We start from the raw sequence: 109,377 nt of genomic DNA on the forward strand, positions 1-109,377 counted from the left end.
CACATACGTTAGAAAGTTAAAATAGTGCACATCTCAGAGATGCTGCTCAAATCCCAGATCTCCAGACCATGACCCTTAAGCAGGTACCAAAGAGACTGCCAAATTTACAATTTGTCAGTATGACTTATTCCAAACTGCTGTAGCATATCAGATGAAGTAACACTGAATAAGTAACAGGGTCAAACACTTGTTCATCAGGGTTGAGTTTTACTCTTCCTTTTTAATATGCAAAACTTTCTCTTGAAATAAAGGAATTACATATTTACTTCTTGTAACTGACCTGGCTTTCTACTCTCTAGTTGCCTGAGTAGGGATCTATGGAAAACTCTTCCAGCTATAGCCTCTTTTGAAGAAGGAAGCCTCTGTGCTTCTTTCCTGGGTCATGTAGATATTTAACACTAAACCAGTTTCAGCAGTAGTTTTACAAAAACTTATCCTTCATTCCCCACCAAATATTAATGAACAGACACTGATTTTCTACCTGGAATAACATAGCTTCATGCGATATTGTAGGAACAGAACTTCTGGCCTCAAACATGCATATTCAAAGAACCAGCAGTATTTTCTACTCAAGGTATAGGAGGAAACAGTTCCTTTTCTTAAAATTTCAGCCTGCAAAGTTCTTAATACCTACAATTGCCACTGTCCCATCTTCTGGTTGCACTCCACATGTGGACAGAACTCATGTCAGATCCAAGGGTAGTTCTGCTTGAGTAACAATTAAATAAGGATCTCAACATGTATCTCAGTGATTTAAATCACAATTGACACAATGAGGTCTTTTTTCCCCATCATTGCTGAGTTGTAACTACCCTTTCATCAAAAGAGATTTTCATTCAGCAGAGTGATATTAGTGATTACCAGCATACTGTCTGCAGGTTATGTATGATAAAAATTGTCAGTGCTAGTAAATATTTGATCTTTCATAGCAGAGTTCTGTCCCTATTAGATGATAAAATATTTAAACAGAAATCCCCAGAATCCCATATAGCAATTAAAAAAGATTGTGTGTGACTACGAAGAACTTTGTTCTCATCATTTCCTCCTTTCCCAGTGGAGTGTGTGTGTGCACGTGCTTTGCTGTCTTTTATCTTTCCTTATCTCCCTTCCTTCTTCTCTTTCCTCTTTTTTTCTCATATATAACAGAACTATCATCTACAAGTCCACATTCATCTATTAAGCAGTGGTTCCCAGACAGCATACAAGTGTTCCTTCTTACAAACCAAAGGAACAAAAGTAGATATCTGTGAGCCTTGAGGCTGACCCAAAGGGGGTTGTGGGTTTGTTTAAAGACAGCAAGGTGAAAAGGAGAAATGCACGGTTTCTGTCTGACTGGCATGATTACATCAAAATGCAAGTCTTACTTTAGTTGGCAGGTTCAAGCTATAAATTAGATAGGAGGGGATTCTGTGTTCTTTTACTGCCTTTGGACTCTCATCATTATGGGCATTAACAGAAGTGACAAGGAAAGAAGAATGCAAAAAGCTTAAAAGCTTAACACACAATTTTTAGAGAGAATTCTTAAAAGGAAAGACATAGCACTGTGAACTGTCAGCCAGATTAAAAATTCAGACCTACTAAAACTTCTGTGAGCAATAAAAGCAAGCTGCAAGGAAGGATGAAATTTTAAATGGTCCTTTTACTGCTTTACTTACCAGAGGATGAGGGCATATGAGGGTCAGAACTGGTTTACATGACTTTTTAGCTTGCATTTTCTTCTGGAGAAGCCAGAATGCTTTCCGTGAAAGCCCTTACCAATCTAATTCTTATTCCAGACCTCTCACTTCCTGAACACCTCTCAAATGTCAGCAGGTTCACATGGCTGGAGACTTAATTAAAGGAAGAAAGACTTTTCTGATTGCAATGACTGTTTCTTCTACTGCTGATGCAATGTTTTCACCCCAATATGTACAGCAAGCCCAGTACTACAAAACAGCATGTGTCTCCTGGAATATGCTTACTGCAGTCATTCCCACTGGGATCAGTAGTAGGAGGTCAACACCGTTCCAAACGAACTTACCCTGCTGTAGGACGAGGCACAGAGTTAGGTGATAGTAGATGTTACAGAAAATATCCTTGCCTCTTAATTGCCCTGTTTACTTCAGCATCATGCAGCATATGATATAAACAGACTAGAGGTTCAGCTAAGTGTCTTTGGTCCAGCTCAGAAAAGAAAGGTTTCAGCTTTTAATTGCAAGAGACAAAGGCTGTGCACAGCTGCACGGAGAGAGGGAACACTGAATGACAAGGGGGTCCCAATCATCCTTCTCTCTCAGACAAGGCAGAATATGTTGCTCAGTTACACAAGCAGACACCAACTGTGGCCTTTGCAGCAAAGAACCACTTGGGCTCATCGCAGAACGCATACCCGACAATTTTGCACATAAGTACCTAGCCGTGAGCAGGTTTCATTGGCTTCACTGGAGTTGCAGCAGATCTACATTTGTTTCCCAGAACAGAATTTGACCTCAGGTTTTGCCCTTTAGCCAGCAATATATTGTGTTTTGCATCTTGAGAAGGTAGAGTTGTTGACCTGCATAGTACTCCTGAAAATTAGTTTTCCTTTTTGATTTGATGGGACTTTTTGGAGTGAAGTGATTTTTTTGTATAAAGTTGTTGGACTAGAGAACACAAGAGCATTGCTTGGCAATATGCTTAAATGCTTCTAGACACGTTAACCTTTTCTTTCTTTCTTTGTAATTGTTTCTTCCCACAATAAACTCCTTTAGACCTTCTATAGAAGAGCCCACTTCTGTGAACCTTGTAATAGGAAAACAAATTCATCTTTAGTCTGAATTTGAGCCAGACCAAGAATGACTAACAATCAACAACATTGCAAGGTTGTTTCTTAGACAGTATGAAATGAGAAAGATGATGATCGGTCTCCTACTAGACGAATGTCTGCAAGAAAATAAACAGCAGAACCACTGGCTGTGGATATTTCGGCACTGCAAAATGCAGTGCAAGACGGAGATGTCTGAGATGCCATATTCTCACACAGTTAAACGTGCCCACAGTTGAATACCATGCAGAGATGTCACTTTGGGCTCAGTGTAGTTATGTTAGCACAATCCACACCAAAGCTGTTGTGACTATGCCACTCCCAGTTCTGGAGCTATACAGCTAAGCTGGGTGTCTCCAAATGGTGCTCTGTTGCCTTGGGTAAATATGTCCTGAATGGACTAAGAGAATCCTTGAGTTAATTAACTCCCAGTAGTTGATACGTGTTGGCAGTGGATTGGAGAAACAATTTACATTGCCAAAGATTACTGAGATAAACAATAAACAGTGCAGAGCTACTCATGGATAACACACATGATCTACCATGTTTAATTTCAAGAGATGTATTAAATAATTGCCTTATTTATGCACATTTTCCTCTAACTCACATGTGTTCCCAGCTGTTTCAACAAATTCTGTTTATTGTACACTCTCCCGGAGTGACCAGCTACCACTAACAAATTTTCATTCGGGAGGGGGAAAAAAAAGATGGTAAAAGCTCTCCTAATTGAAATAGAATGAAACTGTGAAAATTACATGCCTCTGGCTATTTCAATTGCCTGACTGCTTTTAATGATTCACCATAGGTGCTTGATAATTCTTTCCCTTCAAATACGCAAGTCTCAGGCCAGCCAGTCTACCAGTATCATGGGTGGCCTAAGAGATAACTAACAGGATTTCAAATAGTGTCCACTCTAAGATAGCTCTTCAGCTTCGGTACTGAAGAAGTAGCATTGTATTAAGGTAGGAGATAGAAGAGCTGGAAGTAAAACAACTTCCCTGCTTCTAACAATACCAAGGACCAGATGATTAGACATTGTTAGCCACTGAGGCTGTATTTCCTTCCATAGCGTTTTGTCAATTCACATTTATCAGAGGGAGCAAAAGGAAACAGAAATATTCCTTGCATCATGTAAACCTCAAGGTTGACTGAAAAATAATGTTAACCAAAGTGTGTCCCCTCTGTTGAATGAGCTCTATGTTTCTGAGTCAGTTTAAATGGATGAGCTGTTTGGGGCAGGGACTGTGTCTTTGTTCCATGTTTGCATAGCACCTCACATAGTGAAGTGGGATCCACATCTGAGTCTAATTGCTGCCATCAGTAAAGCTGCAACAAGGTGGAGGCAAGATTGGTTCCCATTCCAGGGGTTCCTGTGAAGATGCTGCCAACTGGGGGTAAATGTAATGACAGAATTGGGGGACAAGAGGGTCATCAAGTTGGCAGCTTGCTCTGGGAAGGAAATATTTTGCTTCTGCCTTGGCTACCACAAATAAATAATAACATTTAAAGGCCAAATTTGCAGCAGATGGCTTGCAGATGACTTACAGGAACATTTTTAGCAACCTTCCTTCTTCAGTTACTAGGATTCAAGATCCCTGAATGGTCTTTTTCCAGTCAGCCCTGTCTCATTATAAACACTTGTTGAGCTCATTCTGTCACTATAGTTCATCACATTATGGCTGTCCACTGGTGCAAAACTTATTAGCTACTCATGTTGGATGTACAGCTGAGTTGCATTTTGTGGAAAAACTCAAAGCAACCAAAATCAGAGCAGTGGCATTTTTGTCTCTGTCTGATCTCATATCACAGCTCCTCAGTGACCTCCAGCATACTTCTCCATGAAGATCCCTGCAGATCTCTGCAACATCTAATGGAGGGATAGCTTGTCTCTTCTGTTTGAAATATGCACGTGCATGCACACATATATTTCAGTACTTTCTGACTTTTGGCAATTTAAGAGTTTTACTTTAATACTTAGAATTTATTTTGATCTGTCTTAAGTGAGCTTGAGTGTCTTGAGTCTCACCAGGATTTTTTTTTCTCATTAGAGTGTTTATTTAGATTAAATTTAACATGCAGCATATTTTCCTTTTGCAGGGCACACACATGTTTCAACCGTTTGGATCTTCCACCTTATCCCTCATATTCTATGCTATATGAAAAGCTGTTGACAGCTGTTGAAGAAACTAGTACCTTTGGACTTGAATGAGGGAGTTCAGGCACTTCTGGTGTTTTTCTGGCTGATGATGTCACCTTTCCTTTCTGCCATCATTTGATCTTGGTTTCCCATGTTTTTATTTTTGAAAACAAAAAAAAAATCAAGATTGACAAAAGCTGTGCATGAAGAACTGCCGCTAAGATCTAACCTTCATGCTTTCATCCTCTGTTTCCAATGGACTGCTAGTCTGTATGCAATAGAAAAACAACTGTCTCAAGGTTTCTGTATATCTCTACATACCTCCATTAATAACAATGAAAATACAAATGCAAGTTATGCTACACTTGGCCAAATGTTAATAAATGTTTACTTCCACCTACATTGATTAAAAAATAAAAAAAAMCCCTCATCAAGCATTCCAAGCTTTTATATGCCCACATCTTCTAAATCAATCCACAGTCCATCTTACTTCTTAACAGACGAATCCAGTACTAGGAGCTGGTCAAATATATCTTTCATCCATCCTTGTTTTCCCTGTATATATTGTCCATCTGAGAGACAACTATGAGCAAAACTGAAATTTTTATATATGAACTTATGATCCACATCAGTTGCATCAGCTGGAACTGGCCCAGATACATGGTGCAGATAAGACCTTCAAAAACTAAAAAAACAACCTGTAATGCAATGCAAAGCATAACAGCAGTTGTTATGATTATTTCTTGCAAGTACTGGAGAGAACTTGCACTTCAGAGATATTGGGAGGGGCATCTCTATTGTAATGTTTACCACACAAGCACAAGGTTGTGCACACTCAAAAAGGATGTGTTATTATGTAGCATAAAGGACAAGGCTCCCTTACCTTAGTACTGTATGTGATAAGGAAAAGGGGAAACAAGAAGAATGTTCTACTCTTATGAAAAGCCTTGAGTTCTGTTTACCAGATCTTCGTTTTCTGATGTTTAAAATGCTCCTTTCCAAATGGGAAGTTTAGACAATCCCATCCCCTGTATCAGAAGTCATTTACTTTCTGTCAGGCTGGGCTAATCCATGGTTCCTTTTTTTTTTTTTTCTGGTTATGTCATTTTCCTTTTCTTGTTCAGTGCAAATCTCCATAACCTCAAGAATGGTTGTATACAGAAGGTTTTAGTCTAGGGGCTATGAGAAGCTGCAGTGAATGAGGGTGCTTGTCAAGGATGAAGGGGATTGTAACTCTCTTTGGGTTAAGAATTTGTTGTAATTCCTCTTGGAGTAAGCCCAAAGACCCTCCAGTCATATTAGGTACAACTAAATTAAAGATCTAGCTCTTGTTACTTCAGACATAACCCTCTTCAATTTGGTGTACTTTGCATTCCAGCTCTGAAGCCAGGAAATGAAATGAAAACAGCAGTAAACTTGTCTTTGGATGGATTTTGCTGAGGCTCAACCTCACAGCTCTGATTGTGTTCTATTTTTAAACTTTGCTGCCCTTGTTTTCCAAGACCCATCTCAGATTGAAAGTGTTTGTCTTAACTGGGAAAAGGAAGTATGAAGTATCTTTTTACTTCTGATGATAAGAGTGTTAAAGGTGCATAAAATACAAAGCAAGAGACTTGTGAAGTAGGATTGAAGGTAAGTGAGAAGGTAACATAGTGTCTAGCAGCTCACATGAAATATCACATCTCCTTGGGGGCTTGTTACTGTTAGTCATTCGTTAGCTGTGCTTCAGAAAACCGTCAAACCAGGAGATCAGTTCAGTGTCAGACACATCTTATTCCCATAAATTTTCCCTCTGGAGAAAATATCCGGGCCCAGCTTTCTCATGTATTTGTACGGTGTATAGAAACTCATCATACTCGCTTGACTACATTGAGTTTTAAATCATTTTCTTGATTGATTCTTAGGTCAATAGATGTTTGAATGGTGATGGACCCAAAGACATGTTTCTAGGCAGAAATAGTAGCTTTTTGTTAATGATATAAAATATTTGGGATATTTAAATTGCCCCATTCATTCTGTTTCTGAAACATTTCAGCCACTTTTATACTAATTTATTGTATGACTTTTACTGAGGATCTATTTTATATAGTACATGTTATTTTTCATATTGAGTACTCATATTACAGTTGCCTACGGAGGCCTCAGCTACAGGCTAGCTCCATTGGACTAGTCACTGTAAATGATGCTTAGTACTTCCACAGAGTAGCTCTGAGTCATCTATTGCACATGCCCAGCCCCTCTGCACAGTAGTGATGAAACTCTTTTTGTCTTTTTGTCTTTTTTCTGAGAGCATCTGTCACATGCACGTGAATTACATCAGAGCGAGTCACACCAGGAGAGACCGAACAACTCAGTCATCAATGTATGTAATTTCTGCCTCCTTCACCACTGGGCCCCAAAATCCAGTGATTCATGTATGGGTCCTGTTTTATTCCTGGTAGTGTTACAAAGTTACCTGCACTATGTCAAAAGTTGGATGTCTTCCAACAATAAAAGAAAAGAAGTATCCAACTGGTTGGTCCCAGTTCGGCCAAAGAAAATAGTGCATCAAGAGCTGTCTCATTAACATAGTAAAAAAATAAAAAGTTCCAATCTTTACAATATTGTATAGTTAGATTTTTTTAAGTATTTAAAAGCTATATTTTATTATGAAAAAATGAAACTATTTTTTGTAGCATAATAAAAGATATTTGTATTTCAGAGACAGCATCAAACCCCACTGAYTGAAACAAGAAAGGCTTTCTCCTGAAATTCTTCTTCACATCATGTTCTGGCACTCACCATACACTAAGAGCTAGATTAGGTGGCATACATCTCCATATTTAGCAAATGCCATCTCAGGCAGCTTGTGTGGTCCTGATTTAGGAAACAAACAGCATTAGCCAGCTACTTCCCATCAGAATCTTTGGCAAAAGCTGTCTTTCAAGTGCAGAGTCTAGAATATTTTTTAAAGGCTGTTTTCTTAGGTGACTGTGATGACATCAAGTAACAAAATCCTTGTTACTTTGCAGGTTTTTCCTCACAGGGTTTTTTTTCTTATTTTTGGGGGTAGGGGGGGATCTAAAGCCAAGAATGGGGAAAGACAGCTGACTCTCCATAAAACAAAGAGAAAGAAAATGCCATACTACTGTTTTTCTTGCTTTCTACTGTTCCAGTTCTCTTCCCAAATGACCTACCTCAATAGGTTTTCAAACACCGACATAGGATACCAGGATCAACATCTCACAGTGCATTTCTCCGTTCATTATATCATGCCAAGGCTGAATGCAGTGCCAGTCTGGTGCGAAGGGGAAGCTGTGCATCTAAGTGGTACGGTAATGTTAGAGTAAGTGAGGCAGTGAATGGTGCTAACAGGAGAGGGGGAGGAACCCATCTCCCTTGCCCTGTTATTTAACCTGCCCATTATGCAATTAATTGCCTTTGTTGTTGTTATTACTGCATATACAAGGCAAATACCCTTCCTTGTTCACCTTTCAATTCAAATGCTGTTACTCACATACAGGATCATTTGTGCTCTCCCCAGGTCTGCATCTTCATTGCTGAAGTATTGTTCATTACAGAATTTCTGGTTTCATTTTTTTCCTGCAGGAAAGACTTGTAAGATTTTCTGTAGAGTAGATTTCTGGTGAAATACATCAGCAATGAAAGTCAAAAAACCGTAATCTGTTCAGTTCTTTCACCTCCATTCCCTTGAAACCTGTGTTGGCTTATTATTCTAACAGAAGACATCAACATCAGTAGATTTTAAAATGCAAGTGAAAGAATAGGAAATCTGAAAGATTTTGTGAATTGCAATTGTCAACAGGAGCAATGAAAATGAATAATTTGTAGATTTGGTTGCAGAGGGGTGTTATCTTTCTGAAAGTGACTGTTGTGATGATATTGATGGTAGAGGGAAGGAAAAGGAAGATTTCTGTTCATGAAATCCTGATGCTATACTAGCATTAAGCTGAAGTTACATGAGTGAAAATAGATATTCTAAATCATCAGTAGGTCTTCCACCTCAAAATATTCTTACTGACTGCTCAAATGAATAAGCTATGCAGGATTTAATCCAGTACAAAGATAACTTCACCATTGATTGCATTAGGTCTAAATTTACAAATGTTGTCACTTCAGTTTGGAGTACATTGCATGAGCATTCAGTTTCAATCATGTGGTTGTGCATATCCTGAACTTGACTTTTATGTTCTAGGGAGCTCCATGGCTATCACAAGCCAAAAGTAAGTGGTCCAAACTAAACCACAAAAGTGGTCCAAACAGAGAAATCATGAGTTTTGTACAGGTCTGACACAGGACTTTTTTCACCCATTTTGCTCAAGTGCCCACGAACTTTTCAATGAGCTGTAGCTGAGGTTTGAGTTTTTAGTCTAGCCTGAGAGACAGCTTGGGGGGAAGGGGTGTTTGTTGGTTTTGTGTTTTGCTGGTTTGTTCTAGTTTTACTGTAACAAATAGCTGACATACTTCTAGTTGAAAACAGTAGGACACAGAATTTGGACATGGAAACAAGATATAAGCTAAAATATACCACACAGAGGATGAGCTAAATTCATCCTTTGCTATTAATTCTGTGACAGTCTATGGAATTACAGAAGGATGAATTTGACTGCAGATTTATTTAATTTCTGTTGAAATAGTAATTATTCACCCTGTCTCCATACATTAATAGGGCTTCCCAGTAAAGATTGAACACTTTCAGTCAAATGCAGACCAACAGATCTTTCTATAACAAATGCGGTGCTTTTATATTCTTATTCTTGCTGTACCTCAGTGTTCGTTATTAAAAAAAATGACTGCAATATACTAAATCTGGGTTTTCCAGTTATCACAAGGTCCAAAAGATTGGATTGTTACTTTCTCTCTAGTGAGTCATGTAGTTCCTTTGTTCTAGTAGAAAAACAGATGCCTGTAGATAGTAGATACTAGGTATAGTAAATATTGTACCATTAGCCAAATTCCCTGCAGCTTCCAATTTATCTAACAGAATTGTCTGTTATGGTTTTTGTTAAAGACTACATAAAGTCAATGGCAGGAAAGGTCCTCATTATTGGACTGATTTTGCATATATTGACAGAACAATGTCACATGATACTCAGGCTGTGCTTTCTATTCAATCATATCACTATAGAGGAATGTCAATAAACTCACTTTGTTATGGCATTGTGTGTACTGTCTATTACAAGTAATTTATTTTGTAGAGGATGTATCTTACTAGAGTGGGGGGATACTGGCACTAGTGGAAGTCCATTGACTTAAGGAATTGCACTTCCTCTGTCAGGGCACGATCCTATCCTTTCTCACCATTGCATTCAGGCCATTCCAATGCTTTTGTTCAGTCTCTCGGGGTTACATGTCTAAAACCTGAGGTTCTCCACATAAATGTGTATAACTGAAGCCCCTGTGCTCTCCTAGACTATCCTAAGTTCAGGCCTGCCTTGAAAGCATGTAAGCTTGTTCCTTGTTATAGAATATGCCCAGACAGATAGATGGACAAAAGAGATATATGCTACTTGTGTGTACCTCATTTCTAAGTATAATTACTTCATTGCAGGTAAGAAATGCAAGTGCAAGGATGATTTCTTAACAGCACATGCTGGGTCTGCATTAAGTTTTGACAGCAAATAAATAGCAGATGCTCTGGCATTCTTAGTATGTCACACCCATTCCTCTACTGCTCGTCACTGGAGTATCTCAGGCATGTTTCATTAGCACATTCCAGGATAGATTAACACGCCTTAGATACGGTCAGCAGACACCTTGCTGACCATACCTGTTTTCTTACATAAATGGCATTTCATGAAGGATGACGGTACCAAATGAACTATGGGGAAGCTTAAATCAAATATGAGGAACAGTTTTTGTATGGAAAAATAAAAAACAATAGAAGAGGCTCCAAGGAAAATGGTAAGTGTATCTTACATGAGGCAAACAAATTGGTACCAAATGTGAAACGATGTGACTGTGACAACTCTTAAGAGGCCTTCTGGAGTTGGTGCTGCATTTCSGGTCATGTGTGGAGCTCAGGTCCACAAGCTCAAGGCCAGCACTGGCTCTCCCGCGGCAGGAACACCAGTGGCAGCAGCGGCACGACCCAGCCTGCACGGCCCAGTCTCTGTTCAGGACACATCTGTGCACGTGTGTGTGTGTATGTGCAGAGGCAGGGGGAGGGGGAGAAGAAGGGCATTTGTGATACTAAGCTACATTTCTGAACTCTTCACCAATAAAGGAAGGAAGAAGCAGTGTTTACTAAAAAGCAGTGAGTTGAACTACTGATCATGAGAATACAATAGAGGTGTATGTTTCTGTAACACTGATCCATTTATGTGGCTGGAACAATGCAGAATCCATTACCAGAATCCATTCTATGGTATACATTACTGAATTTCCATTAAAATATAACTATAGCCTGCCTGAAGCCTCAATACCTACATCAGATGTCTGTCTTGGCATGCTAACAAAACTCCATAAACCTATAGGATATTACAAATACAGTCATTTCACATAAGTATCACAACTAATAGTCACTTCCACTCTGTGGTAGCAAAGTCATAGTTACTTGCTAAAATAGATAATAAATCAGCTTGTGGCCTGATGCTCATTCTTGTATAAGAGAACATATTGGACAATAGCTGTTTTTTCTCGATAATAATAGAGAACAAATCCATAAAGGATCTGCTATATCTCCTCTAAACATAAATCCTCCTTGAGTTGCAAAGCTGCATTCTCTTTTATTAATTTTTAATTTAATTCTGGTAACCTTCAAAATGAATTTTACCAGTTTTGCCTGAAAATATCCGTCACGGAGTGTGTAGTTTTGTTTGTTTAGTCCCTGCCCTCTTGGAATTAAGTTTTGAAGCCAAAAAAATGACACATTATTCTGTCTGAAACACAAGCCAATAAGGCTTTGGTGTAAGGCGCATTCACATTGTTCTAACTCTAGTGCAAATGGAGATCATCCCTACAGTGCTATGTTGCTGCTCTTCTAGGGTGAATAGAAGTCACTGGAGAACACATGAAGACTGCAACTAAGGATTTTTTTCCTGAATTGCTAACATGCAGGATTTCAAATAATAAACTTCTATGGTATAAAAATATTGGAGCTCTGTGAGAAAGCTTTCAGTAGCAACAGTAATAGTAAGGTCACTTGCCTTCCCTTTTGTTAAGAGTAATATACTTTACGGACATACCTTTATCTTTGAAAAATTTTGACCTGAAAATAAAAGACTACTATAGGTTATTTTCTTTCCCAGTTTTGAAGCGAATCAATTGTGAAAAATACCATAAATACTCTGCAGTATGATCCATTCAGTCTGTTTCAGGAATGGATCACAGACAGCAGCTGAAGGATTATTGTTGTGAATGATTTATTAATGCTGCTTTTCCAGAATCAGAAGAGCACACAAAAATAAACTACACATGCTCTGATTTTTCTGTTTCCAGCACTTCATATGCTTCAGTTTGTAGAAAAAACAGTATAAGTACCTAAGCAGCATGCTTCATGGAGTCATCATATTTAGATAACAACTTTTCAGGAATGCAGCTGGGGCAGCACTGGAATCTGCTTGGGAATTTTGGAACAAGCTGTGATTTGACTTCAGTACCTCTTACATATTTCTTAGTATTTGTGTTTCTGAAGCAAGTCTGCTTCAGAATCACAAATCTGATTTTTTGAATGATTGAAATTATTAATACACATTACTATAAGATGATACTTACAATGTGTGAGGATATGTTTACTGACAGCTTTGGCATCTTTGACAATTGAACATAAGCCTTCCTGCTTTTGGCATATAAGTAGACAGCTCTAGTGATTCATGCATTAATTAATATAACTGTGCTCTTAGAATGTAACCCCCACTGCTATGGTATGTAAAGCACACAACGCAGCTTATGAACATCTTAACTGTGCTTCAGATACATATTTAAGTTCTCCTACTATACAAACTGAAACAGATTATCTTTATGCTCTGAACATAGACATAAAAAAATAGCATTCCATCCTGGATTTTGTAAAATACAAAATCTACCTTATCTGGGAAAGATGAATCAGTCTGTGGGACAACGTGTGCACTGAAGAAGCTGTGAAACTGATCTGAGGAACACCTGATATAATGAGTGGGGACCCATATTATGTGTTTTTCTACTGGTAAATTAATGTTATTATAATGTATGTAAAACATATTCAAGTGGAAATTTTTGCAAACAGGTTTCTGTGAACCTGTGTTCACATGGGAAAGTGTCTTGGAAAGAATATTCTTAGATTCTCCAACAGCGAGTACATTCATCTGTTCTGAAAATCATTAAATCAAGAACTGCAAGCAAAAAATAGACCTATAGTATTGCCAGGTGGGTAGCAGTTTATATTTAATCTTTCACATATGTAAAACAATAATTCAAGGAAGCTGGCAAAACTGATGCCTAGTGCTGCCACTTAGTGGATCTGTGCTTTCCTTCCTGAAATTGGAAAAGTGAAGATTAATAACACTTTTCTGTTGTAGCTCATGAGAAACCTCAGTTCTCAAATATTTATGTTGTACAAAAAGCATAACATGAGACTGTTTCTCAGTGGTGCTGGGTACTCAGAGCTCTTTTGTAAGTTGCTTTACATGATGACAAGACAAATTTGAGGAATACATGGGTGAAGCAACTCAGGTGAGGAAAGTGTACCTCTGCTTTTCCTGCTGCCTCATATATAAAACAATCACATCAAGAAATAAGCAGCTCATCAATGCAAAATAAATAAATTCATATGGGACTTCAGCAGCCTGCAGAAATTCCAGCCACAGAAGATCATGCTTTTCTATCACAAGAAAATTTTAAAGGATGAATTTTAACACCTGAAAAACAATCTTAAGTGTACTGAGCTAAGGATGCTTAGATTTCATGCTTCTGTTATAAATTGACCAACATGCTGATCATAAAGGGAATTGTTACTTCATGTACAAGTTGCCTGAATATATTTATGTTGGGAAGAGGAAGGTCCTGTAAGACCTTTGAGCTAGAGTCAGACTGATATAATCGAGCAAATCTTATGTCCCTAAGCAACATGTTTGATCCAGCTCTTCAGGGCAGAACTGAAAATACTCTTTCACTTCAGTGCATGCTGACATAAATCGAAAAGGACATTCTTTTAAACAGAGTACCAGTGATGTTGTCTTCCACCTCACCTCCTACTTCATAGCTTGCAGGCCAAACACAGCTCATAAGAATGAATTCCTTGGACACTACTGGCAGAAAAGAAAAAAAAGATTGAAATATATAAAACAGTTGATATTACCTATTCAAGGAAAAATCAATGTTTGTTATGCCAGCTGAGTGCAGTTGAGCATACAGGAGCTAATATTTCAGTGACTGAAGCCAAAGACACAAACAGCAAAAAAAAAAAAAAAAAAAGCACATATATTTTCTCATAATAAATGAGAGTAACCAGCCTAGATATGTCTGTTTGCTTATCTCTAAATAAATCAAGCATTGTTCATATATGCATGTTTCTCCCTATGCAGATAGCCCATATAAGCTTATGCTGCAGTATTTAAGACTTAGATAAGCACTGTTTTAATACATAGGTGAAACTACAGTGAGTCATAAAGCTTATGTTTCTTCTTTCCACAGGGAAAATTTAAATGAATACAGCATATATCAGCTCCATAGTATTTTGGTATGGCTGAGCCAATCCTAGTTTATTCTACAGTTAGTGTGTAGTAAAGTGGGATAAAAAATTAATTCAGTCAGTTTTTAAGTTTATAAGTTTAAGAAGTTTTTAAATTTACAACTGTAGGGAGTAAAAAGTTCAGTAAAATATGAGTTTTACTTAATGTTTACCCAGATAGGAAGAGGCAATATGATCAGAATTTTCCATAATTTAGATGCAGATATATTTTAAATTTATCTAAATAAAATGACTGTATGCATAAAAAATGTGAGCCCATGTTTTGTTTGTGTTTTGTTTTATACAGAACCAATGGGCTAGATTTTTTAAGGTATTTAAGTATCTAAAACCCATGATTTCTTTTAAAATTTGGCCAGAGGACCTTAAAGATCCCAAAGTATTTCAAGGAAGTTCTGTTCCATGTTCCAGAATCAGTAATTGCAGTCATTTCCATAAATTTCCTTTGCAGTTTCTTTTTTTCTCGAGGAAAACGTAAATGTGAAAATAAGTAAAGTAGAAATATCACAAGAATGAAGTATCTGAAGCATTCATTTAGAATTAACATGCTTTTAAGATACAGAACTATTTTTCAAGAAACAATCTCTTTTCCCAGATACTAGTAAATGTCTCTGATACGCACTTCCAGATGTAACAATTTTTAAAATACTATTTAATCCAAGTTTTATTGTTCAGCAGTAATAATATGGCCTTGCTACAATTTAAACAACATTCTGAGTGGAAAACACATTGATATTGTAACTCTTGAACTTTCCATTATTCTACATACTGGTTCTGGAATTTATCCCTAAATTATTTATTTCAGCAAATCTGATTTGGCATTAAGTAAATGGTGGAATTTGAGAAAAATGCCTTGTCAGCAGTTGTACTCACATACATTTGAATCATCCTTGATCAATGACTGGGGTTTGGCCTGAATCCTTTCCCGTACGTTGGCTTATTTCCTTATTATTTTCTCCTTCATGCTCTGCATATTGGCAGGCAGTGGCAGCAATTCTGTGCCTTTAATGGAGATAAATTCTGCAGCATTGTCTTTATAAATGAGTGCCCCACAGAACAGTTCTCCTAAAAATGCTCATTTAAGTAAGCCATACAGTGAGAAACTTGTGAAATGAGGTAAAAACAGCCATTTCCGAAACCTCTTCCAGTTATACTTATCAACTGAACAACCACAGAAACAAACTCCATCCACAGTAAAACTATACAGTACAATAGGTCTGCCCTGCCAGATCTGAATGCGCTTAGAGACGCAAAAATTCTCACACCAGATCGATCCTATCCTCTTTTTAGTCTGTTATTTTGTCCATTATTTTATGATATATTATATAGTGACCAAAACTAGAAGCTTCACAGGAATACAAAATTAACTTCTAACTATGGACTATGTACATCACTATATATAACTATAAGCAGGGCAAAACTTTGCAATTGATTCATGAGGCTAAGTTTTACATCCCAATTTTTTAATCTTGCTAATGTAAGGATATATGTTAATACTCATTAATATATAATCCCTTTAAAAATATATTAGATTTGTTTACTACTGTATCTTGTGGTAAGCTGTTAAAGTACATTATTCATTATAAAAGAAAAGGGATTTGCAATTATTTTTGTATTGCTTTTCAGCTTATTAGATGCATCCTTGCTCAAATATTATAAAATGTTAAAACAGTAGCCCTTCATAGTGAACTTGTTTATGCTAGTCATTGTTAAGTTTTGTTTCCTGAAGAAATAAGGCCTAGCCTCTGTGACTATGTGGGTTTCTCAAAGAACTTCTAAATCCATGAGATTTCAACCAAACTGGGCAAACTGCGAGGCAGCTCCTACACATCTCATAAAAAGAGGGGGCTGTCCAGAGGAGAAAGCCCTAGTATTGAGCTCAAGCATGCATGAAGGAGAGCAGTTTTAGGTATACCCCAGCTGTGAGAAAGGCTTTAGTTGGAGCTTGTACCTTGGGCACCACAGAACCCGTGTACAGGCACAGGCCCCTAGGAAGCAAGATTTCATTCAACGGGCTTAGATATATCTGTCCCTTTCAGAGCTGCCCCTATGCCTGTGAGCAGCACTAAGGCAGCTGTCCTTTAGTCCTCGCCTTTCTTCAGCCTTGCATTCCAGTGCTGCCACTACAGGTTTGAACATTTTCCCCACAAGGGCAGGTGCTTTGTGACCAGGTCTTGCGGTTTTACCTCAGGCTTCGCCTTCTTCCTGTGTCTTCCCTCAGAAAACACGTGAGCGCTTAAAAATTGAGCTCCTCAGTTAAGCAGATACGAAGAAAACTCTAAACAGTGCTGCCTCCCCAGCCAAAAACCCAGAAGTCAAATACTTATCTCAACTTCATTAGTATTTAAATCTCGTGACTTTTTGGCAGGGGTTTATTTCGCTCCCGTGTTGGAGTCGGGGGCCGCCTTCCAACCTTTGGGCTCCAAAATCTTTGGGCTCTCGCCTCACCACGACCGCTCCCTGCACAGGTGCGCGAGACGCTTGACCAGCGCGAGGCGAAAAGCACCGAGGAAACGGTGGCCCGAAAACCTCAGCCCTCGGCTTTTACTTGCTAAACGGCGCCCGCCGCCGCCGTCGCCGTCGCCGTCGCCGTCCTCCTCCCTTCCAACCGTCACAGCCGCGCGGCGCGGCGCGGGCGCCGCCCCAGCAGGTGGCGCTGCCCAACCGTCCCTTCGGGCGCCGCGCGGCGCCCCGCCCCCTCCCCCCTCTCCCACCCACCAAGGTGCGGGCTAAGGGGCGGGGCCGGCGCGCGAGGCCCCGCCCCTCCGCCTGCTCGGTGCGGCGCGTGCTGCCTGCCGCCTTCCTCGAGCAGCGGCGGCCGCTGGCGGCAGGGAGCTCGTGCCGGAGCGGAGCGGGGCTCGGGCGGCGGCGGCAGCGCAGGAGGAGGAGGGAGAAGGAAGACTAGGGGAAGCTGTCCCACCACGAAAGGGGGAAAGCTCCGCGCCATGAGCCCCGAGGAGAAGCCGCCGCCGAGCCGCTCCCGCGATGAGCGGCCGCAGCGGCCGCCGCCGCTACCCCAGCCCCAGCCCGCTCCCGGCCGCGGCCGGCGGCGAGGCGGCCTCCTGACCGAGATCCGCACGCCCATCCGCACCGAGCCCTTCCAGGAGCGCTACAGCCTCAGCCCCGGCCGGGAGCTCGGCAGGTGAGTGTGCTGCGACCCCGCTGTTGGGGTGGAGCGCATGTGGGGAAGGGGGCTGGGGGGAGGTGGCCGCCGCCGGCTCCATCCCCTCTGCCCACGCCTGCTCTGAGTCCCGGTGTCTGCGCCGTGAGTGCCGCCGGCCGTGCCGCGGCGTGTGGAGCAGTGCCGCCCCAAGCCTGCCGCCCAGCTGAGGGGGGGAGTTGGCGCCGAAGTTGGTGCCTCCGCTCCGCTCTGCCCTGCCCTGCGTTTCTTTCCCTTTCTCTGCCCGCTCCGGCTGCCGCTCTACAGCGGACGCGCACCGCCTGCCGCGGTAAGTTGCGAGGCAGGCCGTCACCAAGCGCTTTCACCTGCTTCCCCTTCCTCCCCTGCCCAGCTTGAGTCACCGTAGCCTTGAGCAGAACTCGATGGTAGTGGGAGGGGGGGAGGAGAAGTGTCCCTGCCGTGCTAGGGCCATGGTTAGCGGCGTCCTCTCCTGGCCTCGCCCTGCTGTGGGTCAGCTCCAGGGAAATGCCCGTCGCGCTGGCTGGGCAGTAGTTGGCTTAGCTAGACGGGGTGCTGGGTGCCAGCTGTCAGCACGGCTGTACTCCTGTGGGCCGCGGCCGAGTGCCCTTACTTCTACTGAGCAAGTCATTGTCAGCCTTGTTAAGCTAGCTGGGAAGGGACTGCACCCTTTCCCCGGAGCGAGTGTGGAGTACAGCATACTGCTCGAGATTTGGATTGGAGGTGGAGACCTGCCAGGTTTTTTCATGAACTTTGTAAACTCTGACATGGGGAAAAACAAGTATATGAGAGATTAGTTCGTGGTCATRTATGCTTGAAGCTTAATTTAATGGTGGAACTTCTCAAAGAATTAAAAAGTTAGTTAAGGAATTCTAATTCTGAAAGTCAATTCTGCAATGCCTCACGGCTAAGGTTTGATCAGTGTGCAATTTTAAAAAGACACCTCACAGATAGCAAGCAAGGTTTGAGGCAGAAAGTCTCATTAAAAGATTTTGCATCTCAGAAACTATGTACATGGAATTTCAGCACCACTAAACCAATATTTTTTTTGAAAGTCTCACTTCTCACAATAATGACAGTACTCTTACTCAGGTTCTCATATCCTTTAGATAAAGAGCATTCAGATCAAAAAGATGAGGTGATATACCTCAAGATATACTGCAAGATATACTCTTTAATCTACATTCTTTGGCAGGTTAAGGTAGCTGTATAGCTGAGTTTATGCGGCAGCAAAAATAACCTTTTGGAGAGAAAGAGGAGAGTTTCAGAGCAAGTGTAGTTGCTATAAGTACCTCTAACAAATTTCTGGGGTGTCTAGGTGTCAACCTAATGCTCGCTTTAGTAACTCTGCTATACTAAGAGAATAATACTTGGTTAAACATAGTAGCCTAGAGCATTCACATTGAGAAACAGGTGGGAGAAAGAACCCATAGAGTGAGAAAGCTTTCTTTAGTATGATGTAACCCCAATGTCCAGGGCCTGCAAACTGAAGCTAGATAAATGCAAGCTAGAGAACACCGTAAATTCTAAGCAACAGTTAAGTAAGCACTGGAGCAATGTAACACAGGATGTGCTAGCATTGCTGCTGCTCAGTGGTGGTGTGCGTGTTTTTTTTATTATTTCTTTCTTTTTTTTTTTTTTTTAATTCAAAGCTCAGGTGACTTTTCAAAAAATACTTTGTAGCTCTGCCATGGAGTGAGAGCTTATATTACAAGCTGGGTGTTATTTTTTGACTAGGCCAATGAATATCAGATGAAGGTAGCGGTCCCTTTGGGTGCACAAAACTACAACCAAAATGATTGCTTCTACACTGTGAACAGCAATTTGTACTACAGCAAATCTCATTTTGTAGGTTGAACAAGGAAATCTTAATATGGCTTTCTGTATGGAGTTGTTCTTGACCAAAACTGTATATGAAGGTGATCTTCACATGATGGTTACAATTCTGTACCTACAGTTATGTTAAAATAAGTTTTCTGTTCTAAATGTTTGCCTTGTGTTTTGCAAGCATTGCGTATATTTTGGTTCGGACTGCCTTTTTCTCTCTCAACTTCACATGTTTTTCAGTATCTTCTCTTAAATATAGAAAATTATACATTTGAATGTATGTGCTTGTTTTTAGCTCAATAATTTGGAATATTTAGGAGTTCTTACTACACTTCTGTAATGAACAGTGGATTTTTCAGCACAAGCACTTCCATGAAAGAAGTTTCTTGCTAGCTCATTGTGACAAAGCAAAGGTGGTGAAATGGAAAGTCTCTCTAACACTTCTAAGTGTCTTGTTGTATCATGTTTTATTGAGAAAGTACACTTAGAAATTGTTTTGTTTTTATCTGTTCGTAAAGTGCGTAAGTTTTTACTTATGAGTAGAGTTTGTCTTTACAAAGGACTTGGACAGATTGTCAACCAGATATGACACTTTTGTTAGGTCTTAGACAAAAAGCAGCTCTTGTGCACACAACATACTCTATTTTAGTTCCTATTTGGTAGCCTGGTTTGCTGAGGAAATAGTTTATACAGTCTCTAGTAGTCCATCCCTTTTCTCAGAATTGAGGAAATAATTTAAAAGTTGAACTTTGGGTAGTAATTTTGTTCCTATAAATTGTGCTTAAAATTGGTAGCTGGGAGAGAAAAGAAAGCAGATTTAGTACTGTTGCTGAGAGCAAGGCAGTTGCATGAACTCAGCAGGTATGTGCTCTTTGGCCTCCAGTTCAGTCAGTCAACACCTATGTATGTTGGAACTGGCCATGGCAGTTGGAGCCTTTGTCCCGTGTTCCCTTGTCACTTACGTGTGGAAGAGGTGGGAAGAGGGAGGGAATGAGGGCAGACATTGAGGGCATTGTAGCCCTAGAAGTGTGGGGAAGGAAGGTACTGGGGCTACTGGCCAATGAAGGCATACTGAGGTGAAAGTCATGGGGAAGGACTGCTGAAAGAGTCACAGGTTAGCATGGGAGCAACCTAGTCATAATGGTCAGTGGAGAGACTTGCATGCAAAGCCATAGGAGATCAGGCTTCATTCATTTTGCTCACAGGAAAAAATTGTTTTGAGAATGTAAAGCTTTATGTGCTTCATGTGCTTCAAAAGACTGCAGCCTGATTCTGTAGCTGAACAGACATCTGTAAGTCTATCCAAATACAACTGCTAGGCAAAAACAGATTAATTCAGGAAAAATACTAAAACCTTGGTTACAATGGCTACTCTGGAAAAAATTATTTTAAGCTGCTTAAACTAACATGGAAATAGCTTTTTTAATTAAATGTTTTAGTAAATTAAGTTTTGAGCTAGTCTTCACAGCCTTACTAACTTTATTGTCCAGAAATTGGAATGTTCCCACACAGATCTTCATTTCAGGTTGCATGGTGTTTAAAATCAAACTTATGTCTGATGGGCATTTTAGGGATGCCGCTGCTGGTCAACTCATTCTGGCTTCTGTGTTTTTTCTACAGAAGTGCTAGCTTGAGCAACGTTAGATTGAAGTAGTATAACCTTTGCAGAGGACAAGGCAGGCATTGATTGGTTGACTGTTCCCCTTACCATCTGCATTCAAACAAAAGTTTTACTGTAAAATGAGAAACAATATTTCTAATATTTTTGTGGTGACAGAGTTGAAGGATACTTGTGAGTATACTTATGGGACCTTCTGTATGCCTAAGCTCCATCTTCCAGAAACACAACCCCAATGAAAATTTTTCATCACTGATTTATATTACCTAAAGCTTATATAAAGTGTCTAGTGTAATTGTATTTATTGTATTGATGGAGTATTGCTGTATAGAGTGTTGATGTAAACAAGCTGTGTCCAGATTGGTGCTCATAATTTGTGTACAGAAAATAATAAATGGCAGACATAAATGATCAGCTCTGAATGCAGCAATCTACTCCTGGCAAAATGTACAAGCTCTACAAAGTGCAATTCTGTTCATTGTCATCTTTTTTTTTGGTTATAACAGACAATCTCATTCTTTATTCAGAGCTATAAACTAGAAGTATTTAAATCAGCTGAGGAACTGAACAGAGTATTAAGGAAGTTTTTCAACTACTGATCTGACTGTAGCTTCATGTGCAGATAACTCATGCGGAGTGTTTTTTTTTTTTTTTTTGCCAACTCTATAATGAACTTGCTTATTCCTCAAGTAGTTTTCTAACTTGCATCTTATTTGCTATTAGATACTTGTACAATTTTGTGCAACACTAAGAGTGTATACGCTATCCCATTTTTATTCTAAGCTGTTCTTTGCAGTAGCACAGCTAGGGTAAAACAGAGTTGTGGAATAAAGTGAAAGTAAATGCATAGAGTTGGAAATGAAGAGAGCTGCAAGTAGTTGGTTCCAGCATTTGAGACTAAATTTGTGCGAGTAAATTACAGATGATCAGAAGCAATCTCAATTTGTAGAAATCGAAGACATCATACTTTAGACAAAATGTCCAATATGAATTATGTCATAAATTGTGTGTAGTTCTGTGGATCTCAGAAAAGCCTTCTAAGCTTTCTAAAAAGTAAATATCTTCACAGGAGTTGATGTTATTTCTGTACTTGCTATGGTTACAAAATGCTTTGTAGGTCACTTTAATCATTAAAGTAAGGTTAATTCTCTGTCCTTCTGAGCCTATGACAACCAAAATTAACTGGTATGATATAAATGTTCTTGCTTATCTGACTCAATATTTGATTGGATTGAGATTTTTTTCTCTAAGCTGTGTTGTATGCCAGATGAATTGATGCTGATTCTATTGACAATCTAAAAAGATGACACTGAGCTTCTTCATAATCCCGTATGATTTATCTTAAATCATAATTCTTGAACAAGACTGCTGTGAAGACTGAGAACTACTTCTGGTTTCCTATTCATGCCTGTCTGAAAGCATTTTGTTTGTGTTGTTTGGGTGTCCGGTAATCAGTTTTTAACTTTGGGAACGAACATTAAATATATCTTTTCAAAATTGTTCTTCCTTAAATGTGACATTCCCACTGTAGTTCTTAATACAGTTAAATGAGCAATGCTGTGGTCTGATACTACTTTTAATAGCAGATTTCTTTTTTATAAGGAGTTGAGAAAAGTATTTTAAGAAAGGCAGCAATGAAGTATATGCAAAGTTTTCTTACGTCTACTATGCTATGTGTACTAAAAAAAAAATTTACAAGTGTATCCCTTGGCTTAACTTCCTGCTTTGATTGTCCAGTGGATGGTACCTTTGGATCTTAGCTCTGAAGTTGTCTCAGACAGGAACCTAGGTAGCTGCATAGTAATAAGCTTTATAACTAATAAAGCTTATCAGGTTTATCGAGTTCTGATCTTATGGGGGGATATATTCAGAAAAGGTGAGTCCTGCAGACAGTAGCTGTAATAGCTCTAATTATAGGTGTAGCCATCAAGAATCTGGGCAGGATTCTTAGTCTTAAACAACTAAGAATTAATATTTGTCAGCCAGCTGAACGCTTGTGTAACCTGCCCTTTTAATTATGTCATGTATCAGGCTTCTGTCCAGCTCAGCTATACAGTACACGCGTGGCCACACACAGTGGTGTCTGTCTCTTACTGTTTCTTGCTGCTGCATGAATATTGTTTTATTTCCATAGTGACTCACATGTGATGAATCAGCAGTGATGGTACTCATTAGACTACTTACTTGCTTCCAGGTAGATCTTGTGATTTAAACACACTTGAAAGTGTGCTTCTTGAAACCGGTATTAATTTTAGACTTTAAATTTTTCTAAACTACTTTTTGTGGACACATCACTGGTGCTAGAATTAAAAGCTTTTGACTCTGGAGTAAGGAGAAATTCAGAGGGAAATCAGACATTCAGAGACCACTTAAGGAAAAAAAAAACAAAGGCTGAACCCACGGGTCTAGATTTTTGGTATAAAGGTTTAGTATCACCAGGAATTAAAATAACTTGCTGTTAAAGGGTCTTGGATTTTCTTTCTTTTTTTTTTTTTTTCTTTCTATCAACACAGATGTGACTTTTTTCTCCATGCAGTTTATCTGCTTTTGTTGCTAAAGAAATGCAGCTTCAGCAGGGATTGTAACACCTTGATAAATGCATAAATTTGTATTGTACATGTGTCATACAGATGTAGGTCTCCATCTGGAGTAACTTAAGATCCTTTTCACTGGCTACATAAGCGTGATTGTTCTTTATCACAGTTAGGATGACAATACTGGAGAAGCGTTTATACTTGTAGTTGCGACTGCAAGCTTCTCAGAACTCTACTTAAAAGAAACACTGACCATACAGCATTTTTTCTTTGGGCTCTGGAGCATATAGTCTTCAGGCTATTTGTATGTTTCCTGATGAGCTGTCCCTCCTGAACACATTTTTTATTTCTTCCAACGTGGTTTTTGATTTATCTGTAGCAGGTACCTAGTAATTTGTTAGCCTTTATTCAAGGCTTTGGGTGACTCTTCCTTTCATGGTATTCTGTGGTAACTTCCATATTGATTAAAGCATTTTTTTATTGATCTTTTGACCAAACCTTCCTGGTACTGCAAAGCCATAATAGTATTTTCCTGCATTTGCAAAGCTATAATATTGTCATAACACCTATAATGTTAATTAAGAACTTTCTCCAAAAAATTAGATTCAAGGCATTTAAAGCATATTGTTACTGTGTGTCTGCCCTCACAGATATCTGGACTCGGCTCTGATCCGTTCTAATATCTATAATGTTGAACATAATGTGTGCTTATGCAACATATTATTCCTAGAGGAATAACTGTGTCTATATCAGTAGTTACAAGTCAGATCATTTTAGTGAGATCATATACCAAATACCCACTTTGTGAATGCTTATTTGACTTAATTTGTTTTGACTGGATAACTTTGAAACAAATATCTATTTTAAGCCAACTGACTACAACTTCTTTAATCATTTTTTAACATTTCATGGGAGGCAGCTTGCCAATGGGTTAAGATCTGTGAGAGTGAAAGAATTTTGACATGAGCTGAATGAGTTAATTCTGTAAACTTCAGCTTGGAGGGAGTAGAGGGAAAACCCATGTAGCTTTATTTCAAACATGATGAGGTCTCTTATTTTGGTTTTGACTATCCAACAATAAGTTAAATAAAAAGAACTACAATAAAGACCTTCCAAGCTATTCCTGCAGCTTTATGAGAGTCTTTTACACATAAAAAGAAAAGTACAGTTTTGATAAACATTATACCTGTATGGGCAGAATTAAAAAATGATTGCTATACTTAAAAGTATGAGTATTCATAACTGTATTAAATGATAGATTAATAGACATTTTCATTCTAATACTCAATACTTTATGAACTGAACTGAGGTGGGCAGATGGCTCTGAGCACTTTATTACAAGAAATTTTAGAACAGACACTTCAGTCCAAAATGTTATAGGAGAGGAGTTCTGAGCTGAGCGCTACAATATGACTCTAGCTAGGTTGCTGGCCCAGTGTAACTCAAGTCGTATGTTTTGTCCAAGATGATACTCATTAATGTGTTAAGCACTATGCTTAGTTCTGCTATGTGTGTTCACATTCATATTAACATTGTCATAGAAATCTTGTTAGAATGCTTTGTGTTGGCCAAGTTGCTTATTTTTTTGATGAACTGTGTTCCTTGCTCAGACAGTGAGACCAGGAATAAGGTATTTTGAGAATTGTTAAGCAATCAAAGCTGTAGCTGTTATCACTGAAAGCATAGCATGTGAAAATACCATGTGCCACCTTTGAAAATGCAGATCGTAGTGTTTTAAATAGGATACCTGAAATTGGTAGCTATTTGAGGCTCTAAGTTTTGTGCTTCTATTTGCTTTTTGTAAAATGAGGCAACACTTTTATATCAGTAGTTTCCTGGAGATTGGTTTGGGAAATGCTTTGGTTTGAGCAGCAATCACAGAAAAGTCTACAAGTTTATTTTTCATTCTGCAGAGCAACATCCGGATATTGCATAGTAAGTGGAACAGGATACTGAGAAATGATTCAGTAAGAGTGCTAATTGTTGTTGCCTTGAGTAGGGTGGGATACTTTGGAAAGCAGTAAAGCATCAAATACTTAGATTATTGTAAGGTGTTCACATAAAGAGCGAATTGTTTGTTTGTACACCTTGCTTTCAAAAAAGGGTTTTTTTATCAAGGGTTTGGGGATATCTTAATCTTGCTAACGAGCACAGCTTATTTGTTCCATATTTCTGAAATCCTAGGTTCCCTGAATTGATGGATAAGCCTTTATTTTTTGGTGGAAATGACTGAAGAGCATTCTAGGCTGTGGTGCTCCTAATTTCTAAATTTAGGACATATTTTAAATGTGCCCACTAACAGTGATTTTGTTCAAGCTTCCTGAAATACTGAATTATAAGGGCCACAGTACTTAAGTTTTCACTGAGCAACTTATGTTTGAACTTGCAATTGTTCTTTTATTTCAGAGGAAAATTTGCAGTGGTGAAGAAGTGCATCCAGAAAGGGACTGAAAGAGAGTTTGCAGCAAAATTCATGAGAAAAAGAAGAAAAGGGCAAGACTGTCGGATGGAAATAATCCATGAAATTGCAGTCCTTGAGTTGGCACAATGCAACCTTTGGGTCATTAACTTGCATGAAGTTTATGAAACTGCAACAGAGATGATTTTAGTCCTGGAATAGTAAGTACTATTTTTTTAGTAACATTCTGCAGTGTTTGCTCAAAACAAATAATGTAAAAATATTGTGCATCAATGATTAATGTGACAAAAGATTTTATTGCTTGCCAATTATCCTCCCTGAGTTTGAAAAGAATTGCTAAGAAAATCAGTAGGTTATGTACAATCTTGTATCTACTACAGAATACAGTAAGCTCCTCCAATTATGTAGCATCTTTCAAAGCTGAACCTTAATTTGTGTAGTTAAAAATCTTCAGTGAAATATCAACTCTGTACACTCCCTACTTGTAAAAGAGGGTGGGGAAAGAAACACTGATCATCTGTTCAAATACTGAAGTTTGTTTCATTGACAGTGCCAAAGGTGGGGTAAAACCTGTTTTTGGCTAAAGTCCAGTTTTGAAAAAAGCATTAAAAACAATCTCCTATTGAAAGGCATACTCTGTCTTAAAAAAAAAATTACAATGTGATTGACAGTGAGGAGTTCTCTAAGTTGTGATCACATCATTGTGTTTTTTCAGTCTCAGTGAAGAACTGTTCTGAAATCTCTTCAAAATTAAATCTAAGCAGAATGTTTAGCTTTTAGAGGATCTTTTTTTTTTGAGGGAAGAATTAGCTGAAGCTGAGGAACTTGACAAGTATCGGAATCTATTCTCATTTTTCTCAGATTGATATATCTCTTCATGAACTGTACAAGGCTAGGACTTGGAGCAGATGTTTACTCATAGGTATCCTATCACAGTTAATATTAGGGTAACTGATGCAGAAACCCTTCTTCTCTTGGCTGCTGTATCTGGTTAAACTAAGTCTTCCAAATGCAAGATCTTTCAGGAAATATATAAATTTAGAATAGCGGGCTCCTCAATACTGAACACCTGCACCCTACTTTATTCGGTCATGCTATCTGGCTTGAATGCCTATGTTCACTTGCAGTTCCACTTTTCTCAAGGACTAGACCAACTTTAGAAGTTCTTAACTGTTTTTTCTTAATGTGGTATGTCAAAAAAATTCTTTCACCCTGTGGAAAAAGGCAAGAGCACTGTATCAATGTTTCTTTGAAGACCTTTTGGGCAGGAACTCAAGGCAAGTGTCTAACATCATAGTGGTCCAGTGTCTTTTGGGGGGGGGGGGGAAGGGGGAAGGCCCATAAGAGTGATAGAATTCAGACCTAGAATAGTTTCTCTTGAATGATGATTAACTTGGGACTCTACACTTGTCCATTTCCCCCCACTTCCCATTGATTTTCTTCAGATGGGAGTTTCTACAGCTGCAAATACTCATCTAGCATTCCAGAGGCTTAGATCTTTGACATCTAGGTACTGAGAGGTAGCTAAATGCTTGTTGCTAATAAACTCAGTTAAGATCTTGTTCAAGCTTTATGGATTTTTAATAACTAGGAGAGGAGCAGGGAGCCTTAACAGTTCAGAAGTCGTTTAACCTGTCTGCCAAATATGTCTAGTTTATATAACTCTTTTCTTTCTTGATAATAAAATGAATGGTGAAAAATCTTGTGTTCCAATCTGAATCTTATTTAGAAGTCAAAAGAAACTATATTGTTGAAGGCCAGTGAAATGGAATGAGACTCTGCTAAGAGAGACATCTAGAATACACTTTTTAAGCTTCATTGTGCAGTTAAGGTATTGGTGATTTATGAAATATAGCAGACACTTGAACTTTACAAATCATAACGCAAAAATGTGATGGAGCCTCTAGAGTCTAACTGCTGTTTTATAGAAATTGGAGACTCATGTATATGTCTTAAACATGAGCAACCAAGGTCTAAATAAAATACATCCCTTCAGAAATTTAAACTGTAATCCAAGTGCTGGAATTGAAAGCTTGAGTTGAGCAATGGGCTTTGTGATGCTTGTAATGCAGAATTGCTAGTTTTCTTCAAGAGCTCAATTCTCTATTACAATTACAAAATACATTTTTAATCCAAAGTATTAACTAGTAACCAGGTTGTTCAGTAATTAGCAACATTATTGTTTTTATATGCATCAAACAGTCATACTTTGTTCCAGATAAATAGCTGTGTGTTAGAGTTATAAATTACAAAAACACTCTTTCACTGACTTCAGCAAATATGTCTGAATGCTTCTTTAATGTCAGCATGTTCCAGAGACACGTTGCAACAAAACAGGTATGAATGTTAGTAAATTTCTGACATTCTGTATACAAAGGATTAAAGAACCTATCTAGACTGCAAGCTTCTTTAGGGCATAAGATTATTCTGTTTCTATTAAGCTTGATGGTCTGTGTGGGATATCTTTATCAGGGAAAGGAGAAAAACATATTTAACTGTTGCCCACTAACTTTGTCTGCTATGGTTTTGAAGTTTTGTGTCTTGATATTGGTTCTGTCATGCTCTGCCTTGAAGAGGAGAAATATTAATGTGATCTGGAGAGCTGTCTTTAAAGCAGTACTGTATCTGTTTTGACAGGAAGCAAATCTCAAATTGCCTGGTAAATGTTAATGCAAGTTCTGAGCAATGGAAGGAAGCAATGAGGTGTTAGTGTTAGTTAAATCTGTAGAGTAGCAAAGCTATATCTGCTTGTATCCGTAACTGACAACACTCTCTGACTCCTCTCTCCATTGGCACAAAACCTCAGCTAGAGAATTTGAGTAAGAACTAGTCTGAAGGGGTAGTATGCGAAGCCTGGAATTTATCTGTGGGTCAGTCGTCATTTCAGTAAAAATGGAATGAATGAAAGAGAAAGCTGGACATGTATTGAAAAAGGTAGAGATATAGTCTGGAAATCCTGGCATATTTCAAAATTGCTTTTTCTTTTCCCCCCTTTAATCTAACTTTTGGGCTCAATATTTGTGAGTTGTCTTTTTCTGATTCTTGAAAGAAAGAGCGATAGTGCATCTGGTGTTTAAGAACTGATTTTTCTATCTGTAAGTGTTCATCACAATGTTTATACATCTGTGGAAGGGACAGATGATGCTGTGCTGGTGGGTCAGATTTTAAACAAACTTGTACGTGGAACTCCAAAATCTAGGCTATGTATTGTTCTGTGAAGAGCTTCTGAACTGGGGAGCCAACTGCCAGGGTCTTGTGCAGATTTGTGTAGATATACTTGTGTAGATTTGTGTAAATATACTAGACTTTTGTTATCCTTACTTTAAAAAAAAAGTCTTTGCAGTCCTGAAGAGATGATTGGGGTATATTTGATATGCTGGATGAAGTGCTTTTTCCATCTATTAGCTATTTGGACCTGGACAATGTTACTATTTTGTGTCATCTTGGGCATTACTTATTGTCCTGTGTGTGAATAGATGGTTTGATGTGTAATGTTTCATTTGTTGTTCATTGTCCTACAACTGGATAAAGTAAGGGTCTGCTGGCAGGAAACTTCATTTGGCATAGGATTCAACAGATGGAATTTGAAGCAAAAACACTCCAGTCAGAAATAATTGTTCTGTTCCAGTGTTAGCACCTTGTCTGTTAGAGCTTAATTTAAAGTTTTATAGATAGTCTCAAATCAAAACTGGAGTTCTTCTGAAAGGTGCAGGAAAAAAACTTCTTATACAGTATTAGTTGCTTCCTCTAGCTCTTTACTATCTTCAGTACTTTCTTTCCATATGTCCTCTCATCAGAGATGGATTTACACGGTTACTTCTGACTTTGGGGATATCAGTATGCTATGGTAGTCTCACACTTGAGGAAGTTCTCAGTAAATTCACTTGCTTACTTCCTATCAAATTGTATGCCTAGCTAAGAAAAGGAGAGTATGACTGTCAGTAGTAGTGAATGTGAAACTTTGCTTATGGTGTTACAACAGCCTTGGTTTGCTGTTTCTGTAATATAAGCTCTGTGTACAGAAAATGAATGAATTTCCAATTATCTTCCAAAGAATCCTTTCAAGAAAGGTTTTGACAAAGCACAAGATTCAGAAAGTGAATTTTTGACCCTTGCAGGCTATATCCATATATGATCTCACTCAGCATTTGAAGTCAAGTGGATTCTTTGAACTTGCTATCCACATATCTGTACTCTGAGGATTTGTAGTTTTGAGTCTTTCAGACCTGCCTTAATGCCTGATCCATTAAAGCTGGAGAAATGAAATTTTTCAGACACATTGAAATAGAGATTTGTTCAGTCTTTTTCTGATGATATGCTAAATGACTATGGTAGTATGTTGTAAGTGCACTTGAAAAAAGTATGCTGAATTCTGTACAATCCACTGTTCAGATATCTTCGAAAGAAGATGAACAATCTCAGTTGAATTTAAAGACATCATGATTGTAACCATGATTAATGTTCCAGACTTTTCAAATGACTTTTTACTGCTTATCAGCATAAACAAGCTAAAAAGGTAGCATGATTTTCACCAATGAAGAGCAATTGGATTTTGCTTGAAACTAGAGAGAAGTTACTAATACAGCAGTACTTTCATAAACAAGTTAGAATAGATGAGGAATTCCAGTTGCTGTAGCTCTTAAGTTTGGAAAGAATTCTTACTTCTCACACTTCTTTTTACAGCTAGCTAAGGGAGTCTGTACTAGTAAAATCAAGTATTGTAAACACCGTATTTCTGAAAGTTTCTTATGTGTTTTTTTCAAATTAAGAAGGCTTGTTCTCCTACAGATGTTGTTGCATTTCTTTGCTTTTACATCCTAGGAACATTCTCTGTGGAAGGGGTGGGTCCAGTGGTTTGCAAAGCAGTTATTTCATAATGACCAGTCAGAAAGATACAACTTAATGGAAGATGGGTTCTTAGAGGAGAAACGGATAAATGTGAAACACCAGAGAACTCTTGGTCTGTGTGTGTTGAAATCATAGTAATGACGTGTCCATAACACTTTCACACTTTCCTAACAGGTATTTTAATCCCTTCTCTGTCTTGTTTTTTTTTGTTGTTGGTTTTTTTTCCCCTGAACTATGAACTATATAGAGCTAGAGAATAACCAAGTTGAAAGTATTGTTAAGGAGCCTGGTAAAATTTGGCATAGACATGCAATAGAATCTTTTTCAAGTTCATTTTGACATTGTGTTTCCAACCACTTGTGACTGTACTGGCTCATAGCTAGCTGACTGTTCTGCTTAAAGGGAATCAATTATGCTCACTCCACAGCAACGATGTACAAAAGTCTTACAGTAATTAATTTATCCTCTTGCATTTGTGTAAAGGATTGCTAGTTATTCCTCTGAAAATGGTATCTTTTTGATAGAGTAGATTGTCTGGAAGAAGTTGTCATATCTATATCCAAAATAAAAACTTGATATAAAAATGAAACATTTCATATCAAACCATCTATTCACTGAAACTTTTTATGTAAAGCTAAGTATATTGATGTCAATGGTGGCTGGGAAGGGCCATGTTTTATAAGTCATTAAGTGGGTGTGTATTTCTACAAGGGCCATATTTCCTTGTCCGTCTTAAAGATGCTGATGAACCTAGGCATCTTCAGAATCCTGCAAGTTACTTAAATACCTCTTTTGAAAAAACTTTTCTGGATCCATTCCCCCAGCCCCCCTTCTCTCCTATGCTAGAGGTCTCTCTTGATTTCAGTGATGGGACAATATCTGCTTCAACTTTTATTGCCTTGACTTTTAACAAATATAATTCAAGGTTCTTGAAGTGTAGTACTAAAATTCTAGAGAGTGTGCATTTTAGCTTGGTGTTCTTCAGTGAACCTCAGTGTTCTTAATTGTTCATTAGCATAACTTAATTATAAGATATGTCTACTGAGCAGACATACAGTAGACAAAAGGCTTAAGTCTCCTCTTTGATTTTTTTCAGCTGGGTCTATTAAAAATGAAGTACGATCCTTGGTTGACATTAATTGTTTTTTGGGGGGGAATAACCTATTTCACATAGAATTAAATAGCAGATGTACTATTTTGCTTATTTTAAGTGGTAGAGCTATACCAGAAAAATCCATTTTGTTGGTGTAAAATAGATCTATGTTGATAATTTTGCTAGTAGATTTTATCACTGTATGTGAACTATAACTTACTGCTACAAGGAATTAAATGCATCTTCCCAATAGCACATTATGGCATTCTTGAAAAAGACTAATTTTTGTTTCTTTCATTAATTACGGTAGTCACTTTTCTACCCCTATCTTGATCCAAGTGACCTTTCTTTTTAAAGGAATTTGTTCTAGAATATTAGAATATAGTATCCAATGTGCATTTTTTTTAAAAGGTCATTGATATCTGAATCCTGTCCAAAGCTGAAATGTTACTACCATTTTCCTTGAATTAAATAATAACATGCTGAAGGAAGCTGTGATGAAGAATGTTGGTATAGGCAATTTTTCTGGAGGAGTGAAAGTATTGCTACTCCTTTCATGAAAACTCAGTTTATCCTTCAGAGCTATCCCTTTTGATACAACATAAAAGGGATTACTTAATGGACTTTTAAAAAAAAAAAATCTTTTTTAATAAAGCAAATCATACTACTGTACAGTTTGCCAGCATACAGAATAGAAATATAAAACTTTTCTGAGAAAATCTTGAAACTTAACCCTTTTCTAAATTTCTTTTCTTGTAAGGTGATCTGCAGGGAGAATTTCAAATAATGGTAATGAGGCTATTTGTTAAAGCAAAGAAAATTTTTGTATACCATGAGGCATTTTAAGGCACTTAGACTATAGCAGCAAAGTTGGTATTGGCATAATGAAAATTCTGAGTGTATTTACATGCTCTTTTCTAGAGGTACATAATGTAAATGCACCATTCATGTAGAACTGTCATGTTTACTGTTGCATCTTTGAATATGCCTCTCTTCTTTCTTGATGATCTAGCTAATCTAATTTATTTAAAAATTAGCAAGCAAAGGCATAGAATAGGTGGTTACACATCAATAAAGATTAATGCTTGTGGAAAGTCAAGTTTGGCATGTCACAGTTTGGAGCAACTGAAGAAGATACTGTCCCCAGGGCTTTTACCATCTTTCACTAAGGGATGATTATAGGATTTCATGTGAAACAAAATGTGTACATGTTAATTTCATTTATACTTTGATGAGCAATAATTTGGCAATCCATGTACGAAATGGCCCCATTATAATGTTCTTATGCCCCTTCTTGTTTCAAGATGGAGCATCTACTCATTTTACTTCTGATGCTACATGGACACAGGAAACAGTTCACCAGAGTCATTGCTGTACAGGGGTGGTACTGCATATGGCTTCAGAGTACTTTAAAAATATTCTATTTGTTCCTTTTTGTAGTTATTTTTATTTTTTTTCTTTATATTATTTATTTAAATATATAAAAACTAAGAAAGCAAGCTTTGAGAGCTAAAAATTCTCAGAAGCACTTTTTGGATGGAATCCACTTAGAAACTTAATGCATCCTTATATACCAGAGACAAATATGTCAATCACATTATAAGCTTTACAATTAGTCTTTTTGAGTATGTGCAAATAGTGTTGTGGGGAGGATGATGGGAAGGGGGGACTGTTTTGTATTTACAAAGTCTTATCTTGGTCAAATTACAGTGCATTTCCACAGAAATGGCAAAAGGCACATCTTTGATGTAAACATTGCCATTAAAGAAATGTAATGACTATGCTTTGAGATGAGCGCTAATCTTTCCAAAAGATCCCCAAAGGTTTCTGCAGGATTCATGTTCTCTAACTTAAGCGAGAGAGATTTTTCTCTCCTAGGCTGCCATACTTCACAGAAGTTTTCTTCCTAGACTATAAAAGCTTGCCAAATGTTTAACTGGAAAAAAATCTCTATGGGACACTACTACCTGCTGATCATGATTTGTTTATTCTAAATAAAAGTGTATGTAGAACCAAATGGGTGCTATTGCTTATTCTTTGAAATAACAAAAGGCATATTGTTCCATAGTGCTGCTGGAGGTGAAATTTTTGACCAGTGTGTGGCTGAAAGGGAGGAAGCCTTCAAAGAAAAAGATGTTAAACGACTTATGAAGCAAATTTTAGAAGGAGTTTCGTTCTTGCACAGAAACAATGTGGTTCATCTTGACTTAAAGGTAAGACTCTTGCTGTATTTTTCTCGTGAGTTTCTTGACTCAATTGCTGATTTTTCTTATTGATCATGTGTTGTACTAATGCTAACTTATTATTAACACTTTTATACCGGTTATTCCTGAAACCATAAAATTCCGTCTTTTGGAATGCAGTACGTACTAAAGTTGCTGGGCTTTTGAGGGGTTGATATGAGCATATCAAATGTAAACTTACTTTGGTTGGATAGTATGTTATGAATTTGAAAGCGAATTTTCATTGCACCTTAATTTGGGATTGAGTACTTTGGTTAAGACCTGGACTTTAAGTGCAATAAAAATGTCTAGGTATTATATAGCTATTTAAAAATAAATTTGGATTTTGTGTTGATGAGTTATACTGAAGAATATGATATGCTCATATATTTCTATGAGCATATCAGATGTAAACTTATATTGGTTAAGTAATGTGAGTTTAAAAGTGAATTTTCATTGCTCCTTAACTTGGGAATGAGTACTTTGGTTAAGACCTGGACTTGCTTTTAAAGGACAGTAAAAATATTTATATAGCCATTTAAAAAATAGATTTGTTTTTTGCATTGACTTGAGTTATAATGAAGCAGAAGGATGGCAGATACACTGGCAGTATAAAGTTTAATGTTTCGGAACAAAGTGTTCTCTACAGGATTAGTAAGCAGTATATTAATGCATTAAGTATGTTTATAACACTTCAGTAGTTGTTTAAAAAAATTGCTTTAGAACTTGATTAATTTAAATGCTGTCACTTACTGCCAAGCAGTTGGCAAAATTCCTATTAGTGTATAAATTATCATGAGTTGCTAGAATAAACTTTTTTTTTTCTGACTGAATAATATTTTTGACAAAAACAAGGGAACAGTTCATTTGCCATTTTCCTAAGAAATTCAGAGTATTGTGTATGGTTGAGAGCTGTAACAGGAATCCAGAAGATGATTATCCTCTTTTGGTAGCAAACTGTAATTAATTTTCATCAGCTTCCAACTATTTCTCAGTTTTCAGGTTGAGCTACCTTATTATTACTAAGCAAGGCAACATAAAAAGAATCTTCCATTAAAATTTTCTAATGTTTTCTTACATTTCTAATCCCCCTGTTGATTACTGAATATGTTGTAAGGTACTATGTTTTTTCTGTTCCTGAGATCCTTTAGTCCTTCATTGTATTTTAGTGGTAGTACAAAGCTGCAAGTAGATTCCAGTCAAGCTATACATACTTTATGTATAGCATAGCTGATAAATGGCTCATTACTTGCTAAAGCAGATGATGGGTAGTATTTGCAGACAAATGTCTCATGGCTGTTTCCTAACTATTTATTCAAATTATCTCTGGGATCCTTCAATATTTTCTGTGGCCCATTAATTTATTCACACATGCATAGAATATTAATAGCTGTACTAAAATAACTAATGGGAAACTTCTAGCAAGTGATATGAGAATAAGGATTCAAAAGGATTAAAAACAAGAGTTAGAATCCCTTAAGGTTCCAATTTGCTTACACAAGATATGTGGTGTCTCCACTTTGCCTGTACATGTACTATACTTGGCCAAAACTATTTCCATTAAATTTCCTTGAAGCAAATTATGTAAAATTAAAACATGTCTCTTGTGGACAGTATATATTCATAGCTTTTGTAGTTAAATCTGTGGTGTTCCTTAACATAACACCAGCTGGGTATCTGTAATCAGAAATGCATTGAGCTTTATTTGACTACAGCTCTTTCTTAATGGCAAAAGTAGACTGGAATGTTGATTACAACTTGCATACAGGTAGCTTTTTCAAAGTTTAGAAGAAGCTTACTTAAACTTTCCGACAAATCAGAAAATTAATGTTATGAAATAGAGCATCTCTAGTTCTCACTGACTGAAAGATCCAGTGTTACTTTACTGGCTCATAACTTTATAATTAGGAGAGCAAATTTGTCATATGCTTGAGTTTTCATACGTTTATACATTAGTGCAGTGTGTGCAATTTGGCTTTTTAGAAAGTAAAAGGGTTTTAATGAGTCCTACTTACAGTGTGGTTTACTTTCTGATATATAAGACTTTGCGAAATAAGATTTAGGGAACTCTTCAGGATATTGGCAAATAAAGATGATTAAATCTGTAGAGTTAACAACTATGACTGCTGAGGATTGATTGACCTGCATGCCTTGGAAGACATGAAAAATAGCCCATTTTTCAAAGGATCAAAAATTTAAGTTTGGTGCTGTTTTTGGTTGCATGCTGATTAACGCACTGGCCTCAAACTATCTTCTTTTTTGTAATATGGCTAATGTTGCTTTACCCTAATATCTTACAACACTTCGGAATTTAGTAAATACTTTGTTTTGCAGGGTAACATTTGCAAGACTTGCATAAAGTGTATTGCTGGCAAGCAATGTGTCAGCCAATATCAAATCTTACAAATACCTGCTAAAATGTTTTCCTTGTGCTATAATACTGCTCTTATGTTTGGGTCTCTAAAGGCTTCCCTTTCATTTGTCTTGTACAAAGACCTTTATAAAGGTCCCTTCAGTTCTTTGTGGAATCTTCAGATAAGGTCAGACTCTACCCCAGAAGAATTCAAGTCAAAATGGTTGTCAGGATGTGATTGTAATTGTTACTGTTTACAAAGCTTGTTGTCTTAGAATTATATTAAAAATCTAATCAACAGGATCAATGGCACTAATAGGTAGCTTGCTTTGGCTGCTGTCTGACCCCTTAACAGCTGCAAGATCTTCCCTGTGAGTCTGAACACTATATTCTATACTGGAGGGAAAAAAACTGTTTTTTGACTTGGCTTAGCAGAGTTGCCACCTGTTTCTTTCCAAAAGGGTGGATCTCCTGAAGGATGGTTGAAATCTGACTTATTTTTAACGACAATAGAATCATCTAGTTTCGATTTGGAGAAGGAGCGAATATAATGCTACTGAGTGCAAATTAAATATCATTCAACAGTGCTGCGTTCATTCTGTTTAATTTGCACAGTGTTCATGGACTCTATTGTGGAGTCTTTCATCTCTTCTTAATGGTGCGTAAAAGCTGCAGAGTAAGGGAGACTTTCTTACTTTGTTTTCTTTGGCTGTTTGACTTGATCTTCAGCTGGTGTTTGATTAAAAACTTAAGGTGATTAGGAATGGAAGAAAAGTATTTTTAAAAAGATGGGGGGAAGGGGGAATGGGCAGACTTCCCTCCTGTAAGGGAGGACTCGCTGCCTGTCCCATACAATGGGGATAAGTAAAGAGCCTTAAACTGCCCTGGAGTCAGGGAGAATGAGTGTGCCAAGTAGCACTCTCCTGTGGTATATATTACTCTGGCTATCCAGCAAGCTAGCTTCCTTTCTGTATTGTTTTCAAAATGTTAGGTACAGTGAGGACAGCTAGCAAAATCATTATTTGAAGGATGTCACTCACACCAGTATTCAGAAAGTAAATTAACGCAATTACTAAGGAAGTGGCTACTATGAAGTACATTACAGACTAATTTTCTCGGCTGAATATTCCAGGTGGATTACAGCTGAATGCTTATTACATAGAAATGTAGCAACTTGCGTATTATCAAAGGGAAAAATCCAAGAAATTAAGAAAGAGTTAAAAATTAACATTTTAATTTTTAAAGGAGAAATAGTTTAATATTGAATTCAAATTTTAAAACCATTAGGGCATAGCCATGTGTTTTTAAGCAGATATAGAGAGTCCAGGTGTTTGTGGAGTCTGTTTTGTTTATAACCTTAATTCTCAGTTTGTGGAATTTTTATTGCTTATTTTGCAGAATAAAATACAATGCCGCCTTCCTATGTCTACTCTTTAGAGACATTGTTACCTTTTTCTCCACTGTTGTTCTGTTTTAATGGATTAAAGATATAGGAGTCCTTAAATATTTCTTTTTTAAGGCAGACTGAGCCTACTTTATCTTTGTACACAATGTAGCCTGAGTATTCTAACTAATCTGTTTTTCCTATTTCTGTTTATTATTCCTTGGATAATTACTTGTCGTCTTGTCTTTTAAGGTTTTGAATACCTTATTTATTTATTTACAGTATTATAAAGTTAGATATCTAACTTCATTACTGTTACAGGTTAATGTGAGGCACTGAGCATTTTAAAAAGATTATCTTTGTTATACATCTTTAATCATACTCTTCTTGTACCTTTAGCTGGTTTCAAGAAATATTAGGGCTAAGGGTTTATAGAATCTTCTAGAATAATGGCAAACTTGCCAACAGATTTTGCCATTATATGGTCAGTTTACCAGTTTTCAAAACTTCTGCTTGCAAGGTAGGATTGAATTGTGTGTCCCATTTTTATTAAGAATACTAATTGGAAATAATTTGTGACTTGAAGAATAAAATCCTAGATGAGAACTGATCTTTGTATCTGTTGCTGTAACTTCCTTTCAGATTTTGAAAGGTGCCTTTGTGCAGAAGTTCACAGAATCGGGAAGGCTGTGCTCTTTTGTGTGATGGTAGTTTAGTTCCATTTTTAAGTGCAAAATTTAAGACTCTTGGTTAGCACCTGCAAACACTTACGATGCTTTCCATTGCTACTCCTTTAAGCAATGATGGTAGAAGTACAACTGATGTATCTAAGCCTGAAGCCCAAATTTCTGACTTTTGACAGTATGCCTGGGGGGATACAACTTAATTTGCCTTGTTTTATAATTTTTCCCAAGGTGTCTAGCTCTGGCCATTCTAACAGGACATTGGGCTAGACTCACTGATTGTTTTTAGTCTTTTTTTCTACATACCAATATTGTACTGAAGTACATCCATTCAGATTGTCTTTTCAGTCAAGGATCCTTCCTCCTTCCTCCTTCCTCCTTCCTCCTTCCTCCTTCCTCCTTCCTCCTTCCTCCTTCCTCCTTCCTCCTTCCTCCTTCCTCCTTCCTCCTTCGCCTATGGTATCATGAAGATTTCATGCTGAAATTTAGACTGTCATTTCATTTCAATCTCATAATGATTCTTTAAAAGAAAATGTGACTGATGCTTCAATATGAATTGATTAGGATTATGACTTAGCTTGAACTATAGATGGGCTTTGTTCCACATAAGTGTGTCGTAGGTAATGAGAGCTAAAGAAAAAAAGCACCCAATAAAAAGTTCTTTTGGCAACTATATTATCTACTGAAATATTATTACAACATAGGGCTTAAGGGTTTCATGAAATGTTTCACTAAACTTTTTTCATTCAAATATAGGGAATGAATGCTTTTCTCATACTTTCTATTTGTTTTTCACAAAGTAACTAAATTTCCCATTGGGAAGTACACCCAAGATGCTAATGAGGGCAGTGTGAGCAGCTTTTTTGGATGTTTGCTTTTCTAATACAAATACAGAATAACAAATGTGAACTGTAAAGCATATGGTAATGTGTAGTTACAAAAGCTTTTGTATGGCAACCAGATCCCAGCTTTTAAGCAAAAAATAAGCTGTTCTTATTACATACATTCACAAATAGAAAATAGATTGACAGCTTCGTGGAGTTTTAAATACCAATGGCTTAACTTTTCGGGAATGAAAGCATTTTAATTATAGTCAGGTCTTGCAGCAAGGAGAACTGGCCAAGCTTTTTAAAATGTTCTTTTACAGTTTCATTTCTATGATCAAAAGCAAAGCTATCAGTGTGAAATCATGACATCATGACTGATTAGGGGAAGAAGAGGGGATGGCCCAGCGACTAGGGAAACAGAGTAAATGTGGATGGTGTAATCCAGTTGGGTTATCAGTCAGCAGTTGCTTCTGTGTTCTTAGACTTTTGCCCCTCTTCCTTCTCAACGATCTGTGTTACAAGATGATCCAGGGTCTCAATAAATAAATAAAGGTTTCATCTATTTCATGGAACTCAGGCTAACCAGAGGCATGAAGGCAGTGTAAACTGTCAGTCTTACCTTTTGGAAAAGTTAATGATGAAACCCAATGTGAAAAATGGCCTGGGGGTGGCAGGGATTTCCCCCGCCCCCCCTCCAGACATGCTTCCGTTGCAAAAATCTGTAAAACTTGCTGTCTAAAGGTAGTTTTCAGATATATATATATATWTTTTTTTTAACTGAGGTAGCATTCAAAATAAAAGGTAAGGCACTTCATGGCCACAAAGTCAGCTTTGAAGAATGACAGCCAGAATCTGGTGACGTCAAAGCAAACAAGTTTATCCAAAGGTGATGCTCTTAAACCTGTTTTTCAGGCCGCTGTATTTTTTAAACTGTTCTTCAGTTAGTGTTCTATAATACAATTGTTCATACTTTGAACAAGATTGAGGTCAGTTGCAACAGACTTTCTTTAAACAGGTGTAGTCAAAGTAGTTTCGTGTGTTCTGTGGGTGTTTTGTTTTTACATGATTAAATGGTTTTTGAAGACCCTTCAGCAAGAAGAATTTTACACTACCTATTGGAAGAAAGCAAGAAGGGTGAGGGAGAAAGTTGGCATGAAGGAGTAAAAGTACAGATGTGGAGGTCTTTATATGCAGATGTTAAACTATAGGTACTGGATGCCTTTTTTTGTGTTCTAAGCTAAGAAAGGCAGGCGCTTGATTCTCAGTCATAAACTTAAAATCCTGCCGCTCCTTTTAGCCTACATGTCTGTTCAGGTTCATCCTGGAAAAACAAATCCTGGGTATTGTACTTGTTATGGAATGCATCGTTGCTACTTACAGTCTAAATTAATTATGCAATATTGTGTTGTCATAGACATTAGACTTGAGTGATCTCAAAAGTCTGCTTGTTTTGCTTTTCAGCCCCAAAATATTCTACTAACCAGTAAATCTCCTCTGGGTGACATAAAGATAGTAGACTTTGGCCTTTCCAGAATAATGAAGAGCAGTGAGGAACTAAGAGAAATTATGGGAACTCCAGAATACGTAGGTAAGTTGTTACTGAAACAATGATGTCTTGGACTGAACTAGTCAGGCTTTTGGGGAGTTAAGATTAAAAACTACCTCCAAATTTGCTGAAAGCCAGCCTGGCTGAGTTACTCCTGTGTTGAAGGACTCGAGTATTACTTGGATGTGGTGCTGCTGTAAAGCTGGAAGTGACATGCCATGGCAGTCTAATGAGTGATAATTGTGTGCCTGTGTTGCAGATGAGTATACACTTTAGATAACTCTGACCAACAGTGATAACAAGTATTACTTGGATTAAAGGTTGAAAAGCACGTATTCAGCCTTTTACAAAGGATAATATTTTAGCCCTGGTTGGTTTGCATCCCTTCATTTTTTCCAGGAAAAAAATCAAATCGTGCCAGACCTTGAAAAAGTACTTGAAGATATCTTTGAGAAGTTGTGTAGTATATTCTTTATGGGTTTCAGTGCTGGAATATGGAATATTTGAAACTATTTTTCCATAAGAAATTTTGGTAGGATTTCCTTATTTGGGAGAGAGACTGGTCTGACCTTCTGAAGTTGACAGTAAAGGGAAAGGGAGGGGGGAGGGGAACACTTTCAACCAACAAATGACAGTAACTGTTTAAATAACTTGAATAGAAATATCTTTATTTCAAATGACTGTCACACTCCAGATGGCTTGTATTATTAAATTATACCACGTGCCTGTTATTGCACTATGTAACTACATAATGTGATGTCTGCATATGACAAAAAAGCATCTTTTTTCCTGAACAGCTCCTGAAATTCTGAGTTATGACCCAATCAGTACAGCAACAGACATGTGGTAAGTTGAAAAAATTATTGGTCATCATAACTTTATTGAAAAGTGTTTGGGGTTTTTTGTTTGTTTTTTAATTATCAACTTTTCCATTTTCCGTTTTTAACTTAGGAGCATTGGAGTACTGGCATATGTCATGTTAACAGGGATATCACCTTTCTTGGGAGATGATAAGCAAGAAACATTCTTAAACATATCTCAAATGAACATAAGTTACTCTGGAGAAGACTTTGACCTCATATCGGAGTCTGCTGTGGATTTCATCAAAACTCTGCTGGTTAAAAAACCTGAGTAAGTAAAATATACAATTGTATATGCTAATATGTCAGATTGGATTCATTTTTAAATACACTTAATGCTTGCATTTTTCTTCTGATACCAGAAGAACCAAGGGTACTTTGCTTATTCACATTTCATTATGTACTATCAATTTTTATGTATATGAAAAGAAGTTCTCCATTTCCCTCCAAACTTGTATGTTCTGAATGTACCCAAGTGTTAGTAATTATAACTAATTCATTTTGGAAAATTGGAAATGAAGTAAAATGTGTGGTGCAGTATACTCACTTTCTTTATATGTACCTTGCTGGTGGCATTTGTAAATGAACTGTGCTTTGAGCCTTCTATTCTTGATGATTTGGTGAAGTACCTTACTCTTTTCTGGTTCACTAGTGTGCTTCTCTCAATGGGAGGCAAATCAGAAATTCCAGTTTTCAAAACAGAAGACGTTATCTGTAGAACCAATTCTTCATGGGACTTGTCAGCTATTGAAATTGCTTGCTGTTTCTCAATGGAGATACTTGAAGAATGCAAGGATTGGATAATTTATATATATATATATATATATGTATGTATATATATATGTGTGTGTGTGTGTGTGTATATATATATAAATTATTGAGGTTCTACTAATTTCTTTATTTAAAATAATAACTTACTAATTCATTTCCTTGGATTGCTGTTGGACTTTTTCTGGCAAAAGGTAGTAATCAGCACAACTCTTAATAGTTGCATCAGTCAGTGTTTAATCCAGTCATATCCTTGGAATAATTTGTATGGATTTCATATTCAGAGTATTAGATTTCAAGTTCACTTTAACGTTTCTTTTAACACTTTCCTTCCTCTGCAGGGAGCGGGCAACTGCTGAAGAATGTCTTCAACATCCATGGCTAGAACAAAGTGATAATCCTGCTCACAGGGTCTGGAGTAAGAATACAGGAGGGGAGAACAATGATGTTGTCCAGAGAGATGCAGATTCTGCCTCTGGAAAATCTGTAGATGCTGAGAAAACTGAAGAGGAAGAATCAATAGTGACAGAAGAACTAATTGTAGTGGCTTCATATACACTGGGACAATGTAGGCAGTCAGAAAAAGAAAAAGTAACTAAGCAGAAAGCCATTTCCAAACGATTTAAATTTGAGGAACCATTGCTGCAAGAGTTACCAGGAGAATTCATTTACTGAACTGTGTAGAGCTTCATAGCTGTAACTGAAAGGCAGTGGTTCCCACTAAACAACAAAAATATCTTAGTCAAGGGAATCTCTGATATGCAATAGATGTTCTAGATAAAGGAAAACATTCATAAATGGAAAATGTGCCAAGCTTTTAATTTTGTGGAACAGTTAAACAATATTTCAAGTGGCTGACAGGAATTTAACAAGGATAAAAACTTATTTTTGTTTGCATTTTTATTTCCGATTTTTGTCTCTGGATAGCAGAGTCTTTGTTAATTGTTCCAATGTTCTGGAGAAGTTGACATGAGAGGAAGTGTTTCAGTGACAGATGCCAAAAAGGGAGTATTTTTTAGGATATATTTTGCCATTTAATGCAAATATAAGATGTTGGGTTTTCTTCAAACACCTTTTATCACTCCTGACTTCAGTGGAACTATCTACTGATTTAACAATTGTACAAGGAGAGAATTTGACTGGTTTGACCTACAGATTGTGAAGGTATACCATGTATATATTTCTTTGAGTTTATATCAAGTTAAAGACCCAGACTAATCTGGCTTGGAGCCAAGCTAACTGTGGGCTGGGTTTATCTAGCAAGAGATAGACGTGTCCCACGGGTAAAGAAATCTGCATCAGTGAACAATTCCAGATCACAGCAGAGATGCTTCATGATTTGGGAGCACAGTAAGATCCTGGTCTGAATCCTGGTCCTGGGTGACAAGTTTGCATAAATAAGGCACTCCTGAGAACTAGCAGAGACTGCTGCCTTCTCCTGTGTTGGGCTAGATGCCCTAATACAATCCAGCTTGATATGACTGCCCGAAGTGTGTTGATGAGAGGGAAAAATGACACAGAGCTTAAAGTAGCTCTACTGAAGCTATTGATGTTCTCTCCGCTGACTTCAAAATGTTGGTCCAACTAATGATAAATAAGGCCTTGAGGGGAGTCCCTCCCCCCCTGCCCTGGACCTAGCTGGGATTTTACTGGGAGCATGGGGTCATTGCTGACTTCTTTCTGTTCCTCTAACAGCTGCTGAAAGGAGGAAAGAAGCATCCTTAGGCTAAATTGCATAACCTTCTTCAATATAGCTATCAGCTGAGGAAAAGGATACCCCTTTCTCAAGTAATGAAGCACACCTCATTCCTTATGCTTCCCAATCACTCTCCCTTAGACATTTGATAAAACAGTATGTGTATGATGGGGCAGAGTGGGATTAGAGAGCTGCGTGGATGGGTCATAGTTCTCAATGGACAGGGTCCCCCAATAGAGGATAAAGCAGGGACCACCTGGGCATCAAAACTGTTTTTTGCAATGTACAGATCTGAGGCTCTTGGACAGAGTCCTAGTTTTCTAAGAAATCTTTCATACTGATGCTGTTCCAAAGTTTAGTTTTTATGTAATTGAAGTTTAGTGCTATTATATTGCATACTGTTAACTGTTCAACTATTTATTTGGTTTCCTTATGCTGTTCCTTTATAATAAACCCTGACAAAAGTTTTCTTGCTATAAAACAATGAATAGAAATTCTTAAGCTAGTTTTTCCTTTTTTCCATGTTGCAACAGACTCTTTCCTAATTTCAAACATGTACCAGGAATGTTCTTACTCTTTTTAATGAACAGGAGTTCAGTGCTCTGTGCTACTATTACAGTTCCTCCTTCACACAAAAGGTAAATGGCTTATTAATAAAATACAAACAGTGTTGGTGTGATCTGATTAGTATTACTATAAGGGTGGGAGAAAGCATTAGTAAAGAAAAAGCTGAAGGAAAAGCACTGGGACATTGTGTGAGGAAATGTGCATTTTTCTATAATGCTTCATTGCCAGTAATCTGGTTGCCTTCATTTGAAGCCACATCAGAAAAAATGCTCCCAAATTAAACAGTTCCATCAGACATTTCTCCTACTGAATTACATATTGAATATACATGTAGGTAGGACAACATCTCACTCCATGAAGACCTTTATATAATAAAACATCCAGTGGTACTTGAATAATTCAATTTGAATGTGTTTTATATTGTAATCCAGAGATACCTTTAGTACTCCGGAGAAATTAGTCATTTGCTGTTTTTTTTCTTCCTGTAGACAGGAACCTGGTAGACTCATACCATGAAAGATTTCTTTGGATAACTGGCTGGCAATTAATAGAAATTAAACAAGAATCTTTGAGCCCACAGAGTAGTTGTGTTATATGGGCATTTATGGAAGTGAGGAACAGTAGCTGCATTACACGTTTTCCTACCCACAGTGCTGACCACTGTTAGAGTCAAGCCAGTATTCTTCATAGGCATCTTTCTTTTACTGTTCAGTCATTTGCCCAAGACAATCTGTTTGGGTTACATAAACTTTCAAAGTTCAATTAAAATTGCAGTGATTGAAGCTGGAAAACTTTGACTTGTTTTTTACATCCGAACTTCCTTGCTTTTAACAAGTTGAGAAATGCACTGAGGCTGAACCATGCCACATTCCACAGTTACAAAACAAATTTATGTTGCTATATCTGGATACCTAAATACATACTGGTAGTTCATAGCTGCTCATGGCAAATCATTTGATGGATCTGTAAGCTATTTTAATTCCTATGTGTAACCACAGATTAGCCCTCATAGTTAGGGATGCGGGTTGGTACTAATGAAAAAGTGTAGTAGATGCTGAGCAGCATACATTTTGTCCTATATTTACTGTTTGTAATATATGATAGTGAAGCTTAACATGTATAAATGAATGGTGTACTTGTTACAAGGCCAGCTTCTTTTGAATTGGCTGTTTTAAGATTTCAAGTGTGCTGTATTTTCATTTAACTTTTTGTGCCTTAAGGTGTTTTTTACAGTGTTTTTAACGTCATTAAGAATTTGTATAAAGTTGTGAAAGTTTAATAGTATAAGTTATAAGCAGGGCATCTTAAATTGGCCCTGTAATACAAAAAAGTTTCTATAATGTATTACTGCGGGACTATCAGCCAGTTCCACTTGCATTTGAAGCTCTTTCTGTTCCACTATAAGTGTGGGTAAAGCTGTAAATGAGGTATTCTCTCTACACTGTAGAAAGCAGCTATTGAGGTTACTGTTTTTGAGAGGTTTAGTTACTAGTAAACTGACCTATTAAGAGTAAGGACAAATCACTAACTTTGTGAGGAACAGCTGATTCTCTGCAGTTCCTTGAATGTGGAGGACTGCCTGTACACAAAACTTATCGGGGGGGGGGGGGGGGCTGCTTATGCTTGGTGGGAGGAGGGAGGGAAGGAATCAACTCCTTGACCCTCATCCCTTTGGGACTGAAATAGCATTGCCCACACTTTCCAGATCTTCAGTCAACTATGCCCAGCACCTGCTGGGGCCCTGTGTGTACAAGTGCCATGGCCTGCCTTCACGAGGTTTGGAGCAAGGCTGCTATTTGCTTGAATGGAAGAATGAAAGGAATGGAAGGGAAGTACAGATGTTTTTAGAAATTGCTAGAATTATTAATTCCAGGGCTCTGACATAAGAGACCTGAGCTATTGGTTCCCTATATGCTGTGGAGGTTTGGAGGTGGGAGACAGTACAACGGGGCTGAAAAGTGCAGACCTGCATGTCCCTTGCGCTTGTTGGCATGAACAGCAAACACATCTAGTTGAAAGCAAAGCCTGTTGCTTTGCCTCTACTTGTCACTGTTATGTTCTTTTTTCTGTTTTTGGAAGAGGCTCTAGACTTACAGTAATTAAACTAAAAGCTCTATAAAAAAAATCCTGTTCTTTGTCCAAAGCAGAATTTTTGTTGTGATTTGTCTTGCTACTTACCTTTACTTTTTTTTTCCTCTCCAACTGAGGGTCCCTAAATGCAAAAGCAGTGAATTCCAATTTGTAACCTACAAGATGAATCTTGGTATCAGTCAGTTAGGAAACCTGAACAAAAATTAACTGCCCATCCTCTACTGGTGGTGCTGGTAGAGGACAGGGAGGAAGATGGGTCTTGGACCACTTCATTCCATGGCTCAGGATCTCTCTTAAGATGCTCCAGGAACTTGTCTTGGGAGACAGTTCTACAGCTTAAAGAAATGCTGCCAGCTCATTCTATGTCTGTCAATATATTTACTGTTTCAGAAGCTTTACAATAACAAACTTTCTTCTTGAACAGCAGACAGGCCTTTGCAAAGTTTCTTTTATTAGTTCTTCATTGGGAAAATACTTTAAAACATAATGAGTTTTTTTTTAAAAAAAAAAAAAAAGCTTAAAGTCAACACTTGCTGATTTGAAACAGAATTCCAAAAGTTATGCTTGCTTATCTGATGCAAAATGACTGAATGGTTACTGGAATCAGTATTAAAGCTAAAGCAAGTACAATGTTGCACTGTGAACTATGGCAACTTTAAAATTGATTCTCTTCTGTTTGGTGACTGTACACCTTACTTTGCCTTTGGCTTTGAGTAAGAACCAGATTTGTATTGCCAGAACTGGGTGGTAATGTGTTATATGGAGTCTTTTGTTCAAATGCCCTTCTTGCCTCTCTCCAGGAACTTCTGTATTTTTCTCAACATCCATATAACAAGATTACTGATATTTTAGTTTTCTGAATTAAGCATTCATCCATTTTGTGTTGGCTGCACAAATTGCACCAATAATCCTTTCCACTCTAAAGCAATACTCATTGTTTGCATTGTAGAGATCTTCATCATACAACATTTACAGATGCTGAATTAAGCTGTCATTGGGATTAATAAATATAGTCATATTACTCACGTAAATGTTCCTAGTTTGTGTGTGTGGTGGTTTTTTTCCTTGGTGTGTCCAAAAAATATATTGCCATTAAATTCAGGACCATTATTTCAAATGTCTGGCAGGAGGAAACCATTTGGACTGAAGGTGTGGGGTTGGAAAGATGGCAGTTAAATGTCAATGAATGGTATGTAATTTAGGATGAGTGTGTATCCAGGATGGACATGCTGGAACAGATGCATATTAATCTATTTTTAACAAAGCATGCAGAAATGTGTACTCTGAAGCAGTGAAGCTTCCAAAGCTATCCCTTCCAAAATCTGTATCTGGGACTATATACGTATATTTGGCTTCTGTGCCTTCCTGTAGGGAAAGTCACAACATCAAATAGATGTTGGGTGCAAATGTATTTCCTTTTCTATGGAAAGGCATTCCCCTTTCTAATGCTATTTAATTTCATTGATTATTCCTGTTATAAGACAACTGACAACTGTATAGCTTTATAATAGTAAAATAATTTGGTTCTACAAATACATAGCCTGGAAGCTTTAAGAAAAGGTTAGAATTTTTCAAAGTGAAACAGCATCAGCACCACAACAGTTACTGCAAAATAGGAGAGGGAACTTATTCCTTGAGGGGATTATCTTCCTTTCTGTAAATATGGGGAAATTAGGCTGGGTTGATTCCTTGCTTGCTTATGCAATCTCAAAAATCTGGCTATGTACTGAAATCAGATGTACCCCATCTTTTAGATGAATTTGTAATCCCGGCAAATTGACTGAATAACACAGGGGCCTTTTACCAACCCCTTAAAAGAAAATCTGAACCATTGGGGATATCACCTTACTGATTGCTACCAGTGAAATCCAGCTGGCTTGTTTGCTGGATGGAAGCTCTTGTCTTGGGCTTTAACAGGCAGAGAGAGAAAGGCTGTCTCACACAAGTCATTAAATAAAGGTGCTCATTTTTAAAGCTTTTTCTTTTTTTAAGCCAGTTAACAGACACTGCATTAGATTGATAAAACACTGGATTCATGTCATTTTTGTATATACTTTGTTTTACAGAAAGTGAACCAAAGGTGTTTTAGCCAGGTGTGATGTCTTGTGTCTTTCAAAGTAACATATCAAGACTGACATGTCTCCTTCACTACTGGTATTATGGGACTGCCTGGACCTAGCTGCTGGGAACTTTGTAGCAAGTTTTACAGAAGGCATGTAGGAAAATGATTTCACTTTGAAAAGCAAACAAGATGCATGCGAATGGTGGGAAAGGACTGGCTCTAGTCTTGCTTCCAAATGGGGAAGTGAATCGAAACAATTAACGTTCCTTGTGCAAAACAAAAATCAGTCCAAGCTAGAAAATGAACTGACAGGCCAATGAGTTTGCCAAAATCATATTGCTGCCTAGAGAAGCATGCGCAAAAAGTAACGCATGCGCCTGCTTAGGCTGTATGAAACTACTGCTTTTAAAGTACATGGCATTATATAGCTCCTGTGCACTAGTCACCTCCAACTCAAAGTAAGTGCAAATATTGTATAACTCTACTAAGCATTATTTGCTTATTGTTCCTGTGTTGTAAATTAAGTCCTTGCCCTTATCAGTCTGCCTTCTTGATAACTTTCTTCAGGGTGATGACTGCATGACAGAAGCTATTAAAATCAAACTTTAGAGTAAGAAACTCAAATATGTAATCCAGCAAAGGCCACAAAGATTTTGGTTGTTTTAACTACACCAACAAATGCAACGGGTCTATGGAAAGTTTTAAGTGAACTTGAAATAAATTATCATACTTAAATGATTAAGCTGATTAAGGGATTGGAGTGCCTGTCAAATGAGGAGAGACTGAGAGAGCTGGGTTTGTTTAGCTTGTAGAAGAGAAGGCTCAGGGGGATCCTATCTGTGTACCTGATGGGGGTTAGTAAAGAAGACAGAGCCAGGCTCCTCTCAGTGGGGTCCAGTGACAGGACGAGAGGAAATGGATACAAAATGAAAAACAGGAAATTCTGTTTAAACATAAGAAAAAGCCTTTTTTTACTCTAAGGGTGGTCAAACACTGGAGCAGGTTGCCCAGAGAGGCTGTGGAGTCTCCATCCTTGGAGATACTCAAAACCAAACTGCGGGCACGGCCCTGAGCAACCCGCTCTAACTGACCCTGCTTGAGCAGGGGGTTGGACCAGACTGTCTCCAGGGGTCCCTTCCAGCCCCAGCTATTCTGTGATTAGAAAAGAATGGCTTTCTAAAGGAGTTTAACTGTCTTTTCAGAGCCTTTTATCAAAAGAGGAACATTTTCAAAATGCAATGGAATGATTATCCAGACTGGTTTTTAGTGACATGCAACACAATGTAATAACAGTGGACAAATTAGAGCTTCACTGACCTAATGAAGAAGCCAAACACAGGGTACTTTGCTCTGACATGCCTTAGAGGGAAAGACTGCAGGGCCAAGAGGGTGCACAGGAGCCCTCTTGAAACTGTTTGGGTTTTCATCAGCTGCTGCTGGTTTAGAGGCCTTTGCTCTGGCCGCTCTCCTGGCCTGGGCTGACTCACTTGGCTGCTCCTGCTGCACCTGTGTCCCCTTTGCAAGCAGCAGCAGCAGCTGGGGGCTGTGCTGTGCCTAACGGGAGCCACATGCCTGAAGTAGCTCAGCATTGAACAAACCAGCTTGCTGCTTTTTTCCCCCTTTGAATATGTACATCTTCATATAGCTCAAATGTGGATAGGAAGTGGCTGCTGAGGCTCTTCAAGGTCAAGAGGTAAGAAAATTTTTGTTTGCCATTAAATACAGAAAATAAATGCAGGGATTTTAACGTAAATGAGCAATACCCCTTTTCACTTTTCTCTTGCCCTGCTCCACTGGTCTGCTGGTCTCCAATTCCATCCAATGCTTTCTTCCTTTTAAAGATTTGATTTGTAGGGTTGCTGATAAAATATGATGGTGCTGCCTTTTCTCACAGCTTGTGTGAACCCATGGAGGAAGTGGGATGATCATAAATGGCTGAAGTTAAAGGGGTGCCCTGCAAGGTTTCCAAGGGAGAAAATGAAAGAAACGGCCTGTTCATAAACTCTGCTTCCCTGAAGCAAGATAATAAAACTTCCTCTTTTGTTAGGAAGGTTTGTGTGGGAATGTTTCCTTCAGGCCCAGGACAACCAAGAGTTAGAGCCAGGCTGAGTGGTGGTGCAGTGCAGTCCCYAGGGATTTGTGAAGCCAGGCTTAGGATATCACGAGTGTCTGCTCAAGATATAGGTTGGTGTTGGCAGTTTTACGCTACTGTTGGCTGGATGGTTGTGGCTGGGTTTCCTTGACATTTGTGCACCTCCCAACCACAGGAAATCCCAGGATAACGAAGTGTGCAGCGGTGACAAACTGAAGGTGAACTACAGTATGGGCTGGATATGTGAATTCATAGCACAGAAATAGGAAGGCACTAAACAGGCTGGCGTTGTAGTGGAGCCATTGCTCTCAAAAGCCACTGCTTCTCTGGAGTCTGATAAGAGCCAAAGCTGCAGTGAGGGAAGTGATAATGGATGGGTAATGTGGTTGCTTTGGCTTTTCCTCCTCGGCTGTTTGATTCCCTGCCAAACGCCTTCAGTGACCAAAAGCCAGAGTACCCCACACTCTGAGACAGCAGGCAGCTCAGAGATGGCCTCAGCTCCCAGGCGGTTTGTTTGCTAGGTGGGCTGCAGGAGTGCAGGGATAACATTTTTCAATCTCAAGCTTTGAGTTTTGCTGTGAAACCTTATAGCAGCAATTGCCATCTTAAAGCTGGGTCGCGCTGTCTCTCCTTGACTCACCCTAATCCCTCCCCTGGTGCGTTGGGCACACACAGGTCGGATCAGGTTGCACAGGCAATGTTCATCCTGGGCAGCATTTTGTGAATCCCAGACTAAATCTCATGTGGTTTTTCTTTCTAAAAGCAATTTCTTGCAAAGATGCATTTGCTGTGACACTTTGGTTCTTTCCTTCATTTGCTTTGGCAGGGGCTCTGCAATCATTTATACTTATTCAAAAAGTCACATCACCTAGTTTGGTGGGTCACTGTAGAGCAGGAAAATGCTTGCTGGTCTCTAACAATCCTTTGCACCAGCTCTGCTGCCTTCATCTCATGCTCATTACTTGTGAAAGGCCTTGCACTGCCTGTGCCTTTGGTGGATTTCTAGGACTCATGTTTGGATGTTGAGATGGAGTAAAATTGGAGTTGAGTGGTATAAACTCTAAGCCTTCACAAGCTACGTCTTGTTTAAGCCGGTAAAAAACCAAGCTCTGCCTGTTGCAGTAGTTCACAGTAATAATTCTCTTTCTAGACGTTCTTAGCGGCTTGCCCTTTACCTTGCACATTAAGGTATGAAGACACGCCAGATACTTGTCTCCTCGCTTTTTCAGACTTTGTCTAGGTTTTACAGTTTGCTGTATTGCGCAGTTTCTTGGATTATTTTTCCTTTTTGTTCATTCCCTGAGTTGCTTCTGGTGATGGACAATTCTTTACTCTGTTGGTGGATCTGCTGTATTGACAAAATCATGGCAAAATCAAAATCCCTTTTAGTCTGATTGAACCATGTCAGTATTCTACCTGTGCTGTACCTATCTAGTGCTTTTCTCCCTAAACAGAACTGARGGAATGCAGGTGCTCTCCCAAAGCCGTGTTTGACAGTGCTTATATGAAACACTGGCGTATCCTGAGCAACTTTGAAGCACTGAGAAATTCCTAGAATTCATAAGCTAGGATGAGTGGTCGTTGCTATCTCGTGATCTTTTTAATGATACTTGTGAGGGTGCAAATCTACCTGGTACGTGACATTTTCTTGTGCAGAGGAGGGGGATCCTGCTCAAGCTTCACCCTACCTGCTTTAGGTAATTCTGCTTTAGGTAATGCCTTGTTGAGAAATGGTGGAAAACAGAAGAGCGTGGGAATCGCTTTGAGAAGCTGATTTAGTTCTCTAGTCATGAGAGAGCCATCCAATTGTCCAGACTGAGGTCTGCAGTTGGAGAAAACCTCAGTTTCCTGGCAGTTTGTTTATTTATTTCAAACTCAATTCACAATACCAGCACATACAAGACATAACACATGACTTCTCTGGAACAGCAACTCTTGTTGCAAAATCTTTATTTTAGGCTTCTGCTGTACACAGAAATAAACCAACAAACCAAAGAAATGACAATTATAGCAATGATGAGGTCAACGTCAGAAAATTGTCTTCAGAGCACCCACTTAWGTGAAATTGTCTGTTTGTGACACCGGTGTACATCCACGTACAGAGTGTGATGCAATCAATTAATGGCTTCTTTGGTTCAGTGGAAGGTGGAGAAGCAGCTGCCTTTGATTTTTAGCTTTCTTGCATGCTGATGCTTTCCACAGGGGAGTGGTAAACTGGAATATTCTGACCATCCCGGAGCTTCAAGGTGACATCCTGGAGGCACCAGCTGACACAAACCAAAAGAGCTTTTAACTTGCTTCAATCAGTTTTAATATAGTAGTAAAGTTAGGTCTAGAAACAGCTGGCATGGAGAAACAAATCTCTCCATGCATTCACTGCTCTTAAAAATTCTCTCAAGTGTTTTAAAACTTGTTTTGCAAGTGTCAGTTTCTAACAGCTATTTTCCTTAATAGCTTCCCACAGCCCAGATTTGCGTGTTCCTATTTGTTGCAACTTGAATAAAATCCTGACAGCTATTTTTAGATAGGACATTCCTCTCTCCCCCTGACCCTGCGCCTTTCTTCTTCATCCTGTCAGTGCATTCCTTGCCTCGCTCCGCTCCAGCCTTGGAGCCGGACCGTGTTGCTAAGGAATTATCCTAGCTTGGAAGAGTTTAAAGATCGTGTGATCACTCAAAGTGATTGCTGAAAATCTGACAGGGTAGGATGGTGGTTAGTCAAAGGAGAGGGAAAACTGCATTTGTTGGAGACTGGGGGGGGAGCCTTTTGCTTTCCTCAAAGCTCTGCTCCGGACCTGCTTCTGTGAGCCTGTTTGTGCTGGTTTTCCAGCTGGGACAGACTATTATTTCAGCATACTAAGACGTGATTTTCAAAAGCTGCTGGCGCTCACCCAGCTCTGCTTTTACAGGAGTCAATGCTGAGTGCATACAATTAGGTAATTAGGCTGCTGCACCTTGGTGCGATGAATCTGCAGCAGGGGTCTTCACTTGACAGCCTCCGGCTCCATCCAACCTGCAAGGCGTAACCACAACGCTCGCCAGCCCTTGGCAAGCGCGGGGCTTGGAAGAGCAGCCGGTCGCGCTCCTCAGCACAGCCCAGGCTCTCGGCTTTTCCCCCTGCTGCCTTCGTTTGGACCAGAGCCCAGGCTCTCAGCTGCCTTAAGGTCAGGGAGCTGCGAGCATCGTTGTGTCATCGAGCGCATCAGCCCCGCGTGCCCGCACCCTCCCAGTCCCTGCACTGTCGACACCTGAGCAAATGCTCCCTCTGTCAGGCCCGCATCAGCTCACCTCCTCCAAATTTTCCTTATCTCAGGTGGCCTCTTTCTAAAAAAAGGACAGGAGAAGAATGACCCCAGTAGACAGGCTGTTCGCTCACAGCCTGAAGCATTTAAGTGGCTTAGGAGCCCAAATTACTTTTGTACGGAGAGCTAACCTCCCAGTGTCGTTTAGCTGTGTCTGAATATTGGTCTTTTTGTCTCCTGGGTCTCTGCTGGCTGCAAATACCTGCACACTCTGCAGAGCTGCACCAGGGTGGCCCACTTACAGTCTTGCTATTCCTCTTGGGGATTGCAGGAGCTCCTCTCCGTGGACCCAGGTGGGGAACGACCCACTTTACTTTTAGTTCCTTAACTAGGTACAAGGACATTAAGTCCTGTCTATCACCAAGTGGAGCTGTGTGTAGGTCCCTGTACCTAAGCTATGACAGCTGAATTTGAAAGATTTGTGTTCCACAAATTTTTCTGCAAAAGATGTTTTCTTTTTCTTTTCAAGTTTGCATATGGGAATGCTTGGAGAGCTCATTTTAAAACAAAACTGTGCTAGATATTTATATTCTTCAATTACTGCTGCATTTTAACATCTTGCAGTCCTCAGTTATTCTTGCAGTAACTCTGAAATAGGAGATAGGGGTTGTTTCCCTCCATCTGTCAGTGGGGGATAATGAGGAGCAAGGAGATCAGAGCCCAGATCCCCATGAAAGTGCAGGGCTCCAAGAAAGCTGTCCAAGGCCTCCGATGGTGTCTCTGGTCACTCGGGAGGAGGCCAGGTCTGGCCCTGAGTCTCTCAAGTCCCAGACAAGTGCCCTCCTCCCATAATTTTAAACTTTACTTACCTTCTGAACAGAAATCTAGTAAGTCGTGCTTATCTAATTGTGAAAAGAAAACAATACCATATGGCTGGTGGCAGCTGAGCAAAATGTTGTAGCTTTGGATTTCTAAATAGAGCTAACAGAAGCGTCTAACAAACTCCAAGAACAAGCAAGTGTGAGGAGGTTTTCTTCTATTAAAAATTCCTCTTTTGCAACAGAAGCTGGACTTTGAATTCAGGTACTGATTATTTGTTCAGTTCTAAAAATCAGTTTTACCTTGAAAAGGGAGGTTTTCAGGCTTCAGTAGTGCCAAAATGTAAAGTTGCTAATACACGATATGGAGTCAGAGCACCCTTTTACTATAATATATCTGTTCTAGCACTTTTTTTTAACTATAAGGACCAGGTTTATTGAGGAACTTGAAGAAAACTGCAAGATTTTTAGCTCACCTTGATATGCTCTGATACAATATGCAAAATATTCCCACACTGCAGTGCATGGTGATAGACTATAATCAGGACTGCTGTTCAACTGCCTCTGCATCTCCCTGGGGAAGAGGGCTGAGAGGGAACAAAACGTTATGTTGGCCCTGGTATTATCATGTACACTAAGCTTTCATCTGTGGGACACAACACTTCACACAAATAAATGGCCCCAGTTGTTTTTAAATCAGTACTCATAGGGATGCATTCAATGTATTTCTCTAGTCATTTACATTTTTGTCATAATGATAGTAATAACCTTTCACAAGACCTTCAGACATGAATTTCCTCTTCCTTTGCGTGCATGATTTCAGCAACATGGATGACTAAACCAAATATCCTGCCCTACTCCTCTGTTTTCTCCTACTGTTTCTATCCCTGCGTCTACATAAGATTTTCTTGGGCTCTCCCCCAGTACATACCAGTGACGGGAATGGTCCATTTCTGAATTAATGTAGAGGCACCCTGCTGATTTTGTTCCAGATACTGGTAACTTTATCTGCAGATGTAAAAGAGTGTTAAAGACTCAGTGAAGCATATTATTGCAATGGACATTTACTCCTTCTACAGCCAATGAAGCAACACAACTACCTCCTTCCTAACTTAAACTCTGATTTTTTTTTTTTAATGTATTTCAGAGTTTCACTATGCTTTTATAATGGCTAATGTGTGCATGGCTATATGGGTATATCTGTTCTGGCATACATTAATCTATGTTGAAAGAATGTTCTGCGTTATAGCTGCTTACCCCCAGGGAAAGCCACTCACTCTCTGAAATATTTATGAGTGAACACGTTTCCTTAGCAGAATGTATGGTGATCCAGAGGTGACCTGTATTGTGTTAGACCTTCCTATAACCATAACAAGCCTGTAGATTGAGATGCTCTACAGATCGGTCCATTAACATCCATCAAGGCAATGAGACATTCAATTATTTGGTCAACATCACAAATTCTACCATTCAGTTAGCTAATAAACAAGGCAAAGAGCTGTAGCACTGACCGCAGCTAATTGCACACAGTCTAATGTTTGAATAAAAGACATATGGTCCAGGTGTAATGTTTGCTGTTTGTACAACTGGAAAACACCAGGCCTTTTAAAATGGGTCCAGTAGGCAGGAGCTATGTATGTTGTGGAGTCAAGTCAGTAAATCAATCTATGAAATCATYTGTAATGATGATTAACTAGTTTATTTCATGAGGAACACAAATGGTCATTGCAACTGAGAGCATGAAAAGTGGAAAAGAAAGTTGACAGTTTATGTCTTTGGTGAGGTCCATAGAAGGCAGGGTTTTGATTTCACCCTGAGTCACCCGAATGACTAGCATTCTTAAAAGGTGACATAGGAAAAAAATAGTACAAAAGGTTCTGTTCTTTTTGATCAACATAAGAGGCTGTGCGTTTTCCCCATGGTTTTGGTTTTACAAATATTGCCTGGTTAATTCTCTAAAAACCTGGCAAACTAAGAAACATTTTGGCCTTGGGTATCATGCAGGCAAAGCCTAAGTGGCATGAGCTGGAAAGTGGAATATGACTTGAATTGGTTAAAGCTTGATTTTCTTGCCCTTGACAGTCCCCATCCTTCACCTGCACTCTCTGCCCCATTCCTTACCGCTCTTGGTTGGTAACTAGGACTCACATTCAGAAGGAACTAAATGATTCAAATGTGACAGACTCCCTCRATGAGTTGTCCAAAGAGCTCTCTAGTGACCTCTTGGATCTCCAATAAAACCAGGGAGGAACAGCCAGTCCTTGGCTAAGAACTTCCTTTTAAAGTCTCTGAGCAGCAGCACTGATGTAAAGGACGGATGTCCTTTTTAGACAGCAGCCCAGAGTGGAAGTGGGCTTGTATTTGTGAGGTTTATCTTGGCCCAACCCTGTGCTGACGCAAGTCAGCCTTGTGCAATGTGTAAGCACCCAGGGCAGCATTCTCCAGTGACTGTGTAATCTCAGGGCTCAGCCCCACGCAAGGCAGTCAGCCTCTATGCTGCAGACTTGCAGGTGCTCTTAAAAACATACCATGTGGGCTGTACCATAGCGCAGCTTGTGAGTGGCTATTAAAACTCTGTTCTGGACAAAGCTTTAAAAACTAACAGGGACCAAATGGAGAGGGGGAAGAAGGGGGCATCCACTATTTTAAAGGTGGATCTTGATACATTTCTGGAAAGGATTTTGTGGGCTACAGCAGCAGGAGATGGGTACACCGACTTAGGAGGTCCCTTGGTATTCTGTGATGTGCACATGCAGCAGAAAATGAAGGTGTCATTCTTGCTGTTTCCAGTCGCTCACGTTAGCGCGCTAGATCTCTGCTTTGGACATCTGTGTCTCTACCAGATCAGCTGGTGCTCCAGTCTACTGCCTCCCTATGGGGCTTGTGCTTGTGCATCACTCGTGACCTGCTGGAAATCCCCCTGCTGATCTCTCATCACCCATGCTGCCTCTTTGGGAAGCCATCCTGTGACAAAGCCTCCCCACTGTTACCTGTGCTCTTTCCCTGTTCACGCGATTACTCCCATCCATCAGTCGGATGTTGTGAACCTTAAAAGGGGGAGCACCCAGGGCTTCCAGGGCAGCAGGGCTGTTGTTCAGTTGCTCCAAAGCCTGCTGATAATACTGGGTCCTGGCAAAACTTTCTAGATGAGAGGAACAACAGGATAGTGAGGAAACAGTCCACTTGGAATCAAAACGTAAATAAAAAAAGAAAAAGACATTTCCTCCAGACTCCCACATCCTCCCTGAAAAACAGTTCAAAACTATTAACTAGGAGAAATCTGGCTGAAGGAGGAAATCAACCCTTACATCAGAGAAGCAGGGCTGAAATAAAACATTATTCAGTGTATCTAGGTGAAAAGGGCACCGAGTATAGTCCGTTCCGTATTGACATACAGTTCAGCTTATGGCTGAGTGTCCCTGCTTTTCAGATGTTTGCAGGTCATCTAAAAGGAAAAAAGGCAAAAGAAGGCATAAGGATGAACATTTGGAAACATTCTGAATGTAATTCAATGTTTTTAAAGGAGGTACAGAAAATATTTTAAGAATGGAGACTATTTCACTGACATTGATGTGGGACAGCATCAGCTGCTGCTGCTATGAAACCCTTGCTGTGGTTTTGATACAGCTTTTCAAGTTGCGGCCATGAAGCTGCACCTCTAGGGAAGGGGATGCTAAAAGGGAGGTACAAAGAAGTGCCATTAAAGTTAATGGTCAACCAGCAACAACAGTGCAGCAGACTGGGTACTGCAGTGTTGGCATATGGAGCACAATTGTGGCAAGTTGCTCTTTATCAACGTCTGGTTGTTATGGATAGCTGGGAAAAGCTGTCCGTCAGGGACCGCTGCACAATGCAGAGCTGTGAGGCTGGAAACCAGCCGGCCCTCCATATGGAGGCAGAGGTTTGCTTGAAAAGTTTCAAGGCTTGCCTGCTGCGATTTTTAGATGTGTTTCTCCCCAGCCTAACTTCACTCCCACTGACATCAAGAAGGGCAGTGTTAGGCTAAGAGTGTGCACGCGTGAAAATCTGACTCTGCCAACTTTGCTCTCGCCTCCCAGAGAGTTTTATAAAACAAGGGGTTGGATCCCTTTCCTGCTCTTGCCCCTCTCGTGTTGTTCTCAGAGCTGCCCACTCTCCTGATTTAGAGGCTTCCCCTGCCAGCAGGCAGCATCCAGTTGGCACAGAAACAGCTTTGCTGGGCTGCCGTGGTGCTTGTCCTCCTCAGCCGAAGTGCTCTGGGGCCATCACAAGGTGCYGCAGCGCCTACGGACCGCAGCATGTAGCCACCAGGCCACGTTAAAAGTGTGTTGTGCCCGTCCTTCAGGCTGGTGGGGAAACCGGTGCCAGATTCCTGCTGCCCCTTTTCAGCTGTTCCCAGCAGACACTGGTACCTTCTTAGTGTCTTGGCCCAAGTATTGACTGCAAACCGCCCAGTTCATCTGTTTGTCTGCATGTTTTCAGTAGGAAAGATGAAAAAATAGTGCTGTTGCTGTAAAGCGGGAGCAGAGGTGAAGATGGAGAGTAGAAACATGGCTACCTGAGTGTTTGTGCCAGCTTTCAAAGGGACTGTGCGCATACAAACTCTTTCAGGCTGAAGGAAGGGGCGGGAAGTCCCGCTCTGCCCCTACTCCCACCACTGCACTTGCTCCTCGTGAGTCCCAGTACAACTAAGACCCCCCAGAGCTGAGCCCTGCACTGCAGCTACTTGCCCTTTGCCTGCCCCTGCGCTCCTACTCTGAAATGTGCCTCTTTTCCCCAATTGCACAAGTGTCCAGAGACACAAACATGATGAACAGAGCTGGTGCTTAACCCCCTTGGGCGAAGAAGCCTCCAAGGCGAGGGGAAGAAGGCCACGCTGGTGTGTAGCCTGGCAGCTCCTTGATCTGTTGGTAGCTAGAGAACGATGTCCCCAGAGAGATACTGCGTCACCATCAATATTGTGGCAGGGCAAGACATTTTTCAACATGAATCAACCATCACATTGAGTCATTTGTCTATACAGCTAAGCAATTTGGGGAAGGAGCTGTTTTACTTTCATTAGTACAGGGGATGAAATATTTTCAGAGATTGCTAGACCACAGGGCTGCAACGGAAAATTTAAAAAAATGCTAATGTCCCTCTTAAAGCCAGATTCAATATTTTAAAGCATAAGAGGATCGTATACCTGTCTCCAGAGCTTGAGGGCATGAACTGCCTAAAATTAAAGCCTGCTTTCCAGCCTTGTCTGATTTGTTATTAATACGTGTAAAATGAAGGGGAGGTTTCACAACTAATCTGAGGGCCTGAGGAACAGGCTTGGCTACACTTTTCTGGCAGCTTCGTCTGATATAAGGGTAGGTGAAAAGCAATATTGTACCAGCAAGGAGAGGCAAAGGGCCAAGAGGCCTACAGTATCCTCAGAAAGAGAGGCAAAGCCTGTTTCTGGTCTGATGCTTAACACCTAGAAATAATTTGAGAAAAAATAAACAACTATCACTTAGACTAACAATATGAATTCTCAGCCAAAAACATGTAGCAATTAGATCTGTCTATAAAYGGCAACATTATCTGCCTAGGTTGTCTCTCTTTGCCCTGTTCTCCTCCATGTGGGTCGCTCTTCACTACCTTTCGTTGTTTCTGGGCAAATTAATGATGCCTTCGCACCTCATTGGTGAGTTATGTTTCAGGGCCAGCACCACAAAGAGATACGCTGATAAAATTGCTAGGCTTTAACACATCCTCACAGACACCTCCTTAATGTGGTTTTCTTTTCCTGCCCAGTTGTAAAATCTCAATAAGAAGCTAAACCTACATGACTGCCCAACGTTTTATTTCCCACCCACCCCCCCCTCAAGGAAACCTCCCTGAAGCCAGATTTTCCACTGACCACAGCAGTCTGCTCTCTGTATAACACCCACCTCGGGAAATGAGTGCAGCAGTGATTAAGAGAGAATCAGCCCTGGGATTAAATTCAGCAGGGCCTACACATGCAGATCCTTGAAGATCAGCCATACTTCCCTCAGGTTCATAAGCTTTTCAGATCTTAAACATTTTTATTTTTCCCACTGCATGAAAGCAAATGAAAGGGGCAGAGGAGAAATAAGGTTGCCAACAGCATGGAGACTTACTTTGCATAAGAGTGTACATAAGTACACATCCCCCAGTGCCGAACACTCCCATAAAAATAGCCATTTGCTGCAGTTTTCTTAAAGAAGCTGGCATTTTTCTTCCCTGAAAAGAAAAAGGAGAGACATTTGTTGTAGAAGAAGAAAACCAAAGGATTATTTTCCTCACACTCCTCTTCCTAAAAGCCCTTTCCACCGCTCTGGCCAAGCGGGCCTGAACGACAGCACAGGGTGCAGTTAGYGGGCTTGCTCTCACCGGGCCCTGCAGCACCCCCAGAAGGACCTGTGGTGAGAACAGAGCAAACTGGGGCTGAATAAGTTTATTCACTCCTTGTAGCGATTCTGCCACTTTGCTAATTGCCGAGCAGAAAATGACCTCGCTGGCGTGGCAGAAGAGCCAGTGATGGGGCGCATTGCTCCCAGGGCGTCCCATGTGCGCTCGAGAGCATGCTGCCTGTGTTCAGGCTTGAGGGGCCACATTTCGCTCTCGAGTAAACTCCTCTGATGTAAACACACTTGCGGCAGGGGTGAATCTGGCCTGCAGTCCTAAGCTGCGGAGCCAAGCTAGCGCTATGCCAGCAAAGATAATGTAGCCAGGGTGTGTGTATTCTCTTCTGTTTTTTTTCCAAGCCGTGGACAAACAGGAAGATTCTTGCAAGCTAATTTTTCTCTGTAATTTCTTCATTCCCGCACCCCCCGCCCCAGCTTGCCCTTTTAATGAGTCACCACTGTGGCATCTGAGCGAATGACACAGCAGAGTAAGAAATGCCTCCAAGAAAGTCAATCTAGTAAATGCTTCCATGGTTGGGGTAAGAGTGAGGCCATAGTGCCAAAAGAGCCCTATCTAACGCTCCTGCCTGTAGCAGGTTAGTAAGAGCCAACAGTGAGAGCAGGACGTTGCTTCAGGCCTGGCTGTGGCAGGACAGGACTTGGCTGAGCATCCGAGTATTTGCTTACATTCAACTTCTCTCACAACAGGGATGACGGTCAGCAATGGTCTTGAAAGCATTTTAAAAAACTGAAAAGCCAGCAAAGGACTTGTTGATGTAGGAGTCCAGACATCTGAACACTTGGGGAAGACGTACGGGATTTCTGATCCCAAAGGCTTCCAGCCAAAATCTTTGTGCCCCCATGATGTGACACAAGTGTTCTGCTTAGCACGAGCTCCTTAACAAAGCAAAGCACCTAACCAGTTACAGAAGTATGAGCTAGGCAAGGCCATTTGAGTCCTGTTGTGAAAATCACCCCTAGTATCCCTCAACTATGCATCAGTCAGGTATTGCTCAGCTGCAAACCACAGTTTAGAGAGGGTGGAGAGGCACCGTCAGGACTCCTTCCCGTGATGTGCTGGGTCAGTGTGGTACTTGCAACCTACCTCAGCTCACCTGTTTGCCAAAATGTCCATATTTAACCTCGTACAGGCTCTAGCCTAAGGAAAATGATGAATGTAACCCAGATATAACTTTCATCTATTGCCTCATTGGTACTAGTTTTCAATTATAAAGTGTAGTTGAAGGCTTTCTCTGTTACCTAGTTCACTTAATTTAAGAGGTCTAAATGTTTGGGTTTGCTGTTTTTTAGGAAATTTTCTCAATAGCTAGTACTGGTAACAACCTAAAGAAATACAGACATTATGTCTACATTATGCCCCAAATCCCCAAATTATGCCATCTGTACAACCAGCCTCCATCTCTTCTCCCTCCTGATCTGCTTCTCTGCTGGGTTTTCTTCTTCTGTTCCCCTGGGGAACTTGAGTAGCATGAGAAACTGCAGCAGAGGAAGTAAAAGTACTGTTTTTGTAGAGCAATGGTGATAGTTGATTCACAAGGACACTAAAGCTTTCTCTTTGCTGGCTTGTATTTTTAACTTTCTTTAAAAAGCAATCTACAACTTTTTTTTCCCTCTCAAAGTGCATAATCTGATTAAGAATTGAGTTTCTTGTAAGATATATCTTGCAAGGAGCAAGACACATCTAGCTTGGGGTGCTGACCAACTGCTCTCACCAGCCTCCAATGCTGATTGCTCTACTGAACGCAGAATAAAGCTAGGAACGTGCCCAATGCCAACACCATGTAACAGAAAAAAAGGTCGTAAATCTGGCAAGCTGATCAGATATAACAGGCTGTGACCTGAGGCATTTGTTCTGCCCCTTTCAAAGCTGCGGCCTAAAACTGCCAGGCAAAATTTGCTTTTTTTGTGATGAAATTCAAGGTAACTGAACACAAATGTCTGGGCCCAGGGGGTTGCTGTTGACAGTTGGCTGAGTAAAAGTGGAAAGATAGGGAGCCCTAGCTCCAGCGAGGAGATTTTCAATGGGGCTGAAGGGAACTACCTAACAAAGGGCTGAAATCAGAGGATGTGCAATTGGCTGTCAGCAGGTTTGAGGTTCGCTTGGTCTCATGGTCTGGCTGCACTCAAAGAAGCCTGATGGAAAGGAAGAGGAACTTCTTGCCAGTTCATTGTGTGCCTGCACCCGTTTAATCACCGGCTTTGCTCGTGGTACATCTCAGCCTGCCAGCACGCACGAGCACGGACAAGTTGCTTCGCAAATGTGGAAGAGCAAGAGGGTCACCGGCCACAAGCTCCTTCATGGTAACATCTCAAAACGGGGATGTCCAGAACTGCGGTTTGGCCATCAGGAAATGGCAAGTGGCAGTGGCTCCCCAGTGTGCCTGCCCGGCCTAAGCTCCTGTGAGGTGGCCAAGTGGAGGACTGGAGTGCACATTTAGTCACCCAGTGCCAGAAAGGTCATTAGTCACCTAACTCGCACTGAACCCTTGTGAAGGGTTCACTTCCTTTCCTCACTGGCTTAACAGGGAGAATATCTCCATTATTTGCTTTCAGCCAACCCGGGAAGCCTGTGGGCCAGACTTTCCCATTTCCAGAGTAGCCCTTTAACTTCTGTGTTCTCCTCCCACTTGTTTCTCCACTGTTTTTCTGACCTATTCCTATGACAGCACGTTGCAGGAAGAGGTTCAGAGCTATAGATTTTAACAAGTCTCCAAAGACCTGATAAACCTTTTCTTTACTACCACAATTTCCTATCAGCTTCGAAAGCAAGTGTACAGATGTCCTTGGAGCCCACTGCATCCCTTGCAGTGGGGGCTGCAGCTCCTCTGCCCTACTGTCGTGGTCCCTTGTGGCACGGCTGTCCAGATAGTGCATTCAACTCCTTCAACATCCCTCTGCGTGCAACAGCTGATGACTTTCTGAGTGATGACACAGAAGATACTAATGGCATAAGCTTGTTGAAGCCCAAAATGCAGTAAGGAATTGTTGCAACGATTCGTCATTAGGGTCTTTGCCCTCTGGCCGATGGCATGTGCTGTTCCCACCTGCTGCTTTGCTGCAATGCTGCGGACCTGGCACRTTAGGGAAGGGGAGAGAAGACATGCCAAGAGACCCTCACATCCTGAGGCTTTCTGAAAATTACTGACAGCTTGTAAAGCTTAGAGGGTATTAAAGGGAAGGGGAAAAAACCTAAAACATTATTTACTACAAAGGGAGTAATTGTAACACAATGCATTTAGGAGAACCTTAAAAATACAAGATGTGATTGCCTCTTAATGAGGGAAGCTCAAATTGCTATCTGGGACAGAGATCTCTCCTCAGAACCTGTTATACCACTAAAAAGTATGCAAGTCAACTTGTGGAAAAACAGATTTCTTCACAAGTGATAACTAAAAAAAAGCACAATTTCCAAGCTAAACTGGTCTGCAAAAAGAATTTTTTCCCTGTGCTTTTCATAAGCCATAAGAAGCCTTGGTGGAGATTAACAGACACAAACCCACTAATCCTACAGTTACCAGAAGAGCCTCATTATCAAAAGAAGAGAATCATTATAACTAATGCTCTCTAAAAGACAGTATTAAAGATCAGAACTTCCTAATAAGGGCAATGTTCATCTAATGTCTTGAAAACAGGAAGATATGACTGGAAAAGCTAGTATTCAGGCCTGGCTTTGAAGTTAAGCAAGACTCAGACAGTTAAAAATGAGATTTAACAAACCAGAGAGGTGGAAGACTCCCAGGGTCACATGTTAAATGGTGGGTTACTGCAACAAAAACATCTGCTTTTAATTAGACTTTGTTTTCTCCACAGAGGTTCTTCTAAAAATAGGCTAGGCTTAGGAGATTCTCCCTGATTTCAGCAAATTCAGATCTTATGTTCTGATCTCTACAGTTCATGCAGGTCATTATTTTTCCGCTGGCGCTAAAGGTTGGTCTTGGGCACCTCCACCAAAGGCAGGGTGGCAGTAAACTAAAAGGCATTTTCCCAAAGCTACAAGCATTCATTTTATTTGCCTCAGACTGCAGCCACTGGAGCAAGAAACCCAGGGCTACAGGTTCTCTGGGGAAGGCATTTCCTTCTCCTTCCAGCACTACCAAATTCCAGCAGCACCTCCAGCTTCCAGGTGCTATCGCAGTCCCAGCAGTGAACAGTAATATTGCACCAAATTCAGAGAGAAGCTGCTTGATCAACGCAAACCCAGGGTGAGCACTGCTGATTATCTCAATTTAGGCCATTGACTATCCACCTGGCCAAAACAATATATTGACAGGCCACTAATACAGGTCTTTAAACCACTGTAGTCCTAAGGTGTCAGCCTGACACGTGCACTAAATATGCGTGGCAAAAGACTACAATTAAATTCAGATAACTTACTGGGATGCCTAAACTTGGATCTAAGCATCTAACTTCCAAGACTGGCACCACTGTTTTGGGAGCCTCCAAAAACCTTTCTGCAACTAAATTCTCACTCAAGCTAGTGGGATTTGAGTCGGCACCAGATTCAGCTTTTGTGAAAACCACCCACATAGGTGTGGAAGCCTCAGAACATGAGGGTAATGCCAGGGAAACTGCACACAAATACACACTCGTATTTCACATTCTTGCTATTTGGTTTACTCAGATGAGTAGATACAACCCATCCATTGATCTCCTAAGATCCATAAGGCATCTGAGTTTGAGCCAATTTCTATACTAATAACATGCCAGGACAAAATTTTAGAGACAACTTGTTGACACTGTGTATAAAATATCTTATTCTTTGTTATTGTCACCAAAGAGAAGGCAGTACAGCAGAAATTTTTTGATAGGATCATCATTTCAGCATATTATTTTCATGGAAGGAGCTTAAGCATACTATTTACCACATTTTTGAGATGTAACAACATAAGTTGTGCCTCCTGCCAGCAAAATACCAGAAATACCAAGACTTTGAATGTGCTATGTGCCTTCACCAAAAGCTCAGCAGAAAAGTGGAAAGATAGAAATTTGCTTAATTTACAGTCAAAAGCAAAAGTAGGAGTAATGCTTTTTTCCTCAGTAATTCTCCCCCAGCTGCACTCAGAAGGAGGATTTTGATATTTAGGGAGGTAAAATATCTTTTTTGCCAGCTTTGAAACGGTCGCTCAAGGATCTCCTTGTGGACTGCTTCCTAAAAGGGTATAATTTATCCTGGTTAAAATGCTTTGAAGGGACAAATATTCATATGAAAGGAAGATTACTAGTAGGCCAGAAAACTGCGGTAGGTTTATTTTCTGCCTTTGCTGCTAGCTAATTAACAAGGAAAGTGAAAGTGGTCAATAGAGTGATTAAGGACTCTAACAGCAACCTTATTCATGTAGTTGTATCACATCTCCTGGGGCCACATGCTACAGTGCAGGTGCCTTGCTCAGTTAGTACAGAAGTGTAACATGGTGCCTGTAGAGTTTTTACTTTCTTTTCCTTTTTCTCCTCTTTTGGGTGCTCTCATTTGCACATTTGTGTATCTATACATATCTTTGTACATCTTCTGTGTGCCACTGTCATGGTCTACCTCCCCACATGCTCTTCAACTATGGAGTCTCATCCAATGGGCTTGCCTGCACTTTGTTTCCTCTCCTCCTATCTGCCCACCTTCACTCCTCGTGTGTCTCCCACGCCCACGTTTCCCCCATGCCAACCACCACTGTGCAGACAGAAATGGTGAGGCACCTGTCCCAGCGTCCGAGGAGTCATCGTGCCTCAGTTTAGCTGGCTGGAAAAAGGATTTTGTCTACCTAACTGCAGATAATGAAGGCAGGGACTTAAGCCCCTCTTGTGTTTCTCCCAAGTCTCATCAATGCTGCATCTCAGTTTGTTAAGTGTTTTCAAAGGCTTGGTTTATGCACCAGCCAGTTCAACAGTATATCCCAGGTGATCCTTGAGGATAAATGTAACTACCTATGTTTTGTACTGAAACATAAGGGATATAGCAGAAAAGAGACATGAAACTGGGTGTGTTACTGGAGAAGCAGGATAATTATACCTACAGTGTGACCCATATTTGCTGTTATTAGAGTACGGCATTATAGGCTAATGTCAAACAATCTGTCATTAACATCCCTAATTGTATGCTTCTGTAATTGGATACCACGGGGGGAGGTGGAAAATTCACCACCTTTTTGTGTTTGAAAGATGAACTGCAAAGGATTTAAAGAGTAAGAAGTCATAAGTAGGACAAATGAAAATGCTGCATCCAAGTTAGAGGGGGGAAAAAAAAGCCAGGGGTATTTATACTTCTAACAGTGAGTGGTTTACCTGAGAAACCTATGGGACAGCTTTTTGGCTTCCCTGCCACTGTGAGTGAGGTCATTGGAGCTGCAATCCAGGGTTCAAAAGAGTTGCTCCACTCTGTACCAGTGCCTCCCTGCAGCCTGCGTCACGGCCCGACTTCCCAATTGCCACATTAAAACAAAAGAGTCCCATAAAGAAAACAGCAAATGCATTCCTCCAGCTGCCTCACACGGCCAGGATGAGAGGGAGGAACAGCCTGTGCTAAAGGAGCTCAGCAGAAGTGGACTGTCAAGCCAGAGACCTCTTCATAGTGTGGTGTATATTTTCTGAACGTAGTTTCCTAGCATAGGTTCACTCAACCTGCAAGGTAAGTCATCAGCGGAGAGTACCAAAACTTTTCTGAGGAAAAGATCAAAGAATTTGCAATGCCTTGTATGCAGCAGTAGCTACTTGGCTGTCAGACCCAGTCTCTGGCCATTTATTTGTGTCCACTACATTAATTATGCCAAAGACACTGACAAGTTCCCGAAGCTAAAACCAACGACTTATGTAGCTTTAATTCAACTTAGCAAATCCTGTGATGGTGGAGGAGGAAATTCAAAAGTACAAGGAGTCTATAATATCCCTCTTCGTAAAAAGGTCAAATTTTACCTTGTAAAGAGAAAAGAAATTGTCACAAAAGTTCATAGAAGTACTGCAGGCATCATTGGGCTAGGACCTGTACATAGCTACATTAAAAGTTAGTGCCTGCCTGGAAGTTTACAGTCTCGAACTCCAATCCTGGTAAGACTTACACCTGTTTGTAATCTTATTAACCTCAGTAATATGATCCACATGCATGCATTAAATAGGCATGCAGTAGACAGCAACCTAAAGGAACTGAATGCCCGGGGAGGCCGTCACCGGAAAAAAATATTTAAGGCAGGAACATAGGGTAAATCCTATGATGCTTGTTCCCTCGTAATGCATCTGCTTCCTGAAGAGAGGGAGCAAAAGATGTGATCCACTCTGTTGTGATCAGCTTGGAGTCTGATTTACAAAGCTTTTAAAAACCACTGGGGGGACAGGGGAAGGTTTGCAGCCCTAAGTCCAAACATGCTGTTGGTGTAATGCCATTTATTACATAGTATTAGAGCAGCACAGATTTTTGTCACTTCACAAACACCTTGCTATTATTCAGTCTTCCTACTGAGAAGCAAAACCAAATAAAATGCTATCCTCAATCCCCCCAAGATGCTCAGAAGTGGTAAGTTTATTTCAGGTGCTCGTCTTCACGCTCCACTAGAAGCACCTCTTCAGAAAATACTGACCCTGCCCTTCTTCTGAAAGTCAAGCCCCTTTGCAATACATCAGAGCAACACCAAAAATATAAGGCTTTGAGAAAAACTAATTACTTTCAAACATCTTGGACACCTGGATTGTTTCCAGAACTTGGTCCTTACCTACATGAGCAGAACTGGTTCAGTATCAGCTAAATCTGCTAATGTAAATTAAGATCTGGGGGAAAAATAGCCTCAAATACCTGTGACTTTTTAATAAGTGTTGAACATCAAAAACAGCACAAGACCAGCAGGGATTCTGACCTAGAAACATTCTATTCTGAGGGGAAAAAAGAAAAAAAGTTATGGAGGGAGCCACTTAAAAAAGGGAAGAAAAAAAAAAACTTCCCACAGCACTTAAAGGTTTCCATTCAGTCAGACCCAACTTGTTAACTTGTGCACTGAGCTGTGTGACACAAATATGGAGAGCAAAAGGGTTACGGAAGTGGCAGGGTTTGCACCTGCAGCATCTGGAGTCAGACCTTTAGCTCAGTCTAAGGAATGTCTATTGCTTTATCCATCCCCTCATAGGAAAAAATAAAAAGGTATGTTGGATGCTCACAAGACAGTTGGGTGTGAATCAGCTTCTCTTCCAACAGATGAGTCAAGGCAAGAGGATTTGAGAGAACAGCTGACTGCGTATTTTTCATATTTTCCATATCCATATTTTCCTCTGCAGAACATGTGTGGGGAAAAAACAGAGGGAAAAATCTCTCCTTTTTAATGGTTTAAATGATCTTTTTATTGTATTCACTGAATCTTAGCTCCTTCTATAACTCCTGTCACTGTGTGCTGTGAAACCCTGAACTCCACAGGAAGTCAGGGATACCATTTTTTTTTCTTTTTCCAGAACTGTGGCAGAAAAACACTGGCTGACTTCACAGGAAGTCTGTGCCAGGCTGAGAGCTTGGTCTCCAGAAACCAGGGCCATTGCCTATGTGCCAGGACCAGCCCCTCTGTTGGGCTGAAACATCCCAGCCTAGGAAGGTTCAGCAAGTCTCCAGGGCCATTTTCTACAGCAAACTCACCTTGAGGTATACGGGGACAAGCCTATGCTATGGAGCAACTATGTGGGGCTTTGACTGACAATCAGATGCCACAGTCCCAGAGATGAGCACAAAAGCATAAATCACACTTTGTTGAAGGATTTTTCAAGACATCGAACGATTTGTGCATGTTCAGCTGGTGGTACCTTTTTGGGACCAGCATTTCAGGGAAGTGCTGGGACCTTTGGAAATTAGGCTGCTTTATGGCATTTTTAAGACACACTCTCACTAGTAGCTTTCAGGAGTGCCAATAACATTTGTTATTTCCTCATAAACTTATGGCTACAATAACCTTCTAATATTTGTGGGGTTATAAATGTTTGTTCATCAGACACTAGATTATCAAGGGCTAAATATAATGAAATTTGACAAATGTAGCATTCATGAGACACAGGTTTTCTATGATCTATCAGAAAAGAAAATGGGACCAGTTAGCTGGGAATCACTGGTGTTAATGATACTGGAAGGGATCCATGCCCACAAACTCCCTAAGTTGAAGACTGTACAGGAAAGACTGCCTTTGACCACAGGAGACAAATTTTTCCATATGTTTTTGTTTTCTTTTCCCATCATGTGCTACTTGGCTCTCTCTCTTACTGGGAATTAGGAAGGGCGATAAAGAGATGCCATCACTTTTACAAAATGTTACTACCAGAGATTTCGGCCGAGATAGAAAAAGCCTCCGCTTTGTGTGATTTCCGATCTACCTGTGCCTTTTGCAGTTCCTGTGACACCAGTGTGGGCAACATGCAAGACAGTGCTCCCAGGTTTCACAAGCTGCTTGGGGACTGACTCACTGTGTCACTGTGGCTAAAACCATAAACTTTGGGTGTCTCAATTCTCACGTGTAAAAATGAGTGACTAAACACTTCCTTGTTCCTACTTTGCTGGAAAACAGTGACATTTAATGGCTGTGAAATGCTCTGACATCCTAAGATGTAATTTCACTTAGATCTGAAATTGTCCAGGTGTGACACACGCATGTGAAGAGATACAACAACATGTTCCAGAAAAAAATGTCCTTTGCAACTGGGCATAGGGTGTGTTGTAGGACTAGCAGAATAATTATAGCAGCCACAGTTGGCACTTATTAGAGAATTAAAGAAGCTGTTAACAGGTCATTAATAACTGTGACTACCTGCCTTAATAGTATTCTTCAGGCATGAGAGTGAGGGGGTGGAGGAAACAGTCCCACCTTCTTGCAAGTCACTGGCGAAGGCTGATACGCGTATTTTTCATCACTTTGTAATCAGCTTGTTTACTTCCTCCCGGTGCCTCTTCTCTAATGGCTAGCTCCCATACAGTTTTTCAACACCGGGTCACGAGGCTCTCTGCAGGGGAAGCCGGCAGCCTCATCTGCAACAGAGAGCTGGGGAAAGGAAGCCCTGCCCCAGGTGTCCCAGTCTGGTAGAGGTCCCCTGTTGGGGCCACCTCCTCCGGCCTGGCCTTCTGCCAGCGAGGCCACACTCCTCTGGAGGAGGTTTCTTCTGAGCATGTTCTGAGTGTGTTCTCCTACTTTTGAAGACTTTTCCATCAGCAAGGCATCTCTATCTGCTTACACTGTGCTGCAATTTGTTCTGCCACGTCTTGCTCCTTGCCTTTGGAGCTATGGCAGATGGTTGAAGGAGAAAAAAGCAACTTGTTTCCCTGCTTCTTCAAACAAACACACACTCTCTAGAGCAGACAGATGCCTTAAAGTCAGATCCAGGGCATCAATTCATCTTTTGGGTTCAGCTGTAGCATATAAAGCATTTGCTGGCTCTGGTCTAATGCTTTTTGACATTGTCAGACCCCCTTCAGTGAACTACTGCATGGAACCAACTTGACAGCAAGTATTGTTCTACATTTATTAATACCGTACGTGCGATCTTCAAAATGACATGTTCCAAGGCCGGGCATCAGCTGTGCTCAGCACTGGCTCGAAAAAAATTATTCAGACAACAGCAGAGATCTCCTGCTGCTAAAAATAAATAAATAAATAAACACATGCCTTTACCATGCTGCTGTCACATCTTTTCACCCTTTCAATCTCTATTTTGCAATATTTGTTTTTCTCAGGCTCTCAAAATTTCAAGTATCTGTTTCTCTGCACCCTCCCCTTTTTGGCATCTTTAGGAAAGTGTTTTTTTCAGTCTTTCAATTTGTTCCTTTCTCTCTCTTTTGGATACAAACCCAAATTCCAGAAACTTGAATATACATAAAAGTTAATTAACTTCAGGAATTGTTTTCCCCCTGCTTTTTATTTTTATTTTTTTGGAGTGTAGATGTTTTGTTACTATAGTCACTAAAATTTTCTATTATTTTAAAAATTTTCAGCTTAATGGGTTATGTTTACTTAGCCAATAAGCTGATGATGCTCATGACAGGACAAGAAGTGTCTGGTTAGCAGCAGGGAGGAAAAAAAATCAATAACTCCAAGCATTTGGCAGCTTTGTGGGCAGGAAATCATTTGTATTCTCTGGTTTAAATCAATGACCTTCTTTTCTTTGCTGTTTCAACAGGAAATTATAAACTCTGTGAACATTATTTGCATAGTGCCTTCTGCAGTACACTTGTATATGCTCAGGCAAAACAACATTAACCCTCGCAGGGCTTCTCTGAGGTCTACGTTAAAAAAAACAGGCACTTTAGTATAGAGCTTTCCAGCTGCACGCACTTGTATTATTAGAAGCAGAGGCAGAATAGTGCAAGATGTTAAAAGAGCTCCTTCTCCACTTCTAAGGGCACCTTCAAAAGATGAAGGCATTACTGTTTGATAATTGGGCTGTCTGCTGCAGAGTATGAAAAAATGCCAACTTCACAACTTGACAAGATGCTGTATTTTCAGTATGGCAGAGGCACAAACTTGACACTTCTACACTACAGCTGCAGTTGCACTTTTGCATCTTGCTTGTTACAGTTGTCTTAGTGTGCCAGGTATGGTTTGAAAGTACTGCACCTTTGCTTCAAGCAAGTTTCAACCTCCTCTATACTGCCCTTCTGCTAAATACACTTAAAAAAGAAATTACCAACTTGCCTTGCCATCTTCCTATTCCTGTTGATGTGAAACTGCTCCAAGAAGGTAAAGTCATGAGAAAAGGCAGTGTTAAGCCTAGTACTTAACTAGTCTTCTAACTTTTTCTATTGCCGAACACTGCTTTAAGTCCATATTGGCCATTTCCTAGCATGTTTTTTTCCCCCAGTGTGATCACAGTGCAACCCTAGAGTTTGGGACTCTTGTCTATGCCCAGAACTAAGCATTCCAGGTTGCAGTACCAGCAAGTGGCATTGCAAAGGTCCTGGCCCTGAGCACCCCTTCACATACTTATTTTCATCCTGTGCAGGAGAATGACTTGGTGAATCAGTCTGAAAAACATGTTTACAACCCCAGAAACCACCACAGCCTCAACAGTTTGCACTGAAAATAAATGTGATAAAATTCAGGCATCCAAATTTCTCTAGTTTGCTTTTGCACATGACAAGTCCTTTCATGATAGTTCTCGGCATCCCTCCCGAGGTCCCAATGCCACCGGCACAAAACAGAAGTCATCGGGTGATACTTCAAGTATATTTATCAGTTGTGCCACAACCCTCCCTCCCTGATACAAAAGGGATGGGAACATTACTTGTAGTGACTGAAGCGGAAGCAATACATAGTTTTTGAACTCCTGCTTTGCTCCTATTAATTTGCTGGATGTAAGGATGCCCATCCTGACCCCACACGCATTTTGYTCCTTCCCACTGCAAACTCTGTTTGCTGGGGTGGCAGCACCTTCCAGTGCTGCAAGGTGTTGGAGAGCTCCTTTTGCATCTCTAAAATTTGCTATTCCTGATTAAAGAGAGACTCCAAAACAGTGAGGAGCCTCTCTTCCTCACTAGCAGAGGGTGAAGCAGAGTGCCACATCACAAGGTGAACGGGATAGCTACTGCTCAGCTCGCCTTCTTCTGTTGAGTGGGTCAAGAGCAAATACATTCAAATGGGTCTTTCCTTCCTTGCCGTGCTGTCTTCCTCCCTCCCTTCCCCAAATGCACACCTCCTAAAATGGCATGATGTCACCTTTCCCTGTTGAACACCACGTAGCTGGACTCTTTTCATATCACAACAAGAAATGTTTTAATCTGGAGAGTGGTGCAAATCGAATAGCTCACTCCAGAAACATGAACTGGTCCGGTTAGTTTTTGGCCAAGGACTGATTTGTGAGTGATTTATGATTGCATAAGAATAAAACATAATCAGAAACTGTGGAGTGAGAGCAGTGTATGCACATAAAGTGATAGCAGTGTACGTACAAAAAGGAGTGTATATTCCTCTTATTGGAAGAATATGCAGAGCTGCTCCTGTTACACATGGGAAAGTTTAGCCCATAACCCAAGTCTTTTGAGGTGGTGAAAGGTGTGCTGTGTGACTAATTCATTTTGCTCATGTATGACAAGCCACGTTCATAATGGAAAAATGACTTTACTAGCTAACTTTTTTTTAATGACTTATCACAGTTGTCTTGACCCTTTAAGGCCGTGTTTTTCCAGTATCCAGAAAACTGGTAGGGAATCAAAAATGCTGATAGACCTAAAAACTGCACTTAACTTCAGAACAGAAGTTTGTGGGTTATTGTTTTTGAGATTTTTTTTTAAATATATATAAGCCATGGTCTTCGAGGTTTTTCCTCAGAAGTCAAACCATGAGTCTCATGTGGTCTCTGTTTACAAAAAGGAAAATATAATTCCTTGTTGGGAAAAGAACCTAGATTACACTGCAGGAAAAGAAGATTTAGTGCTGCAGTGTTCAAGTTTACTCAGATGACAATTTAGCTCGAGAACTGTACTGAATTTGGGGCAGAGACTTACCAATTGGCTCTGTTTTTGCACTGCACTTAAGAGTTTGCTGTATTTGTACTGAACTGAACAGGACTTGTTGTAGAGATGGAAAGCAAGACCTGTTCTCTTTTTTGAGTTTTGTATAAAGTAATGACTTTGCTGACTTCAGTAGAGTTATTCTTGATTTATACCACTATAAGCAAAAGCAAAACCAGATTAGGAAGGTACCTCAAAGTGATAGCGTTCAGATGTGCGTTTAATCTTAGTTATACAAAATATTTGAAATAAAATGCACTACTAACTTCTCTTACCATTCCCTCTGTAAATCCACTGTGAAATGGCCTGAAATAATTTTATTTTAACCTTTAAAATATTAGCTCTGGGGATCTAGTCTCTCAACCCTATTCACCTCATGTAACACTTTTTCAGTGTAAATCCAATCACTTTAAGTAAGGTATAAATTGGTACCAGCAACAACAGGATCAGATAGCTTACTGTGCAGATGTACAATCAACAAGATAGCAGACCTGGCTAAGAAACACACAGAGCTAAGACTTATCAGATCTGCTCCTCTGCCCAAGGATGGCACAGAACAGGAGCAAAATTTTCTCTTTTCCTGCCCTCTATTTTCCGACCCATCAGCTCCAGCCTCAGGTGTCTTTTCTATTCTTCTCAGTTTGTGCTGGCGGCTCCTTTCTACCAGGCCACTCTCCTGGGCCCAGGACAAGCAGTTGGGCTAGCAATGGTGCTACAGCCTGGCTCGGAAGTTCCTACAAGCACAGGATTTTACCCTGGGGATGTTTTGTCTGGGCCTGATGAAAAAGTCTTACTGGAAGAAAGAACTGGCCCTACAAGATCTGGGTGCCTTGCTGAGATATGATTACTAGCTCACATATGTAATATCACGGACTGGTGGGGAAAGAAAGCAACCACTCATTTTTAAGTTAGGCAACAAGCTGTGCTCCGCTGACTGCATTTCTCCTCAAATCAGCTTATTAGCTGTGATTCAGAATGTGCCATTTGTGCTTTATGGGACTGAGAGTTTAAGTGGGTTTACTGGTGTCAGTAACAACTTGCTCATTAAACATTAAGGGCAATGTTTTAATTAGTCCCAGGGTTCTGGTAGGAAGAGAAGCCTTTCCTTCAATAACCAGCAGTTAAAGATGCAGAAAGTGTTAATAACCTAAAAGGAAGCAAACTAGGCAGGCGTGCATTCCATCACCCAGAAAATGGATTTCAGGTAGCTTTTTGATGGACCGTTCATGCTTTAAATCAAAAAAGTGGCTGAATTTTAATACAAAGAAGTGTGCTGTCTGCAACCCTTAGAGCTGCAGCCCCATCATGTTGTTTCCCATTTCTCACAGACTTGATGTTTAACGTGCTTCCTGCTATACAATTTGAAGCTAAAAATGCCACCTTGTTTGGGGACGGGGAGTGGAAGAAATTCAAATGAGAGCAGCAACTATTCTCAGACTTTTAGCAACTGTACTCAGGCTCTTAAAGAAGAAACATATCACAAGCATTTTAGATAGCTTTGTTTTTGACATGAGCTTTTCAAGCTACAACTGGGCTTTTACAGAAAGAAGCATGAGTATGCATGGGGGTAATGTGGGAATGGGAAAGGGGTGCATATGTGCATGTGACTTTTCACTCTGATAGGTAGTATCTCCTTCTGATCTTTGTTTTTCTTTCCTAGTAAAAAAAAACTAGAGTGCCACTTTATTCTCTTAAGTAACTGGCTAGCTTCAGAGAAGTTTTTTGCACTTCCCAGTTTATGATGTAAACTGAAGTTGCACAAAAAAGTCTTGAGCTTTTGTCATGGCCAAGAAGCAAGATGGTTTTTTGACAGTGGGCAGGGCTTTTCCAATGATCCACTGCACTTTTCTGACCTCAGCATTGCTGTAACTGAAGGATTTCGGGAAATGCAATCCAACGTCAACACAGTGTGAAGGTGTCCTAGCAAGACCCCCATCATCTGTAGCTTCAGTGCAACAGGGAGAGAACTGGCAATACGAATGTCAGCTACAAGGCACCGTGCTCTAGTGATTTTTTTCCTGGTCTGATTTAAAATAATTTTATGACAGGCTGATGGTTATAACTATAACTATTTTAAACACAGTTATGCAGTGGAAGTAGACTTCTGAGACCTAACTTAGCATATTCAGCTTGAAGCTGAATACCTATAGCTTAATTTTTAGGCAGCTGAAGAAGCTGGGAACGTTATTTGTCCTGTACAGCAACCTGGCGTAACAACCAGCTTTTTGGTGCCACTCCTGTAAAACAGTTCACAATTGCTATTACTTGGTAGCCTCAATCCAGCTAAAAAGCTGTTGTGAGAGCTCTTATCCAGACTTCACCCAGACCAAAAGGAAAGAGGCAAAGGACTAGGTAGGTACTGAGGGAAATAAAGCATATTCAAACAATTTTTAAGGATTTGACAGAGCTACTTGCCTTCCCACTCCAAGACAACATGTAGTGCTGCCAGTCCTACTGCCTGTATTTTACTTCTAATCAATTTACAGGAAAGCATGAAATTAGCACGTGACATTTTGATGCAGCAGTAATCTCATCAAAAACATTAGGGAGCTGCCAACATAATGATCTGCTGCAGCTTTGTCCAACCTCAAGGTGAGCTCATTCACAACATCTTTATGAAAATAATCATACACTCTTTTGCATGGAACCACATCTACGGGCTGTCTGAACAATGACAGCAATATTTGTGAAAAGCAAATAACTATGTTTTTCAGTCCTACAACTAAATACAGTTTTCATAATAGACATTTCTCCTGTACAACGCTTCCTGTGTTTGCAATAGAGAATAAATCTACAGTAGTGCATATGCTGTTACTTCCTGTTTGCCAGTTCATCTACTTTTTATGAACTAGCTTACCTGAATGTAATATGTTCATTCTTCTAATGGCAGCTTGTATTTATCCATTTCTGTACATACAGCATTTTGCTGTACATGTTGCAGGAGGAACACAGTACAGGAGCTAATGTTTTTAAAGATAAAACATTTAATGCTGCAGCCAAGATTTTTAAACTAGCAGGCTCTGTGAGGAATGGAATAAAAAAAAAAAGTGATTCTCCAGATTTGGGCCTCATGGGTTCTCCATGGTCAACTGAGAGCACAGGAGCACAGCTACCTGCAGCCTCTCCCCTATGGAGAAGATCAGGAGGGACCCTCTGCATTATTCAGCCACCTACTCCCACAAAATCTGTAATATTTTCATTATCTTGAAGACACTGTGCCTCTCTGTCACATCTGGTTATAGTAGGCAAGGAGGTTCCAAACCCACATATACACATGGATGTGTATACACACACACACACACACACACACACACACAGAACAGTCATTTCAATCTTATTTCCTTAGGAAACCCAGCTTAAATCTGTGGTAGTAGGCAATACAAAACCAGGTAATTTTCAAGATAGTTCTTAAAATGTTTGTTCAGTCCTTGCTAAAACAGGAACAGCCCTGCAAGCTTGTAACAGAGCTGTGTACCATGGTATCCCAACAGCAACCTCTTGAGCACTCCCAAAGCATAAGATTTAACATTACAATAATCACCATAAATGGTGCCAAGAGAAATGAGACTTTCATCCATTGTTTTTTTATGCCTTAATTAATAGGAGACTATTCATTTAAACCTCAGTGACATCTTTTGAAAACAARGTTTATATCTACTGTATTTCTATTGGAGAAAACAATCTGCTCAGCTGTATTCCTGCCTGTAGGTTTTATTTCTCCCAGTTTGCTGGCAGCAACAGCTACTTAGAAAGAGAGTAAGTTATGACAACTGCTAGTGTTTTCTACAGTACATATTACATCACCTTTCCTGCGAAACTTGTCTGAGCAGATCCCTTTTTCTTGCTTTACCCTTTCATAATGTCCTTCACATTCCTCTTTCAATATTTGTTGTTTGCCTTTGTGGGAACTCAGTTGCTGGCATTTTAAGGAAAGGTTACATAGCAAAAGGGTCACTGTTGGAACTTTTTTTTTCCCCACCTCATGCTCCCAGAGAGAAAACTGCAGCACATGGCACCTTGAGAGAAAGGTTTTCCTTCAGAAAAACCTACAGCACTCGTTGTTGGTTTCAGCACAAGAAAAGGAGCATAAATCACATTGGCCGTTTTACCTCCAACAGTGAAGACATAGGGAGGAGAAAGAGGAAGAGACAAAACAAAAAGAAAGACTGCAAATTTGTTTTGCTCTGGTGGAAGTAGAAAGCCAGACCCCTAGGTTTTACTCTCATTTCTGATACTTAGGCAACCGTGCTCCTGAGCAAATAGCTCTGTGTCTTTGCTTGCTTCTTTACAAACCCTGGACTTTATGAAATGGCCTTAGAAGTCAACAGTTGCATGTCTTTCAAAGTGTCCTCTAGATAAAATGTACCAGTGCACATCTAGTCCAAAGATGAAGCTGTTGGGAGTCTGCCCAATCCAAGTCCATAGACTTCAGAGTAGGCAGTATAAGAATGACATGTTAAATCTGGGGACAGGATTTTGAGAAGATGGGAGTGGAGCCTAGGAGAAAGGGAAAGGCAAACACTTGCCACCTTAGACATATAAACTTAGAAAGGCTTAATATACATGCTCACTGGCATGCACACACACACACACACACACACACACACACACAGTGTGAGCTGGCATGTGAAACAGCTGCTTTTTGTTTGCTTACGTTGATTCCTTTGCAGGCTCTCGCTCCAGGAAGACAGTGTGCGCTGGAGACTAATATACCCTATTTCAGGGCAGCTGAAAGCCTGGTGATGGTGTTTCTCTTGACCACAGCTAAATGGCTGAACATGGAGATCTTCTATTCAAAAGCACTCCACACTTCTAAATACAGTGGCTCACACATGATCTCCTTGAGTGGTTTCAGTCTTTCTACACAAACAACAGAGAAGGAAAACAAATTCCCAATCTGGTAAGGGAAACCCTACTAAATGAATGCTGTTAGCAACGGCAAACATATATTCTTGGCCTGTTTGAAAGCCCACTAAGGTCAAACAAAATCTTTTCATTAACTGCACTAGATTTTCTATTACATTCTATTTGCATGATCTGTTTAGGATTAAGCACTTCTTGAAAAACACACTGTTTTTACTTCCAGATCATTTTCCATTTCATGGGACCCAGTAAGACTTCAGTTTAGCAAAATGCCGAACAATTTGTGTCATGTTTAACTTGAAACATAAACAAAGCATTCTGTATCCTGCAGTAGTGCTGTGTGGACTGCTGGTTTTTAGGGAATCTGTGAAAAGCAACAGAGAAAAGCGAGCTATTCTAAGCAGGCTTAAATTTAGCATGAATACATCTGCACCTTTACTGGAAAACTTTTAAGGGGGTCCATAAACCAAGAAAAGATTCAAAACCACTGCAGTACAAAAGCAAAAACATGTAAAAGCTAGCTTAATCCTTTTAGTATCAAGAATCAGGGCAGCTAACTACAGCAATGGATAGTAAAATGGCCAAGCACTGGGCACCCAGTTAACAGCATGCTGTTGATGGTATATAAACAATGCTAAAATGCTAAAAGAGCAGGAAATTATTAAAGCAGAAGGCAATACTTCATTTATTATTCAGCTGGGATTACTGCTTAGGAAGTCACCAGCACACACTCATAATGAATACTAGAAGTGAGCACAGGCAGAAACTTGCCCGTTACTCAAATGAGTATGACTAGTGCTGAATGTTTCTCTTACTAATCTTTCTTAGAGCCTGAACTTCACTTCCAGAAAGACAAGATTATTTGGGAGGTTCCATTTTCACACTTAATTGCAGAATCAGATATATGGAGCTCTTCCAGGAGCTCTTTGGGTTTTGGTTTATTTTGAGCAGAAAAAACATCAATGAGTAGCAAAGCCCAAAGCACCTGCTCTGAACTTGGTTTGCAGACCTGCCAGTTGTGTGTCAGATCAGGAATTTCCTTCTCTTTTCTGGAAGGTAGAAAAGAACAAAAACCAAGGAAACCTAGCYGAAAGTAGAATTCTGTTCATGTTCCAATTAATCTGGCTGGAGAATTTTGCCACTGGCTCCTGACAGACCAGGAAAGGCCCCAGCATAGGTAAAACAGCACTCAAGAGGTCAGGTGGAGATCAGAGAGGAAGGTGACATACCTAGAGAGAACCAGGAGATGCAATATGGGATCCCTGCCACATCTAGCTTCCTCCCATGGTCACAGTGTGGCCCTCCTCGTCCCTGCTTACAGAAACCACACACAGGACAGTGTGAGCACTTTTCCACTCTTTGTCACCTGGCTCAGGAGTCTCAGGTGAACAGGCAGCTGCCTTGCGCCAACCGATTGGGAAATGTTAGGTACAAGGTGTGTCTGCCTAAAGGGCTGAATCAGGATTGCAATGCCCAAGTCAGATGCCTAAGTAAGCAGGCAATCTCAATCCTGACCACCCATTACCCTCTCCAAAATGCTAAAATTGCAGAACTTCCCACTTGCTGTTGCTGGTGTTAAAGATTTCTTTTGGAAAGGGATAATATAGTGCTTTAATTTCTAGAGCATCAAAAAGTGCAGCCAGAAGGAAGTCAGATATGCAGTTGAGAAACACCCAGTACCACACACAAGCCCCATGGAAGAGAGGTCAAGATCACAGGTACCACCAAGGGGGGTTAGGAACAGAAGGAAGGAAGTCGTGACATCTACAAAGAAAATGCAGGCTGGGGACAAACGAAGGGACAGGAGGGAGAAAGGGAGCTTCTGACCATGCTTTTCTCCCTGCTCTTCCATTTTTACCCCTTCCCTCTTCCCTCTCCCCTGCCTCTTCCAGCCCTTTTGCAAAAATCCAAAATGGCACTGATTGTGTTATTACTAGAGATCATTTGTCAAAATTTTGTCTCCTCCCTGTTGGTATGAGCTAATCATTCCCAGCAAGTCTTCTGGGGTGGTGAGTCAGTGGCACAAAGAACTGACAGATTAGATGTGGTATTTATTTTCTTCGGCTTTTTTAAAGCACGGCAGTATCCCACATCCACGAACATACAGGAAGGGGTAATCAAATATTTCAGCTGGGAGCTCTGTGGATAATGTCTGCAAGACCTATGGTTTCCAGTAAAAGCCCTGTAGTTTTTATATTTTTTTTCGTTGCAAGGGACTGCTGGATGTTTACTCAGCGACACACTGTGTTAAAAGTTGCAACATTCATCTTTAAACATTAATTATCAAGGCATGATTGCTTCAAAAATCCACTGCCTGAGGCCAGGGCCTAGGAACTGGAAAATGTAATTTCAGAAAGAGATGAGAACAAATGCTGAGCCTTTTAATTGTAGGTTAGTACAAATGACTAACAGTAAAGCAGAGTTCATTTGGACGTATTTGTTGTTCTGAATGTTGAATTCAAAACTTAGCAGTCAGTTGCCTAGGGGGTTTTTTTGCCTCTCTTCTTATTCTTCTTTTGGTAAAAGTCAGAGAAGCTGGCGGATTTTCGAAAGGTGGGGGAAGTACTTTTAAAAAAATCCAGTAAAGATCACTTACTGGATTAAAGAGAGAAAAAGAAAGAGCTACATGATATATGCAGACTTAGGGTGGTTTTAGAGCCTTGCAATAGTTGTTGGACAGTTACTGCAGTGATTCTGAGCATCTATCTCCTTCACTTCTACAGAAATTCTAGAATTATCAACACTGTAAGAACGGATCAGGCTTGTTTCATAATGTGTGGCAACATGAGATTAAACGTTGCTGTGACTCAGCACTGCCATATCAGACGCCCCAGTCTGAAGCCAACAGAGCAATTGCAACAGCAATGGATGTTGGCCATTTTCATCTCCGCCTTCTGACCTCGCTGCTGGCGGGTTGGGGACAGCCCTGTGCGAGCACCTTTGTAGGGTGTCAGAGGTGCTTCTTCTCTCATGGGGGCAGGGAACTGCTTCAACCCCTCAGTGCTGGCCATGCCTGGGAGCACACAACTGGTGAGAGACGTAGCTTATGATCTGGTAGGCTTGAGGCTGGTTGCTTGTGTGACCGCAGGACAGACCATAAGGGCAATGTCTGAGATGGTCCTAAAGCTGCAGTTACACACTGAAGCCTAGAGTCCAAAGAGACTTCAAATTGTGACATTCATCCTCTCTAATGCTGACGTTCACCAGGAACCTCCAGTTCTGCTCCTGGGTGTGCTCAGAAGCACTTCTGACCTCATAGCACTAAACAGCTTGGTGCCTGCCTCCCTGGGATTGAGAAATGGCATGTCACTTCATTACCAGAAGGGCCTGATCCACTAGGTTTATCAAAAACATGTCTAACACATCATGTTTCATCCAGAAGAGTGGAGAGAAGACAAGAAGATGGTGGTAATGATAGCACTTGAGTCCCATCTACTCTCCCCACTTGTTTTTGTCTGACAGTTCTGTACTGAGAGCTTTTTCCCCMTGATCTAAGAGATCTGGTTTCAACATCCTCTCTGTATGTTCTTTTGCTGATTTAGTCTTCACCCTTCTGTTAAATGGGGTAATAACAGACCTTCTTTACCTCATGGTCATTCTCACAAGGCCTGTAGTGTAGACCCTTACCCACAGGCCAGTTTTTGTAGAATGGCTCACATCCATACTGCTAAGAGTTCACGCCTTACTGACCAGACTGGCTGCAGCCATGCTCCACAGTACTCAGCTCAGGTCTCCTCTGGTGACCCTGTGGCCAACAGTTGTTATTGTCTGTGGATGGGCTTGGTGTTCTAAAAAAGATTTCTGAACTGAATTTTGAACTGAAAAAGTTCAAAATATACAGAATAATGACAGGCGTATGCTACAGTCCAGCAGAGCAGTGGTGGGTCAAAAACATTACAATGCCATAAATATTTGTTGTGTGCTCTAGGAAAAAATGATGGGGGAGGGCCCACATAATGCTCTAGCCTAACCTGGAGTAGTGCTGAAGGACTGTCCTGGTTGTAAGGAACTACACCTGATGTCCTCCACATCTATCCTGTCTGTGTGGAACAGACCCTGGAGTGAACTACACTGTTGACTACACTGAGGTTTCCCCTTGGGGATACCAGTTGATTTATTGTGGAAGAGAGCTCAGACACTTAACTACCATGTGTAGTGTGAGAGATCAGGAAAACTGGTCCTGGAGCAAAACAGGAGTGTGCCAAACTGCTAGTGCAGACACATCATTTTTAGCAATAACCATGCTACTTTGATGGGGCCTGTCAAGTCCAGGTGAGCTACCTCTGCTGAGCTCACTCCACTAAGGCAAAGCACCAAGCTTTGCTCAAAACAGAGCGAAGCACTGTGTTGTATAGCAGTCCTCAGTTGATATGCGCAAATAAGCAACAGTGGCATTCGTTTCCTCACTATTCCTCTTGCAGTTTCGAATAACCCAAGCAAGGGCTAGCCACACTGCTTGGAAAAATTCTAGGGCTGTGCCTGGAAGTTTAGTATTGCCTGTCTGCGCAGGGGAAGGCTGTGGGCTTGCACAGTCTCCCATCCTCCCCTCTTTGCCCACTATTTAGTCACCAGTTTTAATTCTGTTTATATCAGAGGTGCAACTGGGAGACTCAGAGGAGTCTCCCAAGCTTCTGTCTTCCTGAATGTTACTGCTGCTCTAAGGAAGCCCAGCTGCCACTACATTTTCCTGACCACCTCTAAAATGATTGTCAAGGACAGAAAATATTAATTAAATTTTAATTAATAAAGTGAATACTGTGGGGTTAATTATAGCTATTTACAGGGAGTGTATGGGATTTGGAGGGCCTACCTTCCGGTGTTTTTGCACAGAGTGTTGCCTCTTCCCCTAAGCTCTAATTAGCTGGATTTTTTTATTTTTATTTTTTATAGCCAGTCTCCAAATGATTGCTCAGTAGCTCCCATTTTGTTCCTCATCAGCAGTTCTCCAGCACAGCTGCTACAGAAGGGAAGCAGCCCTGCAGTTTGCCTTGCAGGGAGCAGGTGATAAGGAATCTATCATAAGTGGCGTAAATCAACAACAGAACAGAACAAAAAAAAGAAAAATATGAGAGGCCCAACCCAGCCCCTGACATTGTCTAGCACAGTGACTATTTAAAAAGCAAAGGACAAAAGGGCAGAAATGAGAATGAACAGAAGCAACTCTTGTCCAGTTGCACATTTTGCCTTTCTGCATGTAGAGAAGTGTTCCTGCATATACCAAGTGTTATCAACAGGAGACAAGCACGTGGGAAAAACCAGACTGCTGGAGCACAAAGTCAGCTGCACAGCTCTGAATAATTTCCCTACTCCTAGAGTTATTTTCAACCTGCACATTTCCTCTTTAGTGGCAAAACTTTAAAAAATTTTAAATTGATTTAATTATCTGGATTTTAAAACCAGTTACATTTAGCCACTCAGTGCACATCTATAAAGAACAAGGGTCCTTTCAGCACATTGTTAAAACCAAAGACACACAGTAAACATACTGTGTCCAGATATAAGGAGTTTTTTTCAACCTCCATGTTTTCAATTTTCTGCCACTGTATGAAAATTAATAGTGCCAAAGACCCAACAAAGAAGAGAGCTTTGGGAGTTTGGGGTTTATTTTGGATGTTTGGGTTTTTTTGTTTTTTCAGAAGTTATCATCACTATCAGCAGGCAGCCTGCTGCTTGTCCTCCAATATCTCCTGCTGCCTGCTGGAGCTGACGACCGAACAGCTGCGGCAGCGGAGGGCGGCAGCTGGAGGCCACAGGCTGGCCAGGGCGCAGCAGCCGGCCGCCTGCATCAGGCAGCAGCCGGCCAGGTTGCCTGCCTTCCCCTCCCCGTGGCAGCAGCTGGCTTGGCAGGGCAGGCACCCAAGCCTGGATTTGGCTGCTGCTGAGGTGAGATGGGGTGGAGAAAAGAGGAGAGAAAAGACTTTTTTGTGGCCAAGAGCAATAATGCTAGCATGGGGAAATGGGGGCAGACTGGTCAGCAACGAGGGAAGGATATCTCAAAAACCCAGCATGGATCCCTGTAGTTTCAGAAGTTGAATTACTATTGCTTACATTAAGAAATCTATGTGCAGGATGCTTCTTGAGGTGAAAGCATCTCAAGAAAAAAAACAAAAGCTAAAGCCTCACTTACAGAAAAGCCTAACTTTTCTTGCTCCTCAAAGGCACTTGCAAATTTTACCCACTTCCTTTTGCACAGAAATGGCCTCATTGCTCAGGGCATTGAGTTGGTACCTCCCCAGCACCAAGGGCTCTCCTTTGCAGCCACCCCAGCTGGCACTTTTGCTGAAAGCCTCATGTTACGGGGCCAAAACCGTACTTTCAGATTATTCTTCACAGCTACAAAAATTCGCCCCAAACAGAGATGAAGTACTGCCTCCCCTTTTACTAATTAGAAATACAAATGCTATTTGAGAACATATCTTTTAGTTGCCTTCTTCCTTTCTCAGGGTGCGTGACAGCTCTGTTGCTGGAGCACTAATACATACACCAGCTCCCTGTGGGCTCAGAGGACCGTGACTGCCCCCAGGAGCACAGTTTGCTTTGCAGGCTTGAGAGGAAAGTTTTGGCCCCGACTTCCCCGCGCTGTGAAGCGGAGGCTGCTTTAGCCTGCGGGGCCGAGGGCGGCAGAGGCGCCGGCAGGCTCAGGCCGTCGCTGCCACCTGCTGGACACACACGCGGCTGTGACACGCCCGTGCGCTCCTTGGGGCAGAAGCAATTAGGAAAAGTGTCTTAATTTCACTCCCCCCCCCCCTTTTAATCTATATTTATGTAGCAAATAACTCACACAGGCGAACGCTTTCACCAGGGAAGCAGTAGCAAAAATTGCAAGCAGGATTTAAGATTTCCGCATAGCTCATCCTTCAAAAGTATGTATTACATTCCCTGCCCTTCASCATTTCTTCTCTAAACAGCTCTGTAAAATAACCAAGCATATCAAAAATAGAGAGGGGGAAAGAGATTTCATGGGCCAGGGAAGGAGGGCAGGAGCACGCGAGGGGACCCTCATTAACACCAGTGGAGCTGTCTCAGGGGTTCACACAATATTAATTTCAATAAGCACTCGTCTGCAGAGAGGGGTCTGACTGGTCTTGCTGTCAGATTAAATTTAGCGGCCACCGATTAACACAGACATCTTACAGTCTTGCCATTTATGTCAGCAGCAGTTGTGTTCTCAAAGGGAATTGTTCTCTTTAAAATCCAAACCACAAACTGTTGAGTGTGGGTTATACCACAGACATTACCAAAAGCAAGCTCAAGGTCAGAGAGGCCATCTCAGCCTGAAAGAATCCAAAATTACATATTCAGCGAGCGGCAACTGCAGTTCAGCCTACGCGTTAAAGCTGCAGAGCGGGAGCCGGCAGACACCTCCTAAGTGGCAAACAGGATGTGGACAACAAAACGTCTCCGAAACAGGCTGGCAGAATAACCCTGGTGATGACTTTCAGGGACACAGAGAAGACATCTCCAAGGACTGATTTAAAGAGCATGATTAGGAGCAGCAGACCAGGAAAGGTGGTCAGGTTGGACAGAGATGTCTGAATTGGTAGAAAGCTAAAAGAAGCCGAAAGGAACAGATAAGGGGAAGAGGCAGAAAGGAGGTAACTGCGAAAAGCTACAGGCTAGGGAGGGCAGTACTGAACTGTTCCTTACTGGAGACCAGTTCTTCGGCACCAAACTGAGACACAGAGTAAGAAATGTTGGTACTTCTGGATTTGGGGAGTCTGAATCTGTCAAACGCTTGCAGCAGCTGCCGACACACAGCACCTAAAGCAAAGGGCCTCAATTGATTGGCAGCTTTTTTAGGGATTATTATAACATGAGATGGTGGCAATAAAGGCATATTACTGGGATTAATGGACCACATGAAGTGCACTAGTAATGAAATGTGATCCACAATGGGAACTTAAATGATGTAAGTATTATATGAAAGCTGCTGTTACATATCGCAAATGATACCTGCTTTCATTTTAGAGACTGGGGCACAGCAATGAGGAGGAGTCAGAGTTGAGGTTCCATAAGGCAGCGATACAGCAATATATTTATTTCAGCAACTGGAGGAAACATGAGGTGCTTGAAGTATTTTTCTAATTTTCATTACATTTATTTTTAACCTGCCAAACATTCCCTTAATATGCACATGCTTTAATGATAAATACCAACTGCGTGGTGATTAAAGCAGCACTGTGACTTTGATATTGCTGCTTTCTGGTTATGTAACTCAGTTTGAAATGGTGATCGAACTAGGATGACAGCTTTTATAGTACACTCCATTTCTGTTTCTTCATTTCAGTTTAGTCACTGAGCAGCTGGCCCAAATATATATACTGCTACTGCTTTTCTGTGCAATAATCTCACTGGATATCTTTTAACACAGGTTTCTTGAAATAGCAATAGAATGTTTTCTGCAACTGTATAATTACTATCAGAGTAACTGAAGATAACAGCAGCTTACTCAAGTCAAAGTGTCTAATTCCTACTGCTGTTAGGTCTTAGTTCCTATAGTGCAACGGGAAAGACACTGACAACTGCTATCTGAAATAAGTTCCAGCAGTATCTGGAATTCTGAGCCCTGCAGAACGTGAAAAATAGATGCTCTTCTCTCTCGCACTGACACTTGATAGCGTTGTATGCTTTAAGACAAAGTACTCTTTTGGGCTACTACACTGAGGAAATAGCAAATCTCTCTCTATATATACATTTTATAATTTCCTTTCTGTATGGATTTTAAAAGAATCCTTAGCATGTAAGCAGCTGTTTAATGTATTTTGACCCCAAAACAAGGCGTTTGCATTAGTATTCCCACTAGAATGTTCTTTCGCGTCCATGCATTAAGGCCTTGTTTAAAATCTGTCCGTGTCCCTAATCTCTCTGGGGGGCTTTCCCTGAATATTCAGTGCTAGTCCACAATCTGTAACAAAAGAGAGAGGAAAAAAGAGACAGAAAACAGTGTTTATGCATAAAGTTCAACAGCCTTTTCACATAAAAAAAATACGCATACACAAAAGCACCTCAACTACTGAGCGTGGCATTTCCACAGCAAAGATCTGACAGTGTGTGCAGTTTTTCAAGTTAACTAATTTACAATAAGGGCATAAGGCATCTGAGCTCCAGATGCACTCATTCAGGCAGCCAGGGCCATAAATAAAATAAGAAAGAATGCTCTGACTCTAACACGGGTTTTACAGAGATGTGTTGAAGGCCTGGCAGATGGGTTTTGCTGTCTAAGCTTTTACCTGTGTAACAAAGTAAATGTATAAAGCTGTTTGCTGGCTCCTTCAATTCAGAATCCTTGCATTTGTTCCCATATGTTCCTGTGAAGATACTGCTAATTTAAACAATGAGCAAAATCCCAGACCCCAGGGAAGCTGATGGCAAAATTCCCACTGGCTCCAGCAGGCTCTGGATTTTGCTCAGCATAAATTCGATTGGCTGAACTTGAGTAACAGCATAAGAAATACTGTAATCAAATTTGTATCCTTTCATCTACATATTTGCCATCCTACTGCTGTCCGGGGTCTTGCTGTTGCCCGGTGCTTCTCAAGGATGAGCAGAACTTCTGGCGACACAGCTGCTGCCACTGAATCTGGGCTCTCCGCAGCTTTGGCCCACGGTGACAAGTAGCTCTCTTCTGTGGAGGGTAAGAAATCCTCTTGTGAATTAGGACTAAATATGAAAACATTTTGTCATACTGTAACTTTTGTTATGCTCCATCTATGTGATGTTCTAACAAAGTTCTTATGAACTAGAAAACTTGAATCTTGCATTTGGAACAGAGCAAATCAGTCACCAGAAACTTATTTTTCAAAAAAGTTTGCCAGTTGAGAAAAGAATTTTTTGCCTCACACAGAGACTTCTTCATCACCATCCAGTTTAGCTTTCATAAATGTCTGAGTATTATTTTAAAGCTGGTCTGATCTTTGTGCAGATGGCAAGGAAATTATACAGTCTATTCCATCCCTGACGTATATATACACTTAATGCTCACTGTTACTAATGGGATACACACATGCGCATACATATATAAACACACATACACATACAGACATGTTAAGAAAAGAAAGCATTTCTAACATCCTGATAAGGGAATTGGAAAGGAATAAGGGAATTGAAGAAGGTATTGGAAAAAGGACTGTCTTTCCTAAATTGGGGAAGGCAGATTCCTACACTCAGCACATAATAGATATACAACCCCAAAACTGTGTATTTGGCTGACTTTAGGAAAAGTTGTGCACTGTGTACCAATGCTTCCTTGATTAGTACTTCCGGAAAGTCAGTTCCTCCATGTCATCCTTAATCCTTACCAAAACACATCTGCTCACCTGTACAACTTTTTTGTACCACTTATTATTTTTATTTTTTGTACCACTTTTATTTTGTAGCGCTTATTTTAAAGCATAACCACTTTGGTGGCCACATCCTGTTTGATTACTGCAGGCGCTCGCTCTCTGGTGCACTCGGCTCCAACCTGTTCTCTGCAGGTCTCAGCTCTTCCTGCCAGAACTGCACACAGCAATTTAAAAGTAAGTTTGATCCGTTCCATTGCAGAACAGAGAACACATTTTTCCTCACAAGACTGGATTTAAAGTAGAAATTCTCAACCTTAAGGAAGGGGAGATGGACCCGTTTGAGGACCAGTTACTCAGAATAACTTGAGAACGCACTGAAAGAAAGTTTGTTTTATCAATGGCAATGATCTGCTGTTTGCTTTACCCCTCTTAGACTGGGTCATCCTTATTTTTTTCTCCATGTAATGGTGATATAATTAACTGGCTAGGAGGAAGCTGCCTCATCTATCATAAAATTACAGTATGCAGTAGTCATTGAAGGCTAGGGCTCAAGACAAAGYCATGAACTCCACTTTTAAGAATGTGCTGGGCTATAATTCTGAAGAATGCATTTATTAGCAAACTCGTGTTTTTATAAGCTGCAAATCAAGACACAGCTCCCTTCAGCACTTGACCAGCTTTATGAATCATAAGCCCTGCAGTGCATTTTCATGAGACTTTGCTTTAGAAATAAAATTGTTTGTTCAACAGCAGAACACCCCAGTCCAGCCTTCTCTCTCCGCAACTGCTGTTTAGTCTCAAACCAAAATGAAACAGCTCTAGAATTACATGTGCATTTAATGTTCTCCTAGTCTCCGTCAGATTCAGTATAAAAGCATCATAGCGAGTTTCTGAAATCTGCTTAATTAAGCAACATTCTTCTCTCAATATTTGGTTACTTTGCAGAACCAGGCAGCTAAGTAAAACATGACTAGTTACAATCAGCTATGTGATTTTTTTTTTTATTTTTATTTTTTTGGTGGAGGTTTCCCAGATATCCCTTATTTCAAAGCAGGAAAAAAAATAAACAATGGCCAGCTCTGTACCAAACCACAGGTCAATAGATTTCAATGGTCCAAGGTTAAAATTGGCCTCCAGCTAGCTACACAGACTTATCCCACAGGTATAAAACAGGAAACTTATAAAGTACAAAAATAGTTACAACTCTGTGACTTAGTCTTGTAAAAGGATTTTTATCATGTACACGAAGACTAGTTTTCTTCCTCTGAGATGTTTTTTCTGTTTGACACTCTTCTGCTGTAGCACAACAAGTCCGTGTTTTTTCTCTCTTGCACAGGCTGTGGGTTGAGTTTTGTTTTTGTTTTGGTATTTTGTCCTTTTTTCTTTCACAAATCAAGCTGTCAGCAGCACTGGAAGTAAATCTGTAACAGGGACACGTAAGAACTCTGTTCGGAGACTGCATTGCTGCCCCCAGTAAAGTCACCCTTGGAAACAAGAGCACTTGAGAATATCTTAGCACACAGTGAAAGGCTCTTTGCTACGGTTTATTTAGCTGGAAATAAAAAAAAAAATCAAGTAAAAAACCCCCAGAGATTAGAGATGGTAAAAGTATGTGGTCTCTGCTGCTCTTCTTGCTACTGCAGGCCATAACCTCTAAAATCACTGTATTTGAATATCCACTTTGATGGGGACAACGTTTTTGGCCTAGGAGATAAATCTGGTTTTCTTGGACCAATATGAAAGCTAAACAGTAATATATGCTCCTCTATTACTGCTGCAACCACACCCAAAGCGAAAAGAGTCCAGCCCAGTACCAAAGGCTGGAGCTGAGTACAGCTGGTTACTACACAAACTGCTTTAGCCTGCTATGAACTTCTTCCTCTGCTCCTTACTCCCTGCCCCGTTTCACAGCTACGCTGAACTTCCCACACCCCAGCTGCATGGCCAGCAGGTCCATCCTAGTTGTCCCCAGGTGCCACTGTGAGCTGCCCCTTCCCGGGTGGCCCCGGAGTTTACCTAACCCTGATCTCCTGCTGGGCCCCGGAGCATATCTCCACCGTCCGAAATGTTGTGCTCAACCAGCCAAGCTAAGTAACTGCTAATGCAGCTGCACAGCCACCAATCTGCCAGCATCCATGTGGCCGACCACTTCTTGGCAACTATTAATCATATATTGCCTAAGAAACAGGCCCTTAACACAGGCTAGTCTTTCCACTCTGCCCTACGGAAAAGACATAAAAGCTTTCGGTCATGCAGAAAAGTGAACAAAATGAGTGGCAATTAACTCTCATGACTACAAAGGCTAAAAACTTGGGCACTTGCAAAGGGGATCTCAGTCAGCTGAGCCAGGAGAGRACTGTAGCAGAGCAAGTATTTGCCTTGGAGCAAACACCACTGGAGTGCTTATTTTAGAATGAATAGTCATGTTAGTTAACTAGAGTTAACTATTGAACAAATAGCTCACATTACAGCATGCCAAGGCACACTATATACAGCCTTTGATCTGCTCACTGACGGACCTACTGTAGCATTCTTTTTTTCAGAAACTGAGGAACTGATTTATCCTTCCTAACTTGTTCTGTTTTTCGGTACAGAGTCTTTCCACTGGGAAAAAGAAACGAAACAAGAACAGAAAAGAAGCCTGCATGAAAAAGGAACCTAAACGGGGCTTACTCATTTCAGCACAAGAAATTTGCATACAGTGAGGTCATGTGGCTACAAATAAAAAAGAGCAACCAAATTAAATGTTTCTTCTGTGTATTAACCAACGTGACTGTTAACCCCTTATTCGTATCTCAGTCAGGACAGGCAAGCTGTAGAGCATTACATGGCTCCATAGTTTCTGCTATTTTAACACATTGCAGGCTCTTAACATCAGGCTTCAGCCTGCTATTCAGTTGTATAGTACATAGCCTGCCACAGCCTAGGTGCCAAGTATTTAAAACATCAATGTGAACAATGAATATGACTCCTGCGTTTTTCAAGAAAGTAGGGAAAGAGAGCTGGGTTTAGGGGTGTTTTTCAATGCAGCCAAAATTCACTCCGAAAATTACAAGTAAAACACATTGCAATGATCATCATCATGAAAGCAAATACATCTGATCTGGAAATACACATGAAGTAATGAGTAAAAGTTTCTTTTTTGCATGAACTCTTTTATACTGATCATAAACTTAAGGGATTTTCCAAGGATTAAAGATTCACTTGTCAGCTGCTGTGTCCTTTAATAAGCTTCTTAACATCCATACTGACAGAAGCAGCATGCCCCAATTTAGCAAACCAGGCTGTGTCTCTGCCCAGATTTCATTGCAGCTCTAGGGCCCTGAAGGAAGCACTAAATGCAGTGGTTCTGCTGCCCTCTTTAGGGAAATAATCTACTAAATAGATTTTCTCCAGACCCAGCTTTTGTGGAGTGGACAATAAAAGTATTAACTTCATTTCCGGCAGCAGCACAAAGTGTGCAGCTCTTCATGCTCGCCTGAGGGGAAATTCACATATCAAAAACTGGTGTTGTGCTGTGTCAGCTCCTATTCTGACACCTCCTGCCTTAGTTCAAGTCCACAGCAATCTTCCTTCTACAGGCTTGTTCAGCTCATCAAGGAYGGTCTCGCATTTAAAGCATTTGATAGAAACTAGGGGGTCTCCGCCACAGCCACACAGTCGCCCATTTTCTAAGGCAGTCAAGCCATTGAAACCTCTGGTTTGCACCCTCACCTGTAACACGGAGATACAATAACTCTTTCACCTTTCCAGCTAAATATTTTTCCTCCTCTAAATGGCAGGCTCCTTAGGACAGAAGGTTGGCTATGCATTTACCCAGAACCAAGTCTGAATCACCCTTTGCTTTAATTCTTTGGGATCCCTGGATAAGGGACCATTCCTCTGAGATATTAAATAGTTTTTGCTTAGCAGCATTTTGAAGTTCAAACCAGCCGTAAAACACACCAGGCAGATTCTAACGTTGGGCTCTTCAGTTTATCTGCAGTCCATCTGCCTGTCTCTCCGTGCTCTGAGCAATTCCAGGCAGGTTTCTTGCTGGTCTTACACTTGTCCTCTACAATCCTACACTGCTGGAGCCAAGCAAGTAAGGAAGTGTAATAATAGTACTAAATGCGGAGTTTTGACAGGACACAGCTATTTTTACTGGATTACTTTTCTGGCACAGCACCTAAAGTACCAAATGATTTGACACTTGTAATTTTATACTTGGAATATCACAAGGTATTCATACTTCTTTTGTAATGCAAGATAAAAGCAAACACTACATATGCTCTCATTCTATTGCTGCTGTCTGGCAGCTATTTGCCTAAGGAAAAGAAAGCACTGTTACATTACAGAATATGTGGAAAACTAAAAGCTATGGAAAAGAAATTATTAAATATCTAACCTATTCCCCTGCTAGCACTAGACTGCTCTCTACAGCATGTTTCAGAGTGTTTTGTCCAGTCTGGTTTTACAGGTTTCACATTACTTTCATTTATATCTTTAATACAGCGCTGAGTCCAGTGCAGTTTGGTACTGCTTATTTTCCTTGTCTTTCAACTAGAAGACTCAGTACTAGACCACCTGTTCATATAGAGTCTGCTCCAAAAGTACTGAAAAAAATCTGGACTCTTTTCATTGACTTCAACAGGCTTTGGATCAGGCTCATGAAAAGAGAGGGAATACACTTCATGTAAGACTAAGCAGGTTACAGTCAGCAAAGTATAAAGAGGATTAGCTGTGTACAATCCACAGGCATATTACATTGCAGGCTTCTGAAACAACTGGCTAACACACTTTCACTTTTACGGAAAGGAAAGGCCAAACTCATTGCTGAGGCACTGCCACTATCTCAGCATCACCAGGCCAGGAACGAATTTGACCTGGAATCTGCCCAGTTAGCCTCTTTACAGCTGGCATTTTCCTATGTTGGAGGTGAGGAAATATATTTTCTATAAACACAAAACTAGTAGGGAAATGTTTTGTACTTTCCAGTTAAAGTTTAGGTCTTTAGAGAGGCATGAATGTAAGGACAAACACAATGGGTTTTGTCTCTTTCCTCTTTCAGGAAAGGACGGCCTCTCTTTCCTCTGCCTAACATAAAATGGGTCGTATTTGCTTTAAAATACATATACTTAGACCTTCACTTTCTGTCACCAAAACAGATGGACAGCCCAAACAGCTACCATGAGCATATTTTACAGAATGCTGATACTTCACTTCAACACATACCCACTGAGTATGCTTTGATCGTACAACTTCTGAAAGCTACAGCGCATTTTACCAAGAATTATTTTATCAGTGGGACATTCACTCTGAACAATACCATCAAGCAAAGATGATGGTCCGCAGTTATTCTTCCCACCCTTTCAAAGTTCACAGCAAACTGTGTCAGAGTCAGTGATGTTCTCAGCAGCCGAGAATGCTTTAATCAATCTGACTTTTTTTTCCGCTGTCTTCCCTACGGACAGGGGCCTTCATGGCATGGCTTTGTTGTATGATGTGTACAGTTATAACATACGCTAAAAGTATGCCACTAATGAATGAACACTGGGTGTGTGTGTCAAGCAGATGAGAATGTGCTTTTGATCCTCAGCACTCTACCACTGTGGCAGATGGATATCTAATTCCCTTATTAATGTACTGAAGCCTTATATCATTTCTCAAACAATACTGAAGGAATAATCAGCATCTGATCATGTTTTGATTTTCTGCTCTAGCTCAAATCTGTTACGGAGTTGGGAAAAATCTGTTGTTTTTTATATTTATTATTAATTTTGCAGAGGGTTGGAGAGAAGATATCACGTGCTTGACACCCTCTGAGGTGGTCATCAGAAGCTTCTCAAATTTCTGTTTAATTTTGAAGCACGGATTCTACAAGATATGGGAGCTGTATTCAGCTTTAAGTCCAATTTAGAAACCAGTAACACTTTGAAGTGGGGAAGTGACTGGATTCAAAGCTTTTTTGAGGATATCTTAGTATCAGAATAGGTATGTTTAAAAAGCAGGGAGGTTTCTGAACATCACAGTAGCAATGTTTTTTAGCCTCTAATACAGGAACAGCTGAGCAAAGAAAAAGAACCCCAAAAAACAACCCAACTGGTTTTAAGCCACAGAAGTATATTAAAGACATTCCTTACATAATTGCCTGTAAGACCACGATATAAAAAATCCCTGATAACCCTACAAAAAAATATAATTCTTCTGTGGAGGTATGGAGAAAACTGGGAATCTCCCCAAATTTCCCCAAATGGAATGACAAAGCTGTAAACGACAAAGGAGAGAGAGGCAAAGTAGGGCCTCTCTTCTGCAAAAGAAAGAAGGAAGTCGAACTACCGCAGCAGCTGAGCTGAGGTAACAAGTCACTGCTGTGCAACTAAGAGGACAAGTCTCTCTCTCTCTTTCCCAGCCTCCTGGCTGCAAACCTCCCCCACTTGCAGCAGCTCGGGTACTCCTCAGATCATTTACCTTTATCGTTTATCATTTTGAGAGTTGATTTATCTCACTATTCCAGCAGAAAACTATCTGCCTTTCCGTTATTTTTCATCCAGGCTAGTTGGTTAAATGGAGGGCTAATGGAGGGATGCAATGAAGAACCGGTGCAGGGTAAGCAGCAGGACGACCAAGAGCAAGGGGAACTGGCAGGGAGAAGGATCGGGGACCGCCACCTCTCTCTTGGTGGTGAGCTGTGAAATTGTCTCCGTGCATTTTGGGGAAGCACAGTCTCAACATAAGAACATGCCATAGGATGGGAAGAGGAAGCAGAAGGGAGAAGTGGAACAAGAGCAGGTCCTGATCAATGCTGTTTAGGAGGGGGATGGATGTAAGAAAGCAAACCTGAGGGGCAGGAATCTCATGTGTCTGCAGAGGATTTCCTGGGCAGAAAAAAAGTGTGTGCTTATGCAGTTAACTGCAGCATGGCTAGGAACCCATGGATGTATAATCTATATGCAAATAACTCCGTAGTTCCTTCATTAAAGCACTGCACTGACTGCACAGAGTTGCAGCAGCTGTACAGTATGTTCAGAGTGAGTCTGCTGTTTCTGAAGCGTTTTGTACTTACTATACATGGCTAGGCAGCACAGTACACATTGCACAGCTGCTCCCGCTAGGCTGCTTCATGTTGTGTGACTGCAGTGCACGCTCGCCACGCTTATGTCCAGTTTCCAGACATGCAGCAACTAGTTTAGAAGTATTTGCTCCCTAAAGCTACCAGACATCTGAAAACCCCAGACAAATTTATGAAGTCCTCAAAATCCGCTTAAATGTGATTTCCAGGCAGAAAGAAAAAATGTGTCTGGGAAAAGGCTGCATACTACATCCAGAAAGTCCTTCTCTACCTGTAGAAAAGCAACCATGGGACAAGAGAAGTCTAGAAACATCTCATCTGTTCTAATGAACTGAAGGCAGGGCTGGAGCTCAAGTCTCAGACTCTTCTCCTACCTTCTCTACTGACCTGATGTACCATAACTTCATTTTACAACAAAAGTGAAAGGACATGCTTTCACTTAATGGAAAGGTAAGAGGCATCTTGCAGTTAAGCTTCACAAAATGTTCCTCCTGCTGTGCCCACTACCAAAGCTGCATTAGGAACTTATTTTAGGTCTAGACACCTATGAAGAAAGTAACTGTAAACTAATATAAGGCTATGTACTAATGTGAGAATCCACCCCTCTCTCTCCTTTATATGGTGTTAGCTTATAAAATTAATTACTCACATACCTCACAGAGATGCAATACTTAATTAATATTTGTTAAGTGCTTTGAAATTCTGATGGAAGACATCACACTAGTGTGCATTATGATTAATACAGTGTAAAAGCGATGCCAACGGTGTTGCTCAAGCAGAATGCTGGAGGGATATTTATTCAGTTTCTTATATAAAAGGGGGAATGGAGATGATGAAGGTTGAGGAAAGTGTTTTAAAACTCAATTATCATAAAGGAAACGGGATAATTATGGGGGGGAATGGCTAAAACAATTTTCAGTGGCATTTACTGTGCAGTATACATTAACTCCTGCAAAACAAGAGAGTAAGAGCCTATAGTAAAATCCAGGCTCCATTCAAGTACATGGAAAATACCTCACCAACTTCAGAGAGGTCAAGATTAGAATTAGCTTTGCTCATGATTTCCAAGAGATGTATGCAGCATCCCATACACAGGTTTGTAACTTTACATGGTTGCTGGCTCACAGTTTAGGTTTAGGAAAGAACCTCATCAAGCTAGGGCATGTTTGTCACGCAAAAGGGAGTGCTCAGTTTCCAATCAACATTCTACTACATCCCACATTTGAAGTAAATCTTTCCATTGTTTTAATGAATTTGGGACCTGAACTACCTCCTACTTAAGTYTGTGGCAAAACTGTAATGAAATGGAGATCACTGTAGATTTTGTAATGAAGGGGAAAAAACATCCTGTGTTTAACAGGGATTGTAACTCATATACACCCCTAGATTTCAAATCATTTACTCAGAAGCCTGTGGAACTTATAATTAATTTCTGACCAGAAAAAAGGAAGTAAATGTAAATTCAGACAACTCATTTTTACTCAGGCAAAATCTGGAACATTTGTGTTTCAGGATCAGGGTCTCCATACCCAGCAGGGGAAAGATTGGGGCAACATGCCACTCAACATTTCTGGGAAAGGAAGAGTTAAAGAGCACATTTTCCAATGGGAAGCCTTGCACCTGGGAGGCTTGAAGGAGAAAGGTGATAAAAGCAGCAGGTGATGGGAGGCAGGAACTGAAAGAGGGCACTTGAGAGCTTCCAGGGTCAGGAAGGGTCATTCTACAGCTGGAGTCTACAGATACTTTAGGTAGGAGACTAAGTGTTTAAAAATGTGTTAGGATACAAGGATTTGATTTTTTTTCAAAGGACTGAAGGCTGTTATTTGGTGTAAATGGGACTCTTGGTAAACTATTACTTGTCTTTTCCCAACTGATGTGTGCCAGCTTCTGTTGGGTATCTCTCAACTTACTCTGTACTGCACAGGGAATCTTAAAGGTACTATTTATCATGTATCATCTCTTAAGGTAGGCTTTCCAGCTATGTAGTGTGTAGAAATGCTGTACTGCAACAAACCAGCACTTCTGCTAAAGTTGGTATCGTATCTGTGCTGTTGCCTAGATTGAGTGTAGTGATAAAAAAACATCCCTATGGTTATTCACATATATAACAACTTTYCCTCTTCAGTTGTGCTAATACTCTGTACCTTTGTAAATGTACTGCAGGCTCTGAAGCAGACAGGCTTTTGATTTTTCTCTCTTAGTGCTTGTTCTGCTATGTCCACTAATACACATCTCTGGTAGAAGCCAGGGTAATGTTCTTGGATGCCAGGATTAAACTTAGACAACCAGAGTTCTCGTAACTCGTAAGCAGTTCTCTGTTTTCTGAATAACAGAGGGTTTTCTCAGGCCTCTTACAGGAACTCATGCAGTAGCTGTAAGTGCTGACAGTTGCTTTCTAGTTTTAGTGGAATAAACAACATCATTCATCCATTTAAACTTAGTAGTCAAAATGGCTTGACATATGACCTAAATCATGTTGAAGCTCTCAGAATCCAAAGGAAAAGCAATAGTAAAGGGACATAGCAAAAATTTAATCCTAAAACTTTCAACTGCAGGTTAAATGCTTGATATCCTAAGTCATGGGGGAACAGTGTCATGTCACTATTTAGACACGTATCCTGTGTCTTTTTCCCCTGAATGTTCATTAATAACATACTTGCTGGACCAGTAGTCCCGCTAAGCATGGCAAATGTTTCTTTGCAGTCTGCCTTTTATTATGGCTAGGGGTAACGATGGACAGACAGTATAAAGGAAAAATGACTTTGTCAACTGCTTGGCAAGGCTACTTTCAGGGAGGCCCCTGAAGAGATGCTTACTGTACGTTTTGGAGCAATCTGATTTTGGGGACAGGCCAACAGAAAATGAGATCATGTTGTATGTAAGTCAAAGAACCTTCCTTAGTGATGTCTATGTTGAGCTGACAAGACCCAAAGGATTTTTAAGACAATATCCATTCCTAATTTTAAGACTTCAAACAAACACTGTGCTGCTAAATAAGCTGTTCTATGACTTTTCTCCTCACTGCAAAAACATGTACCTTATTCCTGAATTTCACCTGTCTCCAGCTCTGGTTTTCACCCACTGGTTCATGATTCTTTCTTCTGGCAGGCTAAAACTACTGAGCCCAGTAGAAATCTCTAAAAATACCTATATGGAGATCAACTGAATTGCCTCTAAACATGCCTCCTCAAGCCTCATCGGTCTTATCTAGCACGCTTTCCAGAGTCAATTCTTGCAGTTCTTTCTAATCTTTCAACTTAGTTCTGCACCTGGTTTTAATGCTAGCACTGCCTTCATGGCTCCCTCTTATGCTCTGAGCAGGACATCAGTCCCTGCTTTACTGCTAATCTGTCTCTCTGTTTATGTGCCCAGGACTGGTATTCCTTCCACCTACAACCCAGTATAGGGAGTTCTTGTTGAGCAGTCTATTCACCCTGCATATACAAATGTCTCTGCATTTCTGAGTGTTGTCTGCCACCTTTTAAAGAGCCTACATACATTATCCCATCCTCAGGTGAATGATTTTGCATGTTACGTTAAAATGAATGTTGTTCAAACGTGTCCCTCTTTTCAAGCAGTCTAGATCTCAGTATAACCAACTAACCCTTGTTTACTCCCTCAATTTGTGGTTTTCTACAACATTATACAAGAAATGCTAGAGATTCTTGCAGACCACTAAAAGCCTGGAAAGTATTCAAAGCTGGAAAGTCCAAGAACTGATCTTTGGGACTCTGTTAGACTTTTATTGGATCAAAATTCCCTGAGGGTGTCCTATTCCCTATGGGACTTCCTTCTGGGAGAGTCCCAATAGATCCATTTCCAACTGACTGAAAGTTAGACTGATCTCTTTTATAATTATGACTGCTGTATCTACATCAGCAAATAGTGCAGATCTGTAAATCAAAATATCTGATGCTGAAGGCTCTGTTTGCACTATATGAGTTTTGGGAGGGTGTGGTTAGTTTAGACTAGCTCTTGCCTAGTCTTACAGACTGTAGCACCCACTTGGAGTTGGAGGGCATTTGGCATGCTCCTGAAGTGCAGCTTCTGGAGGTCCAGCTGAAAGAACTTCAAGCTCAAGCCAAAGTGCAGTACATGGAGATGATCTGCTTCAAAAGCACACTCTTGGCTCTAACTCATTTAACATCATCAAAGTGAACATCTAAATTAGTACTGGAATATAGACCAACACCTGTCAGACTGGGAAATTACTGCTGGCATTAATGAAGTTAATCTGCATCTGGAGTACGGCACCCAGGGATGTGGAAGATCTCTATCTCTTTGTTAGTTAATAACGGGAGAAGCTTATGAAGCCATTCTTCAAAGCAGATACAGCTACACATATGAAAAAGGAAAACACTTCCAGTTTATATGTCTCCAGTTTGATCTATGAGGGGTCTAATAACATGATGGCAGAATGCACTTGTAGGCAAAGGATGACTAGTCTTACTGTCTTTTTTGTAGTGCTTAACAGGAACAACCTAATTTTTGTTCCCTCCCTCCCACTGCCCCCAATCTGCTACATACTGAGGTTATGCAGAATAATCTGAAACCATTCTGTAAGATCAGCTCCAGAAGCAGGTACTATGTAGTGTTTGCTTGTGGTATGCTGTACAATCATTTAATGTAAATATGTAATAGCATGAGGAACAAATTACCCTGCCCTGCGGGAGGGGGTATTTAAATACAACAAACTACTGCTGTGCAGTTCTTAAGACTAACCCCCACCCCACCACATTAAAGTATTTTATCACATAACGGAAGACACTAATACCAGAATGCATGCCTGAAGCACTTCTAAAAGCAAATGTCAGTGTAAGTAGCCAGTGATGCTTTTCAAGCTGCTCACAATGGGGAAAGACTAAGATGCAACACTGAGTTTACACAGAGCAACCATGTTAGTAAAGTTTCAAGTTCTTACTTGCATATCAGATGGCTTTTCTGAAGTATGCTCTCAAATTGTTCCTATTCCTTATGATATACTGAACAGAAAAAATAAGTGCATCTTCAAGAGGTTACCTCCCACACTAGCTTTATGGTCATGTAACTGCTGCTTACTTAGAGAAACCGAGAAACAATACAGCCTTTTTCTGCAACCTCCTCAGCTATGCAAAATCACACTCTAAGTTCTCAACCTAGTCACTGACAGTTCTATGGACAAAAAAAAAAAATCCAACTAAGTTYTTTCTTTTCCATTGAATATGCAAGCGTTTCAAGATCAAGTGTTCACGCACATCTGTTGCTGACTTCTGCTTCTATGGCACTTCAGTACAGTCAAGACTCAGACAAGCGGTGAGGTGTCTCTGCACAGAACTACGCTAGCGCTGACGTGGCCTTCAAATCTATCTCGAGAGCAATCATAATTCTCAGAACAACCACAAGTAGGTTTGCTGTCACATAATCGTCAGAGCTGCTCGAAGGCCTGTCCTGCAGACTTTCTTAGGTAAATTATTCCGGGTCAAATCAGAGAAACTGTTGTGAAATAGCCATGCTCGAGTGCAGCTCTGCACTGTGCACATTCACCTGTGTTGACTAGTCTGTAGCAGGTATAAACTAAAGGTCAAGTGCCATAATGGCCATGTTATTGGAGAAGACGTGCGTATGCCTGTCCCTTTGGGTGGGCAATAACACTTAGTTGTAATATGTTAAGTCTAATGAAAACCCCCAGCATCAGTTCTTCCTCCTGCTTTCTCTTATGCCAGGGTCAGATCTGCCAATGTAAGGATGTATTTTACTCTTTTTGCTACTCTGGCATTGAGGCAAAACCCAGAAACTTGTATTAGAAAAGTGGCCAAGAAAAGTACATTTCAACAGCCATGCAGAGCCTCTGACTTCTAGGGAATAACCAGCTTTGAAGTAAAATATGTGCAGCAATAATCCATGCACACTTCATTAATTCCAGAACTGTAACAGTAAAGTACTATTTAGAAAAAGCTGTAAGATACTAATGAAGGCTTTGGGTTTTATTTTTTTTCTGATCACAAAAGCTCCTTATCTCCATTCTCCATGGTTTTTCATTCAATTTACAGGAGTCCAAATTAAAGCTCATCTAACAAAAAAATGACACTTTAAGTTTAACTAACCTCTTCACCCCCCTTTTGATGAGAATCCTTTCTTCCTTAGGGGAAATAAATGTAACAAATTATTATGTTATCTTAAACTAGAAAAGTAACAATTTTTAAGATGCTGAAATATCCAAAATCAGCCAAATTGCAGTGAACACACAACATAAAAAACGCAAAGAAAAGTTAAGAAGTTGAGGACCAGCAATTTATTTCAAGTCTTAACCAAGAAAAAAATGATCTTTATGCAGTAGGCTACCAAAAATGCAGTATTTTGTCATCTCTCCATCAACATGCACACATTTGTGTTCTCTACGTGAAAAACTTTGTGAAAAACTTTAACACGGGCTATTGCATGAAATGAAACCTCAGTTTACCACTCAAATTTGTGAGTCAAAGCGCAGAATCAAACCAAAAGGCTAAGAGGCAGTTTAATGCAGCTTTAATGCCTAAGTGTGGCTGTAAGTTTCTGCTGAAAGAGATGCTCTTGCCCCTTCTCCCTCCCTCCTGCTGGATTGCATAGCTGCAGGGTATGTCATGTTTGCAAGCTGCGATACAATGGAAAATCAACTTTTAAAAAATTCAGTGGATCCCTAATTTGATACAAGCCCTGCTGCAGCAGTGAAATAGGGCCATCTTGCTGTGACAGCCTGCTATTACTCCAACCTGTGAAGCTGACCTGAGGGGAGACTCATGCTTATGTTTCAGTACTTTATTGAAAACTGGCAATCCAGCCCACTCTTATACCTCTCACTACACACTCGCTTATGGCGCTTTAAGAGTTCATGTAAATCAGCAGAAAGTAATTGGTCTGGGTTAAAAGCAGCCAGGCTGGGAGGCAGGAAGAGTTTGCTGGGTTTGTCTGAAGCCAGATCAGGTCTCCTGTCTAGTTCACTATGAAGAAATGAATGCAGTGCACCCAACCATGGATATTTGTCTATATGAAATATTAAAGGCCTTAAAAATGATAAAATGTACAGTAAAAAGGGATGGGGGAAACTAGTTTGGTTCAGTAACAAGAGTGATCTTAAACTGGAGGGTTTGGGTTTTTTAAACGGGGGGGGAAGAAATAGCAATTTTTTCTCTTCATGGCATCAGAATAAATATCAAAAGTACATGCTTAAGGAGCATCAATCACTTCTCAAGCTGTACCTGAGTGACAAAGCAAATCTGGCCTTAGGTTTCTCAGTAGGTGGGCAAGAGTCACCATGGCTGACTTGCTTTAAATTAACCCTCTTTCTTCAAAGCTTGCTAGCTATGCTTCTGCCAGCAGTTTACTCCAGCACACAGTATTGTGGCTCCACGCCCGTTTTTGCTTTCCTGCGGGTTAGGTACGGTCTGTCCCCTTCTGCGTGCTGGGGCCAAAAGTGACTGCAGCCTGTGCCTTATCCAGCTCAAACCCACCGGCACAGCCCCTGGGCAGCACAGCCTCTGGAAATGATACTTATATTTAAGTGGGTAAAACCAGCCCTCAGAGCTTTATAATTACTCAAGCATTTTTGGTTTATTGGGTTTTGTTTACAGCCTACTAGATGAATCTGCCTCGTGTCCCACTTCTAAAAACGGTTAAGACGTATTTAAATATAAAATTACCATTAAAATTGTTCTGGTAATCGTGCTGTGAGATGATGTGCGTTTAATTACTGCACTCCCTCATCCTCTTACTCTGTTAAGACTGCTCGGTTAGCAGGAACACGGGCACCTGGTTGTACAGCTGTTCCGCACCTAGGTTATCTCACTTACATCTGCACTGCTATCGCTTTTTTTTTTTTTTAACGTGCCCGCGGTTCCTTTTATTCAATACTGCTTTTGCAGGTGTCGGATCGCCTGCGTTTCAGCCCCCTGCCCCCCTCTCCCCGCCCCGCGGCCGCCATTTTGTGCAGCGCCGAGCGCGCGAAGGGGGTAGGGGGGTGGGGGTAGGGGTCCGCCCGGATGCGCCGCGCCGCCCGGGGTGGGGGGGAGGCGGGGCCCTGCCCCAACGGCCGTAACCGCCCTCACCGCGCCCCGGCCCCCGCTGCCCCCACACTCACGGCGCGGCGGTCGGCGGAAGCGCTCACGCGTGGGCCGTGGGTGCCGCCGTTGCGGCGGCCTGCGACGCCGCTAGGTAGCGGCAGGGGGCGCTGCAGGGCGGCGCTGAGGGGAGGGCCAGCCGCCGGGAAGGTGGTGGCCGCCCCGCCGGCCCTCGGTCCTTTTGTGTTTAAACAAGGAGATATTTTCCTTAGGGTTCTGCTCTTCGGAGGCTGCGGTGGGGGTTTTCCTCGGTCCGTGCCTCGCCCGTTCGCCGCGGCCGGGGGAGGGCGGCCCGCAGCTGTGGTTTTGGCCCTGGCAATGAAATTGCGGGGGGAGGGGGGGTCTGCGGCTTGAGTGAGCTCCTTGCTTTCTCTAGGGCGTGATCTGCAGAAAAGGGGATTTTGCTGCCTGTGAATATCTGGTGAAAATACTATATATTCAAGTTTGTTTGTTTTTTTCAGGTGCCGTGTGCTCTCCATGGGCAGAGGCATATAATATTTGCTGGCAAACAGAGTTAACAGCAGAGTCTTGCAAGGCTGTGTAGAGACAGCTGCAGTTTTCAGACAACTTTCATGGCAAAGTGCAGGCCTCCGTGTATCCAAAATTGTGTCTGTTCAGAAACATTAATCCAAAACACAAACTTCCTACCTTGTTCTGGAAGTCATTCTTTTTTGTGCTACCTTATTATTTTTCCAGGGCAAGCCCCAAAACAAGGAATACTAAAGCCACCCATACACATTAAAATAAAAACAGTTTCTGTAAGCATCTTTTCAACAGTTGAGAAAGACTTGGGTTTGAACCTTAGATCCTATCCGCGGAACTAATTCCACAAACAGACATGCATGTTTAATCACTGCTCTCTTCTGCTTATCTTTTCACTCTAGATTTGTCCCCCATCATTGTACCACATAACCTTGTGTCACTGTTGGAGTTTATTTGGTAGGCTTTCTAGGGGTGTAACTGAGATCAGCATTTAGGCTTTAGCATTCAGTAAAGTGTATGTGAACATTACTAGATTACAAGATACTGAGTATCAGCTCACAGTAGCCTTGATTAATCTGAAATTAAATGATGATTGTCCCAATTTCAGTGTGCTCTGCTGCTGTTTCTTGCTGCATTATACATGCTTTGATATTTATTGTATGAGCTTTCTGGGTGAGAGGAGTTGAATCAAACATTTCTCAGTGCTTTTTGCAAAGCCATTTTGTTTTCTTATCCAAGTAGTTTCCAACTTCTTATTTACACTCTTGGCTTGTCATTGTAGCTTCTGTTTCTGCCACTGTGTTTTAGTGGAATACTGTCTGTTTATTGAGTTCTCCCAAATATAACTGTTTTCTCCCTTGAAGCGCTTCCAGTGGTTGCCAATCAAGTCCTATCATCAGAGTGATTATATTACTTTGCATTGCTTTGTTGCTACTAATAAAATTGAAAAGTGGGAGATTGCTAGGTTATAGTTGAAGTTAGTTAATACATCTGCTACTTGCTAGGACTTGTAACCCTTGTGGGACTGGGGAAGGTGAGAGTGGGGAGAAACAAGACATGAAAAGACAACGAGTAGAACCAGACAAAAAGATGTGAAGATAGGACAAAAAAATAGACAAGGAGAAATAACAGCACAGCTAGAAGGAACTGGAGGCAGCTAATTCTAATGGGAGCTCTTCCTATGATCATGCAGATAACCCCTGTTAAGAGGCTGTTTTGTATACAAAATTATATATATATATTTTTAACCTCTTTCCATCATCCTCCCTCACTACTAACATCCTTTCTTTGTGGGGACCAGTCACTTTTACCTTCAGAGGTGGTCTAACTCTTACACATCTAGCCAGTCTCTCTGAAGAATGGTTTTCAACTTGTATTTTGCTTGGAAATCTGTTTTATATGTTTCAGACCTGAAGAAGGATTTTGTGCCAAAAGCTTGTCTACAGTTCCCAACTATGCCTAAGTAGGCCTAACTACCCCTACAAGCCTTATTCTTGTTATTTATCAATGCTGAAAGCTATACAGCATCCATTTGATTTTGGTGAAGTTTTATTGGTATTGAAAGCTACTCATTATTTATAGTTACTCTCTATGATATTTTCATATGGAAAGAGGGACAGACTTTAAGGCATCTATATATCAGCAGAACTACATCCACGCTGGGAGCAGTGTTCTGCTGCTTCCAAGGTCTGTGTTTCTCTCTCACCACTGCCACCATGCTGGGGATCTCAGCTTCTCCTGCCACGCCGGCTGCTCACCATGAATGTCTGCTCCAATGCCTATTTCTCATTCCACATCTTTGAAGGAACAGCTCCTCAACCCCCTTAATCTTGCCCAGGTCTACATGCAATTAAGTGTTTGATTCGTTACTTAGCCATGTGAGGGCAAAGAGCAAGCTCGAGGCTGTATACTGGGGATTGGACAGAAAGTAGTAGTACCAAAAAGTATAGTTACCTGATCAGTTTAACCTAACCTAAATCTATAGTGTGCTTGTGCTGGAAAGAGGCAATTCTGCTCTCCTGTTTAGATGCGTGTTGCCCCTCTCACCATTGTTTTGGGAGCTGATCCGGCTGGAAAGTAGGTGGGTTTTTTTTTCCTTTTTTCTAAGTTAATTATGCGATCAAACAGGTCCAGGATCCTGTTGAACATGTGGCTGTACAAATGCCAGCACTATTGCTGAATCCAAAGATTTGGAGCTACAGCTGCTTCTAATCAATCCCATATGCATTATTTCATACATTATGCTATTTGTTATGGTGTCTTATCATGTGCTAATTGATTCATTCGTTTATGCTAAGCATATAGGCATGTGCTAGTCATTAGCAGTCCCATATGTTGAACCCATTATATATCTTTAAATGCTGTATCTCCTTGTCTGCAAATCCTCCTTTATGTAATACCACGCATATATGTTACAGGCCTTCATGCTTTCTTTGCTGCACTTCAAGCCTCCTACTTGTTAGTCTAGTATGTAATTCCTTAGTCATACTCTGAAGCTCCTCGTTACTGCAGTTGTGCAACTACTGTAATTAAAGCTGCTGTTTGGTAGATCTATACTTTAGCTATGGTGCTATTAAGTGAGAGGGGGAGGAGAGAATTTTGAAACATCTTGTACCATATTTGAAACATCAGGGTAGTAGTGTCAGTATAAAAGCTGTGTTCATATGAAGCCAATGTAAGACCATGGAAGTTTTGCCTGAGTTACAAGTCTGTATCTGGCTCAGAAAATATGGCCCCAGAAGAGCAAATGTACCTAGGAGACTGAGTTCCTGAGTACTTGCTGGTAAGGAAATTAACTAATCAGAAGAAACAAATGGGAAAAGATGAAAAGAAAGATGTATCACATATCCTTATGATCCCATCCTGCTGAATTTCAGAATAAAGAGTCTAAGGAATCTAGAGCTGCATTGATTTTTTTAAGTTTTATAGGAGGAAGACAGATTACTATTTATGCCATTACTAATTACACATAGCGAGCCCCAAGATTTGCCAGAAATACATTGAATTGAACATACTCGGGTGCAAAAAAATACTGCTACTGATTTCTCCAGTTATTTCTGTGTTACATCTGAGATGAATGAATACAGAATTTGATCCTTCATACCTGTACTCCTAATGTGATACAGTTTGGGATGCTATAATAGCTTGCAAATGCCCAACATCACAGTGTAGAATGAAATTCAGACTATCCTCATTGCATACACTGTTCATTGCAGGAACTACAAACCGCAAGGAAGATAGCCACACCCTTCCAGGATTTTATCTTCCCAGCCCTGAATGAACATACTGAAAGCACTGCTGCATATAGATAAGACCTGCATGTGAGAAGCTAGTAAAGAGGCTGGGAGTAAGATCTGTTAAAAAAGTGGCTCGCTAAGGAAAAGCTAGGACTTAAGCACAGTATGGTGTTGTGGGCCAGGAAGCAATTTCTGTAGAAATGGGGAGAAGTAACCTTGAGTAAGAGCTTGCATAATCTTGACTGAGCTGTCCCTACAGCTGCTTCCTGTATGTAG

The 109,377-nt window shown here is 40.6% G+C and overlaps 3 protein-coding genes and 1 long non-coding RNA gene across 13 annotated transcripts in view; 3 read left to right on the plus strand and 1 right to left on the minus strand.

The window, feature by feature from the left end:
- HECW1 (HECT, C2 and WW domain containing E3 ubiquitin protein ligase 1) overlaps positions 1–5,339 on the plus strand; it is a 269,616-nt gene extending 264,277 nt beyond the window's left edge. Inside the window, exon 28 of the mRNA XM_026075287.1 lies at positions 4,880–5,339. Within this exon, the coding sequence (XP_025931072.1) occupies positions 4,880–4,991 (112 nt within the window). The 3' untranslated portion in view covers positions 4,992–5,339. The remainder of the gene's footprint in view (positions 1–4,879) is intronic.
- Positions 5,340–17,381: 12,042 nt separating this feature from the next.
- STK17A (serine/threonine kinase 17a) lies at positions 17,382–48,092 on the plus strand. Of its 2 annotated transcripts, XR_003255104.1 has the most exons (8): positions 17,382–17,728; positions 26,111–26,323; positions 34,133–34,277; positions 40,995–41,121; positions 41,877–41,925; positions 42,031–42,210; positions 43,049–45,041; positions 46,676–48,092. XR_003255104.1 is itself a non-coding variant. In XM_026075288.1 (7 exons), exons 1-7 carry the CDS (start codon positions 17,532–17,534, stop codon positions 43,380–43,382), a joined length of 1,245 nt encoding a protein of 414 aa, XP_025931073.1. In that variant the 5' UTR covers positions 17,382–17,531; the 3' UTR covers positions 43,383–45,082. The 2 variants fall into 2 exon arrangements, 1 of the variants encoding a protein (XP_025931073.1); XM_026075288.1 differs by lacking the exon at positions 46,676–48,092 and having other exon boundaries at positions 43,049–45,082.
- Positions 48,093–53,131: 5,039 nt separating this feature from the next.
- LOC112970682 (cytochrome c oxidase assembly factor 1 homolog) lies at positions 53,132–105,473 on the minus strand. 9 transcript variants are annotated; one of them, XM_026075303.1, is made up of 7 exons: positions 105,403–105,473; positions 89,207–89,601; positions 79,768–79,973; positions 61,382–61,484; positions 58,265–58,416; positions 56,206–56,282; positions 53,132–53,482 (listed from the first exon to the last, which is right to left on the minus strand). In XM_026075303.1, exons 4-7 carry the CDS (start codon positions 61,473–61,475, stop codon positions 53,386–53,388), a joined length of 420 nt encoding a protein of 139 aa, XP_025931088.1. In that variant the 5' UTR covers positions 61,476–61,484; positions 79,768–79,973; positions 89,207–89,601; positions 105,403–105,473; the 3' UTR covers positions 53,132–53,385. The 9 variants fall into 9 exon arrangements, with proteins under 9 accessions (XP_025931088.1, XP_025931089.1, XP_025931093.1 ...); XM_026075304.1 differs by lacking the exon at positions 105,403–105,473 and adding an exon at positions 104,966–105,208; XM_026075308.1 differs by lacking the exon at positions 79,768–79,973.
- Positions 89,521–95,512, plus strand: LOC112970683. Its single transcript, XR_003255113.1, has 3 exons — positions 89,521–89,610; positions 90,353–90,493; positions 92,854–95,512. It is a non-coding gene; the product is annotated as an uncharacterized LOC112970683 (long non-coding RNA).
- Positions 105,474–109,377: the final 3,904 nt, after the last annotated feature.

Source organism: Apteryx rowi, unplaced genomic scaffold (genome assembly GCF_003343035.1).
Source record: "Apteryx rowi isolate R43461 unplaced genomic scaffold, aptRow1 scaffold_400, whole genome shotgun sequence".
In the NCBI taxonomy this organism is placed as follows: Eukaryota; Metazoa; Chordata; class Aves; order Apterygiformes; family Apterygidae; genus Apteryx; species Apteryx rowi.

Bases quoted from the DNA above. Each gene is read 5' to 3' on its own strand.
- STK17A (XM_026075288.1), top strand. From the start codon at position 17,532: ATGAGCCCCGAGGAGAAGCCGCCGCCGAGCCGCTCCCGCGATGAGCGG. The intron at 34,278-40,994 runs GTAAGACTCTTG...TTTGCTTTTCAG, and splicing joins TGGTTCATCTTGACTTAAAG to CCCCAAAATATTCTACTAAC. The intron at 41,122-41,876 runs GTAAGTTGTTAC...TTTCCTGAACAG, and splicing joins GGGAACTCCAGAATACGTAG to CTCCTGAAATTCTGAGTTAT.
- LOC112970682 (XM_026075308.1), bottom strand. From the start codon at position 61,475: ATGCCAGCTTCTTTAAGAAAACTGCAGCAAATGGCTATTTTTATGGGA. The intron at 58,417-61,381 runs GTAAGTCTCCAT...CCTCTCATCTAG, and splicing joins TATGTACACTCTTATGCAAA to AAAGTTTTGCCAGGACCCAG. The intron at 53,483-56,205 runs GTATGTACTGGG...GGTTTGTGTCAG, and splicing joins ATGGACCATTCCCGTCACTG to CTGGTGCCTCCAGGATGTCA.